This window comes from Balaenoptera ricei, chromosome 13 (genome assembly GCF_028023285.1).
Source record: "Balaenoptera ricei isolate mBalRic1 chromosome 13, mBalRic1.hap2, whole genome shotgun sequence".
NCBI lineage: Eukaryota > Metazoa > Chordata > Mammalia > Artiodactyla > Balaenopteridae > Balaenoptera > Balaenoptera ricei.
The window spans coordinates 26,367,052-26,488,580 of record NC_082651.1 but is presented as its reverse complement, the minus strand read 5'-3'; the positions used below and the strand labels follow the sequence as shown (position 1 = coordinate 26,488,580).

Below are 121,529 nucleotides of genomic sequence, written 5' to 3'. Positions count from 1 at the left end.
ATATAGCTGTACATGCATGGAAACATTTACCTGCCTCCACTAGGACTGAAGACCTTGCTAAAATAAGGCAAGGGGCAGATGAACCTTATGCTGATTTTGTGGATAGATTATTACAGGCTGTTAATAGAATTATTTCTGATGGTCCTTCTGGAGCAATTATCGTCAAACAATTGGCTTTCGAAAATGCTAATAATATTTGTCAAGCAGCTATACGTCCATGGAAAAAGAAAGGAAATTTAGAGGATTATATTCGAGTTTGTTCTGATATTGGATCATCTTACTTACAGGGAGCAGCTATAGCTGCAGCCCTAACTAAGGCAGGATTTGGGCCAAATGCTAAAAGTGAAAACTGTTTTAAATGTGGGAATCCAGGTCATTTTGCAAAAAATTGTACTGTTGATACTCCTAATATGCCTATCGTAAATTCTGTGCCTCAAGGTAAATCTCCTCCTCCCACAATTTGTCCCCGATGCCAAAGAGGACGGCATTGGGCTAAAGAATGTCGATCAGTGACTCATAAAGATGGAACTCCCTTGTCGGGAAACTTCCTCCGGAGGGGCCTGCTCCGGCCCCATCAAACAATTGGAGCAATGTCAATAATCCCCCCACAACCTGCTCCACCGCCTCCAGCTCAGACCTTTGTTCCTCAGGGAATGGAATCTCCTCCCTTCAAAGGGCCACTCCAAATAGTGCAGGACTGGACCTCTGTGCCTCCACCCAATTCTTATTAACCTCGGATATGGGACCCCAAGCCCTTCCTACGGGAACTTTTGGGCCTTTACCCCAGGGAACGGTTGGTATAATCCTTGGAAGAAGTAGTATGTCTATGAAAGGCTTAACTATTATTCCTGGGGTGATTGATGCTGATTATGAAGGGGAATTAAAGGTAATGGTTCAAACATCAAAAGGATCTTTTCTTATCATGCCCGGTATGCGAATAGCTCAGCTTCTATTAATTCCATATATACCAGAAGGAAAAATTTTACAACATAACAAAAGAGGAACTGGGGCTTTCGGTTCCTCTGATGCAGTTTATTGGATTCAACAAATTGGTAGGGAAAGACCACAATTGGTATTAAAAATAAATGGAAGGCCTTTTTCTGGGTTATTAGATACTGGTGCTGATGTTTCTGTTATTTCGTTTATACATTGGCCAAAAAATTGGTCCGTGCACCAAACCATTACACAGTTGCAAGGTATTGGCCAATCTAATTCTCCACAACAAAGTTCGCAATACCTACATTGGCAGGATGCTGAAGGTAATCAAGGAATATTCAAACCCTACGTATTGCCCGGATTGCCAGTTAACCTTTGGGGAAGAGATATATTACAACAAATGGGAATCCTATTGCTTAGTCCCAACCCTACTGTAACTAATATGTTGTTAAATCAAGGGTATGATCCTAGGAATGGTTTGGGAAAAAATCAACAGGGAAATAAATTACCCTTACAGACTAATAATAAACGGGATAAAACAGGCTTGGGTTTTTTCTAGGGGCCTTGGATTCTCCTCCACCACATGCTGACCCTATAACTTGGATTTCTGATAATCCTGTCTGGGTGTACCAATGGCCCCTTTCTAAGGAGAAATTAATGGCGGCCCGTAATATAATTAATGAACAGCTTGCTTTGGGCAGACTAGAAAAGTCTAATAGCCCTTGGAATACTCCTATATTTGTTATAAAGAAAAAATCTGGAAAATACCGTTTATTGCAAGATTTACGTGCTGTTAATCAAACTATGGTAATTATGGGAGCTCTGCAACCAGGTTTGCCTTCTCCCGCAGCCATACCTAAAAATTATATGATTATTATTATTGATCTTAAGGATTGCTTTTTTACTATTCCTCTATTTCCGGCTGATAAGTTGCGATTTGCTTTTAGCTTACCCTCTTTAAATTTTATAGAACCTATGCAACGTTATCAATGGAAAATGCTGCCTCAGGGTATGGCTAATAGTCCTACTTTATGTCAACAGTTTGTAGCTCAAGTTATTGCCCCTGTTCGTAAACAGTTCCCTCAGATATATTTTATTCATTATATGGATGACTTATTACTTGCTTATTCTGATAAACATATTTTACTTAAGGCTTATAATTCCCTTCAAAGTCATTTGTCACGATCAGGACTAGTCATTGCTGCTGACAAAGTACAGATGAACCCACCTTTCTCATATCTTGGTAAGTATATCACAAATTATAATATTACACCTCAGAAGATAGAGATACGGACTGACGTTCTTAAAACTTTAAATGATTTTCAAAAGTTATTAGGAGATATTAATTGGCTGCGACCTTCTTTAAAATTAACTACGCGTCAGTTACAGCCTCTTTTTAATATCCTAAAAGGAAGTCCTGATCCTTCTTCCCCTCGTATTTTAACTTCTGAAGCTCAACAAGCACTCAAGCTTGTAAACAAAGCAATACAATCTGCTCAGCTAACTAGAATTGAGCCTTCTTTACCTATACTATTAATAATCTGTGCTACGTCACATACCCCTACCGCCTTATTATGGCAAGAAACAGGAATTCTTGAATGGATTCATATGAAAAATACACCTAATAAAGTCATTACACCTTATTATGAGTTAATAGCAACCCTTGTTCAATTGGGTCGTAGAAGAAATATTCAGTTGGTAGGATATGAACCAAATTCTATTATTATACCTTATACTACTTATCAATATTCTTGGCTATTATTTGTCTCTGATTTTTGGGCTCTTGCTTTTGCTGGATATTCAGGAATTATTGATAATCATTATCCTTCTAATAAGCTCCTTCATTTTGCTACTCAACATCTATTTATTTTTCCTAAAACTATCTGTTCAACTCCTATTCCCAATGCCCCAAATGTTTTTACTGATGGTTCTGCCAATGGCATCGCTGTGGTTATTTCTGATGACTTACTTCATAAAGAACAAACAGATCATACCCCTGCCCAACGAGTTGAATTACATGCGATTTCCTTGGCTTTTCACATCTTTTCACATTGTTCATTTAATCTCTATACGGATAGCCATTATTTGGTTACTATTTTGCGTAACATAGAAACCGCTATAATTGGCAATACTGTTGATTCTCAATTGTTTCAGACTTTCTTTCAACTACAAAAGATTATTCATCAGTATGACTTTCCTGTAGCCATATTACATATTCGAGCCCATTCAGGTCTCCCTGGCCCATTGTCTTTGAGAAATCAATTGGCTGACGAAAATACAAAGATTATAGCCTTAAGTTTATCTCAACCTCAGGATCTTGCTACACAATCACATAATTTACATCATCAATCTGCTGCTATGCTTCAAAAACCATTCTCTATTTCTAGAGAAACAGCCCGATACATTGTTAAGTCCTGCTCTAAATGTTTACCCCACCTTCCTGTTCCACAATTTGGAGTCAATCCTCGGGGTTTACTCCCTCATCATCTTTGGCAAATGGATGTTACTCATATTCCCTCTTTTGGTAAATTACAATTTGTTCATGTAACTGTTGATACTTACTCTAATTTTATATGTGCTACGCCTTTGGCTGGGGAATCTACTAAATATGTAATTACTCATTTATTTCATTGTTTTGCATCTATGGGAATTCCTAAAGCTTTAAAAACAGATAATGCTCCAGGATATACGAGTAAAGCTTTTGCCAATTTTTGTGCAACTTTCCATATTTCACATAAAACAGGCATTCCCTACAATCCTCAGGGTCAAGGTATTGTAGAACGTGCCAACCAACAATTAAAAATTGCATTACAAAAAATAAAAAAGGGGGAATATGATAGATCTCCTCAGATTATGCTTAATCATGCTTTATTTATTTTAAATTTTTTAACTTTAGATGCATTTAGTCACACGCCTTATGAACGATTGTTTACAGGTCTTTCTGGAACCCCTCCTGAAAAAGCGCTTGTTGTTAAATGGAAAGATCCCATGACTAACCTTTGGCATGGACCAGACCCTGTTTTAGTATGGGGCCGAGGCCATGTTTGTGTTTTCCCTAGGGAGGCAGACTCTCCTCAGTGGCTCCCGGAGGGAGCGCTTGGTTCGACATTATCATGCCATCACCAATAAACACCCTGACTCGAAGAATGCGTCGCCTGAGGCTCTCACAATCGACCATAGCACACCCCAACCGGTTCCCCCGGCAGACGAGAAGAATGCAGCGACGGAGTAGGAGACAACTTGTCAGGGAGGCGAGGGGAGATCGAAATCAAATTACTTGGTATCAATTGCAATGTTTAGTATTTCAAGCACGTAGGATTATGGAGGAGAGTGCTCATTCTCGCTCTCCTCTTACCTTTTTTTTAGCCATGATAGCTGTATTGGCAGCCCCACCTATAGAGGCTAAATCTTATTGGGCTTATGTACCCGATCCTCCTTTATTACAACCTGTTACATGGTCTGAAGTTGACCTTCCAATTTTCTATAATGATTCTACTTTTGGAAGAGTGCTAGGAAATTTGCCTATTACTAATACTTCTGTTAATTACTCTAATTGGTTTAATACTCCCCCTGTTTGTTTAAGTCCTATGAGTACCAATTCGGGTTGTGTTAAGGCTGTTGCTTTAGAACATGCTATTTCTTAGCAAACCACTGTAAATTCTCAATTTTTTACTCATTTACGTAAAAATTATAAAGCTGTGGGATCTAATATTTGTCTTCCTTGCAAACAGACTGTTTCTAGACGAGAAGATTTATCCACCTTTGTATTTTGGTATAAGGATAACGTTCCCATTCACATGAATGCTAGAGTAACTAAGCTTGCTTCTAATACTTCGTTGGATCATTCTCTATGCATATATCGCTTGAGGATTAAAGATACTGGACATTATTTGTGTATTGAAACTACCATGGGTAATCAAGGGACGTTATTAGCTGGACATCAAATTACGGTCATAAAGACTGTCACAGGACTACAATTTCCTGCTTTTATGGCTTCTGAATTCCCGCAGTCTGATTTTCCTGTTTGTAATGATACATGGACTAAAGCCTCTGTCTGGTGTACTTTAGATTATGATAATGGCACCATACTAGTTTCTTCTGTCCCCGTTAATAATAACAGCCTTGTTTTTTACAAGCAATGGGAATTCTGGAAACTTGCCTTATCCTTTTCTTATAGACCGGTGATTACTTGCGTCGCTCCTCCTTATGCCTTATTGATTGGAGATTTAATTGTAGAAAACACTATGAATCCTATAGGTTATAATATTACTTGTGTTAATTGTATCTTTAGTAGTTGTGTTTTGCCCGTTAAAGGATCTGCATCTGTTATGATTATGAAGCAACCTTCTTATATAATGTTACCTGTTAATTTGTCTGAACCATGGTATCATAACACTGGCATGCAAGCCTGGCTGGAATTGACTGAAGCATTAAAACGACCAAAGAGATTTATAGGTGTTCTAATATGTGCAATCCTAGCCTTAGCAGCTTTAACTGCTACTGCGGCCACTACTGGGATTGCTCTTTGACAAACTATTCACCAGGCTCATTATGTTAATCAGTTATCTAAAAATACTAGTGTAGCATTAGCCCTACAAAGTCATATTGATACCCAACTAAAAACGGAAGTAGATGAATTAAAAAATGTTCTAATAGGAATAGGGGATCAAGTTATGGCTTTAAAATTAAAAATGTGTTTGATTTGTCATGCCAAATATACCTGGACTTGTGTAACTCAACATTTATATAATGATTCACAATGGGATTGGGAAAAAGTAAAAATGCATATATTAAGTGTATGGACTGATGGACACATTAGCCTTGATATTCAAAAGTTAAATGCCGAAATACAAGCTATTCAAGAGGCCCACCTGGACGAAGATGGACCCCAGAATTTGATTCAAGGATTATTAGATCAATCAACTACAATGGCTAAATCCAATACAATGGATTCATGGAGGGCTCTCGGGCCTGATATCAATTGGTGTACTACTTTTATTGGTGATCGGTTTATTACCTTGTGTTGTCAGATTTGTAATGGGGCACCTCGCTGTCTTGCGTCAGGATGTTCATGGCTTAAAACTACATTATCAAGCTTTAAAAAATAATAAAAAGGGGGGAAATGTGGTGGCCCCCAAGCTGTAAGCTTATTCAGCTTTCTGCTTTCCGGAGAACTGCTTGTCTCTTTCTTGGTATGCACTCCTGACGCTGCGGTATTGAGCGTAAAAAAGGAAAATGGCTTGCGGCCAGTTTCATTCCACGTGCCTGCTCTGGATCTAAGAGCCCCTGGTTGTTCCCCAGAAGAAGGACGTGCTGCCCTGAGGGGGAAGTCTGTACCTCCAAAGAATGGCCCATAAGGCATGCTGACGCATAGATAGTGGCGACAGAATTATGTGGAATTACAGGGTTTACTGATTTATTGTCTAATATTCGTTCCGTACTAAACCTATATATACATTCATGCTCTTTGAATAAACTTGCCTTGCAACCATCAGTTGTCTTGGCCCTTCTGACCCCATACTGGTGCTTTTCAGTTCCTTACCCCTCGCCACCAGGAACTTCTAGCTTTCTGCAGCCGGTCTGTGGCAGTGGCACAGGGTCCAGGGCCTGTGGACTCCGTAGTTGTGGTGCGTGGGCTCTGTAGTTTGTGGCACACGGACTCTCTCATTGAGGCACACGAGCTCAGTAGTTGTGGAGCACGGGCTTAGTTGCCCCGCGGCATGCAGGATCTTAGTTCCCCAAGCAGGGATTGAACCCACGTCCCCTGCATTGGAAGGTGGATTCTTTACCACTGGACCACCAGGGAAGTCCCTGTGTTCTTTCTTTTGAAATTGCTTTTCTGTAGAATCTGTTATCTCCAAATTTCTTCTCATGTATTTATTTCTTTTTCTATGTTTTAGGCTTTTCTAAGACATCTAGCAATCCTTGGCTGTCTACTTATGGTAGACATATAGTGGACTAAAAAGCTGATTAGAAGCCTTGGACTTGTGGAAGGGGTTTGCTTTAGGGTTATCTGGGTGGGCTTTTTTTGGGAGTCCCCTCCTCCACATGAATATCTTGCTTTGGTCAGATTCTCCAGAGTAGAGGTTTCCAATCTCCTTCCTGGAGGCTAAGGGTCTGTCTGCTAGTGTTCCAGTTGCCATATTAGAGAAGAACGGGATGTCTGGCATTCTACATTTTTATGGCCATCCTGTCCATCCCCTCCCACACATACACTTTTGGCTTAGTACCCAGTGCCTGCAGTCCAGAAAACTGCTTTAACTGCTCTAGAGAATAAACCTCTGGACTTTAGCTGGTGTGGGGGAAGGTCAGACAAGCAGTGGTGGGGAGTTGGGAAAGGGATATCAGGAATATAACCTCCAAATAGTTTTCATCATGTTCTCATTATTTTAGCCACTGTCCAGTACCCCCTGAGGTACTGCATCTGCTGACTGGCAATTGTGAGAGGTGAACTGGGTTGATTCTCATCTTTCTCCACTGCTGGCTTGATTTGCCTTTCTTGAGTCTGCCAGTCCATCCATATGCTTTTTCAGCTTTCAGAATTTTGTTCTGCTTGTTTCTTGTTCTGTTCTCTCTTGTGGTTTTATATCTCATCCATATGTTTCTCAACATTTTGTACTACTTGCATCTTGTCCTGTTTTCTCCTTCCTTGAAGGTTTGTCTTTTTCCCTGTGGTATATTCTTGTGGTTATTTGAATAATTCATCTGACAAATTAACCTATTTAGCTACTTTACCCAGTAATAGATTTCTTTTGAGAGAAATATTCAGATATTAACCCTTGGGGTTCTTAACATTCAGTGCTACCTTGCTTTTTCACTAAAAGTTACACAGCCATCTAACTATTTTCAAAAAGCAATGAATATACCATCATATACTTATTTAGATTACTTGCTGAGATAGCCTCTCAAAGTAAAATTTTAACAGCCTATATCCTATATTTTTCTTCTGTTTAACTTGTCAGAAGAGAATCATTAAAGCTTGTTCATTTTTTACCTTGATAAACACTCTGCAGTCTTCTTGGTAGAAGGGCAGATGAATGGTACATTTCGAGATCTAAAGCTGTGCAAATGTATGATTGGCTCATAAGTACATGTGCTCATAACAACAAAGCAAGTCATGTTTTTACTCTGTAAGATTCTCTTTAAAATTCTTGTGAAATTTCCCTCAGAAAAAACAAATCTTAATACAATAAATTTTTTATTGTGGTAATATATATGTATATTTTACCATAATAAAATTGTTATTAAAAATGTTTAAATAATATATATAACATAAAATTTATCATTTTAACCATTTTTAAATGTACAGCTTCAGTGGCATTAATTACATTCATGTTGAGCAGCCATCACCATTATCTTCAAAACTTTTTCATCACTCCAGAGAGGAACTCTAACCAGTAAGTAATAACTCCCTATTCCTCTCTCCCCATCAGCTCCTGGTAAGCTCTTATCTACTCACTTTCTATATGAATTTACCTATTCTGCTTCTTATAAGTGGAATCATACAATATTTGTTCTTTTGTGCCTGGCTTATTTTGTTTAATATGTTTTCAGGATTCATCCATGTTATAGCATGTATCAGAATTTCATTCCTTTTTATGTCTAAATAATATTCTATTGTATATGTATGCCATATTTTTGTTATCCATTCATCTGTTGATGAACACTTGGGCTATTTCCACCTTTTGGTTATCATGAATATGCTGCAATAAACACTGATATACAAGTTTCTCTTTGAGTTGCTTTTTTAATATTTTGAAAATACATACTCCAGATATATACCTACCTTGGAGTAGAATTGCTGGATCATATATTTTGAAATTTTCCTTATACTTTCTTCTTTGACCTATTGGTTTTTAAAGAGTGTGTTGTTTAATTGACACATTTAATATGCCACAAGTGAATTTTCCACTTTTCCTTTTGTTATTGATTTCTAGCTTCATTCCATTGTGGTCAGAGAATATACGTAGTATGATTTCAGTCTTTTAAAATGTACTGAAAATTGTTTTGTGGCCTAACATATGGTCTATCCTGGAGAATGTGCCTTGCGCCCTTGAGAAACGTATATTTTATTGTTGTTGGTTGGAGTGTTTTATATATGTCCATTAGGTCTAGTTTGTTTATAGTGTTATTCAAGTCTTCTGTTTCCTCATTGATCTTCTGTCTAAAGGTTTTATCCATTTTTTGACAGTGAAATATTGAATTTTCTAACAATTCTTATAGATCTATCCAGTTTTCTCTTTAATTCTGTCAATGTTTGCTTCATATATTTTGGGGGCTCTGTTGGTGCATAAATTATATCTTCTTGATGAAGTGATTTTTTTATCAATATGTAATATACATTTTTGTTTCTTAAAACAATTTTTGGCTTACAGTCTATTTTATCTAATACTAGTATACTCACTCCAATTCTCTTTTGGTTACTATTTGCACAGAATGTCTTTTTCTATCCTTTCACTTTCAACATATCTGTGTCTTTGGAGCTAAAGTGAGTCTTTTATAGACAGCATATAGCTGGATCATTTATTTTTATTTCTCTATTATCCATTTTGCCAATCTTTGCTTTCTGTTTGGAGAGTTTAATCCATTTACGTTTAAAGTAATTAGTATGGGACTTCCCTGGAAGTCCAGTGGTTAATAATTCACCTTCCAATGCAGAGGGTGTGGGTTCAATTCCTGGTTGGGGAGCTAGGATCCAACATGCCTTGTGGCCAAAAAACCAAAACATAAAACAGAAGCAATATTGTAACAAATTCAATAAAGACTTAAAAAAAAATTGTCCATGTCAAAAAAAATCTTAAAGAAAAATAATTAGTGTAAGGAAGAACTTCTGCCATTTTATTTGTTGTCTTTATGTCTTATACCATTTTTGTTTCTCATTTTCTCCATTACTGTTTCCTTCTGTGTTGATTTTTTGTGGTGAACGATTATGATTCCCTTCTCATTTCCTTTTATGCGTAATTGTTAAATGTTCTCTTTGTGGTTACTGTGGGGATTATAGTCAACATTATACAGTCTAATTTGAATTGATACCAATTTGAATTCAATAGCATACAAAATTGCTACTCCTATAAAGTTTTGTTCTCCCTTTATTGATGTCACAAATTATATCTTCATATATTGTGTGCCTGACAATATAGATTTATAATTATTTTGTATGCATTATAGATTTATAATTGTTTTGTATGCATTTGTCTTTTAAGTCTTGTAGGAGATAAAAACGAGTTACAAGACAAAATTACAACAATAATAGCTATATTTTCCCATGTATTTATCTTTACTGGAGGTCTTTATTTCATCACAAAATAGATGTAGATTCAAGTTACTTCCTAGAGTCCTTTCACTTCTGCCTGAAGGACTCCCTTTAGCATTTCTTGTAGGACAGTCTAATAGCAATGAACTGCCTCAGGTTTCGTTTATCTGGGAATGTCTTTATTTCTCCCTAATTTTTGAAGGCCAGTTTTGCTAATAGGGAATTCTTGGTTGACACAACTTTTCTTTCAGCAAGTTAAATATCTCATCCTCTGCTTTCTGGCCTCCATGGTTTCTGATGAGAATTGTCTGTTAAATTTTTTGAGAATCTTTTGATCATGAGGGGTTTCTCCTCCTTTGCTGCTTTCAGGATTCTCTCTGACCTTGTCTTTTGCCAGTTTGATTATAATATGTTTTGGTGTGCACCTCTGAGTTTATCCTGCTTGGACATTGAGATTCTTGGATTTGCAGATTCATGTCTTTCATCAAATTTTGGATGTGTTTGCCCATTCTTTCTTCAAATATTCTTTCTGCTCCTTTCTTTCTTCTTCTGGGACATTCATAATGCACATGTTGGTCTTTTGAATGGTGTCCCATCAGTTTTGTAGACCGTGTTCACTTTTCTTCATTCTTTTTTTCTTTTTGCTCCACAGGCATGATCATTGTAATTGTCTTGGTTTTAAGTTTGCTGATTCTTTTTTCTGCCTGCTTATACAGGTTGTTGAACTCCTCTAGTGCTTTCTTTTAACGTCAGTTATTGTACTTTTCATCCTCAGAATTTGTTTGTTTCCCTTTTATAATTTCTATGTCTTTATTGATATTCTCATTTTGTTCATATAGCCCTTTTCAAATTTCCTTTTGTTCTTTTCCATGTTTTCCTTTAGCTCTTTGAGCATGTTCAAGACTGTTATTTAAAGTCTTTGTTTGTTAATTCTGATGTCTCTACTTCTGCAGCAATTGTTTCTATTTAATTCGTTCCTTTTGATGGCCATGCATTCCTGTGTCTTTGAATGTATTGTGATTATTTTTGTTGAAAATTGGACATTTAAATATTCTAATGTGATTCTGGAAATCAGATTTGCCCTCCTTCCCTAGGGTTTTCTTCATTTTTGATTATTGGACTGTAGTAGTCCATTTGCTTAATGATGTTTTCAAATTATTTTTGCAAAGAATATATTCCTTGTGTGTGATCACTGAAATCTGTTTCTTACCTTGTCTTTAGATAGTGTTTTGATAGGTTTCCTTAAAATTCAGGAGCTAAAACAAACACACCTCTCCCAGTTTTTGCAGGTTATCACTTTTCTAGGGTACTCCCTCAACACTAAACCAGGCTTTCACTAAGCCTAACAATTAGCCTGAATTGAAGGCTTAGGGTCTTTTGGGTCTTTTTAAAGCATGCTTCTTGCCCTGTACATTTGTGGCTTTCTAAATTTCCCTATATATGCTTTTGAATATCCTAATTGCCCAAAGTAACTCCCCACCCACAGCTTTTTCCCAGTCCTTAGATGGTCTATCATGTATCTCAACTGTAATCTTTTGACCCAGGCATTTGTGGATTGTTGGTTTGCCTTACATTCTGGCCTGAGTTTCGAGTTAGGCAAAACAGAAACGAGTGCTTTGCTTCAGTCCTTAAGGAACCCCCAGAGAGGCTAGAATATAGACATATACCATAATTTGTGAATGAGGTCTGCTCTGCACCATCCAGAGACAGGGACTGAAGTTCAACACTGAGAATGAAGCTGTCATTTTCAAGACAGCTGCCACATCAAGGAGGGGTGGGGGAAAGGCAAGTAAAAATGTAACAAAGTTTCCCTACCATTTGTTTCTGTTAAATTTTTTTTCTAGTTTTATTGAGATATAATTGAACACTGTGTAAGTTTAATGTATATAGCTTAATGGTTTTACTTTCATATATTATGAAATGATTATCACAATAAATTTAGTTAATATCAATCATCTCATATTTATACAAAAATTAAAAAAAAATTTTTCCTTGTGATGGGAACTTAAAATCTACTCTCTTAACAACTTTATAGTATACTATACAGCAGTGTTAACTATAGTCATCGAGTTGTATATTTCATCCCCAGTACTTATTTATCTTATAACTGGAAGGTTGTACTTTTTGGTCACCTTCATCCAGTTCCTCCACCTCCTGCCCCCTGCCTATAGCAACCATGAATCTGACCTCTTTTTGAGTGTTTGTTTCAGATTTACATATAAGTGAGATCATACAGTATTTGTCTTTCTCTGACTTATTTCACTTAGCATAATGCTCTTCAAATCCATCCTTGTTGTTGCAAATGGCAGGATTTCCTTCTTTTTTATGGCAGAGTAATATACCAGAACTTATCTATTTATTTGGTGATGGACACTTAGGTTGTTTCCATGCCTTGGCTATTGTAAATAATGCTACTATGAACTTGAGGGTGTAGATAATTCTTTGACATAGTGTTTTCGTTTCTTTGGCTATATACCCAGGAGTAGAAGTGCTGGATCATATGGCAGTTATATTTTTAATTTTTTGAGAAATCTGCATACTATTTTCCATAGTGGCTGCACCAATTTATATTCCCATAAACACTGCACAAGTGTTCACTTTTCTCCACATCCTCCTCAGCATTTGTTACCACATGTCTTTTTAATGGTAATCATTCTAGTAATTGAGAGGTGATATCTCATTGTGGTTTTGATTTGCATTTCCCTAATGATTAGTGATATTGAGCACATTTTCATGCACCTGTTGGCATATATCTTCTTTGGAAAAATGTCAGTTCAGGTGCTTTGCCCATTTTAAATTGGATTATTTGTTTTGCTGTTGCATTGTATGAGTTCTTTATATATTTTGGATATTAACCCCTTATCAGACTAGTGGTTTGCAAATATTTTTTCCCATTGCATAGACTGTTTTTTCATATGTTGATCATTTCTTTTGCTCTGTAGAAGTTTTTCGGTTTGATGTCTCCATTGTTTATCTTTTATTTTGTTGCTTGAGCTTTAGGTGTCATATCCAAAAATTCATCACCATGACTCATGTAAAGGAACATTTTTTCTATTTTCTTCTAGGAGTTTGAAGGTTTCCAGTCTTACATTTAAATCTTTAATCCATTTCATGTTAATTTTTGTGAGTGGTGAAATACAGGGGTTTAATTTCATTCTTTTACATGTGAATATCCAATTTTCCCAGCACCATTTACTGAAGAGACTGTCTTTTCTCTGTTGAGTGTTCTTGGCTGCCTTGTCAAATATTAGTTGACATATATGCATGGGTTTATTTCTGGGTTCTCAGTTCTGTTGCGTTAGTCTTTGTGTTTGTTTTTATGCCAGGACCATACCATTTTGGTTACTAAGCTTTTTAATATAGCTTGAAATCAGGAAGTGTGATGCTTCCTGCTTCTCCTTTCTCAGGATTGCTTTGCCTCCTGTAAAAAATGCCATTGGAAGCTTAATAGGGATTGCATTGAATTGATAGATGGCTTTGGGTAGTATGGGCATTTTAACAGTATTCATTCTTCCAATCCATGAACATGGGATACCTTTCCATTTACTTACGTCTTCTCCAGTTTCTTTCATCAGCATCTTAAGTGAGAGATCTTTTACCTCCTTAAGTTTATTCATAAGTTTTTCTAATTGTTTTTGATGCTATTGTAAAGGGGATTGTTTTCTTTCTTTTTCAGATAATAGTTGTTAGTGTACAAAAACACCACAGATTTTTGTTTGTTAATTTTGTATCCTGCAACTTCACTAAATTTATTGATTAGATCTAATACTTTTTTTGGGGGGGGCATCTTTAGGATTATAAAATCACGTCATCTGCAAATATAGCCAATTTTACTTCTTTCTTTCCAATTCTGATGCCTTTTATTTCTTTTTCTTGCCTGATTCCTCTGGCTAGGACTTCCAGTACTTTGTTGAGGAGGAATGACGAGAGTGGGCAACCTTGCCTTGTTCCTGGTCTTAGAGGAAAAGCTTTCAATCTTTCACCATTGAGTATGATGTTAGCTGTGGTCTTGTCCTATATGGCCTATATTATGTTGCTATTTGGTTCTTCTGTACTTAATTTCCTAAAAGTTTTTATCATCAACAGATGTTGAATTTTCTCAAATGCTTTTTCTGTGTCTCTTTAGATGATTTTTTTCTTTAATTCTATTAATGTGATATATCACATTTATCCCTTTGTGGATGTTGAGCCATCCTTATAGGGATAAATCCCACTTGATCATGGTGAATGATCCTTATAATGTGCTATTGAATTCAGTTTGTTAGTATTTTATTGAGAATTTTTGCATCCATATTCATCAGGGATATTGGCCTGTAGTTTACTTGCAGTGTCCTTTCCTGGCTTTGGTATCAGGGTAATGCTGGCCTCATAAAATAAGCTTGAGAGTATTGCCTCCTCTTCAATTTTGGGAAGAACTTGAGAAGGATTAGTATTAATTCCTGTTTAAATGCCTGGTAAAATTCATGAGGGAAGCCATCTGGTCCTGGACTTTTCTCCTTTGGGAGATTTTTGATGATTAATTCAATCTCCTTACTAATAATTGGTCTGTTCAGATTTTCTATTTCTTCCTGATTCAGTCTTGTTAGGCTGCATGTTTCTAAGAATTTTTCCATTTCAAGGTTTTTCAGTTTGTTGGCATATAATTGTTCATAGTAGCTTCTTATGATCCTTTGTATTTCTGTTATATCCGTTTTAAATGTCTCCTTTTTCATTTATAATTTTGTTGTTTGAATCCTCTCTTTTTTCCTTGGTTGCCTAGCTACAGTTTTGTCAATTTTGTTTATCTTTTCAAAGAACCAACTCTTTTGTTAATATTTTCTATTGTTTTTCTGTTCTCTATTTCATTTATTTCTGCTCTGATCTTTATTATTTCATTCCTTCTGTTAATTTTGGGCTCAGTTTGTTCTTCCTTGTCTAGTTCCTTGAGGTGTAGAGTTAGGTTGTTTATTTAAGATCTTAATTGTTTCTCAATGTAGGTGTGTTTTTTTCTATGAACTTCCCTCTTATAACTTCTTTCATTGCATCCCATAACTTTTGGCATATTGTGTTTCCATTTTCATTTGTCTGAAGATAATTTTCTTATTTCTCCTTTAATTTCTTTGATCCATTGGTTGTTCAGGAGAGTGTTGTTTAACTTCCCTGTGTTTGTGAGTTTTCCAGTTTCCTCCTGTTATTTATTTCTAGTTTCATACCGCTGTGGTCAGAGAAAGTACTTGGTATGACTTCCATCTTCTTGAATTTGCTTAGACTTGTTTTGTGGCCTAGTATATGGCCTATCCTAGAGAATGTTCCTGTGTGCTTGAGAAGAATATGCTGTCTTGGATAGAATGTTCTATATATGTCTGTTAGGTTCATTTGGTCTCTGTTGTTCAAATTCACTCTTTTCTCTTTGATTCTTTGTTTGGATGATCTATCTATTATTGAGTCAGGTATAAAAATTCCCAACTATTATTGTATTGCTGTTTACTTCTCCTTTTAGCTCTGTTAGTTTTTATTTTATATATTTAGTTACTCTGATGTTGGGTGCATAAATATTTAGAATTGTTATATATCTTGATGGATTGAGCTCTTTATAATTATATAATGACCTTCTTTTTCTCTTTTACCATTTTTAGTTTAAAATCTATTTGGTCTGAAATAAGTATAGCAGCTACTGCCTTTTTTTTTTTTTTTTTGATTTACTTGAAATATCCTTTTCCATCCCATCATGCTCAATCTATGTGTATCTTGTAGGCAGCATATCAATGGGTCTTTTTGTTTATCCTTCCAGCCATTCAATGTCTTTTGACAGAAGAAGTAATCTATTTTTGTTTAAAGTAATTATTGATAGGTGGGAATTACAATGGACGTTTCATTGTTTGTGTTCTTGGCTGTCTGGCTGTTTTGTAGATACATTTTTTTCCTTGCTTCTTTTCCTGTTTTTTTGTTTTGTGTTGTTTGTTTGTTTTTCTTATTTGATGTATTTTGGTATCAGAGTTTTTGACTTCTTTATCTTGTTCTTTTGTGTAATCACTACAGGTTTTCCCCCTTGTAGTTATCATGAGGGCTACATAAAAATCTTAAAATTATAACACCTTATTTTAAACTGATAACAACTTTGATAACATCCCTACAATTTACACTTTGACTTTTCCCCCTCATATTTTAGGTTCTTGATGTTATAGTTTCTATATTTTTTTTTATATTGAACAGCCAACAACAGGTTATTGTAGTTATGGTTATTTTCATTATGTTTATTTTTTTAACTTTTAAACTAGAGCTGTAAGTGAATTACATACCACCATACCATATTACAGAATCTAACTATATATCATCAACAGTGAGTTTTACACTACCTTGTTTTGTGTCCTTTTAGTTCTATTCAAAGTACTCCCTTTAGCTTCTCTTGTAAGGCAGAGTAATGCTGATGTAGTCCTTAAGCTTTTGTTTGTTTGAGAATGTTATCTATCCTTCATTTCTGAAGGACAGCTTTTCCAGGTATAGAATTCCTGGTTGACAGTTTTTTTGTTTGATATTTTTAAAATATTATCTCATTCTCTCCTGGCTTGATAACGTTTTGTGAGAAATCCACCGATACTATTATGGCGTTCCCTTGTATGTTACTTTTTTTTTTTTCTACTTTCAAAATTCTTTGTCTTTGATTTGACAATTTAATTATAATTTATCTCAGTGTTGTCCTTTGGGGCTTATGGCTCTGAATAGATATGAATCTCATTTCTCTCCCAAGGTTATGAAAGTTTTCAGCCATTGTTGCCTTAAATATACTTTTCCCCTTTCTCTCTTCCTTCTGGAATTCCTATAATTCAGGTATTATTTCTTTTGATTGTGTACATAAGTCCCATAGGTTTTTTTTTCACTCTTTTTTTCTTTCTGTTCCTCTGATTAGATAATTTCAAGTGTCTTATAAGTCATTGATTCTTCTGCATGGTTGAGTTTGCTTTTGAAGCTCTCTGTTGATTTCTTCAGTCATTGTATTTTTCAGCTCTAGGATTTCTGGGGATTTTCTTTGGCTTTGTTTTTTGATGGTTTCTATTTCTTTCTTGTACTTCTTTTTCATGTATTTTCCCCCCTAATTTCCTTTAGTTCTTGTAGTTCACTAAATTTCTTTAAGAGCATTATTCTGAATTTTTTTTTTTTTCTGACAGTTTATAGATCTCCATTTCTTTAGTGTCAGTTATTAGAACTTTATTAGTTCCTTTGGTGCTGTCCTGTTTACCTGATTGTGATCCTGGACTCCTTACATTGGTATCTGTGCATCTAAGTTAGCAGTCTCCTGTTCTAGACTTTTTAGGTTTGCCTTGGCAGTCAGCTCAGTTTGGGTTTTTGGACCTGTCAACTGGTAACGTCTTAGGGCAGGTGGGTCTTGCTATCAGGGTCTATTTTGTGGTGAGGTCACAGCCTGAGATCTGAGGTTGGGGGAGTGCTGCTGGCTGAGAACAGTTGGAAAGGACTGCTGGCTTAGTTCCCTGCCCAAGCAAGTCTGTATAGGTTCTCTGGTTAGGGTTACTAGATGATCAGGACTGGGTACTATACTCAGCAGTTAGCCTGCCTGATCTGGCAGGGCAATAGAACAGGTCCCAGGTCCTGCACGGTTTATTGTTTGGTGACCTGAATCAGGCAAGACTGTAAACTGAATTCCCTGGCCAGATGGGGCCACTCCTTTTGTTCTGCAGACAGGGAAACCACAGGCTGGCTCTGTGTTCAAGTGCCACTGTAAGCAGAGCTGTTGGATAAGCTATGCAGCTTCCCAAGATCACTGGTTAAGTTCCCTGGTTGGGTAGGCAAGACTACAAATTAATTTTCCTGTCAGGAAGAGTGGAATAATCAGATCCAAGGTTGGCAAGGATATTTGTGGTCTTGACTCAGGCCTACCCATGTGCCAAGTTCCCTGGCCAAATGGGGCCACTGGATTTGCAGATGATCACCTGTGCCTGTCAGAGTCTATTGCTGGGCTACAGTTTTCCAGGTGTTCCAGCCAGTATTTGTGGTTCAGAGGGGCTGGGAGCTATACTCAGCAGTGGGTGAGGCTATGAATTAGCTCCTCTGCCTGGGCAGAGAGAGGGAACCAGCTCCAAGTCTGGAAAAGCTCTGTTTGTGGTCTTGAATCAAGCTAACCCTCACCCCAAATTCCCTGGTTGAGTGGTGTCCCTGGCTTTGCTCTGTGGATGATTAGCTCTGCCTACTGTAATCTCTGCTCGAGCATTGTTGGGTTACACAGCTTTACAGGTGTTCCAATCATGCTTCCCCTATGAGATGAGGCCAGAGTGGAACTCCCAAGAAGCAGCCAACAATGCTGGGGGAGCTGGATGTCCACCCTGGGCTCTTTGTTCCCATTGGAGGAATTGTAGGCTCAGTGGAACCCTCTTGGTGTGGTGTTGCCCTTGCCTGGGGGAGGGGCAATGTGCTTCGAATGCAGTTGCTTCTCTTACCCTTCTAATGCAGTCTGTCTCAGCCTCTGTGGTGCTTCAGAGACTGAAGCTTCAGTGCTTCAGCCTCACCTCCATGTTCTAAGATTTTCTCAGTGGTGTCTTGCCTATGAATAGCTGTTAGTTCAACTTGTGAAGGGGAGTGAAGTCAGGAGCAAAGCCTGGCATGTCCTATGTTGCTATCTTGGTGACTTCCTACCATTTAAAAGTTGCCTTTTTTTTTTTTTTTGGATTCAGTGTTTACTTGGCTGCTATAAACTTTTGACTGTTTTCCAGAGTTCTGGAAAATCTGGTTGTGAATGTTCCTCATGTTTTCAATGTTTCTCTGGGACGTCAAGATCTTGGATGTGCCCAATCCATCATTTTTCTCAAGTGTGTGCTATTTTTAAACCTTGCTTTAGCATTGTGGTAGAACAATTATTATCTTAAAAGAAATAACTCCCTGAGTCTTTTGTATGGCTCAGAGTTCAAAAAGTTAGGTTTTCCTATTATACATAGAAAAATGATTTAAAAATTCAGTGTTCAAGGACAGGCTAGTCTGTGTCCCAGTAGAAGGGCTCCTATGTTTCAGACACTGTGCAAGCCATTTCCTGTCTCTAATATTCACAAAAACCTGGTGAGATAGGTGTCTATTTTTACAAATGAGGTAGCTTGGGAGAGGAAAGTAGCTTGTCTAAAGTGGTACAGGAGATAGGTGATGAGGCTAATGTTTAAACACAGAAATGTCTGAGTTTTCAAAACTGTTTAAACTCAGTTAAAAAAAATATCTCCAGACTATATTAGATTATGATGGGGAAGGTGAGGGATGGATATTCATTTTTAAAAAATCTCTCATTGTGACTCTAATGTACAGCTAGTTTTGAGAACCACTGCACTTAACATCTTGCTCCTAAGGAACAGCAGAATGGAGGTGAAATTCAAGGCAGGTCATTTTGTTCTAAATTAGGCAGCTAACCAAAATGTCCACATACCATTTTCAGTGAAGGGAGTAGAGTGACTAACTTGTCCTTGTTTGCTGGGAACTCCCCAATTTTAGTATTGAAAGTCCTGCATCTTGGGAAACGTCTTAGTCCCAGCAAACCAAATGGCTGGTCATCCTACCAGCCACATATTTATGGAATGTAAGTATCTATCTGTAATAGCTTTTTTTTTTTTTTTTTGGCTGCTCCATGCGGCATGCAGGATCTCAGTTTCCCGACCAGGTATCAAACCTGTGCCCCCTGCACTGGGAGCATGGATTCTTAACCACTGGACTGCCAGGGAAGTCCCTGTAATAGCCTTTTATAATTTAAAAATCCTAGATGTGTTCCTGAAAATTAGAGCACAATAGGGAGGTGGTATTCCTATGTATTCCTTTATGATTTTGCATAAGAAGCCCAAATATGTCCAGAAACATTCTTTGCTTTCCAATGAACAAGGTATCAGTGTTCTCACATTCTCACTTCACAGAGCCCTTAGTTTTTCAGAAATTTTAAAAGGGTGCCCCATCCCTTATCTCTCCCCACACCCCTTGCCAAAAGATACTTAGTGCCCCTTTTTAACCATTTAGATCCAAATATTTTCTTTTTTAAAAACATGTAAATTAATTTTATTGCATCCTTAAATCATAATTACTAATTGGGGTTGTGTTCATCTGCTGGCCACTATGTAACTTGCCAAATCTTGGAATCATATTGAACACTACCAACTTATTTCCACATAGAATTTCAGGTGGTATTTGCTTTTTATCACAGCAACTTCTGAAAACCCAGCTTCACAAATACATATCATCTTCTAAAGTAATGTCACATGATCTAATGTTGAAACTGAACAACCTTGGGCTATAATCTCCAGTGGTTCTGACAGGTACTGCTGTTTTCCTTGAAAATTCAAAATGTCCCACAGGGGCTTCCCTGGTGGCGCAGTGGTTAGGAATCCAGCTGCCAACGCAGGGGACATGGGTTCGAGCCCTGGTCTGGGAAGACCCCACATGCCGCGGAGCAGCTAAGCCCGTGCACCACAACTACTGAGCCTGCGTGCTGCAACTACTGAAGCTCGCATGCCTAGAGCCCATGTTCCGCAACAAGAGAAGCCACTGTAATGAGTAGCCCGCACACCACAACTAGAGAAAGCCCGCACACAGCAATGAAGACCCAACACAGCCAAAATAAATAAATAAATAAAAATTTTAAAAAAATGTCCCACAATGCCTCTTGAGTTCACAGTGGTGCCACAGGGCATCTCAGAAGACAGTTTGGGAACTGTGGGTCCATAGACATTTAATTCTGTCATGCAACCACTGCATGAAAATATTCAAATGAATAGTCAACCTTAATGCTCTTTTGACATTTTGTAAGAAGCCTGTAAAACCTGTGTTAACAAACATTAATTCACATTTCTCTGGCTTAACTCCATGAAACTTATTCAAGTTTAAGAGAATATCATAAAAAATGTTGTGTTTATGACTATCTTACAGAATCTTCCTGGGGCACTTCTGGTTAGCAGATCATACTGAAATATCCAGGGCAGTGATTCTAAAGCACTATTTTTGATGGAAACTTGTTAGGTTTAGGTTTGGGCAGAAAAGAGGTTAAGAACCACTGGTCAAATGGACTGTGTCATGTTAAAAGCAAAAATGTCTCTGAATATCACTATCAGTTTTCCTCCATTAACATCCACTGATGACCTTTGAAAACAGTCTCATGAAGTAAGGTCTTCAATGTTGCTCAGCCCATCTGTAACACCACCAGAAATAGTTCACTATTCCAGACACTTGTCTGACTTAACAAGGTATTTAAAAAATTGATGCATAATTAATGTACAGCGAAATACACAGATCTTGGATTTTCTCTTTGAATTTTTAACAACTGAGTATACCCATGTATCCACCATGCAAATCAAGACATAGAGCATTTCCATCACTACTGAAAGTTACCTTGTCTTTTTTCATTCTTCCATCATTTTAATTATGGCTGTTCTTATATTTAACATACATTGAGTCATAATGTATTCTTACCTAACTGCTTTCATTTAATGATGCTTTTGAGGTTTACTTATTGTATACATTAGTTTATTTCTAATGTTGAGTAGTTTTCCATTGTATGAATCCACCACTTTATCCATTTTGGTTACAGTTTTGGGCTATTTTTAATAAGGCTCCTATCAACACTCTTGTACAAGCTTTTCTTGTGAACATATTTTTATTTTCTTAGGTAAATATGTAGGAGTGGTATTGCTGAGTTGTATGGTTAGTAAATGTTTAACTTTAATAAGAAACTGATGAACAGTTTTCCAAAGTGGTTGTTCCATTTTACACTTCCATCAGCAAACTAGGAGTGTTCCAATGGCTTCGTATTCTTGGCAGCATTTGTTGATATTAGTCTTTTTCAGTCATTCTAGTGGATGTGAACTGGTGTATCATTGTACTTTTAATTTGTACTTCCCAGCTGACCTAAGATATAGAATACTTTTGAATAAATTTAAAATTTTGATTAAGTCCAACTTATCCTTTTTTTCTTTCTTTGTTGGTGCCTTCTGTGTCCTACCCCAAAAAAATCTTTACCTACTCCAGGGTCAAACACAGTCTATGTTTCTCCCTGCAAGCTTTTGTTTCTGGGCTTTACATTTAGATCTATGATTCACCTGTGTGCGTGTGTGGAAAGTTAAGGGTTGAGGCTCATCTTATTTAATAGTTATTCAGTTGTTCCACCAATAACTGTTATATTCTCCTTTTCCCACTGTATTAACTTGACACTGTGGTCAAAAATTGATTATATATGTTTAGGTCTATTTCTGGACTCTTGATTCTGTTCCATTGATGTATTAATTTATTCTTATCCTAATATCATAGTCTTGATTACTGTAGCTTTATAGTAAGTCCTGAAACCAGAACGAGCAAGTCTTCCAACTTGTTCTTCCGTTTCAAGATCAGTTTGGCTATTTTAAGGTCACTGTACATCTACATAATTTTTTTATTTTTTGGCTGCATTGGGTCTTCATTGCTGCGCACAGGCTTCCTCTAGTTGCGGCAAGTGGGGGCTACTCTTCGTTGCGGTGCGTGGGCTTCTCATTGTGGCTGCTTCTGTTGTTGCAGAGCATGGGCTATAGGCAAGTGGGCTCAGTAGTTGTGGCTCGCAGGCTCTAGACTCAGTAGTTGTGGTGCATGGGCTTAGTTGCTCCATGGCATGCGGGATCTTCCTGGACCAGGGCTTGAACCCGTGTCCCCTGCATTGTTAGGTGGATTCTTAACCACTGTGCCACCAGGGAAGTCCCAGCATGTGGGCTCAGTAGTTGCAGCATGCAGGCCCTAGAGCATGTGGGCTTCAGTAGTTGCAGCTCGCCGGCTCTAGAGGGTAGACTCAGTAGTTGTGGTGCACGGGCTTAGTTGCTCCATGGCATGTGGGATCTTCCCAGACCAGGGATCGATCCCATGTCCCCTGCATTGGCAGGTGGATTCTTAACCACTGAGCCATGAGGCAAGTCCCATAAACTTTAATTTTAATATTTTAATCAACCAGTCTTTGTTCTTTCTTTTTTTTTTTTTTTTTAAAGCCTGATAGAATTTTGACAGGGACTGCATACCTATTAATCAACATGGGGAGAAGATACCTTAAACAATAACTGAGTTTTCCAATTCATGAATATGATACATTTTTAAATTTAGGTTTAATTAATTATTTTTGGCTGCATTGGGTCTTCATTGCTGTGCGTGGGCTTTCTCTAGTTACGGTGAGTGGGGGCTACTCTTCATTGCAGTGTGCAGGCTTCTCATTGCAGTGGCTTCTTGCTGCAGAGCATGGGCTCTAGGTGTGTGGGCTTCAGTAGTTGTGGCACGTGGGCTCAGTAGTCATGGCTTGCGGGCTCTAGAGCTCAGGCTTAGTAGTTGTGGTGCCCGGGCTTAATTGCTCCACGGCATGTGGGATCTTCCCAGATCAGGGCTCGAATCCGTGTCCCCTGCACTGGCAGGTGGATTCTTAACCACTGCGCCACCAGGAAAGCCTTTATTTAGGTTAAACATTTTTTTTTCCTCAGCAACTTTCGTACTCCTCAGTGCAAAGTCTTTCTATAGGTTTGTTCCTAGGAATTTGATGTTTTTCACTGCTACTGAAGTGTTGTTTTAAAAATTTGTTTCCAGTTAAATCACTAGCATGCCCCTGGACTTTAATATTTGTAAGATCTTGCTAAATTCACTTATTTGTTCTGACTTTTTTTTTTGTAGAGTGCCTAAGGTTTTCTACATAAACAATCTTGTGATTTGTGAATGACGACTCTTGTGTTTTAATCTTTATGCCTTTTTCTTGACTGATTGCATGGTTAGGACCTACAGAACAAGGATGAACAGAAATGGTGAGAGCAGACATCCTTGCTTTAATATTTTACCATTAAGTATGATGTTAAGTGTGGATGTTCTTTTGCAGATGCTCTTTATTAAAGAATTTATATTCCTGTTTTTGTACTGTGGGAGGGTGTTGAATTTTGTCCAGTGCTTTTCCTGTAATCATTGAGATGATTGTATGGGTTTCCTCTTTTATTCTGTTCATAGGTGAATTATACTGATTAAATTTTTAATGTTGACCCAAACTTGCCTTCCTGGAATAAACCCTATTTGGTCATGATGTATTAGTATTTTCCTTTTTATACATTGCTGGGTTCAATTTGCTAATATTTTAATTTTTATTTCTATATTCATGAGGAATATTGGTCTATTTTCTTTTCTTGTAATACCTTTTTCAGGTTTTGTACAGCATACGGTATTTCTTAGGAGTCATCTATGTAAATATCATTTTATCACAAGCCTAACAAATGCAAAACTCAATTGTTCTGAGGTATGTTTTCATGGCCGTTGAAAGGTTCCTAAAAGCCATATGAAAGAAGTAAAAACAAAAAGGTCATCTGTCTGATTCTGTAAACATTTTACATTAAGTGAACAAAAACCTGAAAAAATCCAGGGAGAGAATTGAGATGTGAGATAAATTGCTAACTCAAAGATTTGTTTTTGCTAGTTGTTTTGTCTCCTTCATTCCATCCATTTCACAGTAACAGGAAAAAAAGGGGGGGGTTGGAAAAAGGAACTCTGCACTGAGGATTAGGCAAGCTTCACAATTTTTTTTTTTTTTAATTTTATTTATTTATTTATTTATTTATTTTTGGCTGTGTTGGGTCTTCATTTCTGTGCGAGGGCTTTCTCTAGTTGCGGCGAGCGGGGGCCACTCTTCATCGCGGTGCGCGGGCCTCTTCACTATCACGGCCTCTCTTGTTGCGGAGCACAGGCTCCAGACGTGCAGGCTCAGTAGTTGTGGCTCACGGGCCCAGTTGCTCCACGGCATGTGGGATCTTCCTGGACTGGGGCACGAACCCATGTCCGCTGCATTGGCAGGCAGATTCTCAACCACTGCGCCACCAGGGAAGCCCCACAAATGTTTTTGAATATCCTCAGATATAGTATATGATGCATAAAAATACTGAGATTCAAACTGCAAGCAAATGAAATTTAGTTGAAAACTATTGGGAATTTAAATCAATTTAGTTTTAAAAGCAGTTCTAATATTTTCCACTCTACAAAAATCAAGAGAAATCTCTCTGCCCAAGTTAAAAATGTAAGGGATCATCTAACACACCTTTAATTACAAATGCAAAAATTATAGGGAAATTTCAAATGTACACTTTAACAATAAAAAAGTTACAAATTTCATACACAATAAAGTATCTGCCATTTACATAAAAAACAAAGGTCTGTGTGTGTGTATACACACATACGTACTTTTTAAGTAGAGAAAAGGTCGGAAAGGATAACAAAATGAAAACAGCAGTTACCTCTGGGAACAATAATTGTGTAAGAATGCTAAATCCTTTTTAGCAATGGCTTGAATTTTCTAGATGAGATTCTACTCTTCATAATTTGTGTAACCAAAATAAACTTTAAAAAACTGTTCATACCAGTGAATCATGAGTCTTCACTGCAGTAGAAATCACACACCAACCTGTTAAAATAAATTACATGCAGCTTCAAAACTAGGGGTGATAATGTCAGAGGCCACATGCTCAAATCCTACACATAATCAATTTTTTCCTGATTATCTTTTGGGCAACAATTTGCATAATACATTTAGGATGGCCCTCAAGTTATTTAAACAAATAGATTTAACAGAAATTATTTCAGTAAACTCACTTTGAAAAATGTTCTCAATTTTTTTAAAATTCTCATACACATAGCATGTTTCAAAGTTTTTATTTTATAGTTATTGAGAGTGCCACAAAGAACCTTTTTTTTTTTTTTTGGCTGTGCTGGGTCTTCACTGCAGCACGCGGGGCTCTTTGTTTAGGGCCTCTCACTAGTTGCCGCACACAGGCCTAGTTGCCCCATGGCATGTGGGATCTTAGTTCCCCAGCCAGGATCGAACCTGAGTCCCCCGCATTTGAAGGTGGATTCTTAACCACTGGACCACCAGGGAAGTCCCTCAATTTCCTTTTGATTCAATGACCTTGCCTCACTTTCTTAATCACACAAATTTTTTATTAGAAAATGAATCACATGTGCTGAATATTTATTTATTTTTAATAAATTAATTTTATTTATTTTTATTTTTGGCTGCATTGGGTCTTTGTTGCTGCACGCAGGCTTTCTCTAGTTGCGGTGAGCAGGGGCTACTCTTCATTGTGGTGCATGGGGGCTTCTCACTGCGGTGGCTTCTCTTGTTGCAGAGCACAGGCTCTAGGTGTGCAGGCTTCAGTAGTTGTGGCACACAGGCTTAGTTGCTCCATGGCATGTGGGATCTTCCCGGACCCGGGATTGAACCCGTGTCCCCTGCATTGGCAGGTGGATTCTTAACCACTGCGCCACCAGGGAAGTCGCTGTGCTGAATATTTAAAATACTTGTTTCCTGTCTAGGCCTACCACCAATGGCAAAAAAAACACAACAAAAAATAGTAACTACCTAACAAGCGATAACTTAGTACACCAAAAACATACACAAATTTAAAGAAAATGGCAAATGAGGGAAACTATAACATAGCACAGCCAAAACACGAGTATCTTTGTTTTGTTTTTGTTTTTATTTTTGGCCGTGCTGTGTGGATTGCGGGATCTTAGTTCCCCGACCAGGGATCGAACCTGTGACCTTGGCAGTGAAAGTGCAGAGTCCTAACCACTGGATGCCAGGGAATTCCCAGAACATCAGTATCTTTAAATTATAAAGCTCTTACAAATCCATAAGAAAAAGATGAATAGATATTTCAAAAAGAATTACAAATGGCCAAAAAACAAGTAGTCACTCTCTAATAGCCAAAACAAATAATTAAAATAAGATTTTTTTCACCTATTAAGTGCCAATGAGTTAAAAAAAACTGATAATACCTATCGCTGGTAGAGATTCATTGGCCTTCCTTAGACTTCTGTTGGTACAATACATTGGTACACATTTCTGAAGAACAATTTGACAAGCATTAGTTATCAAAAGCCCTAAAATGCCTTAATCAGAATACTTAACAAGTAATTCACCACGATTAAGATTTTCATTTAAACTCATTTGTAAACAGAGATAGTTAAAATGAAGAGAACTAAAAGAGGTTTTTATGGTTCAGGACAGAAGACCAACCAAAGCCAAAACAGCTATAACAAGCTTCCTTCAACTCCTTTCTTAAGCTGGAAAAGTCGATGGAAAAATCAAATGGAAATGGAAATATGTTAAACTCTTACTGTTCCTGTGTGTCTAATTCCTGCAAACACTGCAAAAAAAGGTGCAGCCTTTCATGATACCAGAAGGTAGAAGGTGGAAGGAATGGAAAAACAGAGTCCTTGCTTTTCGGGTTTTGCAAATCCTCCCCTCCATTACTGGGAATAAAGAAGTGGCAACACTTTTTTTTTTTTTTTCTTCTTTCTCCAAGCAAAAGAGCCAAGTGTGACTATATTAAAACCTCATTTTAGTACTTTCCTATAAAGTTCACTCAAACTTCTTTAATTACTGATTTAAGATGGTCTAGGTGATATTCTTCTATGAAGGATTCTGCTTGATTCAAAGCTTTTATTTTCACCAGAATAAGAATTATTTCTTTGACTTCATCCCTGAAAAAAAACAACAAAAAAGCATTTTCCCTCTTAGAAATGCAATGTGTAAGGGCACAGTGAATCATAAGTAGTTAATCTGAAACAAAAACTTTACCGTATGCCAATATCTAAAATAGCATAAAATATTTAGATGCTACCTTCTCCACATAATCATGAAGTTCCAATACAGACTATTAGTGGATGTATTCTGGCAAATTTTAATGTGAATGACTATAAAAAAGGAGAAAAGCACAGAGCAAATCTATCAGGAATCTGAGTTGTGGTTTACTGCTACCAGCAGCTTATATGGGCTATCCTGGCAGCAGTATTTATCCACAGATATCATCAAATGCTACAATTTGAGGTTTTAACTTTTTTTTCTTTTTGGAGAGGTGGTTTACCAGAATACCACTGTATTTAAGTCCTTAAACATCTAGTGCTGTGAATGAGATATCCAAAACGGAGATCTAGCTACTGCTGGGTAAACGCCAGGTTGCAGACCTGTACTTAACAAATGTTGAGATTTTGAAATGGCTAGGAAAATTAAGAAGACATTAAAAACATGCTTGTTAAGAGGCTTTTGATTTATAGTTTTAATTTTAAATTCCCCTGTGATACAGTTTTCTGGAAGTGCTTATTTTGGAAGAGATTTACATTTAAAAATATGAACTAATATGCATGAGGTGTGAATATAAAATATTGAGTGATTCTAAAGGTCATACATGAAAATATCTCCTAACTCTTCAGTGACAGTCTCAGATTTTTAAAAGTAAAGTACAAATCTTTCTAAAAATTGCTGAGAACGGAACCCTAAACTATGCTTATGGAGGTACAAATAAAATATGCATTACCTGATTTCACTTGTAGATAATTTACGTGCAGACTGCAGTAAAAACTGGATGAAGTTTTCTAGCTGGGGAAAAGATGTTCTCATGGCAGAATTTTGGAACCATTTTTCTGGTAAACATGCTGCTATCTGATAATCAAAACACATTATTTTTAATAATGACAATTATTATCTGAGGACTTTAGCTAACATAATTTCATTTAATCCTCATAGTACTCATGTTGGTTGAGTATTATTCTTCCATTTTATAGTTCACGGTTAAATAACTTTTGAGAATTTCCCCTTTATTTGTCAAGGTTTTATACTTTAAAAAAAATCATATTTTGATACTGAGAGCTTAAAATAGACTACTCTTTATAAATACTTCCTAGTACTTGTGATACTGTCAATACTCTGTATTCCTGAGCGATTACATTGTACAAAACATTTATAACTAAACACCAGAAATGTGTAGACACAAAACACTTTTAGTTAACATACCTACATTTGACCCTTAAACAATGCAGGGGGTTACGGGCAGTGACCCATTCGCAATTGAAAATCAGTGTATTAACTTTACAGTCGGCCCTCCATATCTGTGGTTCTGCATCCAAGGATTCAACCAGCTGTGGATTGTGTAGTACTCTAGTATGTATTTATTGAAACAATCCATGTAGAAGTGGACCCATGCAGTTCAAACCTGTGTTGTTCAAGGGTCAACTGTATAAAATAGGTACATTGAATATGATTTCACAGTAAGAAATTGGGTGAGTTTGTGTATAATCTACATGAACAAATAAATCAAGGTCATTCTAAGATACACTGAGTGAAAAAAATTAATTATGGCTTTGATTTTCTTGTAATTTAATACATTGCTTTAAATGTCCATGGCAGCATAAAGAGTCAATGTATGTGCATTCATTTTTTTCTTTTGGGGGGTAAAAACCCCAAACAACACTTATCATCATCATGCCAAAGGTAATACATGATTTGGGGAAAAGTTTTGGAAAAAAAGAAAAATGTTAACAAAATAAAAAAGAAAAGAAAAACTTCCTCATAGCAGAAGGAAGAATTTTTTTTAAAAAGGAGAGAGAATGGGAGCAAGGAAAAATCTGAGATCATACTATTTAAAGAAATTCTTGGTTTTGCTATAGTTGGTAAGATCAAGATCAGTACGTACTTCTAGAAAGTAGAAAGTTGCACCATATATATATTATAAAATACGTTAAATTTAAGTTCTGGAATGCACTCTTTCTAAAATAAATCTGACTGGTCAACACTGAGAACACAGTTGAGGAAAATGATTTATCCTATTTTTTAATCACCTTTTTCAATTATCCAGAAAAAATACAGACAAACTGATTGCCTAAGGCAGAAAGTCCTATAAGTCTTATTATGCAAACTGTATCTTTTTAAAGTTTAAAAACCAGCCCTTACTGGCTTGGAATTTAATGTCATTTGCACTTGCTTTCCCCTTGTTTTGTACCACAAGTCTCAATAAAATTCTGAAGGAACTATCTAGCTTTTCCATAAATGATCCTGGGACTTATAAACACATTGTCTTGGCCTGGTTTTCTGGCCACAAGCTGTGGAAAGAATGTCATATATCCTCTTCCTTACTTCTGTATAGTAGAGCCTATGGTCAAAGAGAACTAAACTGAAACCTGAAAGACACATAGGATGGATGATGATTGAAATTTCTGGTAGATAATGTAGTTTAAAACTACATGAAATAGGGCTTCCCTGGTGGCGCAGTGATTGAGAGTCTGCCTGCCAATGCAGGGGGCACGGGTTTGAGCCCTGGTCCGGGAGGATCCCGCGTGCCGCGGAGCGACTGGGCCCGTGAGCCACAACTGCTGAGCCTGCGCGTCTGGAGCCTGTGCTCCGCAACGGGAGAGGCCGCGATAGTGAGAGGCCCGCGCACTGCGATGAAGAGTGGCCCCCACTTGCCGCAGCTGGAAAGGGCCCTCGCGCAGAGGCGGGGACCCAACACAGCCAAAAATAAATAAATAAATTAAGTTGAAGCAGCCCAGAGACATAATTACCACTTAAAAAAAAAAACAAAAAACTACATGAAATAAAAACCACAGCTAGAAAAATGGAGGTTGTCTAGGAACTGCTAAATAACGTTACGTATATATTTATATTTTTAAAACATTTATTTAAGGATGTAAATATTTTCCCACATTCTTAAAAAATTTTCCTCATGACTTTTATCTTATGGATAGACACTAATGTTTTTAGACATTTAGATTCTTTCCAACTGTCTTCTATTATAAATAATGCTACAATAATATTCTTTGTATGTAGAAACCTTTATGCACGTCTGATTTTTTAACATAGGATAATTTCCTAGAAGTAAAACTGCTAAGTAAAAGGGTATAAACTTTAAAGGTTTTATATCAATCATTCCAAAATAGTCTCCAGAGTTGTATTCCTCTTTCCACAGTGCAGAAACTATTTCCCAGAATTGCCACTCCACATGTTCTAGATGAATGGTATCCCTGGAATGATGTGGGGCTGTTGTTTCCCTGTGCTTATGACAATACTGGGAATTATAATGGAAATAACAGCAAAAAGTTTGCCAGCATAACAGGTAAAAACAATATCCTTAGTGTATTATTTGCAATTCTCTGATTATTAGTACTGTTAATATTTTCCACATGTTCAGAAGTTATCTTTGCATATTCTTTCTTTGGTGAATTAGGCAATTCACCATGTTGCATGTCTTTTGGTCATTTTCAGTAAGAATATCTGAATTGTTTACTGCTTTTTAAAAATGTGGGTACTTATCCTCGTTATGCATTGTAACTTATTTCTCTGTTTTTCAACTTTCTTTTTAACTTTTCGTTATAGAAAATTTCAAACATAAACAACAGGAGAAGGAATAAGTATAGTGAGCCCAATGAACCCATCTTCCAGTTTTAACAATAATCAAATAATCCTGATACAATTTTGATTTACTGAAGTTTTATATTTTTGTCAAATCTATTATTTTTTCTCACCATTTTTGCTTTTAAGTTCAGAAAGGACTCCCTTAACATCAGGTATAGTCATTTATCTTCTTAGTACAATATTTTATAGTTTCATATTTTTACACTTAATTCTTTACTTCACCTACCTGTAATTTACATTGGTATGTAGTGAGAGGTGAGGATCTAACATTCATTTTGTAAACAGTTAACCAGTATACTTTTTTTAAATACTGGGTTCTTCTGGGTTTCTAGTCTGTTAAATTAATTTGTTGTTAATGTGAGTACCACAATTTTAATTATTTTGCTACAAAATTGATTTTAATAACTAAATTTTAAAAATGATAAAATTAGAATCAGTTTCTATACAACTTACCTGGTTGCACTTTTTAACAACATCTGGCCCAGGTATGGCATTGAGAAGAGCTACAATAAGATAACGATTCAGCAGCTTCCCTAGTCCTAGCTCTTGCAAGGTGTCTTCCGGGAGGAGTTCATTCCAAAGAAGAATATTGCGGAAGAGCTAAAACACAATAAAATGTCAAGTGACTATGTACCTTTTCTCCAAAGGAAAACCGTAATAGTATCCAACAAACATAAAAAGTTGGTCAAACTCTTTTAAGCTTTCACTACAATTGGCACTGTTGGAACTGTCAATTTTAGAATCAACAGAAAACATTTCTGAATAAACACTTGATTCTTTCCAACCTCCATATATTTGTTCATCCTATTTTCATTTTTTTAGGACAACCGCTCAAAATCTATTTCAAATTACCTTGCTGGAGCCTTTCCTGATCAATAATCTTCCTTCTCAATCCATACTCTCCTGGAGGCTCGGGCCATCAGATACAAGACCGCAGGACCTCAGGATTCATAAAAGCACTGCTGTTAAAGCCAGTGCTACTGTTACCAATGTGTGACCTTGAGAAATCAATCAAACCTGAGAATCTCACTGCTCTAATATAGAAAATAAGATTAATAATAATCTGTGACTTTGGAGATACCTTGGGTAAAATACTTTTAAGAAAATCTAATAAAAGTAACATGGGTTGCATTTCCCTCCTCTAAATGCAGATCTTTCTGTGAATTTTATGGTATCTTCCACTTTCTTTCCAGTAATATATTTATCATGCTAGGTGCTAAACTACATCCAATTGTACTAATATGCAATGCCTTTTCACAATGTCATTTTTGATGTTGCTCCCTCTTCCTGAAAAGCCTTTTTCCTGACTCAACCACATGACAAGTATTGATTCACCCTATCAAAATTGTTCTTGCTGAGGTCACCCATTACCTTATCATCATCAAATCCAGTAAAAAAATTTCAGTCTTTGTTCCAATTCTCTTCAGTGGCATTAACACTCTGTCTTCATTCTTGAAAGCCCTTCACTTAGTTTCCCTGATGCCACTCTCTTATGACCATTCTTAGTTTCACAACTCATTCTTAAGGCCTCTCTGAAGACTCCATTTTCTCTGCCCACCTCTTATCTCACTATCTCCCAAGGGTCTATCCTTAGCCTTCTTCTCATGCTTCATGCAATCTCCTCAGAGGTTGTTATTCATGACCATGCCTCCAAATACTGCCTATATGTGGTTGACTCCCAAATCTCCAGCTCAGATCTGTCCCCTGCAATTCAGACTCATATATCCAATTGCCTCCATTTGTCCCATAGATATCTTAAATTCACCATGTCCAAAACAGATCTTATCTCTCCTCCCAAACCTTTTCTTCTTCCTGTAACCCCTCCAACGCCCTCAAAGAATGTCATGATAAGCTACCAGGTTGCCAAAGTCAAAAACTTGACTAGAACCCTACATTGTTCACACGTAATTAATATCTTTTGAATCCGTCTTTTCCTTACCTTCCTTTGCCACTGACTTAGCACCGACTTCATCCTGTATCGTTTAGACCAGGGGTGAGACAACTATGGCTTGTGAGTTAAATACAGCTTACTGCCTGTTTTTGTAGAGTTGGTGAACTAAGAATGTTTATTTATTTATTTATGTATGTATTAAAATATTTATTTATTTATTTGGCTGTGTCAGGTCTTATTTGCGGCATGAGGGATCTTCATTGCAGCATGTGGGACTGTGGCATGTAGGCTATTTTAGTTGTGGCATGGGGGATCTAGTTCCCTGACCAGGGATCAAACCTGGGCCCCTGCATTGGGAGCGTGGAGTCTTAACCACTGGACTGCCAGTGAAGTCCCAAGAATGGTTTTTATAATTTTAAATGATAGTAAAGTTTACTGAACCGAAGACATGCGCTCATTTGTTTACATATTGTCTATGACTGTTTGTACTACAGTGGCGGAGCTGAACAGTTCAACAGAGACCATATGACCTACAAAGCTTAAAATATTTACTGTCTGGTCCTTTACAGAATTTTGCTGATCTTCACTCTATAGTAAACTTTTTAAAAAATAAAAACAATTATTTTTATTTCTGCCGTTTTCTGCTTACCTTTAGACCTGACCAGAACTGTCTTTCTTGGAACTTTGAATGTGGTGACATTCTGTTTTCTACAGCACTAATTTGAAGCAAAAGAAAGAGAAAGAAGAAAATGCAAATGACTGTTCAACTTTCAGAAACAGAGTTTAAAAAACTGAATGGTTTTTTTTTTTTTTAAATCAACCAAACTAAGCCTTAACAGAATATAAAGGGAGATGTTCTGGTGATATCTACTAAAATTACAAATGCATGCACACTTTTGACTCAATAAATCCATGTCTGAGAATGCCTTCTGCAGATACATTTCCACATGTACAGAAATAATATGTCCATAAAATTATTCCCAACCTTGTTAGTAATGGTTTACTGCTTACATGCTCATCAATTACAGTACATCTATATAATGGCATATTGTGCAGCTTAAAAAAGACTGAGGAAACAACTTATGTGACGACATAAAAAGATCTCAAAGATGTACTAAGTCAAAAAAGTAAGGTACAAAACAATGGTTATGACTACAATATACTTACTTCATAAGTAAATATATAAAAAAGGAGAGGAAAATAAGATTAATTCTAATTGCATTGTAAGTATTAAAATTCTATAAGTATTTAATTCTAATTGCATAAAGAAATTCTGAAAAGGTATAAAAATTTACCAACATTGAGCATTCTTGCATGCATGTATGTGTCCAGAGAAGGTAGGGCAAAAACTGGGTGGATGGAGGTCAGGAATGGGAGGGAGTAAGACTTTTCATTTTAAACATAAACAAAATTTTAAAATACACATTCATACTTTTTAACCATGGGACTATATTACTTATCTAAAATATTACAAACCTTACTGGGGGGGAATTTTTACATGCAGGCATCTCTTCAGGATTCACATTAACTAGCAAGCTTAGAAGTTCCTTTCTTTTCTTTCCATACAGCTCTTCCATCCTGTAAGTACTCTACAGCTTCAGTTCATGGTCCATTACTATAACTGATGCCTTCTTAGCAAATATAAGAATATGTATCAAATACTACTTGTTTGATCATTTAAAGGTAAATATAGAATTCAAAGATGCAGTTTCTGGCCCCTCAGTGATGTTCCAGGCCTTATGCTGGGCTTTCCGTGTCAGGCATTGTTCTGAGCACTCCCTTCATCTTCACAACGTCCTGTGAGGCAGGCATTAATTTAATGCCCAATTTTATATACAAGGACACTGATGCGCAGAAAGGCCCAAGGTCAAATATCTAGTAATGGTGAATCTGGGCTCCAGAATCTGTGTTTCTAACCACTCTGCCATACCAACTGTCATGTTCTTAGGAATATCATTAAAAAACAACCACACCCCCAACCAAAAAAAACCCCTAAAACCTATGTCCAAGTGCCAGACATCATACACGGCAATATAAAAGGTGACTGAAAAATATTTGTTGAAATCTCAATTTGCATCTTAATAGGTATGTGTGTTTTGAAACCACTTAATACTGTTAGTTTCTTCTACATTACACTCTTAAATAAATCTGTATTGCAGGAATAACTATTGCATAAAATCTAGAAATTAGCAACTCTTACCTCTCTGGATATAGAGGAATAAAAACATCATCATCTATTGCCTTCTTCATTCTTGAAACAATGGGTTTAAGTAAATCCTATTTTAAAAAAAAATTAAAAGCATCACTGATAGTTACAGGTAGAAATGTGTTTACCAAAAGAAGCAATTTTAACAGAATAGTGCAAATTTGTACACACTCACAGACTTAGGTGTTAAAATAACTATCAGTTAGGTACAAGAGAACTTCATTCATCCATGTTGTTGCATGCTGCAGTAGTTGGTGCCTTTTCACTGCAGCACAATATTCTGTTGCATGATGGAACATTTATTTTGATGGTCTTCAGTTTAGGGGTTACTATGAATCATGTTGCTATAAAACTTCTTGTAGGACATGTCTTTTAGTATGCATAGGTATACAATTCTAATGGATATATGTAGAGATGGAACTGCTGGAATACAGTTCATGTTTATATGTTCAACTTTGTACAGAACGCCAAATTGTTTTCTGAAACAGTGGTATCCCATTTATATTCCCACTAGCCATGTATGAGAAATCCTGTTTCTCTACACCCTTACTAAATCCTGGTATTTTTAGGGTTTTTAAATGCTTGCAATTCTGGTATGTAGTCATATTTTATTATGTTTTAATTTTTATTTTCCTATTGAGTAATGTGATGTTGAGCATCTTCTCATATTCTTATTTACCATTTGGATATGCCCCTTTGCAAAGTACCCAATTAAGCTGCTTGTCTACATATCTGTTTTTTTTTTTAATTTAAATTAGGTTCTATCTCTTATTGATTTGTAGATGCTTTTTAAATACAGTTTCTTCACTGGTTTGTCAATATCCTTTGACATAGTATATTCACTTTGGCAAACTCATTTTATTGTTTGTATATCAAAAATTGAAAATAACCAAAACATTGAATCATGGGAACTTTTAAGGACATGTTATGTCCATCCAGTGCATGAAGTATTTAGCTAAAGTTTATGAAGACTGTAGTAACATGCAAATTTAAATGTTTAATATTTAAGTGGAAGAAGTAGGATACGAGTGTACATGTCCATTAGTATTATAATTCTGAAATAAAAGGTAGGCTGAAAATATCCTACAATGGTATCAGTCTTTGTACTAGGATAAAAATTTCTATAATAAGATACTGGTCTTACACTTAAAAAAGGAATCCATATTTGAAAAATGGAAACAGCATACTACATACTAGAGGGAAAGTTATTTTTTTAAGTCAGTGACAATGTGTGTAGCACAAATTAAGCTGTCATATACCCTATACTAAGCAAGTTACTCATAAATGTAGAATTCAACCAAATATATTTTTTCATAAACGGTATATCTAACTGAAGTCCTGTTTCTCTTTTCACTTAAATATCTGTAACATATTCCTCAAATGGCTGCATATCAATATTAACATTAAAAACAAATAAAAACTCAATTTTCTTTTACTCTCTCAAACATTTTGAATTCTTTCAAAATACAATTATGCTTTGATTTTTTTCCACTTAATGTAAATGATTTTGAATCTCAGCCTTGATAAATATTTCCATATTAATTTTTGTTTCTTAAAAATAGTTCTCTAAAAAATGCTATAAAGGAGTTTATTGAGTCAAATGACAGAAGTAGAATATGGATGGTAGATTAAGTACTGTTAAATTTACTGAAATTGCTAACTGTACTATGGTTATGTAACAGACTATCCTTAGCAAATACGCAACTTACTCTCAAAGTGTTCAGGAGAAAAAAAATCGTGTGTGTGTGTATATCTAATGGGAGAGCAAATACTAATGCAAATGGGGCAAAATATTAACGACAGGTCAATCTGGGTAAAAGGCCTATGAATATGCTATTTTTATTCATGAGAGTTTTCTGTAAGTTGCCATTATTTCCAAATAATTGTTTAAAACAAAAGAAAACTTAAATTCACATATTTTATAACTCGGAGCTCATTAACTTTTCCAAGTAGTAAAATATCTTTGGTGGAAAAAACAAGTTCTCTAAAGAGTAAAGTTTTAACAACTACACACACTTCTGTATATAGACTTTATTTTTATTTTATTATTTTCTTATTGAAAGATTCTTTGAATTCTACAATGCTTTACAATTTTCAAAAGTTTCACACACATGATAAAAATATGGGATGCTTCACGAATCTGTGTGTCATCCTTGCACAGGGGCCATCCTAATCTGTGTATCATTCCAATTTTAGTATATGTGCTGCTGAAGCGAGCACTATATAAAGACTCTAAAACAGCTCTGAAAAGGCACTTAAAAGCTCTAGCTAGTAGTTTTTATGATGCTCTGCATATCCATAGTGATAATCCTGGGTGGCATGGGCAGATGTTGAGGCCCTCAGGGGAGAATGAGAGTAGGTGCTCACCACAGCAAGAGCAGCATTACTTTTGTGTGTGTCTGTGTACAGGGGTGTGTAAGACTTTATTTGAAAAAGTTTCTGTGGATAGAAAAAGAAATCTGAAAACTACTAATCTATCTAAGCATTCATCTGATGTCACTTTCACATTTCCACTAACCGGTCAACCAACCTTTGCACTATCCCCTGAGGCTGTGCATAACTTCGGGCATCTTTTGACTATTAGATTTCAGTTAATGAGAAACAAACTTCTCTCCCCTACACCTTCCATACGTTGGTCCTGGTTTATTTCTCAGGATCATGCAGAGCAAATCTAATCATCCTTCCATATGAAAACTCTTCAGGTTTAAGATTGATATCTCACTTTTCTACATTTTCTCTTTCCCATACCATCTTAGACACTCTCCATTTAATATACTTTAACCTAAAATTAAATGCAAAATACCCAGGGAAGTCTTACTTGTGAGGAAAGCACATACAACATTTTTACTCAAAAGAGCAGACACCTAGTAGGATGAACTCCCATTAGTCTTTCTGCTACTCAAGTGACACTGTTGACTCATATTGGGTTTACGGTTGATTATAATCCCTCTCTGTGTTACCTATGATGCTTCAAAGCTGTGCCTCTCCCATCTTTTATTTATGCAGTTGAATTTTTGAACACAATGGTAGGACATATGTATATTCCTTTTACATTTTATGTTTTGAGAGTCAGTCCATTTTCTCAGTATTTTGAAATTCTTTTGGATTCTAATTCTATTATCCATAGATCTATGATAGAATTCCTAGCTTTCAGCATTGAGAAATTTTATTAGCATGTATTTTACATCTTCATCCAGTTCAATAAAAATACTGAACAGGACAAAGCTGAGAAGATTCTGGCCCTATGGGTCAGTATTCTTTAGGTATACTCTACCAGTTTTCTTTATATCTAACTATACCATATCTTTTCCCATTTGATCTATAAGAAAATCTTAACATATTTAAATACATTATCTACTGTACCTGTACAGTTCCTTATTTATCAGTGAAAGTAACTGAGATAATATGGAAGAATATGCTTTGATAAACAGTTGTTTGTATTTAGGAACCCCATCAATGAAAGATTACAGTAAACACTGCTTTCTTATTTTAAGTGCTTGTAATCCATCTCTGTAATAATCTATTTTAGAACATTAACCAGAATCAAAACTATTCTCACCAGACATTAGTTTACAGAATCATTTGCTTTTCACTTCAAAATCAGGAACTATGCTGTCTGACTTGTTCTTCTGGAACCTTTCTCATTCTCTTCAATTCTTAAATATCACTGAAAAAAATTGAGTGAGCTCACTGGCAAACTGTGTTACTAACCTGGAATATTACATAGTACACTGATTCTCAAGTAGGGGTAATTTTGCCATGCCTCAGAATATTTTATAAGTCTAGAGATATTTTTGGTTGTCAAGACGGGGGAGTGCTACTGGCATCTAGTGAGTAGAGGCCAGGGGAACTTAATGCATAGGACAGCCTCCCACAAAGAACTATCTGTTCCAAATGTCAAGAGTGCCAAAGTTGAAAAGTCCTGATGTAGTTCTAGTCTCCTACGAATGCAAAGACCCCATTTTCAACATTCAGAGTGGGAGGGCTTCCAGAATTAAAATTACCAGTATAAAAACTTCATGAGTGAATCCATAACACGGTTGAAAGACTTTAGTGGTTACAAAGTGCTGGGTCTGCCACTTTTATCTTTTAAAAGTGACTTGGAACTCTGGGCCCCAGCTTCTTCACCTGTAAAATGCAATAAAAGTCAACACATTTTACAAGGTTGTCAGGATCAAATGAGAAAATGTGGAAGTGTTTAAAAAATGGCAAAGCACTATTTACATTTGGGCTATAATTAAATAATCCCACATAGAGAGCAAATACAGGATTATATAGCTGCTTCCTTGTAGCTCTAACCTACTAATCTTGGTTCTATGCTTTATAACAACACAGAATAAATCTATTCCTTCTTCAAATATAAACACTATCTCTATGCACATCTTCTTTTAAGGTGAATCTTTCTAATTCATGCATGATTTTCACATGTTTTTATCCTGTTGGAGGTAAATGGAAAATGCCCTTACTCCATCAGTTGCTACTGTTCAAATCCTATTCCTTCCTTCAGGGTCCCTGCTCAAATGCCACATCTAACAAAAATTCTTTCACTGCAGAAAGTAATTTCTCTCTCCTGCCTCTCTTTTGAGGTTTCATAGCCCTTTATCTGGGCCACTCATGGGGAGGCAATGTGGTCAGTGAGATGAGCCTGGGCTTTAAAGTAAGACTAACCAAGGTACAAATCCTAGTTCTGACTCAAGGCTTTACTGTGAACAACTTTTCAAGATTCAGATTCTTCAACTGTAAGATTAAGCTGTCACCGTTGTTAATAGGATTGCTGGGACTAAGTGGGATGATACAGGAATAAGACCTAACAGAGTGTCTAGTACATAGTAGGAATTAGATAAACAAGTGTTCCTTGTCACTCCCACTTACTTCCTATTTGAAATAACAGTTTATGTACATCTTGTTTCCTCTAAGATAACATGCTTCTTAAAGGCAGAATCGTGCTAGTATCCCTATTCTCCCTCTTATTTCTTACAGCTTCCCTCCTTCATGACAGCAATTCCAAGTGCTAAAACTTAATGGTGTTCAGAATATGAATATGACATGTCTCCTTGCTTTTTCAACCACCTTGGTTATTCCACTCTGGGTACCCTCCAGTCTGTCAATCTCTCTCTTAATTCTCTTAAAACTCAACATAAAATTGGTTTACTTATTTAACTGCATGAGTATACAATATTATTATCAACAAACAGAATGATAAAAAAGAGTACTACAATAAGAGTAAGATTCAACACTCTCAACAGAGCCTCTAAAAAGTTCCTTCCTCTTTATGTCTTATGTTCAGTGAAACTCAATTCTAAATTATGCTAAGATGAGAATCTATCCTATTGAAGCTTGAATCCTCAAAGAGATTACTGTTCTCAACTTTGGCAGATTATAGAAAACTAGTTAATATAATAAATGTTAGCCTAGTTTTAAAATCATTGTTAAAGTAAGGTCATAATACTACTAGACTTTTGCCAAAAAACAAAGGTAATTAGTTTTTTTTTCTTTTAGAAGGAATGAATTTGCACTAATGTATTTATGCCTTTTTGTCTCTGCAGGGCCAATGTATATTCACAAACCTGAAAGACAGCTGGCTGGGCCATGAGAACACAAAGCAGACCACTGAACAGAGAGAAATAAGCTAATAAGAATGAAAGTAATAATCTGGATTTTATTGAATGTATGTGTATCCTTTTATAAGCATTACCATTCCTGTAAGAATGTTCAGAAATATCAAGGTGTATTCTTTCATCTTATTAATTATAAAGAGCAAAAAATGGTCAATCCTAAATATTTTTCCCTAAATAGTTTTCTGATAATTACTTCTTCTGCATCTTCTGTAAACAAAGATTTATAATAAATTATATTAATTTACAAATATATCAAGAAATTCATAATTCTAGAAATTATTACCTGTTTGCCTTTACTAATAACTTCATTTTCACAAGTGGAATGTTCTTCAAGAATCATTCTGCTCTGTGTTATTAAATTTGTTGTCTGTGAGGTTGACAAGGGATCCCAAATGAATTCTACAAAGTCTGAAACAAAAATTTTTGGTGGTGCACAATTTAGTTACTAGACTAAGCTTTGCTTATCACATATAAACAATTGAGGCCTTTAGCAAACACTACTTCCCTCCTTATGTGTTTTAAAATCCATGACAATCAGTACCATTACGTATTTGCATACACTCTCTTTTGTTGCAGTCTGGCTCAACTGCAACCCTAGTTAAATCACCTTGTCACAGCATCTGTGCCTGCAACCATGCAGCTAAAACATAGCTGGAAAAAAATACACTTTAAATTGATCACTATGAAACTCCAGTGAGACCTTAATGCTGCCCAGCAATCACATTCTGTTTCCCTGATCCATTCTCTTTCCCTGTGGCCTAGACAATTATTTCCTGCCTTATCCTTCCCCCTTGCTCTCAGTTAATGGACTTTACTCTTCCAGGTGACTATTTATGTTTTCTTTTCTCCACACTTGCTCTCACTCTCAGCTGATTACTTCCCCATTTGATGAGAAAAATAGAATCAATCAGAAGAGAAGCTCCACAAGCTCCTCTTACAGCATCTACACAACTACCAGCACCTGTGCTCATAAACTCTAACTTGTCTCCCATTCCTATGGACAAAGCACTACACTCCTTGCCAAGGCCAACCCTTTGTTTGTACAAAAGACCCTAACCCCTTTGGCTTTCTTGAAGATCCTGTTCCTGGAATTCTGCCCTCTCACTTCTACTGGATCTTTTCTATCACTCTACAATTATTTCTCTTGTATTAAAAATAATCCGTCTCTTGACCCTACTTTCCCCTCCAGTGCTGCCTTCTTTCTTTCCTTCATTTTATAACAAAATTACTCAAAAAACTTCCTATCTCCAATTTCTCTCCTCAAACTCCTGAATTCACTTCAGTTAGGCCTTACCTCCAACTATTCTCCTAAACTACTCTTACCAAGTCACAGATAACCTTCACATTTGTAAAATCTAATGGTTGATTCTACTCCCCATCTGATTTATCAGCAACAATTGCAACACTTTTCTTTACTTGGCTTCCAGGATACTACTCCCGTTTCCCACCTACCTCTCTGGTCTCCTTTACTGTTTGCTTGTCATCTTGTTGACTTTCTAAATGCTGGAGTACCTCAGGACTCAGGTCACTTACCTTCTCTTTCCTATTTATATTTATACTTTATACAGAATTCAACCACTTTCCAGCCACCTCCACTTTTAACACTCAAGCCTAAGCTACTATCATCTGTTGCTTGGATTACTGCAAAAGCTTCCTAACTGGTCTGCCTACAGTTCATCCTCAACACAATAACCAGAGTAATTCTGTTAAAATGTTAAGGCAGATCTTGTCACTTCTCTGCTCTAAACTCTCCAACTGCTTCTCACTCTTTCACTTAAGTAGAAGTCCTTACAAATGATTATAAGGCCCCATATGACACAGACACTTCATCCTGCTCACCACTTCTTAGTCTCCCCCTTGCTCATTCTACTAAAGTTACCCTGGCTTATGTGCTGTTTTTCAAGCAAATCAGGCTAGCTCCTGCCTCAGGGCCTTTGTACTTGCTGTTTCTGCTGCCTTGGATGCTGTTACCTCAGATATTCATATGGGCCACTTCTTTACTTCCTTTTGGAATCTGCTCATTTGTGACCTTCCCAGGAAAGCTTTCCCTGGCCAACCTATTTTAAATTGCACTACTCTTTCATAATTTGTATCTCTTTCCCTTACTTTATTTTTCTCCTTGGCCATTTTAACCAACATACTCTAGATTTTATTTATTTATCTTGTTTATCATTTGTCTTCTTCATGGAATGTAAGCTCCATGAGAGCAGGGATTATTATTTTGTTCATTGCTGTATACACTGAAGTAACAACTGTGCTTGACCCTTGTAAAATACACGTTAAGTAACTTTTTAAAATTTAAATAGGTTAAAAAGAAACACCCCAAGTCAAATATAAAACAGTGATTTCTCAGGCGTCTAGAAGGTTAGGCTTGTAATAACCTTAGAAATATTTGGTCAACTAATACTGAGAGCCTACTATGTGCCTAGCATTAACGACAGGAAACAAAGCAATAAGTAAGACTAGGTAACTGCCTCTGAACAATTCTGTCTAATGGCAAATACAAAAGTTTAGGTAAGCAATTATAATTAAATGTGTAGATGCCACCCTAAGTATGAGTTCAGAGTGCTACAGGAACCCTGAAAGGTATGCCTAATCCAGTTCCTAGAAGTGATGTCCATACTGAGTTCTGAAAGATGAGGAGAAGTTAGCTAGATGAAAGAGGTAGAGTTAGGGGATTTGTCAAGTGGATGGAGGGTAGAAGATATAAAGGCCAAGGAGAATATAGCTGAAGTCCAGTAGAGGTGGAAATGAGGGGAAGAAGGAACCGAGCTTGGCAGGAGATGGGGGTAAAGCACTACTAAACAGAGACAAAATCCTGAAAGGCCTGGAAAGCATGTTAAAGAGTTTAGACTGTCCTAAAGACAGTTAAGAATAATTAAAGTGTTTTACGTGAGGTATGACAGAATCAGACATATCTTAGATAGATCACCATGGTTTTTGTATAGAAAATGGGTTAGAAAAAGGAAAAAAAAAACAGACTTGGCAATTGCTTGTATAAGGAGGTAAGAAAAAGGGAGGAGTGGATGACTTGAAAGTTCTGGTTTGAATATGTGGGTAGATGGAGGTACCATTTTCTAGACAAGGAATATAAGAGGAGCAGGTCTGCAGCAAAGATGACAAGTATAATTTTGCATGTGGAGTTTGAGTTGTCAAGTAGATGTACTCAGAAGGTACTCTGATAAGAGAGATCTGGTGCTCTAAGAAGACATCTGGACTTGTTCTTCCAGTTCTTTTTGATTTAAAATGAAGCAGAATAGTACCATCCAAAAGAAATTTCTGTGATGACGGAAAAAACATCTTACATCTGCACTATTTAATATGATAGACATGAGTGATATATGGCTATTGAAGATTTAAAATGTGACTAGTGTGACTGAGAACTGAATTTTAATTTTACTAATTTGAAATTTATATTTTAATAGCTACATATTGCTAGTGGTTACCATACTGAGCAACACAGATAGAGATGGCACTAGAGGAGAGTCTGCAATTACCCAGGGAGCTCATGAAGAGTATGAAGAAGGTCCAGGATAGGACTTGAGAATAAATATACAGTATTAATTTCTCATAATGCTACTTATTTGAGGAACTGTTTACTTGTAAGTGAAATATTTGGAGTTTTCAGATGAGTACTTAAATGAGGCACATATATTCTATGCTATCATTAATAGTGCTTAATAGCTAAAAGTAAATAGTTAAAAGTACTATCTTTCTAAGATACCCCATGATTGCACTGCAAGTTATATGAAGAAAAATCTTTAAAGTATAGTCAAGTTGGCTGAGAAGCAATATAAAGTAAGTTGCTTCATCTTTTAAGACTTCTGCAGACTTTGCTGTCAGAATCCATTCTCAGTGACATGGTGGAACAGATCCTTATCAAGTACAATTTCAGATAAAACAAGTCTTCAGACTGAAGCACAAGCATCAATGCCCAAGGGCTTCTGAGTGCTAGTGGCAGATGTGAGGGAAATGTAGTAATGTTTTTTAAAGAAAGAAGAAACACACCATACACAAAAATAAACTCAAAATGGATTAAAGACCTAAATGTAAGGCCAGCCACTATAAAACTCTTAGAGGAAAACATAGGCAGAACACTCTCTAACATAAATTGCAACAAGATCTTTTTTGATCCACCTCCTAGTGAAAATAAAAACAAAAATAAACAAATGGGATCTAATTAAACTTAAAATCTTTTGCCACGCCACATGGCTTGTGGAATTTTAGTTCCCCAACCAGGGATCAAACCCAGGACCTCAGAAGTGAGAACATGGGAGTCCTAACCACTGGACTGCCAGGGAATACCCTAAACTTGAAATCTTTTGTACAGCAAAGGAAACCATAAACAAAACAAAGAGACAAGCCTCAGAATGGGAGAAAATATTTGCAAATGAAGGAACCTACAAGGGATTAATCTCAAAATATACAAACAGCTCATGCAGCTCAATATCAAAAAAACAAATAACCCAATCAAAGAATGGGCGGAAGATCTGCATAGGCATTTCTCTGAAAGACATACAGATGGCCAAAAAGCACATGAAAAGCTGCTCAACGTCACTAATTATTAGAGAAATGCAAATAAAAACTACAATGAGGTATAACCTCACACCGGTCAGAATGGCAATCATCAAAAAGTCCACAAACAGTAAGTGCTGGAGGGGATGTGGAGAAAAGGGAACCCTCCTACACTGTTGATGGGGATGTGAATTGGTACAGCCACTATGGAGAACAGTATGGGAGGTTCCTTAAAAAACTAAAAATAGAACTACCATATGACCCAGCAATCTCACTCCTGGGCATATACCTGGAGAAAACCATAATTCAAAATGATACATGCACCCCAATGTTCACTGCAGCACTGTTTACAATAGCCAGGACATGGAAGCAACCTAAATGTCCATCAACAGAGGAATGTATAAAGAAGATGTGGTACATATATACAATGGAATATTACTCAGCCATAAAAAAGAACAAATAATGTCATTTGCAGCAACATGGATGGACCTAGAGATTGTCATACTGGGTGAAGTAAGTCAGACAAAGACAAATATCATGTTATCGCTTATATGTGGAATCTAAAAATAAGGGTACAAATGAATTTATTTACAAAATAGAAGTAGAGTCATGGATATGGAAAACAAACTTATAGTTACCAGGGGATGGGGGGAGGGGTAAATCAAGAGATTGGGATTGACATGTACATACTACTATATATAAAATTGATAACTAATAAGAACCTGCTGTATAGCACAGGGAACTCTACTCAATACTCTGTAATGGCCTATATGGGAAAAGAATCCAAAAAGAGAGTGGATATGTATAACTGATTCACTTTGCTGTACATCTGAAACTAACACAACAATGTAAATCAACCATACTCCAATAAAAATTAAAAAAAAAAAAAAGAAACATAAGGGGAGAAGTTAAGGGAAAGAAAGAAATACATGTAGTAGAGATGAAAGTGTGCCCCTAATAAATGACTTATAAAAAAGTAACTAATGAAAGTAATGCTAGGGCTTCCCTGGTGGTGCAGTGGTTAAGAATCCACCTGCCGGGCTTCCCTGGTGGCGCAGTGGTTGAGAATCTGCCTGCTAATGCAGGGGACACGGGTTCGAGCCCTGGTCTGGGAAGATCCCACATGCCACGGAGCGGCTGGGCCCGTGAGCCACAGCTACTGAGCCTGCGCGTCTGGAGCCTGTGCCCCGCAACGGGAGGGGCTGCGATAGTGAAAGGCCCGCGCAGCGCGATGAAGAGCGGTCCCCGCACCGCGATGAAGAGTGGTCCCCACTTGCCGCAACTAGAGGAAGCCCTCGCACGAACTGAAGACCCAGCACAGCCAAAAATAAATAAATAAATAAAAATAAAAGTAGCTATAAAATTAAAAAAAAAAAAAAAAAAAGAATCCACCTGCCAATGCAGGGGACACGGGTTTGAGCCCTGGTCCAGGAAGATTCCACATGCCGCAGAGCAACTAAGCCCGTGCGCCACAACTACTGAGCCTGCACTCTAGAGCCCACTCGCCGCCAACTAGAGAAAAGCCTGTGCGCAGCAATGAAGACCCAACGCAGCCAAAAATAAAATAAATAAATTTAAAAAAATAAAAATAAAAGTAACACTAATGTCACAAATACTAAAGATCCAAAAGTATCAGGAGTTTGATAGCCAATCACTTGCACAAACAAGCATTTTTAATCAGCTTAAATTATAACATCTGTTGATTTTTACTGCATATTACAGTTCTTGTGTTCAAAAACGTCTAAAAGGGGGCTTCCCTGGTGGCGCAGTGGTTGAGAATCCGCCTGCCAATGCAGGGGACATGGGTTCGAGCCCTGGTCTGGGAGGATCCCACATGCCGTGGAGCAACTGGGCCCGTGAGCCACAATTACTGAGCCTGCGCATCTGGAGCCTGTGCTCCACAACAAGAGAGGCCACGATAGTGAGAGGCCCGCGCACCGCGATGAAGAGTGGCCCCCGCTTGCCACAACTAGAGAAAGCCCTCGCACAGAAACGAAGACCCAACACAGCCATAAATAAATAAATAAATAAATAAATAAATAAATAAATAAATAAATAAATATTAAAAAAAAAAAAGTCTAAAAAAATTTGTGACTGTAACAGAAATTAATGATCTTATACTTTGCCAAAGAACAATTTAATTTTACCAAGATTACAAAACAGTACCTGTAAGTCGAGGAATAATTGTTTTGCTGATGACAGTAGACAAGATTTTCTTATCAGAACTATCTTCCTTCTTTGAATCTTCCATACTGCTATCTATAAATTCCTCTATAGATGTGAACCATGGCATCTGTTTTAGACCTATGGAATCAAACTTATAAATAAAAGTATCCAAGTTATAAATAAATTCTTAAACATTAGTTTATTTTTAAATAGTTAACTTTTTCAGTAATTACCAGAGCTTTTCTAAGGATCAAAGGAGAATAATTCCATATTTTAACCCAATATATACAGTACTAGACCACCAAGGGTAGGCAGGATGACATGACTAAGACATGATGTCTAGGCAGTAGGACAGAACACTGCGTTTCATGCATTCATTCATATCCAGAAATGTCCACTATGTGTTCAGAGACTACTACATGGCAGGTACTGTTAGGAGCAAAATATACGTTTATAACAACAGCAGTTAAAATAGCCATGGACTTTGTTTATAAAAATACACTTACCTCACGCAAAATTCATCTGGCTCTCTCAAGTCTCATTGGCACAAATGTATACTTTGCATGTGGTTTAGCTTATTATTAAACAAACAGCAGATGGCCAATTATTATTTGCTGAATAACTGAATGAACAGATCTTTGCTAGACGTAACAGAGTACTCAGTTCAGCTGGAGTGGTTAACAACTAGGCTGCTTTCCGACCACCTACCTACCACTTTCTTAGGGATAAGCTTGGCTCCTAAACTATGAACACTGCATGGCCCTAACACAGAGCCTAAAGGCATGCATGACTAGAGCAGAGGAAGATAAAAACGACAGGGATCCATCCTTTACTTTGTTAAATCTTTATTTTCAGCTCTCCTTTCTTCCTAGAGTTTCATTTTCTCATTTCTGTTTGCTTAACAGGCATATCCACATGGATGTCCCATCATCATTTCATTGTCTATAAAGTAAAACTTCCATCAAAAACGTTTTCCTCTCTGAAAAGTCACCATTTTTATGAATGGAACTACCATTGTACTAATAACTCAGACTCCAAACCTTGGGGTCATCTTTTTGATGTGTTGTGTTAGGGTTATTCTCAGTATTTTACTGATTCTTACTTCATAACGCCACTTGTAATCAACACTTTCTTTCTCTTCCCTTGTAATCAACACTTTCTTTCCCTTCCCTTTGTCACTATCACCCCACGTGAGGAATTCTTCACCCTGCACTTGGGCTACAGCAATAGCCTTTCAGTATATACCTTCAACTCTTTCTCCCTAGCCTCCAAGTTAGCCTGTTGCTCAGGGCTTCCTAAAACATTACCTTCATCATGTCACGCCTCCCATTACCTATCAAAACAAGTTCATATCTCTTAATTTAGGATCTATGCAGTCTCTACTAAACTAATATTTCTCCCTATGTACCTTTATGAAATACCCTTTCCTTCCTCTGTCTTCCTGTTTAAATTCTATATATCCTTCAAATCCTCATTTAAATTCCTCATCTTCATTGTAGCTTTCCTAGCCAAGTATTCCCATTATGTCATCTCCAACTTCAGAACTCTTGGTACCTATTTTAATTTCACTCAAACAGACAGTAAAATTCTTAAGGTCTAATACTACCTTTACTTTTTTGAGTGATCTTAAACTTATCATAGAAGAAGATTTAAAAGAAAAAGTGTTTCTTTTACTGATGTTAAGTGTCACTCAGCCTTAAAAACAGAGTGAGAACCAAGAAAAGACGAGTGCAGACTATTACTCCAAAGCACAAATTATCAATTCCAACGTTAAAGGTAAGGTACTTTATAGTTAACCTGATAACTAGAGGATTTAAGTAACTAAATGTGATCAGGATTATTTTTTTCACATGTTAAGCTTATGTACCTTAAGAGGATTCCAATCAATCAACTGAAATCGTATTAGGGGATTTAAAAGCTTCGGAATGCATAAACTAATGAAAGCTTCATAATAAGAATCAGGAAACTTTTCTCGCCATTGTTGAAATTTCAATAAAATATTCTGGATATTACAAAAATCATCGTGTACATCTTCAAAAATCTTCTTATGATCCTGTAAAATGTCACCTGTGAAGAAAATGAGTCTCTGTATAATATGCATTTTAAGTTTATGATCCTGAAGTTTGCTTCCTATAAACATAGTTATATATAACTTATGTAATCAACTGAGCTGAAAATTATCCTTTGACGTTAACATATAAATTAGGTTTTATTAAAAAAACACTTTAGTAACAATTGACACTAGTAAAGTCTGCCGTTTATTGAGCCCCTGCTATATGCCAAAACATTATAAATATATTATCTCATTTCATCATCATAAGTATGTTCCCTATAAGGTAGGTGCTTCTAGCCTACCTATTTACAGACAAAGAACAAGTAAACAAACAACAATATCAGATATAGTGAAGTCAAGGAATCTGCCAATGATCACACAGACTAGATTCCCTCTTTGAACTCATCTGGTTGACTGTAAAGCCCACACTCAACTATACATATTTTACCTTATAATGCTAAAACTGGGCTTTACTAAATTCAATTATTTTAAATTAAAAATTATAATATAGAAAGTATGCACTAGGGAAATGAAGCCAAAAATGTTCATGGTTCCTTTATAACAGGAGATGAAAAAGGTTGATGGAGAAAACTCAGGAATACTCATCATGCTCCTCCATTTTATCCATTTTTTCAGAGGTAAGGACAAGTCATATATGCAAAAAAAAAAAGTATTCCTTTTTTCCTGAATTTTACCAACCATTTTACATAGCTTAAATAATTAAGGGCAATCACAGTAAAGCATTTTCCATCATTTCAATACTTCAAGACACATTAGAAACTTGATAACTGACCTTGGCTTTTTTGGAAGTCAATCATGTCTGAAGATAGTTCATCATCACTAGATGTTCCTTCCTGATGAGTACAATTCCCAGAAAGAACCCTTGCTTGTCTTCTTCGTGCCCTATATTTTGCAATAAACCAAAAACAAATAAAAAACAAATAGCTCCTGTTGAAAAGAAATGCTTTAAAACAAAAAGTAAAGTCATCACTTACTTAAAATACCCAGAAATAAACCATCACATTTGCATGCAATTTTATGTTAATATTTTTGACATTTTAGCTTCATTAATCTGAATTGGTTCTCCCTCTTTTTTCCTGTAAGACATTCCCATAGCCTACCCAGATTTGGAAGAGCAGGTAACAATGTAATTAGGACCGGCTTCCAGGTATGAGCCATTCCCAGCCTGACAAATGTCATTTTACCCATTCCTTCTGACTGATCCAAATATACCAGTGCATCTTTAAACCATAAATTTTGGTTTTACATCATTCTCACAAATTAATATGCTAGGTTATGGTTATTTATACTATATGGTTAATTGTATTTAAGTAGCAAAAAATACTTGCTCAATGATGCTTTAAGTCTTTATATAGTTACCTTCGAGATTCAATCTCTTCTAAAATCCACTGAGTTTTTTCATCTATAGCCAAGCTTCTATTTGTTGACATCTCAGCTTTGCCTGTTAATGAATAAAATTGATTTCATACTGCAAATTCTCAAAAGAAATACAGTGAAACACTTTGAAAACAAGTTATATCTTAGGTATATATACATATCTGTATATATAAAGACACACACATAGAATATGCTTAAATTGCATATTTCATCATGCAATGAAATTGCAATGTTAACTCCCTATCACAATATTAACAGTCATTGAGTTTGCTAGTCTAAGAAAATGTACCTTGTATGGTGAATATAGTTCAGCACTTGAGAACAGTAACAAAATTTAATATAAAGTTTCTTTCCCTCGTATTCTTTTTCAGCAGTTTTCACCAGTTTTTTTTCTGTCCCTATAGTCAAATGCTAGAAACATCTGCATTACCAATATGTCATTCATATTATTTCCTATTTTAGCATGTACTGTAATTTATGACCAACTGAATGTCATGTATTTGAGTCATTCTCATTTTGCTTTTATCATCTACTTGATGCTATGGTCCCATTTCTTTCACTATACCCTGACAGCACCTTAATCAATGGAAGACATCTCTGAAAATACAAAACCAGTGTGAGAACTGAAGGGAAGCATCCAAATCTTTTATTAATATAATAAGATCTTACAGATGATTCTATGCTGAACCCACCAGAATTTCTTTAACCTCCACAAACAATCTGTGGACGGGCTATGGAAAATTTATAAAGTTGTATTTCTGACACAGTCTACATATTTATGTCAAGTCATCTCCAAACAGTCATTAAATGGTCCTATAAATATTTTGTTTCAAATACTAAGTGATTAGAAGTTATAATTTTCATTTTTTAGTTTTAGACTGCATTTAAGACATTTTGAAGCCCTAGCTTAAATGGTTTGGGATTTTTGGAAGGGGCTAAGTGAAAGGTTAGTGGGAAAATACTCAAAAAACATTTTTTATACAGGAATAAAAATATTTTTATCTTTTAGCTGATAATTTAGCTTAATGAATAAAAAATCACATTGAACATGAAAAACACTAACGTGATAACTGTTGTAAATACGCTGATTCATGTTTTAATTCATCTTGCCTGCGTTTCATAAAGATCATGGCTTGTTTTACAAGGAGTGCATGCATGGCTGATTCTATTTCTTGGATGTTGATAATCTGAAATACATATATAAGTAACATTTTGTGGGTCATCATTAATGAATTATAAAAAATAATATTTATATATAAGCACATTACATGCTCAATTCTCATATACAGAAACATTTTTTATACCATCTCATCTCAATTAAAAGAACATTGTGAGGAACAGACCTAGCTTCCAATACTTTTAATACTAATAAAACTAGAAAATCAACTTAGTATATTAAAACAGCTATAAATATCATAAATAATAAAACCTAATGGGCTGGAGTCAGGAACATGGTAAGAGTGGATAGATAAGAAGAAGGATTCTTTTTTGAGCTAAGAGAGAAGGAGGAAATGATGACTGCAGCTATTTTTCACAGGCTGAGCAGGGGCAGACTGTAGGGAACACTTGAGGAAACTGGTAAAATTTGAAAAAAATAGAGAACGGAAGAGACCTAACCAGACAAGTAAGAAAGCTGTCAAGAAGAATTGAGTGATTAGTTGAAATTGGCATTTTTATATTTCTTGGGCAACAATCCCCCCAACTCCAACGATGTTCCATAGCTAATGCTATGGATTCAAGCCTTTGACAGTGGAATTCTTCAAGGATGAATGAAGAAAGTTACATTGTAATAGATATTTCAGAAAAGTAACTACCAAGTGATATTAAAGGTAGTCAACTTAAAACAATAGGGCAGAAAATACAATTATTTATAATATTTTAAAAGTAAATTAAAAGTAATGCAGAAAGTAGAGTATATTTTTAAAATGATTAGTCTACTTTAAAAAAAGGACAACTTAAGACCCCAGTGTAAGGACTTAGTATGTATAAAACAAAAACAGAAATTATAATGGAAAAGAATGATTCATAAATCTGATTAACACAAAAATTTCAAAACATCTGATGACACTGCTAATTACTAGAGAAATGCAAATCAAAACTACAATGAGGTATCACCTCACACTGGTCACAATGGCCAACATCAAAAAGTCTACATATAACAAATGCTGGAGAGGGTGTGGAGAAAAGGGAACCCTGCTACACTGTTGGTGGGAATGTAAACTGGTGCAGCCATTATGGAAAACAGTATGGGGGTTCCTTAAAAAACTAAAAATAGAGTTGCCATATGATCTTGCAATCCCACTCCTGGGCATGTATCTGGAGAAAACTCTTAATTCGAAAAGATACATGCACACCAATGTTCACAGCAGCATTATTTACAATAGCCAAGACATGGAAACAACCTAAATGTCCACTGACAGATGAATGGATAAGGAAGATGTGGTGTACACACGCATGCACACACACACACACACACACACACAATGGAATACTACTCAGCCATAAAAAAGAATGAAATAATGCTATTTGCAGCAACATGGATGGACCTAGAGATTATCATACTAAGTGAAATAAGTCAGAAAGAGAAAGACAAATACCATATGATATCACTTATATGCAGAATCTAAAATATGATACAAATGAACTTATTTACAAAACAGAAACAGACATAGAAAACATATTTCTGTGTCATAGACACAGAAAACAAATTTATGGTTACCAAAGGAGAAAGGGGGTGGGGGAGGGATAAATTAGGAGTTTGGGATTAGTGGATACAAACTACTATATATAAAATAAACAACCAGGTCCTACTGTACATCATGGGGAACTATATTCAATATCCTGTAATAAACCATAATGGAAAAAAATATGAAAATGAACATACATATACATAACCAAATCACTTTGCTGTATACCAGAAACTAACACGTTGTAAATCAACTATACTTCAATAAAAAAAATTAAAAACAAAAAAACATATCTAATGTGAAAAAACCATTGCAAACAAAATCAAAAGACAAAGCAAATTGGAATGTTTACCTACATCAAATAGGATAAAGCACTAAAATTTTTAAGCAATAAAGAACTGTTCACCATATACTGGAAAAAGAAAAAAGGAAAAAAACCCCACAAAAAACCTCCGTATAAACCAAGAAGATAGCAGGGCAAAGGACACAATTATTCAAAAGAAGAAAAACTACATGTGTTAACAAAACAAAGGGTTTGTTTGAGATCAAAATAAATATGTAAAAACAAAAACCATTTTTTAATGTAGTAAACTAGATACAATCTTTCTGGAGGATAATTTAGCAATGTTTCGTAAGCCTTAAAAATATTTAGACCCTTTCACTTAATAATTTACTTTCTAGGAACTTTTCTTAAACAGATGGAATTTTAAAAATGTATACTGCTATTTATAAGTTGCAAAATGATTACAAAAAACGTCTAACTGTCCAACATTGAGGGAACACTTAATACTCCAGTATGTCAAAAATGTGTAGCAAGAGTCCTAGATGAAATATTTACTTATGGGATTTAGACTTTTAAAAAAATCACATTGTAAGGGAATTTCTCCATAAAAAGGAAATGATTACATATTTATAGATATGTACCTTTTTATTAAGACAGTCAATTAAATTATCCACATAAACTTTCATGCTTTTATAGAATTTAAAATTTAGAACTTGATTTGATGAATTCTCTAGGTTCTGGATGGTACTCTTTGAGCTCTTGACATCTTGTATGTATTTTTCATATTCCCTCAGGTGTGAGCGGTGAGTATCCTGTAGTAATGTTAATCTAAATAAATATAAAATAAAAATAAATAAAAACTGCTTTATATTACAAAGTTTTATTTCTATTATAGTAAGTAGCGGTCTAATGAAAAATTTTTTCAAATCTACCTTATAAAGACCACCAAGTAAACTGACAATCATATGAACCTGGGTTTATAAGACTTGTAGAGCAAAGGAAAACACCAGGATAAAAGAGGTTTCAAAGGGAAAGGTAGGAAAGGACACTTAAAGATTTTTAGGTGCTGGAGCTAATCATAAGTTAGTCTTAGAGGAGAAGTTAGTAAGTGTGGATTGATCAGATTTTATAAACAAGGTGAGTTCCTGCAATAATCAGTGGTTTTATATTTGAAACACAGGAGTCCATGTGGAGTTACTGTTAAATCAGTCTGTGGTCTTCCTTGCAATATGGGTATCTGAGCTGGTATTAAAACCATTTGAGCATGTTATGATTTGATATAATTTATCTGTTTTGTGACTCATAATGGTTTCTGTTTTGTCGTTAGAATTTGATGTTCCGTGAGGTGCATTTCATTCCCTCTGTTGTTGCTGTAGCCCCTATACTGCTCTGTTGATGTTCAGAAAGCCCAGTTTCTTTCAGCTCTTGTGAATATCACATGTATCAACTGATGTAACATAAAAAAACTCTCAAATACAATTCAACATCTGCTTATCTTTTAAAATTCACTTACCCCTTACATATAAGAAACACACAAAAAATCTAGAATGTGTTTTACACTAATATTTGACACTGTGAGCACATTAGAATTAGAGAATTAACTAAATGAAATAACAAATTCATAGTATTTGGACTTGAATCAAACAATTAAAAAAAATTAAACTTCTGCTAACCTCCTCTAAAATGAAAACTCATTAGCAAGCACTTGCTTAGGCCAAATGTCCTCTTCTCAAGTTTCCCTTGAACAATGACTACTGCATTTGTCTCTGGAAGTCTTTCCTTGCTTTATATAAAAAACAGAGGCAGTTAAGAAATAAATCAAGATAATAATGTACAGCAAGCATTATTAATGCTTTAAGTGTAGTATTAAAGTGTAGCTTTAAATGCTTTAAGTGTAGTATTGCCGGTTACAGCAGTAAATGTGTAAGTACATATATGGAAAAACAAGGTATGGAACAGGGTATATAAGTGTGCTTCAATTTTGTATTAAAAATGGGGCAATATATAAGTACATATGTGCTTATACAGACATACATATATATTACTTCTGTAAGGAAACATAGGAAACTGGTAGAAATGGTTTCCTCTGGGGAAGATGACTTCCTTTTCTCTGTATAAGCTTTCGTACTGTTTGACTTTTCTGTCTTTAAACCATAAAATATATTTTCTTTTAAAATAAAGAACCCCGTTAATAAAAAAAATAAAGTACACTAAAGTTAAAAATAACATTTATCTGGATAAAGTGAAATGCTAATCTATATCAGTGGTCTGCTATTTTTTTCTGTTCTATTACTCGTGCAAGACAACTCTCTCAAACACAATCTCAAAAAAAAAAAGTTCTGAGTTATATGTGATTCTAGATGCAATCTATCTATAATTCTAGCTCTGTATCAGAAGGAGAATAAATGATAGTGAAAACATTACAAAAATCATCTTTAATCAAGATAATCTCATCACTTAACATCACTACTGAAAAACAATGACCTAGAACAGAGGCTGGCAAACTTTTTTGGTAAAGGGCCAGATAGTAAACATTTTAGGCTTTGGAAGCTCGATGGTTGCTGTTGTAACTCCTCAATTTTATGCTGTAGCACAAAAGCAGCTACGGACAATACATTGCACAAGCATGGCTATGTTTCAATAAAACCTTATATACAAAAAGGGGCAGTAGGCTGGTAGTTTGCCAACCTCCTAGAATACAGAGATAACCTGAAATCTAAAAATGGTACATCTAAAATTTTCATATCTTTCACAATAAAATGTTACAGAAGGTCCTTTTCTGCATCAAACTATTTAAATAAACCATGACCAACATATTTTAGTTGCAGTGTGATCAAGGAATGAAGCTACTGTAAACCTGATTTATACAAAAGATACAGGGGGAGAAAATTCTGAACCTATTCCAAGGTATTAGAAAAAAATTCCCAGGTATAAAAAAAAAAAAAAAAAGCAACGAAAATGTTCTTTAAGAATACTTGCTTTGGTGGCAGGAGAACCAAGCTCTCTCCTTGTATTAAATGTTGTAAGGACTAATGAGACTTTTACTGTCATACTTATTCTTTCATATATCTAAAGATGCACACTAGATCCTAAGTAGTAAAACAGAAAATATATAAATATTTAAAACAAAACAAACTATTACGGGGTTTGCCTTATCTTTAACAAAAAATACTATTTATAAACATGAGATTAATACTATTTAAGAGATAACTATTAATAGCAATAGATAATGAATGGTTAGCTGTGCTTTAGAAATGTATTTGTATCAAGAACCATAAAAATATGCCTAATTTTGCTGCAGTTAACTTTCCCCAGAAACTTAAGAAATAATATAACCGTTTCGGGACTTCCCTGGTGGTGCAGTGGGTCAAGAATCGCCTGCCAATGCATGGGACACGGGTTCGAGCCCTGGTCTGGGAAGATCCCACATGCTGCGGAGCAGCTAAGCCTGTACACCACAACTATTGAGCCTGCATTCTAGAGCCCGTGAGCCACAACTACTGAGCCTATACGCCTAGAGTCCGTGCTCCGCAACGAGAAGCCACCACAATGAGAAGCCTGTGCACCACAATGAAGACCCAACACAGACAAAAATAAATAAATAAATTTATAAAAAAAAAGAAAATAACAGTTTAAGTGACTTATAGGAACAAAACGTTCATAATGAACATCTGTAGCATTATTTATAATAGACAAATTTAGAAATCAAAATGTCAATGTCTAACACAGAAATACTTAAATAAATCATGATATACTAACTGTATCAATGAACAAAATGTTACTAATATGCTTATTATTTTTTATTGCAGTCAAAAACATATAACAAAATTTACAATCTTAACCATTAAAGTATATTACAGTAGTGTTAACGATATGCACATTGTTGTATAACAGATCTTTAGAACTTTTTCATCTTGCAGAACTGAAATTCTATACCCACTGATCAACAACTCCCCATTTCCCCCCACCCTTGGCAACCACCATTCTACTTTCAGTTCCAAAGAGTATGACTACTTTAGATACTTCATATAAGTAGAATCATGCAGTATTTATCTTTTTGTAACTGGTTTATTTCTCTTAGTCCTCAAGGTTCATCCATGTTGTGGCATGACAGGATTTCTTTTTTTTTTACCACTGATAATACTCCATTGTGTGTAAATACCACATTTTCTTTACCCATTCATCTGCTGATGGACATTTAAGTTGCTTCTATCTCCAAGCTATTGTAAATAATGCTGTAATGTGCAAATATCTCTTGAACTGTTTTCTTTTGAATTCTTTTGGCTATATATCCAAGAGTTGGATAGCTGGATCATATGGTAATTCTATTTTTAACTTTTTCGGAAATTGTTCTCCATAGCAGCTGACCATTTTACATTCCCACCAACAGTGTATAAGAGTTCCCTTTTCTCTATATCTTTGACAATACTAGTCAATTTCTGTATTTTTCATAGTGGCCACCTTAATGGGTATGAGGTGATAGCTCAGTGTGGTTATGATTTGTTAATTCCCTGATTGGTGATGTTGAGCATCTTTTCATGTTTGTTCACCACTTGTATGTCTTCTTTGAGAAATGTCTATTCCAGTCCTTTGCCCATTTTTCAGTTGGATAGTCTGTTGTTGAGTTATATGAGCTACTTATATATTTTGGGTATTAACCACTTATCATATATATGGTTTACAAATATTTTCTCCTATTCGGTTGGTTGCCTTTCCACTCTGTTGATTATTTCCTTTGTTAGGCAGCAACATTTTAGTTTGATGTAGTCCCACTTGTCTATTTTTGCTTTTGTTGCCTGTGCTTTTTCTTTCTTGGGTCCTTTGAGATTCCATATGAATTTCAGGATTTCTTCCTATTTCTGCAAAAAATGCCATTGGGATTTTGATAGAGAATGCATTGCATCTATAGATTGCTTTGGGTAATACGGACATTTTAACAGTATTAAGTTTTCTAATCCATGAACATGGGATGTCTTTCCATTTACTTATGTCTTCAATTTCTTTCAGCAATGTTTTATAATTTTTGATGTACAAATCTTTTGCCTCCTTGACTAAGTTAATTCCTAAATTTTATTCTTTTTAATTCTATTGTAAATGAGTGTTTTCTAAATATATAGTTTTGGACTTTTCATTGTTAGTGCATAGAAACAACTGATTTTTGTGTGTTGATATTTCATTCTGCAATTTGCTAGATCTGTTTATTAGCTCTAACAGGGTGTGTGTGTGTGTGTGTGTGTGTGTGTGTGTGTAAGTGTAGTCTTCAGGCTTTCCTACATAAAAGATCATATCATCTGTGAACAGAGATAATTTTACTTCTTCCTTTCCTATTTGGATGTCTTTTATTTATTTATTTATCTATTTATTTTTCTTGCGTGAATTCTCTGGCTAGGACTCCCAATACTTTGAATAGAAGTGACAAGAATAGGCATCCTTGCCTTGTTCCTGATCTTACAGGGAAAGATTTTGGTTTTCCACCACTAAATATGATGTTCGCTGTGGGCTACTCGTATATGGCCTTTATTATGTTCAAGTAATTTCTTCCTATTCCTAGTTGGGTGAGGGTTTTTATCATGAAAGTGTGCTTAATTTTGTCAAAGGTGTCTTCTGTATCAATTGAGATGATCATGTGGTTTTTGCCCTTCATTCTGTTAATGTAGTGTACCACACTGATTTTCTTATGAATCATCCTTGTATTCCAGGAATAAATCCCACTTGGTCATGTGTATAATCCTCTTAATGTATTGTTAATTACATTTGCTAGTATTTTCCTGAGGGTTTTTACATCAATATTCATCAGGGATATTGGCTTATTAACTTTCTTTTCTTGTACTATCTTTGTCTGAGATTTTGGGATCAGGGTAATGCTGACCTCATAGAATGAGTTTGGGAATGTTATCGCCTCTTCAGTTTTTGGAAGGGCTTGAGAAGGAATGGTGTTAATTCATCTTTAAATGTTTGGTAGAATTATACAGTGAGGTTATCTGTCCTGGGCTTTTCTTTGTTGGTAGGTTTTTAACTACTAATTCAATCTCCTAACTAGTAACAGGTTTGTTCAAATTTTTCATCTCTTTATAAATCAGTCTTGGTAGGTTGTATGTTTCTTGAAATTGATCCATTTCTTCTTGGTTATCTAGTTTGTTGGTGTATAATTGTTTAGAGTAGTACCTTATGATCCTTTTTGTTTCTGTGGCATTAGCTGTAACATTTCTCTCTCTTATTTTTGTTATTTGAACCTATTCTCTTTTTCACTTAGCCTGGCTAAGGGTTTGTCAATTTTTTTGATCTTAAAAAAAAAAAACAACTTTCAGTTTTGATTTTTCTTCAGTTGTTTTCTATGCTCTATTATGTTTAATTCTGCTCTAATCTTTACTATTTCCTTCCTTCTGATAATTCTGGGCTCAGTTTGCTCTTTTTTAAGTTTTTTGAGGTACAGTTAGGTTGTTGATTTGATATCTTTCTTCTTTTTTAATGTGTTCATTGCTATAAACTTCCCTCTTAGTACTGCTTTTGCTGCATCCCATAACTTTTGGTGTTTTTGTTTTCATTTGCCTCAAGATACTTTATAGTTTCCATTTTGATTTCTTCTTTGGTACATTGGTTGTTCAACAGCGTGTTTAGTTTCCACACATTTGTGGATTTTCCCTTTCCCTTTCTGTTACTGATTTCTAGTCTCACTGCACTGTGCTTGGAAAAGGTATGATTTCAACCTTAAATTTGTTAAGACTTGTTTGTGACCTAATGTGGGATCTATCCTGCAGAGTATGATCTGTGTGCTTGAAAAGAAAGTATATTCTGCTGCTGTTGGGTGGAACATTCCATATATTTGTTAGGTTCATTTAGCTTTGTTCAAGATCACTGTTTCCTTAAGATTCTCTGTTTATTTCATCAATTATTTGAAAGTGTGATATTGAGGTCTCATACTATTATAATATTGCTATTTCTCCCTTCAGCTCTGTCAATATTTGCTTTATACAGTTAGGTGCTCTACTGTTGCATACATATATATATAAATAATTGCTAGATTGTCCCAATAAATTGACCCTTTTATATTACATAATATCCTTGTCTCTTGTAGTTTTAAACTTAAAATTCTTTTCTCTAAGTAATGCCACTCCTCTCTCTTTTGTTTACTGTTTTCATGGAATATTTTTGCAATCCTATCACTTTCATCCTATATGCATCCTTAAATCTAAGTGAGCCTCTTGCAGATAGTATATAGTTGGCTCTTGCTTTTTAAAATTTTTTGGCTGTGCAGCTTGTGGGACCTTAGTTCCCTGACCAGGGATCAGACTCAGGTGCTAGGCAGTGAAAGCACAGAATCCTAACCACTGGACCACCAGAGAATTCCCGGATCTTGCTTCTTTTATTTTTCCCAACCTATTCAGCCACTATATGTCTTTTGATTATAGAATATAATCCATTTACTTTTGAAGTAATTACTGATATGGAAGGACTTACAATTGTTATTTTTAAATTGTTTTTTGTCTGTCTTGTTATTTTGTCCCTCTCCCTCTCTTGCTGCCTTCTGTTTTGTTGTTTTTTTTTGTAGTGATGTGCTCTGGATCATTTTCATTTTCCTCTGCATATCTTCTATAGGTATTTCCTTTTTGTTTACCATGGGGATTACCAAAAAACATCTTATAATTCTAATAATCTATTTTAAACTGACAACATCTTAACTTCAATCACATACAAAAACTCTACTCCTTTATATCTCCCCCTCCATATCTTGTTATTGATATCACAAATTACACTTAAAAATTTTGTATCCATTAACATGTTATAGTTATTTTTGTGCTTTTACCTTTAAAATTCTATATTAAAAGGGATTTTCACACCACTCTTACAGTATTACAGGATTCTGTATTTATATATTTATTTACCTTTACCAGAGAACTTCGTATTTTTGTATGCTTCATGCTACTGTCTCGTGTCCTTTCATTTCAACTTGAAGGATATCTTTCAGCAATTTTTGTAAGGCAGGTCTAGTGCAATGAACTCCCTCAGCTTTGTTTACCTGAGGTCTTTATTTCTCCTTCATACATGAAGGACAGTTTTGCTGGATACAGTAATCTCTGTTGGCAGTTTCTTTCTTTCAGTGCTTTGAATATATCATCCTACTCCCTTCTGGCCCCTGTAATGCTTCTGTTGAGAAGTCTCCTGTTAATCTTACGGGGCTCTCTTGTACATGATGAGGTGCTTTTGTTTTGTGGCTTTTTAAATTCTTTCTTTGTATCTAGAAAGTTTGATTATAATTGTCTCAGTGTAAGCCTCCTTGTGTTCATCCTTGTTGGAGTCCTTTTAACTTTTTGAAGTTGAATGCCCATTTCCTTCCTCAGGCTGATAAGTCTTCGGCCATTATATCTTCAGATAAGCTCTCTGTCCCATTCTGCTACTCTTCTCCTTCTTGGATTCCCATAATGTATATGTTGTTCTGCTTGATAGCATCATATAAATCCCTTAGGCTTTCTTCACTTTTCTTTATTCTTTTCTCTTTTTGTTACTCTGACTTGGTAATTTCAAATGATCACTCTTTGAGGTCTCGCTTGTTTCTTCTGCTTGATATAGTCTGCTACCTTCAGTAAATTTTTTAGTTCAGTTATTACACTTTCAGCTCTAGAACCTCTGGTTCTTTCTTAGTTTCCAACTCTGTTGGTATTCCAACCTTGTTCATGTATCATCTCCCTGATTTCTTTAGTTGTCTGTGATCTTTTATGGCACATTAATCTTCTTTAAGAAGATTATTCTGAATTCTCTGTCAGGTAATTCATAGACCTCTGTTTCTTTTAGTTCTGGAATTAATTTTGGCCCTTTGATTGGGCCATGTTTCCTTGTTTCTTCATGTATCTGGTTATCTTTCTCTTGTGTTTTGTGTATTTGAAAACGCACTTAAGGGGAGTTTCTCCCCCATATGAATCTGTTTCCCTTAAGTGCATTTCAATCAGCCTGACTGGAGATTCCCAGTGGTGTTGTGTGGGGAAGAGTGTCTTCTCAAACCTTTCCTGGGGGATGCACCTTCTCTGGGCTTCTATATGAAATTTCCTAATTATAGAGATTTGTGGGTTTCTTTTTCAGGATTCTGTAGTCTCTTGTTCCCTCTGGTGTTTGTAGTACTGCAGACTTTCTGGCTCTGCAACAGGCTGCTTAGCTCTTTCTTGTCCTCTGTGGCCCTCAGGCATCTAATGTATGATGGTTCCCCATCAGTGCTCTGAGACAGACAAGACAGAAACAAGTCCCTTGGGCAGTACTTCCAAAAGACAGTGTTCCACTCTTCTTTCTCCTTCCCAATGGAAAAGCTATGACTTGGGTTTTTTCTCTCCATCAAAAGCAGTGCTGGCTTGTGAGAGGGGCTAGATGCAGTTGGAATGAAATGGTTTTTCTTACCCATTACGATGTGGCTATTTTGGGCTTTGAGCTTGCCTGGGGTACTACAACTTCCTGATTTCTGGAGTACTCATAAAGGCTTTTTGGACAGTATGTTGTTGTTAAGTTGGTATCTCTGTGAGGCAACGAAGTCTAGGGCTTCTTATTCTGGCATCTTGCTGCCATCACTCCCGACACATTATTTTGAAAAATTAAAGGCTATTTAACAATGCAGATAAATGCTAACAAAAATAGTAAGTGAAAAAAGCAGAACTGGATTTTATTGATTATAACTATATGATATATATTTATTATAAACACTAAAAGACATATAAAAAAGGAAATCAGTTATGTTAATGTGGTAACACAGGTGATGCTAATTTTTTCCTATAAATCTGTTTAATACTAATATTTAATAGTTAAAAAGATTATAGTGCTAATTTTTTTTACTATTAAATGTCTATGACAAATGTAAATTTTAAAATTAATATTACTTACCTAGTATTTAGTTGCTTCTTTATAATTTCTAAATTTACTGGTGGAAATGAAATGGAAGCATCGAACTTCTTCACTGTTTGAGATTCACTGCTATGAGAGAGATCTATGTCTCGTCCCTAAAAATAATATGAAAATTTATATTGTTTTCAACATTCATTAGTGTTACAAATATTAATAGCATGAAAGCAGACTGGATACACCAAGGTCTCACCAGCTCAAAATTCCATGCCTCTGACATTTTTCATGGTTGTAATAAAATGTTTTTAAAATTTGCACACAGTTTTAAAATTTAGAACTTTAAATTCACATGCAAGAGGCAAATTACAAAATCTTATTTTTCACAAAAGCTTGGTTCTCAGTGTTTATATAGCTAGTTCTGTTTATGATCTAATATACTCTCAAAAAACCACATACTGGAGGCTCCAATCAAGGTGGCAGAATAGAAGGACATGGAGGTCACCTCCATCCACAAATACATGAAAAATACATCTCTGTGGAACAATTCTCACAGAATACCTAATGAACCTGGCAGATCTCAGAACCTAAAAGTGCAAGAAAGATCTCCATGTAATTGGGTAGGATGAAAGAAAAAAAAAAAAGGGAAGCAGGATGGGACCTGTGTCCCTGGGAGGGAGTCATGAAAGAGGAAAAGGTTCCCATACCTCGGAAGCCCCCTCATGTGGGACAGAAAGGGAGCTTCAGAGGCTCAGAGGAGACAGCAGCAGCCAGTTTGCATAGAGAGACCAGAACAGATGGTCTAGGCCACTGCCCTGCACTCCCCAGCCTGAGATGCACATTGGCTGGTGCACACGGGGGCTGGGTGCTGATACTCCAGCTTTAGAGGACAGACCCAGGGGGAGGACTGGGGTTGGCTGTGTGGAGGCAGCAGGAAGGGGCTGGAGTGTGGTACAGCGACAACTGGTGGGTATACATGGAAGAAGCCTGGGCCCGCCATAGAAGTGAAGTGTCATTGTTAAGGGGGTGTGAGAAGGGAGGGGCGGTGCCTGCCATTGGCAGCCTCACACTTGGCATGCTCACAGAGGGAGTGGGACTGCCACTGAAACCCCACTGTTAACGTGCATGTGAGTGAAGGGAGGGGCGGGGTCACCATAGCAGCCTCCTTCTCTGCATGCTCTCAGCTGGCTTGGCACCACCTCTACAAGCTCTGGGAGCACGCAAGTGCCAGGGGGTTGCCCACAAGTGGAGGCAGGGCTGAAATCCGAGTTGATTACCAGAGGTCACACAACTTAGGAAGCGGGGCTGAAATCTAAGCCATCTCCCCACAACTGTGTGATCTGCAGATTTATGCCACGGCCACTGGCTTTGTAAAAACTCAGCGACTGCATGACATCTGAATGGACAACGGGTGCTCCTGCAGCTCTGATGGGTCTGGCCTTAGCATCTGTGGGCTCTGTGGGTGCACGCACATGCAGGCTGGGACAGGGTCTGCGTTGCTTCCATAGCTCCCATGGCGGGTCCAGGTGTGCAACTACTGCAGTCGTGGTACCTGACTTCAGTGGATCTTCACTGGTTGATTTGCGCTGGTGGCTTTGTAAACACAGGGCCTGAGGGACACCAGGGACTACTGCCTGCATTCCCAAAGTTGAGGTGGGGCCAAGGGCATGCCACCAACAGTATACTTTGTGAGCTTTCACAATGGGTTTCAGGTGACACCATGGCGCGCACTTCACAGTGGATAGCTCCGGTAGAGGAACACTCAGTGGCTCCTCTCTCAGTGGGAGTGCTCCAATTCCACCTATCTCACACCACACATCAGAAACAGATCTGAGGGTTTCTACTCCAACAACTAGGGGGCAGACACTGCTGCCAACAGGGCTGTGACAACCACAGAGCAAAGAGGAGGCTCCGCTCAACATTCAGTTCAGGCTCGGGTCACCACAACACCAGTCACACCCCCTTTTAAGGTGATAACGGCCAGCACACACTGAGGAAAGAGGCATCCATACTAAAAACAGCCCTCCCACCAAAAATATTAAACCTATGCAGGCTACACATGGATACTCCCACATAAAAATTGCCCTCCAAGACCACAGTAGTTAACTGTTTCTCCTAAACTCATAGAGTAAGAGAAATATAAGTAAAATGAAGAAGCAGAACAACCACTCCCAATTAAAAGATCAAGAGAATTGCCCTGAAAGAACAAACAGTGAAACAGACATCTTCATCTAATAGATACTGATTTCAAAAAGGAGATAGTGAAAATACTGAAGGAATTAAGAAAGGCTATAATTGAAATACATATTACTGTAAAAAGGAACTAGAAACTATATAGAGGAGCCAAGAAAAATTAGAAAACTCAGTTGCCCAGATGAAAGCTAAGCTAAAGGCAATAAATAGCAGACTGAATAATGCAGAACAAATGTGTTCTGAAAGACAAAATAATGTAAATCACCCAATCAGAACAGCAGACAGAAAGCCAATATAAAAGAAATGAAAAAAATGGAAGCAATATAAAAGATCTATGGGATAATATAAAGCTTGCCAGTGGTTAGAGGTCCCGCTTTGCCAACAATCAGCCTGGCAGTGGTCCTCGCTGCGGAGAGTGCAGTGAGAGGAGGATCACAGCCTTCTCCCTGGGCCCTCCAGGCCCTCTGGCCTCAGGCTGGAGGGTGAGCTGGGGGCTCAGGGACAGGCTGAGGGCTGTGTCCTGCAGAGCTCCAGAGCCCTCGCCAGGGTCACCCACTGGTGGGGCCCAGGCCTTGAAGCAGCCCCAAACCTCTCCCCCATCCCCACCTCTGGGACTTAACGGCAGCAGCAGTCTCCATGGGTCACAGTCCGTGGAGGCCCCAGCAACTGGAGTACATGGACACTGCCGTTAAGGTAGAATATTTCCGCTCTCCCTTGAAGCCGGGCACAGCCACATGCCTCCTTGCAGCTAAGGAAGTCTGAGTAGAAGTGACATGTATAGCACCCAGGCCAAAGCACTGAACTGCAGTGCTTGACTCAAAGGCCTCTCTTCCCTGCTGCAAGGACCTCGGAGGTTCTGACTCCAGTCATGCTTGTGGAAAGTTCTACGCTCTCTTTCCTGCTCCTGCTGCCTCAACAATGTTGTTTCAATTAAAATTACTGTTCCTTGAAGAGTGGGTTCTGTCTCCTCCAGGCCCACAAGGGCCAGGGCAGGATGAAGGCTCCTCCTCAGCCCACAGCCCCACCCACACTTTGGGCAAAGATGACTTGCGCTACAGTTGCTTTTATGTACCAGGAGTGGTGATTTTTAGTATGGTCTGCTGTTGTCTCAACTTTACAATTTTCAGTTAGTTCCAAGGGCTTTTTTTTATCATTTCACTGGTTCCTGGACTAAAGATTTAGAAGGCAGTTTACATTTAGTCCAGACATTTATGGTCTTAGGGATAATCGACTCTATAAATTGTGGAATAAACAGCTTATGCTCATAGAACTGTACAACACAAAGAGTGAACTGTAATATAAGCTATAGACTTTGGTTAATAATAATGTCTCAGTATTGTTCATCAATTGTAACAAATGTACCACACTAATGCAAGATGTTAATAATGGGAGAAACTGGGTGAAGAGGGAGAGGTGGGAATGCTGCATATTATCTGCTTAATTTTTTGTGAACCTAAAACTTCTCTAAAAAAAAAAAGTCTATTAACTAAAACGTAATAATATGGGCAGGGTGAGTACATGAGGGCATCGATGAAACAAAGTTAGCCAATAGTTGGCAATTTTTTTTTTTTTTTTAAAGAAATTCGCGTTCTTTTATTTATTTATTTATGACTGTGTTGAGTCTTCGTTTCTGTGTGAGGGCTTTCTCTAGTTGCGGCAAGTGGGGACCACTCTTCAACGCGGTGCGCGGGCCTCTCACCATCGCGGCCTCTCTTGTTGTGGAGCACAGGCTCCAGACGCGCAGGCTCAGTAATTGTGGCTCACGGGCCCAGCCGCTCCGCGGCATGTGGGATCTTCCCAGACCAGGGCTCGAACCCGTGTCCCCTGCATTGGCAGGCAGATTCTCAACCACTGCGCCACCAGGGAAGCCCTAGTTGGCAATTTTTGAAGCTGAATGATGGTCCACAGAGGGGGATTCATTATATTATTATATGTCCACAATAAAAGTTTTTAAAATCTTAAATATAAAGTGTGCCAATCTAGGCATAATAGGAATTTCAGAAGGGGAAGAAAGAGACAAGGGGATCGAAAATGTATTTGACGAAATTATGGCTGAAAACTTCCCAAACCTAAAAAAGGAAACAGATATCTAGGCACAGGAAGCACAGAGGGTCCCAAACAAGATGAACCCAAGCAGACCTACACCAAGACATATTATGATTAAAGTGGCAAAAGTTAAAGATAAAGAGAGGATTCTAAAGGCACCAAGAGAAAAAGGGTTAATTACAAGGGAACCCGCATAAGGCTATTACCTGATTTCCCTATAGAAAACACTGCAGGCCAGAAGGGAGTAAAAAGAGTTAATTGCAAAGGAACCACCATAAGGCTATTACCTGATTTTCCTATAGAAAACATTGCAGGACAGAAAGGAGTGGCAAGATATAGTCAAAGTCCTGAAAGGAAAAAATCTGCAATCTAGGATACTCTACTCAGCAAGATTATCATTTGGAATAGAAGGAGAGAGATAGAATTTCTCAGAAGAGCAAAAACTAAAAGAATAACAGCAATACTAAACCTATACTAAAAGAAATAATTAAAGGCCTTCTCTAAATAGAAAAGAAGCAATAATCTATATAAAAGAGAAAATCAAAAATGGAAAGTAAATCACTTAAGCCAGGATACAGATTAAAGTAAAAAACAAAAACATTTTTGTGAAAGGGATGATAAGCAAAATGAACAGAAAAAGGATAAACATGAAGATGTAAAAGAGGGTATCAAAATCATAAAATGCCGGGTAGGAGAGTAAAAAAATGTAGATTTTTAAATTTTAGAATGTGTTTGAGCCTATATGATTATCAGTCTAAAGCAAGTAGATATAGTAATGGGTTAACATACTTGAAAACCATATGGGTTACCACAAATCAAAAAACATACAACAGATTCACAAAAACCAAAAAGAAGAGAACAAGTATAATACAAAAGAAAATTATCAAACCACAAAAGGAAAAACAAAAAGAAAGGAACAAAGAAAAAATACAAAATCAACTGGAAAACAAGGTTAAAAATGGCAATAAATACATACCTATCAATAATTACCTTAAATGTCAATGGACTAAATGCTGCAATCAAAAAATACAGAGTGGCAGATTGGATTAAAAAACAAGAGCCTACCATATGCTGTCTACAAGAGACCCACTTCAGAGTGAAGGACACAGACTAAAAGTGAGGGGATGGAAAAAGATATCTCATGCAAACAGAAATGACAAGAAAGCAGGGGTAGCACTACTCATATCAGGCAAAATGAACTTTAAAACAAAGGTCATAAAGAAAGATAAAGAAGAACACTATATAATGATGAAAGGATCAATACAAGAGGAGGATATTACATTCGTCAACATATATGCACCCAATATAGGAGCACCCAAATACATAAAACAAATACTAACAGACATAAAGGGGAAAAGGGATGGGAGTACAATAATAGTAGGAGACTTAAACACCCTACTCAAATCAATGGACAGATCTTCTAGACAGAAAATCAATAACGCAGCAGAGATCCTAAATGATACACTAGAGCATTTAGACTTAATTGATATTTTCAGGACATTATATCCAAAAAACCCAATACACAGTCTTTTCAAGTGCACATGGAACATTCTCTAGGGTTGACCACATACTGAGGCACAAAACAAGCCTCAACAAATTTAAGAGTATAGAAATTTTTTCAAGCAGGTTTTCTAACCACAACAGCGTGAAACTGAAATCAACCACAGAAAAAGAAATGAGAAAAAAAAAAAAAAAGATTACATGGAGACTAAACAACATGCTACCAAAAAAACCAATGGGTCAATGATGAAATCAAAGAGGAAATTAAAAAATACCTTGAGACAAATGACAATGAAAATACAATCATACAAAAATCCATGGGCTACAGCAGAGCAGTTCTTAGAGGGCAGTTCATTGTGATACAGGCCTCCCTCAAAGAACAAGAAAAATCCCAAATAAAAACCTACCCTAACACCTAAAAGAATTAGAAAAAGAAGAACAAACAAAACCCAAAGTAAGCAGAAGGAAGGAAATAATAAGGACCAGAGAGGAAATAAATGAAATAGCGGTTAAAAAAACAATAGAAAGAAATCAATAAAACCAAGAGCTGGTTCTTTGAAAGGATAAACAAGATTGACAAACCTCTAGATAGGCTCACCAAGAAGAAAAGAGAGGGGATTCAAATAAACAAAATGAGAAGTGAAAGAGGAGAAATCACAACTGATACTGCAGAAATACAAAAAACCATAAGTGAATACTATGAACAATTATATGCCAACAAATTGAACAACCTAGAAGAAATGGACAAGTTTCTAGAAACATCCCACCAAAATTGAATCAAGAAGAAATAGATACTTTGGACAGACCAATCACTAGAAGTGAAATAGAATCTGTAATAAAAAAACTCCCTACAAACAAAAGTCCAGGGCCTGATGGCTTCACAGGCGAATCCTACCAAGCACACAAAAAAGGACTATACTGATCCTTCTCAAACTCTTCCAAAAGCGTGAAGAGGAGGGAAAACTCCCAAAGACATTCTATGAAGCCATCATCACCCTGATACCAAAACCAAACAAAGACACTACAAAAGAAGAAAATTACTGGCCAATATCTTTGATGATTATAGATGCAAAAATTCTCAGTAAAATACTAGCAGACTGAATCCAACAACACATAAGAAAGATCATACACTATGGCCAAGTTGGATTCATCCCAGGGTCACAAGGATGGTTCAAAATATGCAAATCAATCAATGTGATACACCACACTGACACAGAAAAGACAAAAACTACATGATCATCTCAACAGATGCAGAAAAAGCATTTGACAAAATTCAACATTTATTCATGATAAAAACTCATACCAAACTGGGTATAGAGAGAACATATTTCAATATAATAAAAACTATGACAAACCTACAGCCAATATAATACTCAATGGTGAAAAACTGAAAGCCTTCACGCTAAAATCTAGATCAACACAAGGATGCTCACTCTCACCTCTTCTATTCAACATAGTACTGGAAGTCCTAGCCACAGCAATCAGACAAGAAAAAGAAATAAAAGGGATCCAAATTGGAAGGGAAGAGGTAAAACTGTCATTATATGACATGATATGTAGAAAACCCTAATGACCCACAGAAAAACTATCAGAACTGATAAACAAATTCACAAGGTAGCCAGGATACAAGATTAACACACAGAAATTGGTTGCATTTCTTTACACTAACAACAAAATACCAGAAAGGGAAAGAAAAAAACAATCCCTTTTAAAATCATATCAAAAAAGAAAATACTTAGGAATAAACCTCACCAAGGAGGTGAAAGACATATGCTGAGAAATATAAAACATTAATAAAGGAAATTGAAGATGATTTAAAGAAATGGGAGCTAGCCCATGCTCTTGGATTGGAAGAATTCATATTGTTAAAGAGGCCATGCTACCCAAAGCAATCTACAGATTTAATCTGATCCCTATCAAATTACCTATACCATTTTTCACTGAACTACAACAAATAATCCTAAAATTTATATAGAACCATAAAATACCCAGAATTGCCAAAGCAATCCTGAAGAAAACGAATAAAGCTGGAGGTATAACCCTCCCAAACTTCAGACAATCCTAGAAAGCCACAGTAATAAAAACAGCATGGTACCGGCACAAAAACAGACATATGGATCAATGGAAAAGACAGAGACCAGAAATAAACCCACACGCCTATGGTCAATTAATCTTCAACAAAGGAGGCAAGAATATACAATGGAGAAAAGACAGTCTCTTCAGGAAGTGATGTTGGGAAAGTTGGACAGCCACATGTAAATCAATGAAGTTAGAACATACCCTTACTCCATACACAAAAAATAAACTCAAAATGGCTTACAGACTTAAATATAAGACATGACACCATAAAACTCTTAGAAGAGAACATAGGCAAAACATTCTCTGAAATAAATCCTACCAATGTTTTCTTAGGTCAGTCTCCCAAGGCAACAGAAATAGAAGCACAAATAAACAAGTTGGACCTAATCAAACTTATAAGCTTTTGCGCAGCAAAGGAAACCATAAACAAAATGGAAAGACAACCTACAGACTGGAAGAAAATATTTGCAAATGATGTAACTGACAGGGGCTTAATTTCCAAAATCTACAAACAGCTCATACAACTCAGTAACAAAAAAAACCAACCCAATAGAAAAATGGGCAGAAGACCTAAATAGAAATTTATCTAAAAAGACATACAGATGTCCAACAGGCACATGAAAAGATGCTGAATACTGATAATTATTAGAAAAATGCAAAACAAAATTACAATGAGGTATCACCTCACACCAGTCAGAATGGCCATCATTAAAAAGTATACAAATAACAAATGCTGGAGAGGGTATGGAGAAAAGGGAACCCTCCTACACTGTTGGGAATGCTAATTGGTGCAGCCACTGTGGAAAACAGTATGGACGTTCCTCAAAAAACTAAAAATAGAGTTGCCATATGATCTTGCAATCCCACTCCTGGGCATACATCCAGAGAAAACTATAATTCAAAAAGATACATGCACCCCAATGTTCATTGCAACACTATTTACAATAGCCAAGACATGCAAACAACCTAAATGCCCACTGAAGATGAATGGATAAAGATGATGTGGTACATATATACAATGGAATACTACTCAGCCATAAAAAGGAATGAAATAATGCCATTTGCAGCAACATGGATGGCCCTAGATATTATCATACTAAGTGAAGTAAGTCAGAAAGAGAAAGACAAAAACCATATGATATCACTTATATGTGGAGTCTAAAATATGACAGAAATGAACTTATCTACAAAACAGAAACATACTCACAGACATAGAGAACAGACTTGTGGTTGACAAGGCGCAGTGGGGGAGGGATAGATTGGGAGTTTGGGATTAGCAGATGGAAACTATTATATACAGAATGATAATCAACAAGGTCCTACTCTATAGCCCAGGGAACTCTATTCAATATCCTGTGATAAATCATAATGGAAAAGAATATGAAAAAGAATGTATATATATATGTATAACTGAATCACTTTCCTGTACAGTAGAAATTAACACAATATTATAAATAAACTATACTTCAGTAAAATAAATTAAAACAACAACAAACCAAACACCTGTTTTTCATGATAGATGTTGCCACCTAACTCCAGTCTAATGAAAGGAAAGCAAATGGAAGTCTGCTGGTGGGTTTCTAGGTAAAGCTTTTAATTTTCTTTAAGCCACCATTATTTGGGTTTTCTGTTACTTGCAGAGGAATGCATTCCTAGCTCATATATGTTGTAACTCAGTACATTTCATATTACTGTCCTCTGGCTCATCATAACTCACTCATCACCATCATGCTTAGAATGTTGAAAAGGTTCTGAAGAACCTGTTTTAGAAAAGGATATGTGAAGAAGTGGACCAGATAATTAGTCAACTCAATGGCTTAACTATACTTTTTATATTTTCCATGAGACTCCATCATTTCTCATATAAATTCTTAGCAAGTCTCCTATCCAGTTCGAATCATACCTACAAATTCCCAAATTAACCAGACCTTTTCAAACTTCATGTCTTCACCCCTGATATCCTCTTCTGCTTCAAATCACTTACATCATAAACATCTTTCAAAGACTCATTCAAATTTGACCATTTTCTTACAGGCTTTTCCAAACCTTCCCATCCACCCTCTCGCCTATAAAACCGACCACTCACTTGTTCCTTTGTGCTATTTCAGAACCCTGTACAGAATTCTGCCACAGAACCTTGTAAGATTTTACTACAATTATTTGGTTTAGCTGTCTCTCTCCTGCAATGATTGTACATTCTTTTGTCTACCACTGTTAAGTAGTTACAGAGGCTACACGGTGATCCCCAAAAGATATGCCCAGGTTCTAAAATCCCAAACCTGTGAATTAATATTACCTTATATGGCAAAAGATGTGATTAAGTTCAGGTTCTGGAGAATAGGAGCATATCCTGGATTAACCAAATGAGTCCTAACTGTAATTACATGTAGTCTCATAGAAGAGAAGGAGAGACAGTTTGGGATGCAAAAAGAGGAGGTGATGTGAAGATGGAGTAGAGAGATACAGCTATATGCCAAGGAATGCCAACAGCCACCAGAAGCTAAAATAGTCAAGGAATAGATTATCCTCTAGAGCTTTTTGGAAGGAGTGTAGCTATATCAACACCTTGATTTTGCACTTCTGGCCTCCAAAAGTGTGAGAAAATAGAATTTGGTGCTTTCAAGTCATTCAGTTTGCAGTAATTTGTTAGAGCAGTCACAGGAAATGAATACAGTGGTATGCAGTAAATCTTTAATAAAGAAATCAGTAAATGTACCCACATCAGTAATAAAAATGCAAATCAAATAAACTTGAGATTCCATTTTCACCAAGTGAACTTATACCTAAAGCTGGCAAGATTATGGTAAAACGTTCCCATAATAACAGTGGCATTACGGAGTGATCTAAATTTTCTCTAGAAGACAACAGAGAAAAATGTAGTAAGTGCCATAAAAATGTTCATCTTCTTTATTAGTAATACCACTCTTGGCCATTACCTTAAGAGAAAAGTTCAAAAAACACACATCTGAACAAAAGAAAGAAAAAAAAAAGGAAGGAAAAAAAGCAAGCAAATATTTACCAGTTCTTACTAATAGCAAAAAAATTCAGATTGCAAATAACTAAAAAAAAAAAATGGCTCAGAGACTTCTAAATTGCAACTGAAGGCTTACTTTTACTTAGCTTTTTAGTTTTAATAACATGAAGATCGTACAATACTTTCTTGCTTAAAAGAGCAAAAAATCTTTCAAAGCATTCTTATTAAAAAGATTAAAAATAAAACTTGCATTTGTTATAAAATTTATAAGCACTTTGACTTAGATTAGATCATTATAACTTTGAGCCTTACAGCCACCTACTCAGGTAGGTAACATTATCATTCCCACTTTATTATTCCCACTTTATTGATGAGAAAACTGAGATTTAGAAACATGAAATTATTTTCTCAAAGTCACACAAATAATTATTGAGCTCTCACAATATTAGGCACTATGGGATATAAAACTGAAAAAAGTAGTTAATAATTCTTGACTTCAGAGAGAGTATTTTTTAGTGGTAGAGCCACAACCCAAATCTAGGACTTTCCACCCCAAGTTTAATACTTTTTTTTGTTTGTTAGTTTTGTTTTAACCCTCACTATTTATTTGTTTGAACTTCACATTTAGGCATCTACCATATAACTGTAAAATTAAAAGTAAAAAAGATGGTTCCCTCAAGGGACTTACAATATGTAGAATTTATAATCTAGTGGGAAAAGAACATAATGCACATGGTATAGTGGGTTGAATGATGACCTCCCAAAGATAGGTCTATATCCTAACCCCTGGAACCTCTGAATATTACCTTATTTGGAAAAAGGGTCTTTGTGGTTATAATTAAGTGAAGAATCTCAAGATGAGATCATTCTGGATTATCCAAGTAGGCCCTAAATCCAATGACAAGTATCCTTATAAGAGACACACAAAGTAGAGGCATAGAGAAGGCCATGTGAAGAAAGAGGTAGAGATAGAAGTTATGTAGTCACAAAGCAAGGAATACCTGGAGCTACCAGAACTTACAAAAAGCAAGAAAGAATTCTCTGCTGGGAGATTCAATGCAATCCCTACCAAAATACCAATGAAATATTTCATGGAACTAGAACAAATAATCTTGACATTTATATGGAACTACAAAAGACCCTGAAATAGCCAAAGCAATCTTGAGAAAGAACAAAGCTAGAGATATCAAACTCCCTGATTTCACACTATATATTTCAAACTATATTGTAATCAAAACAGTATGTTACTGTCACAAAAACAGACACATAGATCAATGGAACAGAATAGAGAGCCCAGATATAAACCCATGCTTATATGGTCAATTAATCTACAACAAAGGCGACAAGGATATACAATGGGGGAAAAGATAGTCCCTTCAATAAACGGTGCTGGGAAAACTGGACAGCTACATGCAAAAGAATGAAACTGGACCACTTTCTTATACCATATACAAAACTCATTTTTGAAACCATAAAACTAGAAGAAAACATAGGTAGTATGCTCTTTAACATGAGTCTCAGCAATATTTTTTGGATATGTCTTCTCAGGCAAGTGCAATAAAAGCAAAGATAATCAAATCAGACTACAAATTGAAAACCTTCTGCACAAGCAAAGGAAACCATCAATAAAACAAAAAGGCACTCTACTGAATGGGAGGAGGTATCTGCAAATGATATATCTGATAAATTGTTAATATTCAAATTATATAAAGAACTCATACACCTCAATATCAAAAAAACAATCTGATCAAAAAATGCACAGAGGATCTGAAAAGACGTTTCTTCAAAGAAGATTTACAAATGGCCAACAGAAATATGAAAGGATGCTCAACATCACTAATCATCAGGGAAATGCAAATCAACACCAAAATAAGATACCTCACACATATTAGAATGGTTATTATCAAAAAGACAACAAACAACAAGGGTTGGCAAGGATGTGGAGAAAAGGGAACCCTTGTGCATTGTTGGTGGGAATGTAAATTGGTGCAGCCACCACGGAAAACAGCATGGAGATTCCTCAAAATATTAAAAATAGAACTACCATATGATCCTGCAATTCCACTCTGGGTAATTACCTGAAGAAAACGAAAATGTTAATTTGAAAAGTTATATGCAACCCTATGCTCACTGCAGCATTATTCACAATTGCCAAGATATGGAAGCAACTTAAGTGTCCATTGATATACAAATAGATAAAGAATATGTGGTATATATACACAATTGAATATTATTCAGCTATGAAAAAGAATGAAATCATGCCATTTGCAACAACATGGATGGACATAGAGGGTATTATGCTAAGTGTAACAAGACAGAGAAAGACAATCTCTTTGATCTCACTTATATGTGGAATCTAAAAAATGAAACAAACAAGACAGAAACAGACAATATAGACACAAAGAGCAAACTGGTGGTTGCCTGAGGGGAGGCGGATGGGGGTAGGGTGAAATAAGAGAAGGGATTAAGAGGTACAAACTTCCAGTTATAAAATAAATAAGTCACAGGGATATGATATACAGCATAAGGAACATAGTCAATTACACTGTAATAATCTGGCATGGTGAAAGATTGTTACTAGACTTATCATGGTGATTTATTTCATAATGTATTTAAAAGTCAATCACTATCTTGTACACCTGAAACTAACATAATACTGTTATGTCAACTTTACTTCAATTAAAAAAAGAAAAACGGGGAGGGGGGGAAAAAGGAAAAAAGAAAGAATTCTTTCCTAGGGCCTTCAAAAGGAGCACAGCCCTGCCAACACCTTGAATTGAGACTTCTAGCCTCAACAACTGTGAGAGAATAAATGTCTGTTGTTTTATCCATCAAGTTTGTGGTAATTTGTTACAGTAGCCACAGGAAACTAATACATATGGCATAAAAGATTATTACCTTTGTGATTTTAACTGCTTTTCTCATCTGCTGCTGTTCCCAAATATCTTGATATTTTTTATCTTCTTCACTATCTTCAATTGTTTCTTCATTTCTGGCTGCTTGAAAAAAAAAGTTCATGTATAAATATTCTATATTTTTCCATTCTAATAGCAGCAGCAATTAGCAATTGGGGAGCTTATAAATGGCTTAGCAGCTCTTTATATGTGTTAATATTTTCTTCACAATTCATAATTCACTCTCTCTTTATAAACAAAGAAACTCAGATATCAGCATGTTACATAACACAGTCCTATATCTAAGGACTGTGTTGAACCTAGGACCTGAATCTAGCAATCTGACTTCAGAATCTGCATTTATCACCAAACTGTCTCACTCAAAACATCATGGTCTCACATATAAAAAAGCTTGGAAAAAATGCAACATTTGGTTTTATCAGAGATTCTCAATTCTACCTGAGAATCTAAACATGCAAAAATAATTTCTGGGTTAATAGGAACCAAGAGTCTCATTCTGAAATAGTATTATTTGAAATGACAAAAACTTGGTAAAACATTATTGTTTATAAATGAGAAACGTGAAAATAGTTCTTTGATACCTAAGGATTATTGGTTGAGGAAAACTTTTTACTAGAGCAGGGAAGATTTTAACACATGACACCAAAATCCTACCGATGTTTCCATGTTAAAAAAAAATCTTATAAAGGTGACAATGAAAGTTTTCAATATCAAAAATAAGAAACTCTACAAATTTTTTAACCTGCCAAGAAAGATCAAGTGGAGATCAGATAACAGTAAACATTATTATTGCACGTACCCTTTGATAACATTTTGATACAGACATGTATTTTAGAAGCCATGATGTCAGTAAGTAAATTGGTATTAAAAAAATAAATAACCTTTAGAACAGGAGACACTACATTATGTTTTTATGGATATTTTTATCATAATATTATATTCTAAGGAAAAATGCCTTAATGTTCATTTATTATAAATAAATTAAATATGTACCTGTTTCTTCAGCCATCTTTTGTCTAAGTGTTTGAAGCTTCGGGGTAAATGGTATTATATTTTCATGATCATCAGGCTCACTCTCAGGATATTCAGTGTTTTTCCTCATACCAGAGATGGTGAAGGCATGTTTTACATCCAAAGAAATATAGTCCTCTTGGGCCCTGGCCAATTCACGTTTTCGGTAGGCTGCCTGAATAAAAGCTGCATCAGGGATATTTACTGAAAGAAACAAAGAGGAGGACATTGAAAACAAAATACCAACAGAAAGAAATATTCCTCATATTTAAAGGAAAAGAACACTGTTTTTCCAATTTTTTCACTATTTTGATATGAATAATGACTCAAAATTTGTATCAATAGAAGATAATTATTTTGATAGAGATTAAATATAAATTAAAGAAATGAAACAAATCTAGAAGTATCAGAAAATATTGAAATGACTCCAATTTATCTTTTATCTCTCTTCTTCATCAGGTGTTGTTGCTGACTTTTTGTTGAGGGCTAGCTACTTCTCATTAACAGAAGCTCTGAAATTATCAGGGTAGGGATGTGGAGAGGGCTGAGCATGGAGTTACTCTTGGAGCATGGAGGGTAGAATGATAAGTGGTAGAGCAGTCTGCCTTATAAAGTAACAGGGACATTCTACTATGACCTGCCCCTCGCCTTTGGGCATCCAGGCACATAGGGAGTGAGAAACAGACTAAAACACAGCACACATTCAAATCAGCCTCCAAGGTCCTGTGGCAATTCTCACATGAATAAACATAAGTTAAAAAGTATAAAAGAAATAATCAGGTAATTTACCAGGTTTAAAATATTTAAGGGACAACATCTTTTAATAGAGGCTTGTTTTATTTTTTCTTCATTTTATTCAGTACAAACTTCATTAATATAGACTCTTCTAACTCAAAACAAGTTTCTTCATGCATGATCTAAGCTGAAATTTATCTTTACACTCTGGAAACAAATGGTTTCTTAAGCAAAATACTAAGGTAAACAAAATAGCAAGAGAAATCATTGTTTCAAGCACTTCAAGATATTAATTAGGGATACCAAGCCACTGAGTAAAATTTTCTAACCTTTCCCACAAATTGGTCCAAATCCTTTGAGAAATAAATAGAAAAGATGCCATATGCCAGGAGATACACAAATACTCTGATTTTTGAAAGAGATAGAGAGATTTCAGAAATTATAGATCAATATACTTGACACTAGAACTAAGGAAAACAAGTAGTGCTTGAATTAATTATGAAGCAGCAAGTGATGAGCCCTAGAAAGCAACATACGCTCATTAAAAACAAGGAATATCAAATAAGTGATTTATTTTTTATAGACTAGAAATTTTTGTAGAATAGTACCAGGAAAATGATGCAGGTAAGGTGTCTCTTCATCCTCCCAAAACACTCAGGATAATGCCAGCATTTCTTGACCCTGGCTATATGCATTAGAATCACCTGGGAAGGTTGATAATCTGATAACTAGGCTCCCATCCAAAACACGGGATCTAAATGCAGTTGATCTGAGGTGGAGTTGAGCAGCAGTATGTTTTTATATCCCTCTAGGGGATTTTAATGGGTCAGCAGAGTTAAGATGATGCGCTTAGGTTCAAATATTCAAGTGTATGAATACAGAAACAGAAATACTTGAAGCAATTCACCGGCAAGTGATTTGTTGGGGTTTAATTAATAAATCACAAGCAATGGACTCACTAGTGAAATACTAGTGTTACATAAAGCTAATCCTCTCTCAAACTACAATAAAGAAATACAAGTTCAAGGAAGAGAAGAGTATTCCATCCTGTCCTGTCTATATCTAACACCTAGCTCAAGGGTTCCCACATAGCAGATGTTGGTCAGACATGAGATGAATTAATAATATTAGCATATTGCTTTATAATAATAAAAACATCATGTTTTTGTAGATTTATAATTCATAAATAATTTTCACATACATCATCCTATCTGAAGAGTAGAGGTTACGAGGGGGATCAAGATGGCAGAGTAGGAGCTCACCTCTCCCCATGAACACATCAAAAATACATCTACATGTGGAATAATTCCCATAGAAAACCAACTGGAAACAGGCAGATCTCCCACATAACCAAAGCTGCAAGAAGGATCTCCATGTAACTGGGTAGGACAGGAAAAAAAAAAAAAAAAAAGCGAAAGGATCTGTGTGCCTGGGAGAGATCTGTAAAGGAGAGAAGGTCCACACGGGCAGATCCTTGCCTGGGGAGCCCCCTGCCAGCTGGGAAATCTGCTGGGACAGACAGAGGGGCTGGGGAAGCCTAGACTACACTTGTGAGGAGTGCAGGCATGCTGGCTTCCTAACAATCAGGATGGAATGGGACCAGTGCTGGTGGCTGATGCCTTGCTGCACTTCCCAAGCCTCACCTCACTTCCCAATCCGAAGCATGCGCCAAGTGGGACCACAAACACGTTAAGTGCTGAATCTTGGGCAGACAGGATGTGGGAGAGGACTCCATTTACCTGCGTGGAGACAGTGGAGACAGCCCTGACGGCCTGGGGTGTGGTCCAGGCTGAAACATGGAGCCCACTGTCAATGTACACAGGGAGGGGTGGGTCCAGCTGTGGCACACTTTGTCAGTGAGCACACCAGGTGGTATCACAGAAATGCACAGTGGCTGGGCATTGAGGTTCGGTGGAAAGGTCCTGGGCAGCAGCATGCAGTGGTTCATCTGCCGGTGGGAGTGCTCCAGCCCTGCCCACTCCACACCTCAGCTTGGAGCTGGAATTGGGGTGGAGAGGTCCTGGGAGAGGTGTGCCACAGAGGCAGCCCAGGCAGCAGCACAACCACCTTGATCCTGCAGCCACAGCGCCGCAGCCTCCAGCCACAGCCCACTCCACAAAAGAGCCTACCACTAGGTCTGGAATGAACACAACAGAGAAAGGGACACAACACTGCACTGAGTCTGAGAGGAACTGCAGATTCCTGCCTAGGCAGTGCATGGGTTCAGTGTGACCATACAGGCCCCACTTGCACCAACAGTCGCCTCCTTTGGGGCAGGGCACGCACTCAAGGGCAATGAAGTTTCATCAAACACAAACTTCAGGGCTTCTACTCCAACAGTTGTGGAGCAGTCCCCACCCTCAACAGAGCTGTGATAGCCTCAGATCAAAGGGGAGGTCCTGCCCACCATAGAGCCCAGGTTCTAGACGCTTCAACACCAATCACACCCCCTATCAAGGGGTTAATGGCCAGCAAATGCTAAGGAAAGAAGTGGCTGGCACCCACATCAAAACCAGCCCACACACCAAAAATATTTGACTCACACAGTCTACACAGGGATGCTCCCACATAAAAACACCCCTTCAAGACCACAGTAGATAAATGTTTCTCCTAAATTCACAGAGAGAAAGTTAAGTAAAATGAAAAAGCAGAGGAACTACTCTTAATTAAAAGAACAAGAGAAATCCCCTGAAAGAACAAATAATTTCTGAAACAAACCTCACCAGTCTACTAGACCTTGAGTTCAAAAAGAAGGTAATAAAAATGTTAAAGGAATTAAGAAAGGTTATCAATAGAAATGCAGAGCACTGTAACAAGGAACTAGAAACTATGAAGATGAACCAAATCAAAATTAGACAACTCAACTGCTGAGATAAAAACCAATCTAGAAGCAATGAATAGCAGACTAAATAACACAGAACATGTAAGTGATCTGGAAGACAGAATAATGGAAATCACTCAATCAGAACAACAGACAGAAAGACAAATGAACAGAATATGAAGATAACATATAAGAACTATACAATAATATAAAGCATGCCAAACTATGCATAATAGAGGTTCCATAAGGAGAAGAGAGAGAAAAGGGGATTGAAATTATATTTGAAGAAATTATGGCTGAAAACATCCCAAACCTTGAAGAAAGAAACAGATATCCAGGCACAGGAAGCACAGAGGGTCCCAAACAAGATGAACACAAAGTGACCCACACCAAGATACATCATAATTAAAATGGCAAAAGTTAAAGAGAGGATTCTAAAGGTAGCAAGAGAAAAACAAAGAGTTAATTACAAGGGAACCACCATAAGGCTATCAATTGATTTCTCTGCAGAAACTCTGCAGGCCAGAAGGGAGTGGCATGATATATTCAAAGTCCTGAAAGGGAAAACCCTGCAACCTAGGATACTCTACCCAGCAAGATTATCATTTAGAATAGAAGGAGAGAGAAAGAATTTCTCAGACAAGCAAAAACTAAAAGAATTCAGTATTACTAAACCTACCCTAGAAGAAATATTGAAAGGTCTTCTCTAAATAAAAGAGAAACAAGAATCTATAGGTAAGGGAAAATCACAATGGGAAAGCCAATATATAAAAGGATTGAAGACCACTTAAACAAGCTGGTACATAGATTTAAAAACAATAATTAAAAATATTTTTGTAAAAGCAATTATAACTACAATGAACAGCAAAAGAATAAGCATGAAGATGTAAAATATGACATCAAAATAAAAAAATGTGAGGGAGGGGGACTCTAAAGATGTAGATTTTTTTTTACAATGTGTTTGAACTTGTATGACTATCACTTTAAAGCAAGTATAGTTATGGGTCAACATACTTGAACCCCATGGTAACCACAAATTTAAAACATACAATCGATTCACAAAAACCAAAAAGAAAGGAACTCAAGCATAATATAAAAGAAAACCATCAAACTACAAAAGGAAAAACAAAAAGAACAAACAGAAAAGAACTACAAAAATAACTGGAGGGCTTCCCTGGTGGCGCAGTGGTTGAGAGTCTGCCTGCCAATGCAGGGGACACGGGTTCGAGTCCTGGTCTGGGAAGATCCCACATGCCGCAGAGCAACTGGGCCCGTGAGCCACAACTACTGAGCCTGCGCGTCTGGAGCCTGTGCTCCGCAACAAGAGAGGCCGCGACAGTGAGAGGCCCGCGCACCGCGATGAAGAGTGGCCCCCGCTCGCCGCAACTGGAGAAAGCCCTCACACAGAAACGAAGACCCAACACAGCTAAAAATAAATAAATAAATAAAATTTAAAAAATAAAAAAAATTAAAAAAAAAAAAAAAAACTGGAAAACAAGGTTTAAGATGGCAACAAATACATACCTATCAATAATTACTTTCAATGTCAATGGACCAAATGCTCTGATTAAAAGACACAGAGGGGCAGATTGCATAAGAAAACAAGAACCCATAATACGATGCCTACCAGAGACTCACATCAGGGTGGAAGACACACACAGATAGAAAATGAGGGGATGGAAAAAGATATTCCATGCAAATGGAAACGATGAGAAAGTGGTGGTAGCAATACTCATATCAGACAAAACAGACTTCAAAACAAAGGCCATAAAGACAAAGAAGGATATTATATAATGATAAAGGGATCAATACAAGAAGAGGGTGTTACACTCATTAACATATATGTACCCAATATAGGAGCACCTAAGTATATAAAGCAAATACTAACAGGCACAAAGGGAGAAATTGACAGGAATACAGTAATAGTGGGAGACTTTAATACCCCACTGACATCAATGGACAGACCTTCCAGAGAGCAAATCAATAAGGCAACAGAGGACCTAAATGACACAACAGACCAGTTGGACTTAATTGACTTCTACAGGACACTACAGACAAAAAAAGCAGAATACACATTCTTTTCAAGTGCACATGGAACATTCAGTAGGGTTAACCACATACTGGGGCACAAAATAAGCCTCAAAAAATTTAAGAGTATAGAAAGTATTTTAAGCATTTCTGACCATACTGGTATGAAAGTAGAAATCAACCACAGACAGAAAAATGGGAAAAGAACAAACACATGGAGACTAAACAACACACTAATAAAAAACCAATGCATCAACAATGAAATAAAAGAAGTCAGAAAATACCTCAAGACAAATGACAATGAAAACACAACCATATAAAATCTATGGGATACAGCAAAGCAGTTCTAGGAGGGAAGTTGATAGTGATACAATCCTTCCTCAAGAAACAAGAAAATTCTCAAATAAACAACCTAACCTACCACTTAAAAGAATCAGAAAAAGAACAAACAAAACCCAAAGTCAGCAGAAGGAAGGAAATAATAAAGATCAGAGAGGACATAAATAAAATAGAGATCAAAAAAACAATAGAAAAGATCAATAAAACCAAGAGCTGGTTTTTTGAAAAGATAAACAAAATCGACAAACCTCTAGCCAGGCTCACCAAGAAGAAAAGAGAGAGGAGCCAAATAAATAAAATAAGAAATGGAAGAGGAGAAATAACACTGATACCACAGAAATACAAAAAATCATAAGAGAATACTATGAACAATTATATGCCAACAAATTGGACAACCAAGAAAGATGAACAAGTTTCTAGAAATATACAGTCTGCCAAAACTGAATCAAGAAGATACAGATACTTTGAACAGACTGATCACTAGAAGTGAAATAGAACTGGTAATAGAAAAACTCCCTACAAACAGAAGCCCAGGGCCTGACGGCTTCACAGGGGAATTCTACCAAACATACAATGAGGAACTTATCCTTATCCTTCTCAAACTCTTCCAAAAGACTGAAGATGAGGGAACACTCCCAAATTCATTCTATGAAGCCACCATCACCCTGCTACCAAAACCAGACAAAGACACTACAAAAAAAAATTATAGGCCAAAATCTTTGATGAATATCAATGCAAAAATCCTCAACAAAATAGCAAATCAAATCCAAGAATACATAAAAAGATTATATACCATGATCAGGCTGGATTCATCCCAGGGTCACAAGGATGGTTCAACATACACAAATCAATCAATGTGATACACCACATTGACAAAAGGAAAGCCCAGAATCACATGACTGTCTCAATAGATGCATAAAAAAAGCATCTGACAAACTTCAACATCCATTCATTATAAAAACTCTCACCAAAGTGGGTATAGAGGGAACATATCTCAACATAATAAAAGCTATTTATGACAAACCCACAGCCTATATAATACTCAATGGTGAAAAGCTGAATGCCTTCCCACTAAATTCTGAACAAGGATGCCACTCTTACCACTTCTTTTTTTCTTAGTCAGTATACATTCCAAAATTTATTCCAATACATTACCAAGTACAGGGGTCAAAGGAGAAAAATATATTACCATCTCATAAAATGATCATGAAAGATTTAATTCTGCTTACATTTTAAAGAAATGTAATGATTCTAGGCAATGGTGCTATGTGTACTTGATTTTTCTACAAGGAATGCAAATAAGAATTGTGTCTCTTATTTATTTATTTATTATTTTATACTGGAGTATAGTTGATTAACAATGTTGTGTTAATTTCAGGTATACAGCAAAATAATTCAGTTATACATATACATATATCTATTCTTTTTCAAATTTTTTTCCCATTTAGGTTATTACAGAGCATTGAGCAGAGTTCCCTGTGCTACTCAGTAGGTCTTTGTTGGTTATCTATTTTAAATATAGCAGTGTGTACATGTCAATCCCAAACTCCCAATCTATTCCTCCCTCCCACCCTTCCCCCCTGGTAACCATAAGTTCATTCTCTAAGTCTGTGACTCTGTTTTGTAAATAAGTTCATTTGTATCATTTTTTTTTAGATTCCGCATATAAGTGATATCATATGATATTTGTGATATTTATCGAAAAGAATGAAATAATGCCATTTGCAGCAACATGGATGGACCTGGAGATTATCATACTAAATGAAGTCAGTCACACAGAGAAAGACAAATATCTTACCACTTCTATTCAACATAGTTTTGGCAGCCCTAGACACAGCAATCAGACAAGAAATAAAATGTATCCAAACTGGAACATAAGAGATAAAACTGTCATTATACATAGATGACATGATACTCTATACAGAAAACCATAAAGATTCCACATAAAAACTATTAGAATAAATAAATTCAGCAAGATAGCTAGGATACAAGATTAATATACAGAAATCTGTTGCATTTCTTTAACAATGAAATATCAGAAAGAGAAAGTAAAAAAACAAACCCATTTAAAATCACATCAAAAAAAAAAATTCCAAAAAAAAAAAAAAATCCTAGGAAGAAACCTAACTAAGGAGGTGAAAGACCTATATGCTAAGAACTATACATAAAACAGTGATACAGGAAATTGATGATGATTCAAAGAAATGGAAAGATATCACCTGCTCTTGGATTGGAAGAATTAATATTGTTAAAATGGCCATACAAGGCAATCTACAGATTTAATGCAATCCCTATCAAATTGCCCATGATATTTTTCACAGAACTAGAACAAATAATCCTAAAATTTATAAGGAACCACAAAATACCCAGAATTGCCAAAGCAATCCTGAGGAGAAAGAAGAAAGCTGGAAGCATAACTCTCCTGGACTTCGGACAGTCCTATAGAGCTACAGTAATCAAAACAGCATGGTATTAGCACAAAAGAAGATATATAGATCAATGGAAAACAATAGAGAGCCTAGAAATAAATACACACAACTACTGTCAATTAATCTATGACAAAGGAGGCAACAAAAACAGACTCACAGACATAGGAAAAAACTTATGTTTACCAGAGGGGAAAGGGTGTGGGGGAGGGATAAATTAGGAGTATGGGATTAATAGATACAAACTACTATACATAAAAGAGATAAACAACAAGGACCTACTGTACAGCACAGGGAACTATATTCAATATCTTATAATAACCTATAATGGAAAATAATCTGAAAAGTATATATATAACTGAATCAGTTTGCTGTACACCTGAAACTAATACAATATTGTAAATCAACTATACTTCAATTAAAAAAAAAAAGAATAAAGGTTAATATCATGCCCAATTGATAAGCAGTCTCTGCAACAGTGCACATCTCAAGGCCAATATTCCAGTACTGGATCATTCTAATAGTTCTATCATCTGAACAAAAAAATAAATGCACTCCATCTTCTACATACCAGTCCTTAAACTTATCTCATTCCTTCTTACTCTTTTCCTGTCCAGAAAAAAAGAAAAAAAAAAAAAAAACCACAAAGTGTTCCTTACAGGACAAGTTTTCATCTTCCAATCAGTGTTTCTCAAAGGGGCATCAGAGGAGGGACAATTCTTCACCTTGGTAAACTGTCCCACATTCTTTATCTGTATCATTTCTTGCCCTCAGGGCATTACATGCCAGCAACACCTCAGGCACTATGATAATTTAAAACTATCCTACATATTTCCAAACACTGCATTTTCTCCTTAGGTTCCCAATGCTACCTACACTTTACAATTACTGCCTTACACTATCTAATCTGCCATCTTCTACAGCACCACTGTTCAGTACTGTAACCACCAGCCATATGTGACTATTTAAATTTAAGTAAATTAAAAGTCCAGTTCCTTAGTCACACTAGCCACATTTCAAGAACTCTATAGATACATGTGGCTAGTGGCTAACGTACTGGTCTGTGAAGATACAGAACCTTCACAGAAAGTTTTATTGGACAGCACTGTACCTAGAGTCTAGACAAAGCTTCACTTGTCTACTAGGCTTCAATTCTTAATACTGGCTTCATCACTAATTACTTCTGTAGTTTAGTGAACTTGTTTAAGAAAAAAAATTAGAAGAGCTTCTGGATCCTGTTACTTCACATGTTAATAAAGCACTTACTACTATACTACAAATCTTTAAAAAAATATTTTAACAATTATACTTCAAATTAATGTTTCCTTTATAAAGCTATACATTTTACTTTGTTTTCCTCAGAAGGGGTCTTAGGCTTCATGAGACTGAAAAGAGTCCACAGCACAAGACAAGTTAAGAACCCTTGAGCTAGAGTAGAAGGCCAATAAATATTTCTGGCTTTTTGGGCCATAAAGTCTCTGTTACAACTTCTCAGCTCTGCCATTGTAGTGCAAAAGCAGCCAAAGACAATACATAATGAATGAGCATGGCTTTAATAAAATTTCATTCACAAAAGCAGACAGTGGCCCACATTTGGTCCACAGGTGGTAATCTGCCAACCCCAGAACTGGATTTATCTTTCTAAAACACAAAAATGGTCATGTCATCTATTTGCATAAAATTTTCAGTAGTTCCCTTAAAACCCTGTATTATCTGACTCCAGTCAGTCCCTCTGCTTTCTTTTTGTTCTTCTTTATTAAACTTAAACCAAGTATTTTCAGTCCAACAACTACATTTTAGTTCTCTGCACATGCTATGTTATCTTCCCTAGGGTTTTATATATGCTACATCCTATACCTGAAACATCCTCACAGACAAATTCTTACCATTTTTAGATACTGCCATGAATCACCCAGTATAGCACAGTGGTTAAGAACCTAGGCTCTGGAGCAGATTCCCTGGGTTGGAATCCTAGCTCTGCCTCTTATAAGCCATCTGACCGAGGGCATGTTATGTAATGGAACCGAGCAGCCAATTTTGGTCCCTTGATAATCATTAGTAATGACTTATTTGCCCCACACTTCACTAGAGTTTATTAATAATAAGAATCACTGGTATAGGAGATTGGTTCAAGATGGTGGAGTACAAGGACGTGCGCTCACTCCCTCTTATGAGAGCACCAGAATCACAACTAACTGCTGAACAATCATTGACAGGAAGACACTGGAACTCACCAAAAAAGATAAACCACATCAAAAGACAAAGGAGAAGCCACAATGAGACGGGAGGTGGGGCACAATCACAATAAAATCAAATCCCATAACCACTGGGTGGGTGACTCACAAACTGGAGAACAATTATACCACAGAAGTCCACCCACTGGAGTGAAGGTTCTGAGCCCCACGTCAGGCTTCTCAACCTGGAGGTCCGGCAACAGGAGGAGGAATTCCCAGGGAATCAGACTTTGAAGGCTAGCGGGATTTGACTGCAGGACTTTGACAGGACTGGGGGAAACAGAGACCCCACTCTTGGAGGGCACACACAAAGTAGCGTGCACATCAGGACCCAGGGGGAAGGAGCAGTGACCCCATAGGGGACTGAACCAGACCTACCTACTAGTGTTGGAGGGTCTCCTGCAGAGGTAGGGGGTGGCTGTGACTCACCGCGGGGACAAGGACACTGGCAGCAGAAGTTCTGGGAAGTACTCCTTGGCATGAGCCCTTCCGTAGTCTGCCATTAGCCCCACCAAAGAGACTGTAGCCTCCAGTGCTGGGTCACCTCAGGTCAAACAACTAACAGGGAGGGAACTCAGCCCCACCCATAAGCAGACAAGCAGATTAAAGTTTTACTGAGCTCTGCCCACCACCAGTCCTTCCCATCAGGAAGCTTGCACAAGCCTCTTAGATAGCCTCATCCACCAGAGGACAGACAGCAGAAGGAAGAAGAACTACAATCCTGCAGCCTGTGGAACGAAAACCACATTCACAGAGAGACAAAAGGAAAAGGAAGAGGACTATGTACCAGATGAAGGATCAAGATAAAACCCCAGAAAAACAACTAAATGAAGTGGAGATAGGCAACCTTCCAGAAAAAGAATTCAGAATAATGATAGTGAAGATGATCCAGGGCCTCGGAAAAAGAATGGAGACAAAGATCAAGAAAAGGCAAAAAATGTTTAACAAAGACCTAGAAGAACTAAAAGAACAAACACCTTGAATAATTAAAGAAAAAACAGACATGAACAATACAATAACTGAAATGAAAACTACACTAGAAGGAATCAATAGCAGAATAACTGAGGCAGAAGAATGGATAAGTGACCTGGAAGACAGAATGGTGGAATTCACTGCTGCGGAACAGACTAAAGAAAAAAGAATGAAAAGAAATGAAGACAACCTAAGAGACCTCTGGGACAATATTAAACTCACCAACATTCAACTCATATGGGTCCCAGAAGGAGAAGAGAGAGAGAAAGAACCTGAGAAAATATCTGAAGAGATTATAGTCGAAAACTTCCCTAACATGGGAAAGGAAATAGCCACCCAAGTCCAGGAAGTGCAGAGAGTCCCAGGCAGGATAAACCCAAGGAGAAACACGCCAAGACGCGTAGTAATCAAATTGAAAAAAATTAAAGACAAAGAAAAATTATTAAAAGCAACAAGGCAAAAATGACAACATACAAGGAAGCTCCCGTAAGGTTAACATCTGATTTCTCAGCAGAAACTGTACAAGCCAGAAGGGAGGGACATGATATATTTAAAGTGATGAAAGGGAAGAACCTACAACCAAGACTACTCTACCTGCAAAGATCTCATTCAGGTTCAAAGAAGAAATCAAAAGCTTTACTGACAAGCAAAAGCTAAGAGAATTCAGCACCACCAAACCAGCTCTACAACAAATGCTAAAGGAACTTCTCTAAGTGTGAAACACAAGAGAAGAAAAGGACCTATGAAAACAAACTCAAAACCAGTAAGAAAATGGTAATAGTAACATACATATCGATAATTACCTTAAATGTGAATGGATTAAATGCTCCTACCAAAAGACACAGGCTTGCTGTATGGATACAAAAACAAGATCCAAATATATCATGTCCACAAGAGACCTACTTCAGTCCTCGGGACACATACACACTGAAAGTGAAGGGATGGAAAAAGATATTCCATGTGAATGGAAATCAAAAGAAGCTGCAGTAGCAATACTCATTTCAAATAAAATAGACTTTAAAATAAAGAATGTTACGAGCCACAAGGAAGGACACTACATAATGATCAAGGGATCAATCCAAGAAGAAGACATAACAATTATAAACATATATACACCCAACATGGGAGCACCTCAATACATAATGCAAAAGCTAACAGCTATAAAAAAGGAAATCGACAGCCACACAATAATCGTGGGGGACTTTAACACCTCATGTACACCAATGGACAGATCATCCAGACAGAAAATTAATGAGGAAACACAAGCTTTCAATGACACAATAGACTAGATAGATTTAATTGATATTTATAGGACATTCCATTCAAAAACAGCAGATTACACTTTCTTCTCAAGTGCGCACGGAACATTCTCCAGGATAGATCACATCTTCGGTCACAAATCAAGCCTTGGTAAATTTAAGAAAACGGAAATCATATCAAGAATCTTTTCTGACCACAACGCTATGAGATAAGAAATAAATTACAGGAAAAAAAACGTAAAAAACACAAACACATGGACGCTAAACAATATGTTATTAAATAACCAAGGGATCACTGAAGGAATCAAAGAGGAAATCAAAAATACCTAGAGAAAAATGACAATGAAAACATGACGATCCAAAACCTCTGGAATACAGCAAAAGCAGTTCTAGGTGGGAAGTTTATAGCAATAAAATCCTACCTCAAGAAACAAAAAATATTCCAAACAATCTAACTTTAAACTTAAAAGAACTAGAGAAAGAAGAACAAACAAAACCCAAAGTTAGTAGAATGAAAGAAATCATAAAGATCAGAGCAGAAATAAATGAAATAGAAACAAAAAAAAACAATAGCAAAGATCAATAAAACTAAAAGGTGGTTCTTTGAGAAGATAAAATTGATAAACCTTTAGCTAGACTCATCAAGAAAAAGAGTGAGAGGACTCAAATCAATAAAATTAGAAATGAAAAAGGAGAAGTTACAATGGACACCACAGAAATACAAAGCATGCCAATAAAATGGACAACCTGAAAGAAATGGACAAATTCTTAGAAAGGTATAACCTTCCAAGACTGAACCAGGAAGAAACAGAAAATATGAACACACCAATCACAAGTAATGAAATGGAAACTGTGACTAAAAATCTTCCAACAAACAAAAGTCCAGGACCAGATGGCTTCACAGGTGAATTCTAGCAAACATTTAGAGAAGAGGTAACACCCATCCTTCTCAAACTCTTCCAAAAAATTGTAGAGGAAGGAATACTCCCAAACTCATTTTACGAGGCTACAATCACCCTGATACGAAAACCAGACAAAGATACTACAAAAAAAGAAAATTACAGACCAATATCACTGATGAATACAGAGGCAAATCTCCTCAACAAAATACTAGCAAACAGAATCCAACGACACATTAAAAGGATCATACACCATGACCAAGTGGGATTTATCCCAGGGATGCAAGGATTCTTCAATATATGCAAATCAACCAATGTGATACACCACATTAACAAACTGAAGAATAAAAACCATATGATCATCTTAATAGCTGCAGAAAAAGCTTCTGACAAAATTCAACACCCATTTATGATAAAAACTCTCCAGAAAGTGGGCATAGAGGGAACCTACCTCAACATAATAAAGGCCATATACGACAAACCCACAGCAATCATCATTCTCAATGGTGAAAAACTGAAAGCATTTCCTCTAAGATCAGGAACGAGACAAGGATGTCCACTCTCACCACTATTATTCAACATAGTTTTGGAAATCCTAGTCATGGCAATCAGAAAAGAAAAAGAAATAAAAGGAATCCAAATTGGAAAAGAAGTAGTAAAACTGTCACTGTTTGCAGATGACATGATACTATACATAGAGAATCCTAAAGATGCCACCAGAAAACTACTGGAGCTAATCAATGAATTTGGCAAAGTTGCAGGATACAAAATGAATGCAGAGAAATCACTTGCATTTTTATAAACTAACAACAAAAGATCAGAAAGAGAAATTAAGGAAATAATCCCATTCACCATTGCAACAAAAAGAATAGAATACCTAGGAATAAACCTACCTAAGGAGGTAAAAGGCCTGTACTCAGAAAACTATAAGACACTGATGAAAGAAATCGAAGATGACACAAACAGATGGAGAGATATACCATGTTTTTGGATTGGAAGAACCAATATTGTGAAAAATGACTATACTACCCAAAGCAATGTACAGATTCAATGCAATCCCTATCAAATTACCAATAGCATTTTTTATAGAACTAGAACAAAAAATCTGAAAATTTGTATGGAGACACAAAAGACCCCGAATAGCCAAAGCAATCTTGAGGGAAAAAAACGGAGCTGGAGGACTCAGACTCCCTGACTTCAGACTATACTACAAAGCTACAGTAATCAAGACAATATGTTTCTGGCACAAAAACAGAAATACAGAATAATGGAACAGGATAGAAAGCCCAGAGATAAACCTATGCACCTATGGTCAACTAATCTATGACAAAGGAGGCAAGGATATGCAATGGAGAAAAGACAGTCTCTTTAATGAGCGGTGCTGGGAAAACTGGACAGCTACATGTAGAAGAATGAAATTAGAACACTCCCTAACACCACACACAAAAATAAACTCAAAACGGATTAAAGACCTAATATAAGACGGGAAACTCTTAGAGGAAAACGTAGAAAGAACACTCTTTGAGATAAATCACGGCAAGATCTTTTTTGATCCACCTCCTAGAGTAATGGAAATAAAAATAAAAATAAACAAATGGGACCTAATGAAACTTAAAAGCTTTTGCAGGGGCTTCCCTGGTGGCGCAGCGGTTGAGAATCTGCCTGCCAATGCAGGGGACACGGGTCTGAGCCCTGGTCTGGGAAGATCCCACATGCCGCGGAGCAACTAGGCCCGTGAGCCACAACTACTGAGCCTGCGCGTCTGGAGCCTGTGCTCCGCAACAAGAGAGGCCACGACAGTGAGAGGCCCACGCACCGCGATGAAGAGTGGCCCCCGCTCGCCACAACGAGAGAAAGCCCTCACACAGAAACGAAGACCCAACACACCCAAAAATAAATAGATAAATAAATTAATTAAAATAAATAAATAAAAAAGCTTCTGCACAGCAAAGGAAACTGTAAACAAGATGAAAAGACAGCCCTCAGAATGGGAGAAAATATTTGCAGACAAATCAACGGACAAAGGATTAATCTCCAAAATACATAAACAGTTCATGCAGCTCAATATTAAAAAAAACAAAGAACCCAATCAAAAAATGGTAGAAGACGTAAATAGACATTTCTCCAAAGAAGACATACAGATGGCCAAGAGGCACATGAAAAGCTGCTCAACATCACTAATTATTAGAGAAATGCAAATCAAAACTACAATGAGGTGTCACCTCACGCCAGTTACAATGGGCATCATCAGAAAATCTACAAACAACACATGCTGGAGAGGGTGTGGAGAAAAGGCAACACTCTCGTACTGTTGGTGGGAATATAAATTGATACAGCCACTATGGAGAACAATATGGAGGTTCCTTCAAAAACTAAATATAGAATTACCATATGACCCAGCAATCCCACTACTGGGCATATACCCAGAGAAAACCATAATTCAAAAAGACACATGCACCCCAGTGTTCACTGCAGCACTATGTACAATAGCCAGGTCATGGAAGCAACCTAAATGCCCATCGACAGACGAATGGATAAAGAAGATGTGGTACAATATACAATGGAATATTAGCCATAAAAAGGAACGAAACTGGGTCATTTGTAGAAATGTGGATGGACCTAGAGACTGTCATACAGAGCGACGTAAGTGAGAAAGAGAAAAACAAATATTGTATATTAACGCATATATGTGGAATCTAGAAAAATGGTACAGATGAACCAGTTTGCAAGGAAAACAGTGACACAGATGTAGAGAACAAACGCAAGGACACCAAGGGGGGAAAGTGGGGTGGTGGGGGGTGGGATGAATTGGGAGATTGGGATTGACATATATACACTAATATGTATAAAACAGATAACTAATAAGAACCTGCAGTATAAAAAAAGAAAATTAAACTTAAAAAAATCACTGCTATAGAAAAATACTAATATTAGAAATAAAGTTCTTAAACAAAATTCAAAAGTTACCAACCTAGTGATGTAAACTCTTCTTCCAGCGAGCTAGAGCTATTGGAAGATGAACTCTGATCATCTTTAGTTTCTGAAGAACGATGTGTTCCATCCTCTTCATCTGTTGAAAGATCAACCGCTCTGGATTCTAACAGGATGTTTTTTGAATATAACAAGAAAGAGTCAAGATGTTGCAATCAATAATTGAAATTATGAAAAATACATGGCATATGTAAAATATGGTGTTTTAATTTTACTCCACATATTTAAAGTAGATATGCAGATCTTTCTCTAACTTCCATTCTTTCTGAAATCAATGGATGGTCTAATAAATGTACAAGGATGTATCCTATTTGTGTTATCTACTTAACTAGTAAAATAGTCCCTTCATTAAAGAATGAAACAAAAAGAGGAAAGGGAACATAAGAGAAAAAAGAAAATGACAAAAAGTGAAAGAATATTTAAATGAAAAAAGAAAAATAGTGATAGTGAATAAGTAGAAAAAGAAAAGAATACTTAACGTACATTTCCTATGTGCTAGACATACTTAAGTCTGTTTTACAAGATTTATTTCATTTAACATTCACAACTCTATAAAGTAAATGCTATTACTGATGAGAACACTAAGGATTGGAAAGGCTAAATAACATGTCCAATGTCACAAAGTTACTAAATGGAGAAGCTGGGCTTTCAATCTAATTTCATCCAACTCTGGAATTTAGGCTCTTGTAATATAAATACTAAGTTACATTTCAATGGCTGGTGGTAAGAAGTACTATAATGAGTACTGTAGCCTCAAACCAAATCATGGATCTATTTCCATTGTGTGATTCTGGAAAGGACACAGTCAATTAATCTATTAAACAAAAACAGCATTAAGAGAGAACACCCACAGAGGTATTGTGAGAATCCAATGAGCAAAGTGTAAAGGAATTTATGGTATTATTGACAAAAAAGGACTTGTTAGTTCACAAATATTTTGTAATAGTTGTGAATAACCTTAAGATTTAAGATTACATAAATAAGTACTCTTATACTAAGAACGTTCCTTAATTAGAAAACCTATATAAATTTCAAAAAAGCTGGAGTAAAATCAAGAATTAAAAGACAAAGTAATATATTGCTTCTTGGCCTTTTGGCTAAGATCAAGTGTAAAAGACAAGGAATATAGCTATAGCTTACATTTTTCTTAGCTACTGCTATTCATGACAACTCCTACATCTTCTTAAAGTGAAGTAAAGTTACACCAGAGCAGTGGTTCTCAGAGTATGATCCATCAACCCTTGGAGGTCCCTCAGACCCTTTCAGCCGGTCTGAGGGAAAAGCCAAACTACTTTCATCACAACATTAACATGTTACTTGCCCTTTTTACTCCGTTGGTGGGTAAAACTGCTAATCTTTTAGTATGAATCATAACAGTGATACCAATGTGCAGAAGCATCCACTGTATTCTTTGCCACCTTGTACTAGCAAGAAAAATAGTCAGTTTCACTTATTGTCCTTAATGAAGCAATAAAAATTTAATTTTATTAAATTTTGGCCCTGAGTACATATCTTTTTAATATTCTGTGGATCAAAATGGAAGCATGCATAAAGCACTTCTGGCACATACTGAAATGCAATGGTTGCCTCAAGGAAAAGCACTTGTGTGATGAGCTGCAAGTTGAACTTAACCACTGTCTTCGAGGAGGAAAACCTTTCTACTTGAAAGAATGACAGACAAACTCTAGTTATTCAGACACGGGTATCTGACAAACATTTTCTCAAAAACGACCAAAGTTGTGCCGATCACTTCAAGAATTAGAGATTTCAAGTCAAGTCTATAATTTTGGGAAAACATACCCTCTACTGTGAACTTGATAGCTTTCCAATACTTAAAGACTGATGATGTTAGTAGTAGCATTAAGAGAGGTTTTTTTTGACATTGTGATAAATTGTACCAACACTTGCAAGAACTGCAACTCGGTGAACCACTACTTTCCAAAGAGTCAATGCATGATGTTACCAATCATGCATGGGTAAAAGAGCCATTCAAAGTGCAAAACACACCGACAGATTTTAATCTAGTGGAGTACAAAAAAATTGACTGATATGGTTTCAGCGTTCTCGTGCCAACTAAAAATTGGCACTTGCCTTCTGCATCTACAAGGATTAAGTCACAAACTGCTGTAGCTGCTGATTTTCAACACACCCTGAAAGGAGTTCAGGACAGAGATGAGGAATGAGGTACTCTGTGCTTTGGGAAAAACTGGCAGAACAGGCCTTCAGACAGATATTTTCAGAAGATTTTATGAGCCCAATCCTTACATCTCCTCATATCTCGAAAAGCACTAAAATCATTAATGGTGACGTCTGCTCCTCATGACTAGCAGCAAGCCTCTGCCAAAATGTGTGTTTGACCCCACAAACCCCTCTTCACTAATATCATATGTAACACTGACCTCTCCCCTGCCTCTGTGGAGCAGTTTCTCAAAGCTACCTGAAACGCTGTCTCCTGGGCTATAGTTCTCATTTTGCCCCAAATAAAACTTAACTCACAAACTTTCACGTTGTGCATTTTCTTCAGTCGACACACACTGCAAACTAACCTTTAAGAACTTATTACTTTTTGAGCTTCGTTGTAATATTAAAGCAGAACACCTTCAATGAACTAAAAAGGCTCTTAAGTACTCCTAATCATCTATCTGTGGTTTTCTTCACACATTCAAACAAAACAACATATTTCAATAGACTGAATGCAGAAATATCTGTGAGAATTCAGCTGTCTTCCATTAAGCCAGACATTAAAGAGATTTGCAAATTGAAAACGTCACTCTTACTATTTTTCAGAAAACAGTTATTTTTCATAAAAATGTTTCTTATCCCTACATATGAGTTAATTTAAAAAAAGAATTAATAAAAATTTATCTTAATTCCTAAGATGGTAAATATTATAGATATAATCCACAGAAACAAAAGCTCTTTAGGATCCTTAATTATTCTTAAGAGTATAAAGAGTATACCTTTAAGACCAAAAGGGTACTCTTAAGACCAAAAAGTTTGAGAACCACTGTTTCACTGTTTTAGAAGGCAAGAGAAGAGGCAACTCCTGGCCCCCCCCCATTAAAGTTTAACCAGATGACTCTTACATAAAGCAAAAAATATTTTAAAAGTCATCAGAACTTCAGATAAACAGGTGATTATAACAATGACTAAGAAATCACCAAAATCACTTGGACTAAAAATAGTGGGGAGAAAATTTTTTTACCTCAAGACTAACCAAAAACTATATTATTTTTTTTACAGATACTTTTTTATTTATTGAAATTATACCATGTATACTGTCTTGGAAATAACAATAAATTATGTAACATATCATTAGCAACCTAGGCTTGTTTTCTACATGGTTATTTCATCCTGTGACAAGCCAGAAATGCTGAATCATCATTCTGTTGGTGGCATCATCCACAGGTGACAAATTGGAGATTCTACTCATGTCAACAGGCCAGGGATTACCTCAGTTCATTAAACTTGAGTGTTAGGCATCCTGGAGAAACATGGTTTGCAGACAGAAGTAGGTAAAAAGTGTCACTTATCTGGAGAAGCTGGTTGCTTTTAGGGCCTTTACTACGAGCTTCACTATTGAATTTTTTTAGAAGTTCCTTTTAGAATGAAACATAATCTCAAATATTTTTATGTGTGTCTGAGTCAGAAGTTAATGTATTTAAACTTCAAGACCGTACTTATACAAGTTCCTTCCAAGTCCTTGTTCCTGTGTTTTTATTTCTAACTTTTCCTAACTATATAGTTTTATTTTTAACTATATTATTATTAAACTCCAATTCAAACTAGAACACATCTTATGTAAACAAGTTTATGCTGCTTGAATTCTATTTTTAAGAACGCAAAGGTACTTCAAAATTACTACATTGTATTTAACACCATGATTGGTACTCTACAGGGTCACCAATCTGTTGTTAGTGGCATATATTGCTATTTTTATCTTTTCTTTAAATAACCGATTAAAAAACAAAACGCAAAAGAAAATGTCCCAAAGCCTGTCACCTAAATTTTTCTAGTGTATCGTTTTGCTTGTTTTCGAGGAAAAGAATTGGGGACAGAAAGTACCTTCACCTACCTAGGAGTATCAGGAATTTTTAAACTCTTCTGTGATGATTTAGGTTCTTCATAAGCATAAAGTGCAGCACTAAAGCTATATATAATTGGTGAGGGTTTATCTGACAGTGCAAACACGGACAAGCCCAAACCTTGCAGTATTATTTCTACTCCCCCAAGGGGCCCAATACGGAGATGCAGGCAGCAGGCCAGTGTTCGCAGGCAGGTATCTCCGCGATTCATCGTTGTTCGTGGTTGGCAAAGGGTTGTAGAAACCTTTAGAGAACCCCGCGGGCTCTTTCCCCATCCTCCCCACACCCCGACCCGGGCACCCACCCTGCTGCCCCGCGTCACCTGGGACGTCCGAGCCTCGGTCCAAGCGCGGAGCCGCTCTCGCGGCGTGCCGGGAACTGGCCCAGACCCGGCCGCGGCTCCGACCCCAGGCCCGGCGTGGTAGTTCCGCCGCTTCTGCGCGGCCTCCTCCAGACGGCAGCCCTTCCTCCGCAGGGCCCAGGTCTGCATGCTCCCGCGGCGCCCCGGGTTCAGCAAATGGCTCCTGGGTGCTGTCGCTGTCACTAGAGTCCGCTCGGCGCTGCCGGAAAGTCCTTTTCGGCCTGTGAGCCATAGCACGTTCACTTCCTGCTCTGGCTAACCCAGGGTTACAGAAGCCACCCAGGCGCGCGCTCCCGCCTCCCGCCTCTCTGCCGCATGCGTGCGCCCGACCCGCGCGTCTTCGACTCGAGCTTCGCCATGCGCATGCGTGCGCCCGACCCGCGCGTCTTCGACTCGAGCTTCGCCATGCGCATGCGTGCTTTGCTTCCTTCGATCTGTTCGACCGAGTTCGGTGCACAGGGCTGAGGTCTGGGCATGTAGAGCGTTGTCTTTATTTTGCAAGCCCAGCTTGTGCACATGGTCTCAGAGAATCTCGCTGACTTCCGGAGGTGAGTTCCACGGAAAGCTGCACTCACAGGCTCTCCCTGTGCAAACCCTATCTGGGAATCAGGCGTTATGCCCACATCCTGGACTGGGACTGGAACTGCTCTTCTACTTTCTGGAGTGAAGTTCTCTCTCCAACCAAGAATTAAAACAGATAAAAAACAAGCAAAAAAACCGCAGGTGTGTGTGTGTTTGAGATTGTCTCTGAAAGCTAAACAGTAAAATCTACACAGTAAAATCTGAACATAAATGATAGGTGCACAAATAAGCAAAAATCAAATGATTGCTTCCAAGCATCACGGCTTCAATCGAACCTGGTTAAATACGTTGGTCCATAAGAAAAAAAAATGTATTTGAAATATGGGGATGTTATTTAAAAAGAAGCACAGAGATAAGAAGGACAGTCCCACAAAATTACCTTTAGAAACAGGTAAAGAGCAACAAGAGAGCAAGAAACCTTTTTAGGTACCCATAATCATCATTACTTTATATTATTTGCTCTTTCTCATGAATACGAGGAGTTTCTTCCCCCAAGAGGGCATGAATAATGCCATATATCTTACTTGCCCCCACTATACTTATTTACAATACTAGCTTATTAAATTAATCAACTGGTTATTAGGAAACTTTGAATTATTCATCTTTTATATAATTTAAAATTGCAGAGGTTAATAATTGAAAGAAAATTGGTATATGAAATATTCCCAGCTTTTGGAAATCGTTTATCCCCTAGTGAAGTGACGTTTTATTCTGCTTCTCTAGCCATTGATCAGTGGGTTCTGAGCTCCCTCTAGTGAGAAATGTGCTATTTACAGAAGGATCGTGTCAATCTTTTGGAAATTGCCTCCTTTCTCATAATAGAGCTACTTTTAATTCTCTTTTGTTATAAGTAATGGATATATTTTCATTTTTAAGCCAAACCTACATCAGATTTTCTCAAAGAACAAATTTTGAGAAGTCGTATTAATAAGTTATCACTCTCTCCTTTGGGAATTAAAAACTTATTGTGGAAATACATCCACAAAAGTATGGACCTAATTTTGTTTTCATTTTTTCAGTATCTATTTTTGAGCACTTACTATGATGGTCCCTTGTCCTGGGCCCAAAGGATCATGATATACATGGGGGTCATGCTCCCGGTGGTCAGGTGCTATTAGCCAAATTAGCCCTACAGTTTGGCTTGTTGGAAATTACTTTTAAAAAAAATGATGCTCAAAATACTTAACGTAAGATCTGCACTCTTAACAAATTTTTAAGTGTACAGTACAGTATTGTTAATTATAAACACAATGTTGTACAGCAGATCTCTAGAACTTTTTCCTTTTAACCAAAACTTTTTACCTGTTGTACTTTAACTCCCCATTCCTCCTCCTCCTCCCTGCCCCTGGCAATCACCATTCTCCTTTTTGCTTCTGTGAGTTTGGCTATTTTAGGTACCTCATGTAAGTGGAATCATGCAGTATTTACCCTTCTGTGACTTAGCATAATGTCCTCAAAGCTCATCCATTTTGTCACATATAGTGGGATTTCCTTCCTTTTTTAATGCTGAATGATATTCCATTGTCTCTATATACCACATTTTCTTTATCCATTCATTGGACAATAGACATTTAGGTGGTTTCCATACCTTGGCTATTGTGAAGAGTGTTGCAATAAATGTGGGAGTGCCAATATGTCTTCAAGATCCTGATTTCAATTCTTTTGGATAAATACCCAGAAGTGGGTCAGCTGGATCATATGGTAGTTTTATTTTTAAATTTTTGAGGAACTTCCATACTGTTTTCCATAACAACTGCACATTTCACATTCCCACCAACTGTGTGCAAACATTCCAGTTTCTCCACAACCTTGCCAACACTTGTTGACTATTGATTGATTGACTGATTGATACCGGCCATCCTAACAGGTGTGAAGTGATATCTCATTGTGGTTTTGATTGGCATTTCCCTGATTAGTGATGTTCAGCATCTTTCACATACCTGTTGGCTTCTTTGGAGAAAGTCTATTCAAATCCTTGGCCCATTTTAAAATTGGGTTATTTGGTTTTGTTGTTGTTGTTGGTTTTGTTTTGTCATTGAGTTGTAGTATTACCTTATATATTTTGGATATTAATCTCTTATCATATATATGGTTTGTCAATATTTTTCTCCCTTTCCATAGTTTGCCTTTTCACTCTGTTGATCATTTCCTTTGCTGGGCAGAAGCTTTTTAGTTTGATGTAATCCTACTTGTCTATTTTTGATTCTGTTGCCTGTGCTTTTGGCATCATATCCAATAAATCTTTGCCATGACCAATGTCATAAAGATTTTCCCTTAAATTTTCTTTTAAGAATTTTACAGTTTAAGATTTTATGTTTAAGTGTTTAATATATTTTGAAATGATTTTTGTGTATGGTGTAACATAAGCATACAATTTCGTTCTTTTGCATGTGGATATCCAGTTTCCCCAACACCATCTGTTGAAGAGACTATTCTTTCCCATTGTGTGTTCTTGGTACTTCTGTCAAAGATTAGTTGACCTCATATGTGTGGGTTTATTTCTGGGTTCTCTATTCTGTATCATTGTTTTATATGTCTGTCTTTATGGCAGTACCATACTCTTTTGATCATTGTAGTTTTGCAATAGGTTTAAAAATCAGGAGATGTTATGCCTTCAACTTTGTTTTCTTTCATAGAGTTGTTTTGGCTATTCAGGGTGTTTTGTGGTTCCAGATGAATTTTAGGATTTTTTTCCTACTTCTGTAAAAAATGAGATTTTAATAGGGATTGCTTTGAATATGTAGACTCTTTGGAGGTAGTATGGACATTGTAACAGTATTGTCTTCCAATTCGTGAACACAGGATGTCTTTCCCTTTATGGTATTTTCTTTAATTTCTTTCATCAATGTTTTGTGGTTTTCAGTGTAGAAGTCTTTTACCTCCTTGGTTGAATTTATTCCCAAGTATTTTTTTCTGTTTGATGCTATTGTAAATGGGATTGTTCTCCAAATTTCCATTTTTGATTGTTCATTGTTAGAATGTATAAATGCAACTGATTTTTGTGTGTTGATTTTGTATTCTGCAATTTTGTTGAGTTTACTTATTCTTTCTAACAATTTTTGTGTCTGTTTGTATGTGTGTGCTGTATAGTTTTTAGGGTTTCCTATGTATAAGATCAAATAATGACAATTTTACTTCTTCCTTTCTGATTTGGATACCTTTTATTTCTTTATCTTGCCTAATTGCTCTAACTAGGAATTTCACTACTGTGTTGAATAAGAGGTGAGAGTGGACATCTGTCTTGTTTGTGATCTTAGAGAAAAAGCTTTCACTCTTTCACCATTGAGTATGATGTTAGCTGTGGGTTTGTTGCACATGGCCTTTATTATGTTGAAGTATGTTCCTTCTATACCTAATTTGTTGAGGGTTTTTATCATGAAAAGATGTTGTATTTTGTCAAATGATTTTTCTGCATCTATTGAGAGGATCATATTGTTTTTACCTTTTATTCTATTTAATGTGGTGTATCACATTTTTGATTTGCATATGTTGAATCATCCTTGCATCCCAGGGATAAATCCCACTTGATCATGGTGCATGATCTCTTTAATATATTGTTGAATTCAGTTTGCTAATATCTTGTTGAGAATTTTTGTATCTATATCCATCAGGGATATTGGTCTATAGTTTTCTTGTAGTGACCTTATCTGGCTTTGGTATTAGGGCCTCTTAAAATGAGTTTGTGATGGTTCCCTCTTCTTCAGTTTTTTTCAAATAGTTTGAGAAGGATTGGCTTTAATTCTTCTCTAAGTGTTTGATAGAATTCATTAATGAAACCATCTCATCCTGGACATTTCTGTGTTGGAAGGTTTTTGACTACTGATTCAATCTCCTTACTTATTATTGGTCTGTTCATATTTTCTATTTCTTCATGATTCAGTCTTGGTAAGGTGTATATTTCTAGGAATTTATCCATTTATTCTAGGTTATCCAATTTGCTGGTGTATAATTGTTCATAGTAGTCTTTTATGATCTTATGTATTTTTGTGGTACCTTTTGTAATGTCTCCTCTTTCATCTCTGATTTTATTTATTTGAGTCTTCTTTCCCCCACCCTGTGGTTAGTCTAGCTAAAAGTTTGTCAATTTTGTTTATCTTTTCAAAAAAACAGCTCTTAGTTTTGTTGGTATTTTCTATTTTTTCCTGTCTCTATTTCATTTACTCTGATTTTTGTTATTTCCTTCCTTCTGCTTATTTTGGGGCTTAGTTTGTTCCTTTTTTTAGTTCCTTGATGTGTAGTTTATTTGGGATCTCTCTATTTTCTTAACATATACGTTTATAACAATAAAATTTCCTCTATTAACTGCTTTTGCAGCATGCTGTAGGTTTTGGTGTGTTGTATTTCCATTTCCATTTGTTTTGAGATTTTTTTAAATTTTTACTTCTTCTTTGAACTATTGGTTGTTTAGGAGTGTATTGTTTAGTTTCCACATGCTTATAAATTTTCCAGCTTTCTTCTTGTTGGTTTCTACTTTCATACCACTGTGGCCAGAAAAGATACTTTATATGATTTCAATCTTCTTGAGCCAGCTGTTAATCTTGACAAGTAAGTTGTTTTTACTTGGCTCACAGTCTTACCTTCCAGGAGCAGGTGCTTCTGGTAACACATATCTTTGTTCAGCCCAGTATTATTTAGCATGAAAAACAGGAAAATATAATTCTTTCAGAATTGTTTAACTTAGGGACCAGAAAGCATATTTGTTCTCAGTAGGGAATTGTTTCAGTTTCACTTCTTATAAGAGTGAGATCTTAAAAGCACTAATTTTTGGTAGGCAGTAAAATAATAATAGCAGCCAAAATTTATGAGCAACTACTATGTGTCAGGTATTATGACAAGCACTTAACATATATTATTTCATTTATACTCATAGCATCCTTACTAGTTGGAGCAATATCCCTGCTTTCTTGGATGAGGAAACAGAGGAACAAAGAGAAAAATTAGGAAAAGCTCCCAAGGACAGATGTCAGCATCATGGTGGTGTGAGATGCTCTTTTAATCTGCCCCCTTTAATCTACAACAGTAAAACATCCCTGACTCAACAAATGTTTCTTTGCCCAACACACTGAGATGCTGGAGGGTTCCACACATCTGTACATCTAAAGGTGGGTGGACTGGAACACATAGAGGAGACAGAACCAGGGAAAAGTAGAGGTGGTGCTTGTGATCCTGGCCCTCTGGCCATGGGGACTGAGCCCCAGAGAGCCTGGTAACAGCAGGGGAGGTAGCACATGTGACTCCAGCATCTGACCACAGTGACACCTGTGGCCACAGGGAACCAAGCAGAAGCAGCAGTGGGGCCTGTGACCCTGTCCTTCCAGCTGTGGAGGTGCCCACAATTCTGGGCCACAGCATTGGTGCCCCAAAACCTAAAAACCCTGGATATGGCAGAGGTGCCTGTGACCATGACTCTACCTGCCACGCTTCATCTCCCTCTGTGTGACCCAGGCAAACTTGGATGTGATGGAGGCATCTGCCATCCGGTGCCCTAGGTGGTGATACCATTGACTGCAGCAACACTGGCAGCAGCAAGGCACCAGTGACCCTGAAGACACAAGCAGTGACAATGAGGCCATTGGCAACACCTCTGGAAGAGGAGGTAGAGGGTAGAAAGAAGGTGGATTCTCAAATATAGCTGGAGACAGCTCAGGTAAAAGAAATCAAAAGCTTGTGCTCTAGTGCCACTTACTGAAAAGGAAAATAAAGACCTCTAATTACTAACCTGTTGAGTTGTTAGAATCCAGTAGAAAATACTTTACCTAAAGAAGAAAAGTGTTCACTACTTCAAATGCTCTGGCAGAGGAACAACTCATCAAGCACCATGAAAAACCACAATAACACAGTATTACAAAAGAAAATGACAATTCTCCAGAATTCTGATCTAACTGATATCATGAAGAAACTCACTGAGCTCTAAGAAAACTCAGAAAGGCAGTTCAATGAGCTCAAGAATAAAATTAATGAACAAAGGAATACTTTATTAAAGAGATTGAAACTCTGAAAAAGAACCAAACAGAAATTCTGGAGATGAAGAACTCAAAAAATGAGATGAAGAATACATTAGACAGCACTGAAAATCAAACAGACCATATGGAAGACAGAATTTGCAAGAACAAAGATAGATATCTAGAAATGATACAGGTAGAAAAGGAGAGAGAGCTAAGATCAAAAAAAATGAAGAAATTCTACAAGAACTATCTGACTCCATTAGGAAGGACAACACAATGATAATAAGTATCTCAGAAGAAGATGAGAGGGAGAAGGGAGCAGTGAGTTGATTTAAAGAAGTAATAGCTGAAAAATTCCCAAACCTGGGGAAGGAAATGGGTATATAAGTCAATGAAACTAAAAGAACACTTAATTGCCTCAATGCAAAAATACCTTCTCCAAGACACATATTGAAACTGTCAGAAGTTAATGAGAAAGAAAATTTTAAAGGCAGCCGGGTGGGGGTGGGGGTAACCTCCAAAGGATCCCTCATTAGGCTATCAGCAGATTTCTCAGAAACTCTACAGGCTAGGAGAATGGAATGACATACTCAAAATATTGAGAGATTAAAAACTGTCAGCCAAAAATACTCTATCCAGCAAAGTTATCCTTCAGATATGAAAGAGAAATAAAGGCTTTCCCAGACAAATAAAAGCTGAGGGAGTTCATCACAACTAGATCTGCCTTGCATGAAATGTTGAAAGGAGCTCTTCTACCTGAAATGGAAAGGCAAAAAAGTACACAGAACTTTGAGTAGGGTGATAAATAGACAGAATCAGAAACTTGCAACTCTGTATCCAAATAGGTTGTTAAACAATTATAGCATAAAGGATAAAGGGGAAAAGCAGGAAAAAATAACTATAGCTACTTCAATTTGGTAATGAACTCACAACATAAAAAGGGATAATTTGAAACAACAAAAACATAAAAGAGGCAGAAGAAAAGGACAGAACCAGTAAAGGCAAATGAAGATAAGATGCCATCAGCAGAAAAATGACTATTTTATCTATGAGACATTTTATACATACCTCATCATAATCACAAAACATAAATCCGAAGCAGTGACATGCAATATAAAAAGAGAGGAAACAGAAATATCACCAAACCAAAATGGCAGACAAAAACACAAGGAAAAAGAAACAACGGAGATATAGAGTAACCAGAAGACAAAAGATAAAATGGCAGTACTAAGTCCCCATTTATCAATAATCACCCTAAATACAAATGAATTGAATTCATTAATCAAGAGACACAGAGCTGATAGATGGATTAAAAAACAAGCTCCAACTATATGCTGCCTCCAGGAGACTCATCTCAGCTCTAAAAGCAAACATAAGTGCAAAGTGAAAGGATGAAACATGATACTCGAAGCAAATGGCAGCCAAAAGAAAGTGAGTGTAGCTATACTCATATCAGATAAAATAAACTGCAAGCCAAAAAATGTAGCAAGAGACAAAGGTAGACATTATATTATGATAAAGGGGACAAGTCATCAAGAAGACATAACAGTTATTAATATATATGCATCTAACACAGGAGCACCATAATATATAAAGCAATTATTAACAGACTTAAAGGGTGAAATTGACAGCAATACAATAATAGTAGGGGATTTAAAAACCCCACTTACATCAATGGATAGACCATCCAGACAGAGAGTCAACAAGAAAACAATGGCCTTAAATATAGAACATTCCATCCAAATACAGCAAATACAAATTCTTCTCAATGGAACCTTGAAAATCAAGGTGAGACCATATGTTAGGACATAAAACAAGTCTCAATAAATTTTAAAAAACTGAAATAATATCAACATCTTTTCCAATCACAATGGTAGGAAACTACATATCAACTACAAAAAGAAAGCTGGGAAAATCACAAATATGTGAAGACTAAACAACAGCCTATTGGGTCAATGAAGATATCAAAGGAGAAATTGAAAAATACCTGAAGACCAATGAAAATGAAAATACAACATACCAAAATCTGTAGGAGGCAGCAAAAACAGTTCTAAGAGGGAAGTTCATAGTGATAAAGGCCTACCTCAAGAAATAAGAAAAATCTCAAATAAACAATCTAATTTTACACCTAAAGGAACTAGAAAAAGAAGAACAAATGAAGCCCAAAGTCAGCAGAAGGAAAGTAATAATAAAGATCAGAGTGAAAATAAATGAAATATACACTACAAAAACAATAGAAAAGATCAATATAACTAAGAGCTAGTTCTTTGAAAAGGTAAACAAAATTGGCAAACTTTTAGCTACACTCACTAAGAAAAAAAGCGAGATGTTTCAGATAAATAAAATCAGAAGCAAAAGAGGAGAAATTACAATGGATACTACAGAAATACAAAGGGTTATAAGAGAATAATATGAATAGCTACACAACAACAAATTGGACAACCTAGAAGAAATAGCTAAATTCATACAACCTTCCAAGACTGAATCATGAAGAAATAGCAAATTTGAATATACCAATCACTAGTAAGAGTAAGTAAGTAAGTAAGGAGATTGAAACAGTAATCAAAAACCAACCCCAAAACAAAAGTTCAGGATCAGGCAGCTTCACAGGTAAATTATGCCAAACATTCAAAGAAGATTTAATGTCTATCCTTCTCAAACTCTTCCAAAAAATTGAAGAGGAGGGAATGCTTCCTAACTCATTCTATGAATCCAACACTCCCCTGATACCAAAACTACACAAGGACAACACACAGAAAATTACAGGCCAACGTCTCTAATGAACATGCATGCAAAAATCCTCAATAAAATATTAACAAACCAAATACAACAATGCATTAAAAGGATCATACGCCATGATCAAATGGGATTTATTCCAGGGATGCAAGGATATTTCAACATCTTCAAATCAATCAACATGATATACCACATTAACAAAATGAAAGGTAAAAACCACATGATTATCTTAATAGTTGCATAAAAAGCATTGACAAGATTCAACACACATTTATGATAAAAACTCTCAATAAAATGGGTATAGAAGGAATGTACCTCAACGTAATAAAGGCCATATATGTTAAGCCCACAGCTTACATCATACTCAGTGGTGAAACTGAAAGCTATCCCTCTACAATCAGGAACAAGTCAAGGATGCCCACTCTCACCACTCTTATTCAACATAGTATTGCAAGTCCTCATCAGAGCAGTTAGGCAAGAAAACAGCAATAAAAGGCATCTACATCAGAAAGGAAGAAGTAAAACTATCACTATTTGTGGATGACATGGTTTTATATGTAGAAAACCCTAAAAACTCCACCAAAAAACCATTAGAAATAATAAAGAAATACTGTAAAATTACAGGGTACAAAATCAATATACAAAATATGTTGTATTTCTATACACTAACAACAAACTGAAAGTAAAAGAAATCAAAACAATCCCATTTTCAACTACATCAAAAAATAAAATACCTAGGAATAAATTTAACCAAGGAGGTGAAAGATCCATACACTGAAAATTATAAAACATTGTTGAAAGAAATTGAAAAAAAAAACACTAAGAAATGAAAAGATATTCCATGCACATGGATTGAAAGAATTAACATTGTTAAAATGCCTATACTACCTAAAGCAAACTACAGATTCAATACAATTCCTGTCAAAATCCCAATGACATTTTTCACAGAAATAGAACAAAAAATTCTAAAATCTATGTGGAACCATAAAAGACCCTGAATAGTGAAAGCAATCCTGAAAGAAAAAGAACAAAGTTGAGGGTATCATACTCCCTGATTGCAAATTATACTACAAAGCTATAGTAATCAACACAGCATGGTATTGGCAGAAAAACAGATACATAGATCAATGGAGAATTGAAAGCCCAGAAATAAATTCATACATATATTTTCAGTTAATTTAGCACAAAGAAGTAAAGAACATACGATGGAGAAAGAATAGTCTCTTCAAATGGTATTGGGAAAATTGGACAGAATGAAAAAGAATGAAACTAGATCACTATCTTACAGCATACACAAACATCAGTTCAAAATGGATTAAAGGCTTGAATGTAAGACCTGAAACCACAAAACTCCTAGAAGAAAACATGGTCAGTATACTCTTTGACACTGGTCTTAGCAATATCTTTCTGGATATGTCTCCTTAGGAAAGGGAAACAAAAGCAAAAATAAACACATGGGATTACATCAAACTGAAAAACTGCTGCCCAGAAAAGGAAACCATTAACAAAATGAAAAGGCAACTTACCAAAAGGGAGAAAATTTTGCAAATCACATAAACAGTAAGGAGTTAATATCATATATATTTATATAATATATAACATATATAATATAGCTATATAGAAATAACCTAAGTGCCCATCCACGGACAGTGGATAAGGATGGACAGTGAAATACTACTCAGCCATAAAAAGATAAAATCTTGCCATTTGCAGCAACATGTGTGGACCCTGAAGGTATTATGTTAAGTGAAATAGGTCAGACAGAGAAAGACAAATACCATATGATTTCACTCATATATGGACTGTAAAAAAAGAAAAAATCAATGAACAAACCAAAACAAACAAACAACCCCACCCCCATATAGATACAGAGAACAGAATAGTAGTTACCAGGGGGCAAGAGAGGTAGGAGGAAGGAGAAATTGGTAAAGGGGTCAACTGTATTGTGATGAATGGAAAAACTTTTTTTGGTGAGCATGCTGTAGTGTATACAGAAGTTGAAATATAATGTTGTACACATGAAACTTATGTAGTGTTACAAACCAGTGTTACCTCAATAAAACACTTACATTAAAAAAGAAAAGTTCCCAAGTTAAAGTACTAGCTTGAAAGTCATGGGACAGTGATTCAAATCCAGGCAGCATAATCTGAAGCCTTTTGTTTCGACTACTACATGACACATCACAAGGGCAATTTTCCTCAAGGAAATGCAGCAATATGAAATAACTCATACTGTGGTGACCACAGCCTGTTCATGCACTGCAATCAATTTAAGATCAATATACATGGCAATTTAGTAAGATGATAAGATATAACAAAGAACAGTGTCAAGGGTTATCATGAGTGACTTTCTTCATTTTGTATCTTTTGCTCCTTAATTCTAGACAAAAAATTCTAGAGCTTTGCTTCTATTCCAACAATCAGTTTTCTAAGTCCAAGCTTCTTTTCAGTGCCTCACCTGGAGTTTTTTTTAATTGAGTTTTTATTTCCTATTATGAACTGTGAAATACATCCATAAAAATACACAAAACAAAAATGTACAGGTCATGGACTTATTGCAGAGCAAATCCCTCTGTAGCCACCATCAAATTAAAGAGATAAAACATTGCTAGCACTCTAGTAATCTCTTTTATGGCCCTCCTTTCAGTCCCCATTTCCCTCTCACTGTTTCTCAAAGTAATCATTATAATGATTTTATAGTAATCACTTTCTTGCTTAAAAAACGTTTTACCACCTAAGCATGTGTCTTTAAACACTATGGTGTAGTTTTGTCTGTGTTTTTGAACTTTACATAAATGGAATCACCATGTGTTTATTGTTTTGAGCCTGGACTTTTTCTCTTTTTTGCTTAATATGTGTTTGCATTATATTTCCACATTTCTCTGTGTAACTGTAAACCAAAAAATGGTTTTTATTGCTGTGCAGTACTTCATTGTATGAGCATACCACAGTTTATCTATTCTAATGTTGATGCTTTGGTAGTTTTTAGGTTTTCACCACTGTTTTAAGGAAAAGAGCCCAGTCTTTCCCTCCTGTGTAAGGAAGAACACAGTTATCCTCCTGTGTTTTCCCTTTACTCTCACATTACTACCACACTTACAATGCTTCTGACACCAAGTGTTTGGGAGTTTCTCCCACCAAACAATTTTGTGATACCAGTTGGATATTCTACAATTAAACCAAATTGTGACACTGTTTACCTGGGGATAGCATCAGATCCACTGGTTAAGGGCCCAGTCCCATGAGACTATCCCCTACTTCAGATGCCAATCTCAAGTAGTAGGTCTCCAGGTTACCCACAACTTCTGTATGACCTGGCTTAAGATCAAAGGTTCTCACGGCTTTCTCCCTATTGGATTCAATTATTTGCTAGAACAGCTCACAGGGAAAAACTTACCAGTTAGCTAAAGGATATGATAAAGGATACAGATGAACAGCCAGATGAAGAGATACGTAGGGAAAAGTCTGGCAGTGTTTTGAGTACAGGAGCTTCTGCTCCCTTGAAGTTGGGGTGTGTCTCTCTCCTGGTACTTGGATGTGTTCCCTAACCTGGAAGCTCTCTCAACCCCATATAATTGGGATTTTTATGGGGGCTTCATCATAGGCACAATGGATTATTAACTCCATTTTCAGCCATTCTCCTTTCTCAAGAGAATGAGGAGAGCAGGGCTAAAAATTTCAAACTTCTAATCATGGCTTGGTCTTCCCTGTGACTGGCCCTCATCCAGCAGCCCATCCAGGGTCACCTCACTAGAACAAAAGACACTCCTATAACCCAGGAAATTACAAGGTTTTCAGGAGCCCTGTGTCAGGACCTGGGGTCAAAGACCAAATATTAGAACAAAAGATGCTCCTCATGCTCTTATCACTTAGGAAAGTACAAGGATTTCAGGATCTCTGTGCCAGGAACCAGGAGCAGAGACTGTTACTGAACCAAACTTGAGTCCACTCACCCAACACACAGCAAAGCCTATTTACCAACACTGGTTTGTAGTGAAGGAAAGTACAGCATTTACTGCAGGGCCAAGAAAGGAGAATGGGAGGCTCATGCACAGAAGACCCCAAATCCCTGATGGCTTTCAGGGAAAGGTTTTAAAATGCAAGGTGAGGAAGAGGGTTGCAGGGTGCTTGATCAGCTCGTGGATATTCTGATTTGTTGGTGGTGAGGTAACTGAGTGGTGTTTCAGAGTCAACATCATCAACCTTCTAGTTCCAACTGGTCTGGGGTCTACATGCTGGTGGTCAGCAGTTAACTTCTTTCACCTATTGGGGGTTTTAGTATCTGCAAAACAACTCAAGGATATGGCTCAGGATATTATCTATAACCTTTAAGGAAGAACTAGAAGTCCCTGACTTTGTCTTATGGCTAAACTACTATTATTGTTTCTTGCTTGACTGTTTTCCTTAGTTTCTGCATTTCTCTGATTAAATTTGCTCATTGGCATTCAGGGAAGGTTTTAGGAGGCTAAAGCTCTTCTAAAAACAAGAGGCAGGGGACATGGGGATCTGTTCCTGGGAAGGCTCCATAGGGGCCTATAATAGAAATATATATATTTCTATTATCTCACAGCCATATTGCAAATAATATAGTCATTAAAACTTATACCTGTCTCGGGGTAATGTTCACACAGTTCTGTTGGGTATTGTCCTATGAGTGAAATATTGGGATCATGGATTATCCATATCTTTAATTTCAGTGGAAAATGCCAGCTTTCCAAGGTAGTAGCCACCTACATTTATACTTCCATAAATTTACATGTATAAAAGTTTTCATGATTCTTTATCCTTGCTAACACTTGGTATTGTCAATTGTCTTACTTTTAGCCTTCTGGGTCCTGATGGTTTTAATTAGAATTTCCTTGATCACTAATGAATAAGAACCCTTATTCATATATATATATAAATAATATATATGTATGTATTACACATGCACACACACATACACACACACACACACACACACACATCCTACCTAAAGTTCCTCTTTTGTGACTTTCCTATTCAAGTCTCTTATCCATTTTCTATTGCTTGTTTTTTTCTTAATGGCACATAGCTATTTGTTACGTATTAGGTATATGAGCCCTTTGACTGTTATACGTATTGCAAATATGTTCTACCACCTTGTGGTTTGCTTTTTCACTCTCTTAATGGTTTTTGGTTTTTTGTGTGTGTGAAGAGAAATTCTTAAATTTTTAATGTTAATGTAAAGCAATTTATTTATCCTTTCCTTTATCTTTTGTGATTTTTGTGTCTTATTTTAGAAATCTTTCTATATACCCCAAGGTCAAAAATATAGTCTCTGATAGTATATTATGGATATAGATCTATAATGTACCTGGAGTTGATTTTTTTTGGGTATGGAGTGAGATGACCATCAAATTAATTTTTATATGACTATCCAATTGACCTAATTTAATTAAAAATTATATAATGGAAAATTTCCAAACATATGTAATAAGTACACAGAAGAATTTAATGCACTCTCATTATTCAGCTTTGATAATTTTCAACTCATGGACAACTTGTTTCATCTCTACTCCCATCTACTCTCTTTATACATTATTTCAAAATATGTCACACACATGGTGTTTCATCCAAAATATTTCCGGTATGTCTAAAACATAAGGACTATATTATTAAAAAAAATAGTCACAATAAAATTATCACACTTACAGTTGGTAATACTTTAAAAAATTTTTTAAATTGAACTATAGTTGATTTACAATGTTGTCATAGTTTCAGGTGTACAGCAAAGTGAATAAGTTATACATATACATATATCCACTCTTTTTAAGATACTTTTCCCATATAGACTATTGCAGAGGATTGAGTAGAGTTCCCTGTGCTATTCAGTAGGTCTTTATTAGTTATCTATTTTATATATAGTACTGTGTATATGTCAGTCCCAATCTTCCAATTTATCCTTCCCCCTCTTACACCCTGTAACCATAAGTTTGTTTTCTACATCTGTAACTCTATTTCTGTTTCGTAGATAAGTTCATTTGTACATTTTTTTAGATTCCACATATAAGCGATATCATATCATATTTGTCTTTGTCTGACTTACTTCAGTCAGTATGACAATCTCTAGGTTTATCCACGTTGCTGCAAATGGCATTATTTTGTTCTTTTTTATGACTAATATTCCATTGTATATATGTACCACATCTTCTTTATCCATTCCTCTGTTGATGGACATTCAGGTTGCTTCAATGTCCTGGCTATTGTAAATAGTGCTGCAATGAACATTTTGGTACATGTCTCTTTTTGAATTATGGATTTCTCAGGGTATATGCCCAGTAGTGGGATTGCTGGGTCATACGATAGTTCTATTTTTAGTTTTTTAAAGAAACTCCATACTGTTCTCTATAGTGGCTGTATCAATTTACATTCCCACCAACAGTGCAAGAGGGTTCCCTTTCCTCCACACCCTCTCCAGCATTTATTGTTTGTAGATATTTTGATAGTGGCCATTCTTACTGGTGTGAGGTGATACCTCATTGTAGATTTGATTTGCATTTCTCTAATGATTAGTGATGTTGAGCATCCTTTCATGTGTTCAGTGGCAATCTGTATTTCTTCTTTGGAGTACTGTCTATTTAGGTCTTCTGCCCATTTCTGGATTGGGTTGTTTGTTTTTTTGATATTGAGCTTCATGAGCTCCTTGTATATTTTGGAGATTAATCCTTTGTCAGTTGCTTCATTTGCAAATATTTTCTCCCATTCTGAGTGTTGTCTTTTTGTGTTGTTTATAGTTTCTTTTGCTGTGCAAAAGCTCTTAAGCTTCATTAGGTCCCTTTTGTTTATTTTTGTTTTTATTTCCATTTCTCTAGGAGGTGGGTCCAATAGTGATTTATGTCCTAGAATGTTCTGCCTATGTTTTCCTCTAAGAGTTTTACAGTGTCTGGCCTTACATTTAGGTCTTTAATCCATTTTGAGTTTATTTTTGTGTATGGTGTTAGGGAGTGTTCTAATTTCTTTCTTTTACATGTAGCTGTCCAGTTTTCCCAGCACCACTTATTGAAGAGACTGTCTTTTCTCCATTTTATATTTTTGCCTCCACTGTCATAGATTATGTGACCATATGTGCGTGGGTTTATCTCTGGGCTTTCTATCCTGTTCCACTGATCTATATTTCTGTTTTTGTGGCAGTACCATACTGTCTTGATTAATGTAGCTTTGTAGTATAGTCTGAAGTCAGGGAGCCTGATTTTTCTTTCTCAAGATTGACTTGGCTATTCGGGGTCTTGGGTGTTTCCATATAAATTGTGAAAATTTTTGTTCTAGTTCTGTGAAAAATGCCATTGGTAGTTTGATAGGGATTGCATTGAATCTGTAGATTGCTTTGGGTAGTATAGGCATTTTCAGAATGTTGATTCTTCCAATCCAAGAACATGGTATATCTCTCCATCTGTTTGTATCATCTTTAATTTCTTTCATCAGTGTCTTATAGTTTTCTGCATACAGGTCTTTTGTCTCCTTAGGTAGGTTTATTCCTAGGTATTTTATTCTTTTTGTTGCAATGGTAACTGAGAGTGTTTCATTAATTTCTCTCTCAGATTTTTCATCATTAGTGTGTAGGAATGCAAGAGATTTCTGTGCATTAATTTTGTATCCTGCAACTTTACCAAATTCATTGATTAGCTCTAGTAGCTTTCTGGTAGCAACTTTAGGATTCTCTATGTATAGTATCTTGTTATCTGCAAACAGTGACAGTTTTACTTCTTCTTTTCTGATTTGGATGCCCTTTATTTCTTTTTGTTCTCTGATTGCTGTGGCTAAAACTTCCAAAACTATGTTGAATAAGAGTGGCAAGAATGGACATCCTTGTCTTATTCCTGATCTTAGAGGAAATGTTTTCAGTTCTTCACCATTGAATGATGTTTGCTGTGGGTTTGTCATATATGGCCTTTATTATGTTGAGGTGGGTTCTCTCTTTGCCCTACTTTCTGAAGAGTTTTTATCATAAATCGGTGTTGAATTTTGTCCAAAGCTTTTTCTGCATCTATTGAGATGATCATGTGGTTTTTATTCTTCAGTTTGTTGCTGTAGTGTATCACATTGATTGATTTGCAGATATTGAAAAATCCTTGCATCACTGGGTTAAATCCCACCTAATCACGTTATATGATCCTTTTAATGTGTTGTTGGATTCTGTTTGCTAGTATTTTGTTGAGGATTTTTGCATCTATATTCATCAGTGATATTGGTCTGTAATTTTCTTTTTTTGTAGTATCTTTGTCTGGTTTTGGTATCAGGGTGATGGTGGCCTCATAGAATGAGTTTGCGAGTGTTCCTTCCTCTGCAATTTTCTGGAAGAGTTTCAGAAAGGTAGGTGTTAACTCTTCTCTAAATGTTTGATGGAATTCTCCTGTGAAGCCATCTGGTCATGGACTTTTGTTTGTTGGAAGATTTTTATCACAGTTTCAATTTCAGTACTTGCGATTGGTCTGTTCATATTTTCTATTTCTTCCTACTTCAGTCTTGGAAGGTTGTGCCTTTCTAAGAATTTGTCCATTTCTTCTAGGTTGTCCATTTTATTGGCACATAGTTGCTTGTAGTAGTCTCTTATGATCCTTTGTATTTCTGTGGTGTCCATTGTAACTTCTCCTTTTTCTTTTCTAATTTTATTGATTTGAGCTCTCTCCCTTTTTTTTTCTTGTTGAGTCTGACTAAAGGTTTATCAGTTTTGTGTTCTCAGTGAACCAGCTTTTATATTCATTGATCTTTGCTATTATTTTCTTTGTTTCTATTTCATTTATTTCTGCTCTAATCTTTATGATTTCTTTCTTTCTACTAACTTAGGGTTTTGTTTGTTTTTCTTTCTCTAGTTGCTTTGGTGTAAGGTTAGGTTGTTTATTTGAGATTTTTCTTGTTTCTTGAGGTAAGATTGTATTGCTATAAACTTCCCTCATAGCTCCTTTTGCTGCATCCCATATGTTTTGGATCATTATGTTTTCATTGTTATTTGTCTCTAGGTATTTTTTGATTTCCTCTTTGATTTCTTCAGTGATCCCTTTGTTATTGAGTAACGTATTGTTTAGCCTCCATGTGTTTGTGTTTTTTACGTTTTTTTCCCTGTAATTGGTTTCTAATCTCATAGTGTTGTGGTCAGAAAGGATGCTTGATACTATTTCAATTTTCTTAAATTTACTGAGGCTTGATTTGTGACCCAAGATGTGATCTATCCTGGAGAATGTTCCATGTGCACCTGAGAAGAAAGTGTAATCTGCTGTACTTGGATGGAATGTCCTAAAAATATCAATTAAATATATCTGGTCTATTGTGTCATTTAAAGCTTGTGTTTCCTTATTGATTTTCTGTCTTGATGATCTGTCTGTTGGTGTAAGTGTGGTGTTAAAGTCCCCCACTATTATTGTGTTAGTGTTGATTTCCTCTTTCATGGCCATTAACATTTGCCTTATATATTGCAGTACTCCTATGTTGGGTGCATATATATTTACAATTGTTATGTCTTCTTGGATTTAATCTTTGATCATTATGTCATGCCCTCCTTGTCTCTTGTTAACAGTCTTTATTTTATTTTTTCTGATATGTGTATTGCTACTTCAGTGTTCTTTTGATTTCCACTTGCATGGAGTATTTTTTCCATCCCCTCACTTTCAGTCTTGTAGTGAGTTGTCTTGTAGATAGCATATATATGGGTCTTGTTTTTGTATCCATTCAGCCAGTCCATGTCTTTTGATTGGAGCACTTAATACATTTACATTTAAGGTAATTATTGACATATATATTCCTATTGCCATTTTCTTGTTTTGGGTTTGTTTTTGTAGGTCTTTTTCCTTCCCTTCGTCTTTTGTTCTCTTCTCTTATGTGTCCCACCTAGAGAAGTTCCTTTAGCATTTGTTGTAAGCTGGTTTGGTGGTGCTGATTTCTCTTAGCCTTTGCTTGTCTGTAAAGCTTTTGATTTCTCTGTTGAATCTGAATGAAAGCCTTGCTGGGTAGAGTATTCTTCATTGTAGGTTTTTCCCTTTCATCACTTTAGATATATCATGCCACTCCCTTCTGGCCTGCAGAGTTTCTGCTGAAAAATCAGCTGATAACCTTATGGGGATTCCCTTTTTTGTTATTTGTTGCTTTTCCTTTGTTGATTTTAATATTTTTTCTTTGTATTTAATTTTTGCTAGTTTCATTACTATATGTCTTAGTGAGTTCCTCCTTGGTTTTTTCCTGTATGGGACTCTCTGCTCTTCCTGAACTTGGGTGACTATTTCCTTTCCCATGTTAGGTAAGTTTTTGACTATAATCTGTTCAAATATTTTCTCAGACTGTTTCTCTTTTTCTTCTTCTTTGGGACCCCTATATTTTGAATGTTGGTGCATTTAATGTTGTCCCAGAGGTCTCTGAGGCTGTCCTCATTTTATTTCATTATTCTTCTTTATTCTGTTTCTTGGCAGAGATTTCCACCATTCTGTCCTTCAGGTCTTATTCATTTTTCTGCCTCAGTTGTTCTGCTATTGATTTCTTCTAGTGTATTTTTTTATTTCAGTTATTGTATTGTTCACCTCTGTTTCTTGTTTAGTTCTTCTAGGTCTTTGGTAAACATTTCTTGTATCTTCTCTATCCATGCCTCCATTCTTTTTCCGAGATCTTGGATCATCTTTACTCTCATTACTTTGAATTATTTTTTGGGTAGATTGCCTACCTCCTCTTCCTTTAGTTGTTCTTGTAGGTTTTTATCTTGCTCCTTTATCTGCAACATATTTCTTTGTCTTCTCATTTCGTCAAACTTACTGTGTTTCTGGTCTCCTTTCCTTTTACTGCTGGTGTCTGCACCCTGGTGAGCGAGGTTGGTCCAGAGGCTTGTGTCTTTAACCCCTTGATAGGGGGTTTGATTGGTGTTGTGGTGACCAGATCCTGCCCTAGATATTGAGTGGGGCCTCCCCTTTGTTCTGTGGTTGTCATTGCCCTCTTAAGGGTGGAGTCTGCTCCCTAGTTGGAGTAGAGGCCACCAGATCTGTTCCTTTGCTGTGATTCTGATCTGTGGTGTGAGGTAGGCGGGATTGGAGCATTCCTACTGGGAGAGAAGCCATTGAGTATTCCTCCTCTGGAGCTGTGCACCTGTGAATGTGCTGTGTTGTGTCCCCTCTGCTTGTTGTGCAGGCTCACAAAGTACACTGTTGCTGGCACTGCTCTTGGTCCCATCTTAACAGTGGGTATGCCAACAATTGGCCCTGGTGACTCTCAGGCATTGTTTTCAGCAGGCCACCAGTGCAGATCCACTGAGGTCAGGTCCCAGGACTGCAGTAGTTGTGCACCTGGACCTGCTGTGGGAACTATGGAGGCAGCTCAGACTTTGGCCTGGCCCAATTCCCATGTGTACGTGCCCACAAAGCCCATAGCTGCTAAAGCCAGACCCATCCCAGATGCAGGAGCACTTGTCCTTTGGGATGTTTTGCAGGTGCTGAATTTAGGAAGCCATAAATTCAGTGGAGGTGTAACTTCGTGGTTTGTGCAGCTGTGAGGAGTGATTTCAGTTCTTCTTCCTTAGTCACATGGCCCCTGGGTCTCAGCTGTGGTTTCATCCCCACCTCAGAGGGGATGCATGTGCTCTTCTCTCTAGAGTCTGTTCCAGAGGTTGCCAGAGCACATGAGCCTGTCAGGCAGGAAGGAGCTGAGGAGGCGATCGGAGTGAGCAGGCTGCCCAGGGAGGAGGGTGCTGGTGTAACGATTGGAATGCACAAGCCCTTCAGGCGGCCACTGGGGCAAGTGAGCAGCCAAGGCGGGAGAATGTAGGGGTAGGGATTGGAATGCATGCGCCCGTTAGGCGGTGATAAGGGCGAGTGTGTTGCCCAGGCTGGGGGTTGGGGGAGAGGAGGAGGCAATGGCAGACGTGTGTGAGCTGGCTTTGGCGGGAGCCCTCCCTAATGCCCATAGAGGAAGGGGCTGGTGCGTGAAGAGAGAGGCTGCAATGGAGGCCCTGCCCTTTGTGTGTCACTCAACAGTGGTGCTTTGCTTCTGTGGTGATCTGGGCTTCCTCCACAAGCATTCCTGGTTGTGGAGCTCCTCACTCCCATCCCCTCAGGCTGTATCCTCACAGCCAACAGCAGTCGCCTCCCTGGGTCTGCTCTCCAAACCCCACGTTCCAGCACCTAGTCTTAGTGCACACTGGCAGACACCGTCTCAGCCTGGGGTGCGCAGGGCTGTGGCATGGACCATCTGTGTAGGTCTCACTCTATCCTGCCTGCCACAGACCGGTTTCTGGGCTATCCTCTGAGCCCCTGAGGCTCCCCTTCTGTCCCAGCTGATCTCTCCGCCAGTGAGGGTGCTTCCCCAGATGCGGGAACTGTCCTCACCTTCAGCTCCCTGCATGTCCCATCTTGCTTCCTATCCTCTTCCTTTTCCCTTCTTGTTTCTTTTGTCCTACCTTGTTATGTGAGGATCTT

At 36.6% G+C, this 121,529-nt stretch overlaps 1 protein-coding gene and 1 non-coding gene across 5 annotated transcripts; both read right to left on the bottom strand.

The window, feature by feature from the left end:
- Positions 1-26,627: 26,627 nt before the first annotated feature.
- On the bottom strand, positions 26,628-100,162 carry GCFC2 (GC-rich sequence DNA-binding factor 2). 4 transcript variants are annotated; one of them, XM_059942859.1, is made up of 17 exons: positions 99,821-100,162; positions 95,394-95,519; positions 78,692-78,913; positions 77,682-77,782; positions 64,037-64,152; positions 54,817-55,003; positions 52,269-52,392; positions 51,188-51,269; positions 50,601-50,710; positions 49,622-49,821; positions 47,755-47,905; positions 41,357-41,481; positions 35,450-35,526; positions 33,899-33,965; positions 31,812-31,958; positions 28,489-28,613; positions 26,628-27,655 (listed from the first exon to the last, which is right to left on the bottom strand). In XM_059942859.1, exons 1-17 carry the CDS (start codon positions 100,089-100,091, stop codon positions 27,538-27,540), a joined length of 2,349 nt encoding a protein of 782 aa, XP_059798842.1. In that variant the 5' UTR covers positions 100,092-100,162; the 3' UTR covers positions 26,628-27,537. The 4 variants fall into 4 exon arrangements, with proteins under 4 accessions (XP_059798842.1, XP_059798843.1, XP_059798844.1 ...); XM_059942860.1 differs by having other exon boundaries at positions 77,682-77,779; XM_059942861.1 differs by lacking the exons at positions 26,628-27,655; positions 28,489-28,613; positions 31,812-31,958; ... (1 more) ...; positions 35,450-35,526; positions 41,357-41,481 and having other exon boundaries at positions 47,840-47,892.
- LOC132347165 (U6 spliceosomal RNA) lies at positions 37,572-37,675 on the bottom strand. The gene has a single exon (XR_009497121.1). It is a non-coding gene; the product is annotated as a U6 spliceosomal RNA (small nuclear RNA).
- Positions 100,163-121,529: the final 21,367 nt, after the last annotated feature.

Bases quoted from the DNA above. Each gene is read 5' to 3' on its own strand.
- GCFC2 (XM_059942859.1), bottom strand. From the start codon at position 100,091: ATGGCTCACAGGCCGAAAAGGACTTTCCGGCAGCGCCGAGCGGACTCT. The intron at 50,711-51,187 runs GTAACTATATAA...TGCAAAATATAG, and splicing joins GAAGAGATTGAATCTCGAAG to GGCACGAAGAAGACAAGCAA. The intron at 49,822-50,600 runs GTCAGTTATCAA...TTTTCTTCACAG, and splicing joins TGACTTCCAAAAAAGCCAAG to GTGACATTTTACAGGATCAT.